The sequence below is a fragment of the Caretta caretta genome, chromosome 1 (assembly GCF_965140235.1).
Source record: "Caretta caretta isolate rCarCar2 chromosome 1, rCarCar1.hap1, whole genome shotgun sequence".
NCBI lineage: Eukaryota > Metazoa > Chordata > Testudines > Cheloniidae > Caretta > Caretta caretta.
Window position 1 is genome coordinate 252,549,761 of NC_134206.1, and position 144,179 is coordinate 252,693,939.

Here is a 144,179-nt window from a genome sequence, read left to right on the forward strand (position 1 = left end):
CCTCATACTACGATCCTAGCAGCAAAATACTAATTTGTAGTCAGGATAACTGAGGTACAAAGACGTTAAATATGTTGCCCAAAGTCACAGAGGAAGTTTGTGGTAGAACTAGGAACCAGAACCCAGATCTTGGAGGCAATAAACCCAGATCTCTGCTGCTAGAGCCCACAGTGCTTTTCAGGAAAAAGTAAATGCCACAGATCTTGGTTAAACTGCCTCTAAATAAGGCTAATCATGCATTCCTGCCCACTCTTGTCAAGTGCTTTGAGGTGTACTATCTTTGGAAAGATACAGCTGCGCTTAAATAATTTTTTATTTATTTTATTATCTGCCCCTGGAAAAGTAGGAGTAGAGAGTACTGCATGGAGCAGAGCAAGCTTCCCTTCCTGAGTTCCAGACCTATTGTCTTACACAAAGCCCAGCGAGCACGGAGGGTTCTCTGGATATGTCATTAGAAGAGAGGGTTGCAGGTTGGATGACAAATGTTCATCACAGATACTTTGTTCTATACAGAGAAAATCTTTAAAAAGAAAATGAAGGGGGGGGGGGGAGAAGGTACCCAAAGTAGCAATGAAAACTTAGGCTGGACCAGAGGGGATGTTTTAGTGGCCTAAATAGTAGATCTGCAATGTTTTACCCTTTTCTGGAGCCACAGGTGGTAACGTCTTTGGTGCTTGAACCATCGCTTTTTATTTGTACTGTAAAGCAGGCAAAACGCTTCTGGGTGTTTGTAAAAATAAGAAATACTAACTCCATGCCTTGGCGGGCTGTTGTTTTCCCCAGAGCGTGCAGCAGTGTCATAGTGGTATAGGTATACAATGTGTAAAGTGCTGTGATGAAAGGTGTCATATAAATTTAATATGTACGTTTACATGTACTCTGCTTTCCTGGGACAGAGTATATTAGAATAGCTGTGATTATTAGGTCATCTCTCAGGAAGTTAGCTTTGGCTAATGATAATGCATGGTAATGGCAGTTGCTTAATTGGGACAGTATTAGCTGACAAAGCACTCTCAGTCAAGGGGATCCAACTGTGGAATGAAAATCTAGAGATGGCTAGTTGAATCCAGAGTCTGACCATCTCTAGGAAATGCTACAGAACCCTCTTCTTTGAAAAAGCCTTTCTTCCATAGCAGGAATGACACTCCCACTGTTGACACCTGAGACAGCCCTCTTAAGAAACCCCCAAAACTGAAACAAACAAACACGCACACAAAAAAACCCAAGAAGTTGTTTTTACCGTGGAAGGGGAGAAGAGCCAAAGATTCAACAAAGTCCAGCAGGGACTTCGCTATTGTTGTTTCGTGTGGAAGATGCTCAGATACTATGGTGATGTGTGGTAGTTTAAACCCCTTAGATAAGATAAAAGAAAAGGAGTACTTGTGGCACCTTAGAGACTAACCAATTTATTTGAGCATAAGCTTTCGTGAGCTACAGCTCACTTCATTGGATGCATACTGTGGAAAGTGTAGAAGATCTTTTTATACACACAAAGCATGAAAAAATACCTCCCCGCACCCCACTCTCCTACTGGTAATAGCTTATCTAAAGTGATCACTCTCCTTACAATGTGTATGCTAATCAAGTTGGGCCATTTCCAGCACAATCCAAGGTTTAACAAGAACGTCTGAGGGTGGGGGGGGGGGGTAGGAAAAAACAAGGGGAAATAGGTTACCTTGCACAATGACTTAGCCACTCCCAGTCTCTATTCAAGCCTAAGTTAATTATTGCAAATGAATTCCAATTCAACAGTTTCTCGCTGGAGCCTGGATTTGAAGTTTTTTTGTTGTAATCGCAACTTTCATGTCTCTAATCGCGTGACCAGAGAGATTGAAGTGTTCTCCGACTGGTTTATGAATGTTATAATTCTTGACATCTGATTTGTGTCCATTTATTCTTTTACGTAGAGACTGTCCAGTTTGACCAATGTACATGGCAGAGGAGCATTGCTGGCACATGATGGCATATATCACTTTGGTGGATGTGCAGGTGAACGAGCCTCTGATAGTGTGGCTGATGTTATTAGGCCCTGTGATGGTGTCCCCTGAATAGATATGTGGGCACAGTTGGCAACAGGCTTTGTTGCAAGAATAGGTTCCTGGGTTAGTGGTTCTGTTGTGTGGTATATGGTTGCTGGTGAGTATTTGCTTCAGGTTGGGGGGCTGTCTGTAGGCAAGGACTGGCCTGTCTCCCGAGATTTGTGAGAGTGTTGGGTCATCCTTCAGGATAGGTTGTAGATCCTTAATAATGCGTTGGAGGGGTTTTAATTGGGGGCTGAAGGTGACGGCTAGTGGCGTTCTGTTATTTTCTTTGTTAGGCCTGTCCTGTAGTAGGTGACTTCTGGGAACTCTTCTGGCTCTATCAATCTGTTTCTTCACTTCCACAGGTGGGTATTGTAGTTGTAAGAATGCTTGATAGAGATCTTGTAGGTGTTTGTCTCTGTCTGAGGGGTTGGAGCAACTGCGGTTGTATCGCAGAGCTTGGCTGTAGACGATGGATGGTGTGGTGTGGTCAGGGTGAAAGCTGGAGGCATGTAGGTAGGAATAGTGGTCAGTAGGTTTCCAGTATAGGGTGGTGGTTATGTGACCATCGTTTATTAGCACTGTAATGTCCAGGAAGTGGATCTCTTGTGTGGACTGGACCAGGCTGAGGTTGATGGTGGGATGGAAATTGTTGAAATCATGGTGGAATTCCTCAAGGGCTTCTTTTCCATGGGTCCAGATGATGAAGATGTCATCAATATAGCGCAAGTAGAGTAGGGGCGTTAGGGGACGAGAGCTGAGGAAGCGTTGTTCTAAGTCAGCCATAAAAATGTTGGCATACTGTGGGGCCATGCGGGTACCCATAGCAGTGCCGCTGATCTGAAGGTATACATTGTCCCCAAATGTAAAATAGTTATGGGTAAGGACAAAGTCACAAAGTTCAGCCACCAGGTTAGCCGTGACATTATCGGGGATAGTGTTCTTGACGGCTTGTAGTCCATCTTTGTGTGGAATGTTGGTGTAGAGGGCTTCTACATCCATATCGCGTGACCAGAGAGAAAGAATAAATGGACACAAATCAGATGTCAAGAATTATAACATTCATAAACCAGTCGGAGAACACTTCAATCTCTCTGGTCACGTGATTACAGACATGAAAGTTGCGATATTACAACAAAAAAACTTCAAATCCAGACTCCAGCGAGAAACTGTTGAATTGGAATTCATTTGCAAATTGGATACAATTAACTTAGGCTTGAATAGAGACTGGGAGCGGCTAAGTCATTGTGCAAGGTAACCTATTTCCCCTTGTTTTTTCCTACCCCCCTACTCCTCAGACATTCTTGTTAAACCCTGGATTTGTGCTGGAAATGGCCCACCTTGATTATCATACACATTGTAAGGAGAGTGGTCACTTTAGATAAGCTATTACCAGCTGGAGAGTGGGTTTGTGTGTGTGTTGGGGGCGGCGGGGGGGGGGTGTGAGAAAACCTGGATTTGTGCTGGAAATGGCCCAACTTGATTAGCATACACATTGTAAGGAGAGTGATCACTTTAGATAAGCTATTACCAGTAGGAGAGTGGGGTGGGGGAGGTATTTTTTCATGCTTTGTGTGTATAAAAAGATCTTCTACACTTTCCACAGTATGCATCCGATGAAGTGAGCTGTAGCTCACGAAAGCTTATGCTCAAATAAATTGGTTAGTCTCTAAGGTGCCACAAGTACTCCTTTTCTTTTTGCGAATACAGACTAACACGACTGTTACTCTGAAACCTTAGATAAGATAAGATAATATGGAGGGTTTTCTGGATGTAAATGGATTTTTTTTATTATTGTTATCGGAAAAGGTTCAGAGAAGAAAATAGGAAAGAAAAGGCATAGTATCTCATCCCATACAACTATCATGAGCATATGTAATTAGTTTATTAAACCAGAAATATATAAGTTGAGGGAGAAGTCTGATCATTTTAATGCTAGAGACTTGATAAAAGAAAGAGACTACTCCATATACTTAAAGTTAGGCATGTGTTTAAGTATCTTGCTGAACCAGGAGTGGACAACAAGGGATGGATTGCTGGGTGATTGCCTGTTCTGTTCATTCCCTCTGAAGCACCTGGCATTAGCCACTGTCGGAAGCCAGGATACTGGGCTAGATGGACCTTTGGGGGCCGCGGGAAGCAGGGTGGGCCAAGGGATGTGCTGGCTGCCACTTTCTGCAGCCCCATTGGCCTGGAATGGCGAACTGTGGCCAGTGGGAGCTGCAATCGGACGAACCTGCGGACGCGGCAGGTAAATGAACCTGTCCGGCCCACCAGGGGGCTTACCCTGGCAGACCGCGTGCCAAAGGTTGCCTATCCATGGTTTAGCATATCTGGCAGGTAAATACCTTGCAACACCGGCTACAAAAATGCCATGTGAACATCTGTTCTCACTTTCAGGTGACATTGTAAATAAGAAGCAGGCAGCATTATCTCCCATAAATGTAAACAAACTTGTTTGTCTTGCCAATTGCCTGAACAAGAAGTAAGACTGAGTGGACTTGTAGGCTCTAAAGTTTTGCATTAGTTTGTTTTTGAGTGCAATTATGTAATAAAAAAAAATCCACTTTTGTAAGTTATGCTTTCATGATAAAGAGATTGCATGACAGTACTTGTATGAGGTGAATTGAAAAATACTGTTTCTTTTGTTTATCACTTATACAGTGCAAATATTTGTAATAAAAATAATATAAAGTGAGCACTGTACACTTTGTATTCTTTGTTGTAATAGAAGTAAATATATTTGAAAATGTAGAAAATCATCCAAAAATATTTAATAAATTTCAATTGATATTCTATTGTTTAACGGTGCGATTAATCATGATTAATTTTTTTAAGTGCGATTAATTTTTTTGAATTAATTGCATGAGTTAACTGCAATTAATCAACAGTCCTACTTAGCAGAGTTAAATATTTAACTATTTTAGATTTAACCCACGGGTACTGTCAGACTCCCTTGGATACTGCATCACAGAAAAATTCATTACCATTTTGGGACTTTTTGAGTTTAACGTATTACCCTTTGGATTAATTCACGTGGGAGCCAGATTCCAGAGGCTGGTCAATCAGCTGTTACCTGAATTCTAGGCCTTTGTTCTCAGATGATATTCTTATTTAGCAACACCTGGGAGGAACATAAAACGCATGTGGGAAAGGTATTGAAAGGCCTCAGGAAGGCAAGGTGTCACAGTCAAGGTGTCAAAATGTGCGGTGCGGGCAGCAAAAATCCTTGACTTGGGTCATTGGGTGGATGGAGGTCAAATCAACCGTGATCCCCTGAATGTGGAAGCTATTGTGAATTGGCCTGTCCCCAAAACTAAAGAATATGGTCAATATTTTATAAGTCTGGCTAACTATTATCGAAAATTTTGTGAGACTTTTCAGTGACACTGTTGCTCCTATCACAAGTCTATGCCAGAAAACAAAACCAGAAAAAGTGGTCCGATCAGATGCCTGTTTAAAGGAGTTTGGATAGAGTGAAACAAATATTATCAAATACATCCATGTTGCCCAGTGCAGATGGTCTCTCCTTTTCCCTCACACATAAAGTTTAGGAAAGGGGATATTTTGTGGTCCTCATCTGCATAACATACTATGTTTACTATAATCTCTCTATTATGGCAAAGAGTCCTGTGGCACCTTATGACTAACAGACGTATTGAAGCATAAGCTTTCGTGGGTGAATACCCACTTCGTCGGATTGCATGGAGTGGAAATTTCCAAAGGCAGGTATAAATATGCAAGCAAGAATCAGGCTTGGGATAACTAGCTTAGTTCAATCAGGGAGAATGAGGTCCTCTTCTAGCAGTTGAGGTGTGAACACCAAGGGAGGAGAAACTGCTTAGCCACTCAGTCTTTGTTTAATCCTGAGCTGATGGTGTCAAGTTTGCAAATGAACTGAGGCTCAGGAGTTTCTCTTTGAAGTCTGGTCCTGAAGTTTTTTTGCTGCAGGATGGCTACCTTTAAATCTGCTATTGTGTGTCCAGGGAGGTTGAAGTGTTCTCCTACAGGTTTTTGTATATTGCCGTTCCTAATATCTGATTTGTGTCCATTTATCCTTTTACATAGGGACTGTCCAGTTTGGCCATGTACATAGCAGAGGGGCGTTGCTGGCAGATGGTGGCGTATATTACATTGGTGGACATGCAGGTGAATGAATCGGCGATGGTGTGGCTGATCTGGTTAGGTCCTGTGATGGTGTTGCTGGTGTAGATATGTGGGCAGAATTGGCATTGAGGTTTGTTGCATGGATTGGTTCCTGAGTTAGAGTTACCATGGTGCTGTGTGTAGTTGCTGATGAGAATATGCTTCAGGTTGACGGGTTGCCCATGGGCGAGGACTGGCCTGCCTTCCAAGGCCTGTGAAAGTGAGGGATCGTTGTCCAGGACGGTTGTAGAGCACTGATGATGCGTTGGAGAGGTTTAAGCTGAGGACTGTATGTGATGGCCAGTGGAATTCTGTTGGTTTTTTTCTTGGGCTTGTCTTGCAGCAGGAGGCTTCTGTGTACACGTGTGGCTCTGTTGATTTGTTTCCTTATTTCCTCGTGTGGGTATTGTAGTTTTAAGAATGCTTGGTGAAGATCTTATAGGTGTTGGTCTCTGTCTGAGGGGTTGGAGCAAATGCGGTTGTACCATAAGTGCTTGGCTGAAGACAAATGCTCTTGTGGTTTGTCCGGGATGGAAGGTGGAGGCATGAAGGTAGGCATAATGGTCGGTGGGTTTTCGATATAGGGTGATATTAACGTGACCATCACTTATTTGCACCATGGTGTCTAGGAAGTGGACCTCAGTGTAGATTGGTCCAGGCTGAGGTTGATGGTGGGGTGGAAGCTATTGAAATCGTGATGGAATTCTTCCAGGGTTTCCTTCCCATGGGTCCAGATGATGAAGATGTCATCAATGTAGGGTAGGTAGAGAAGGGGTGTGAGTGGACGAGAGCTGAGGAAGCGTTGTTCCAGGTCAGCCATAAAAATGTTGGCGAATTGTGGGGCCATGCGGGTGCCCATAGCGGTGCCACTCATCTGGAGGTATATATTGTTCCCAAATTTGAAATAATTGTGCGTGAGGATAAAGTCACAGAGCTCAGCAACCAGTTATGCCGTGGCATCATCAAGGAGACTGTTCCTGATACCTTGTATTCCACCTGTGTATGGAATGTTTGTATAGAGAGCCTCTACATCCATGGTGGCTAGGATGGTGTTTTCAGGAAGATCACCAATGCATTGTAGTTTTCTCAGGAAATCAGTGGTGTCACGTAGATAGCTGGGAGTTCTGGTGGTGTAGGGTCTGAGTAGAGAGTCCACATATCCGGACAGTCCTTCAGTGAGAATGCCAATGCCCGAGATGATGGGGAGTCCAGGATTTCCGGGTTTGTGGATCTTGGGTAGTAGATAGAATAACCCCTGTCGGGGCTCTAAGGATATGTTGATTTGTTCCTGTGTTAGTGTAGAGAGTGTCCTGAGTAGATGGTGCAGTTTCTTAGTGTATTCCTCAGTGGGATCTGAGGAAAGTGGCCTGTAGAATTTGGTATTGGAGAGTTGTCTGGCAGCCTTCTTTTGGTAGTCAGACCTGTTCATGATGACAACAGCACGTCCTTTATCAGCCTCTTTGATTATAATGTCCTCGCCCACAGACAACCCGCCAACCTGAAGCATATTCTCATCAGCAACTACACACAGCACCATGGTAACTCTAACTCAGGAACCAATCCATGCAACAAACCTCGATGCCAACTCTGCCCACATATCTACACCAGCGACATCATTACAGGACCTAACCAGATCAGCCACACCATCGCCGATTCATTCACCTGCATGTCCACCAATGTAATATACGCCACCATCTGCCAGCAATGCCCCTCTGGTATGTACATTGGCCAAACTGGACAGTCCCTACATAAAAGGATAAATGGACACAAATCAGATATTAGGAACGGCAATATACAAAAACCTGTAGGAGAACACTTCAACCTCCCTGGACACACAATAGCAGATTTAAAGGTAGCCATCCTGCAGCAAAAAAACTTCAGGACCAGACTTCAAAGAAAACTCCTGAGCTTCAGTTCATTTGCAAATTTGACACCATCAGCTCAGGATTAAACAAAGACTGTGAGTGGCTAGCCAACGACAAAAGCAGTTTCTCCTCCCTTGGTGTTCACACCTCAACTGCTAGAAGAGGCCTCATCCTTCCTGATTGAACTAAGCTAGTTATCCCTAGCCTGATTCTTGCTTTCATATTTATACCTGCCTCTGGAAATTTCCACTACATGCATCTGACGAAGTGGGTATTTATCCACGAAAGCTTATGCTCCAATATGTCTGTTAGTCTATAAGGTGCCATTGGACTCTTTGCCGCTTTTACAGATCCAGACTAACACAGCTACCCCTCTGATACTCTCTATTATGGTAAACTTTCAATCTGTTAATATTTACAGTTTGGGGTGAGTATGGTTTCTGTGCAGGGAATACTTCATTTAGTGTCTCTATCATCTCAGAGACCGTCCCATGAGGTCTGCATTTTATGCTTTTTTTCAAAGGCTAATACCAGAACCAAATCACCTATATCAAAAGGCTCTATCACATGCCTTTTCATCATACCATGATTTTTGTATAGCTTGAATTTTTCTAGATTATGCTGTACCAGCTCCATAATAGATTTTAGCTCAGCCCTCAATTTCAAGACAAATTAGACTCATAGATATTAAGGTCAGAAGGGACCATTATGATCATCTAGTCTGACCTCCTGCATAATGCAGGCCACAGAATCTCACCCACCCACTCCTGCAATAAACCTCTCACCTATGTCTGAGCTATTGAAGTCCTCAAATCATGGTTTAAAGACTTCAAGGTGCGGAGAATCCTCCAGCAAGTGACCCATGCCCCATGCTACAGAGGAAGGCGAAAAAACCCCAGGGCGTCTTCCAATCTGCCCTGGAGGAAAATTCCTTCCCGACTCCAAATATGGTGATCAGCTGAACTCTGAGCATGTGGGCAAGATTCCCAGCCAGATACCCAGGAAAGAATTCTCTGTATTAACTCAGATCCCACCTCATCTAACATCCCATCACAGGCCATTGGGCCTATTTACCATGAATAGTTAAAGATCAATTAATTGCCAAAATCATGTTATCCCATCATACCATCTCCTCCATAAACTTATCGAGTTTAATCTTGAAGCCAGATAGGTCTTTTGCCCACACTGCTTCCCTTGGAAGGCTATTCCAGAACTTCATTCCTCTGATGGTTAGAAACCTTCATCTAATTTCAAGTCTAAACTTCCCAATGGCCAGTTTATATCCATTTGTTCTTGTGTCCACATTGGTACTGATCTTAAATAATTCTTCTCCCTCTCCGGTATTTATCCCTCTGATATATTTATAGAGAGCAATCATATCTCCCCTCAACCTTCTTTTGGTTAGGCTAAACAAGCCAAGCTCCTTGAGTCTCCTTTCATAAGACAGCTTTTCCATTCCTCAGATCATCCTAGTAGCCCTTCTCTGTACCTGTTCAAGTTTGAATTCATCCTTCCTAAACATGGGAGACGAGAACTGCACACACTATTCCAGATGAGGTCTTACCAGTGCCTTATATAACGGTACTAACACCTCCTTATCTCTACTGGAAATACCTCGCCGGATGCATCCCAAGACCGCATTAGCTTTTTTCACAGCCATATCACATTGGTGGCTCATAGTCATTCTGTGATCAACCAATACTCCAAGGTCCTTCTCCTCCTCTGTTACTTCTAACTGATGCGTCCCCAGCTTATAACTAAAATTCTTGTTATTAATCCCTAAATGCATGACCTTATACTTCTCACTGTTAAATTTCATCCTATTACTATTACTCCAATTTACAAGGTCATCCAAATCTTCCTGTATGATATCCCTTTCCTTCTCTAAATTGGCAATACCTCCCAGCTTAGTATCATCCGCAAACTTTATTAGCTCACTCCCACTTTTTGTGCCGAGGTCAGTAATAAAAAGATTGGTCCCAAAACTGATCCCTGAGGAACTCCACTGGTAACCTCCCTCCAGTCTGACAGTTCACCTTTCAGTATGACCCTCTGTAATCTTCCTTTTAACCAATTCCTTATCCACCTTTCAATTTTCATATTGATCCCCATCTTTTCCAATTTAACTAATAATTCCCCATGTGGCACCATATCAAATGCCATACTGAAATCTAGGTAAATTAGATCCACTTGTGTTTCCTTTGTCTAAAAGATCTGTTACTTTCTCAAAGAAGGAGATCAGGTTCGTTTGGCATGATCTACCTTTTGTAAAACCATGTTGTATTTTGTCCCATTTACCATTGATCTCAATGTCCTTAACTACTTTCTCCTTCAAAATTTTTTCTGAGACCTTGCATACTACAGATGTCAAACTAACAGGCCTGTAGTTACCTGGATCACTTTAGTTCCTATTTTTAAGAAAGGGGGAAAAATGTTAGCAATTCTCCAGTCATACGGTACAACCCCTGAGTTTACAGATTCATTAAAAATTCTTGCTTATGGGCTTGCAATTTCATGTGCCAGTTCCTTTAATATTCTTGAATGAAGATTATCTGGGCCTCCCGATTTAGTCCCATTAAGCTGTTTGAGTTTCGCTTCTACCTCAGATATGGTAATATCTACCTCCTTATCCTCATTCCCATTTGTCATACTACCATTATCCATAAGATCCTCATTAGCCTTATTAAAGACTGAGGCAAAGTATTTGTTTAGATATTGGGCCATGCCTAGATTATCCTTAACCTCCACTCCATCCTCAGTGTTTAGTGATCCCACTTCTTTTTGTTCTTATTTATATGGCTATCGAACCTTTTACTGTTGGTTTTAATTCCCTTTGCAAGGTCCAACTCTACTTGACTTTTAGCCTGTCTCACTTTGTCCCTACATGTTCTGACCTCAATAAGGTAGCTTTCCTTGTTGATTCCTGCCATCTTCCACTCCTTGTAGGCTTTCTGCTTTTTCTTAATCACCTCTCTGAGATACTTGCTCATCCAGCTTGGTCTACAACTGCCTATGAATTTTTCCCCCTTTCTTAGGATGCAGGCTTCTGATAGCTTCTGCAGCTTTGACTTGAAGTAATCCTGGGCCTCCTCTGCCTTTAGATCCACAAGCTCTTCAGTCCAATCCACTTCCCTAACTAATTTCCTTAATTTTTGAAAGTCAGCCCTTTTGAAATCAAAAACCCAGTCACAGATTTATTTTTGTTTATCCTTCTGTTCAGTTTGAACTGAATTAGCTCATGATCACTCAAACCAAGATTGTCCCCTACAACCATTTCTTCTACGAGGTCCTCACTACTCACCAAAACCAAATCTAAAATGGCATCCCCTCTTCTTGGTTCAGCAACTACTTGATGAAGGAATCCATCAGCTATTGCAGCTAGGAAAATCTGAGCCCTATTATTATTACTAGCACTCATCCTCCAGTCTATACCTGGGAAGTTAAAGTCTCCCATGATCATGCAATTTCCATTAGTATTTACTTCATTAAAAACATTAAAGAGGGCTCTATCCACATCCAAATTAGATCCCGGCGGTCTATAGCACACCCCAAGTACTATCACAGGGGAGGCTTCAGTAGTTTTCTTCCCCAATGTGATTTTTGCCCAGAAGGACTCTGTCTTATCCATTCCATCGCTTCTTATTTCTTTACATTCTACCTCATCCTTGATATACAATGCTGCTCCACCACCTTTGCCTTTATTTCTGTCTTTCCTAAACAGCACATACCCTTAAATATCTGTAGTCCAGTCATGACTACTGTTCCACCATGTTTCTGTTATCCCTATAATATCTCTTTCACTTCTTGCACCAGTAGCTCTAATGCCTCCATTTTGTTACCTAGGCTCCTCACATTGGTGTACAAACATCTTAATTTTTGCTGCCTCGCTCACATTCTTTACCTGATTAGGCACAGACATTCTACAGCCAGTATGACCTATTAGACTGGTATCCACACTGCCCTTCCTCCTTATGTCCATTCTCCTACCCACGGCTGTATCCTTTCTTACTTTGTTTTCTTCCCTCTCAATGCTAAAATCCAGTGTGGAGATTACCTGGACATCTCCCAACCATCTCCCCCAAATTCCTAGTTTAAAGCTCTCTTAATCAGTTGTGCCAGCCTCCATCCTAGAAGTCTATTTCCTTCCCTACTCAGATGAAGTCCATCTCGAGAGAACTGTCCTCTGTCCATGAATGCCTCCCAGTGGCCATACATCCCAAAGCCCTCCTTATAGCACCACTGCCTGAGCCATCTGTTGATAGTCATAATCTTGTCACACCTTTGTTGCCCTTCTCTAGGAACAGGCAGAATCCCACTGAAGATCACCTGAGCCTTGATTTCCTTCAGCGTCTTCCCCAGCCTGGCATAGTCTCCCTTGATACATTCCAGTGAGAATCTACCGGTATCATTTGTTCCCATATGAAGGACAATCAGTGGATTTTTTCCCTCCCCCTTTAGGATCCTTTGCAACCTCAAGTCCACATCCCGTATCTTAGCACCTGGAAGACAGCACACTCTTCTATTCAGTCATTGGTTTCCCTTCTGATTCAATGTCACCTTCCCACAAGTCTCTGACCAGATCTAGGGGGCCTCTGAGCTTCCTTCCATACACAAAGTTGAATGGGGCAAATCCTGCTGATTCTTGGGGTACTTCTCTGTAAACAAATGATAGGTAATGCAGGAACATATCCCAGTCCCTTGCCTCCTGGTCTATATACATTGCTAGCATGAATTTCAGTGTCCCATTAAATCTTCAACTGAATCATTTGCTTCTGGTGATATGGGTCAGACATGAATTGTTTTACCCCACACCTTTTCCACAATTCAGAGAATATGTGGGACATGGAATCTGATAAATCAGATAATCTCTTTTGGGAAACTCACCTTATTAAATATAGAAAGGAGAGCAGTTGTCACTGTTTCTGTTTCTATATGAGCTAGGGCCACTGCCTCTGGGTATCTTGTGGCGAAGTCAACCACCACCACCATGTGTTTTTTTCCCCCCATTTTTGGATGGCTTAGGGAATGGACTAATAATGCCCATGGCAACATCCTGGAATGCTTCTCCAATTACAGATAATGGTTGTAATGGGGCTTTACAGAGATTTAGTCTTTCTGCTTTTGGGACAAGTCACAGGACTTACAGAATTCCTGGACTTATAGGTTTATTCCAGGCCAGTAAAAATTTTTCTGTTGCCTTTTAAATATCCTCTGTATTCCTAGATGTCCAGCGAATGGATAGTCATGGGCTAAAGTAACACTGACCAGCACTTTTTAGGCACTAGGCATTGTTTGTGGCATTCTCTGGGACCCTTGATCTTACCCACTGGGGCTTCCCTATATATCCTACTATCTTTCATAAAATGCCTCCCCCATTATCCTCCATATGGACATTGTTATAAAGTGTTTTCCTAATGCTTTCTAGGGAAGGGTCTGTGTCCTTATCTTTAATAAAGGCTGATTGCCTCTGACTGGTTTTAGAGCTGCTTTGGTAGGAAGAGCTGATGCCCTTTCCCCAGGAATGTGTTCCCACCCTACAATGCAGGCAAGGTGTCCTTCCCTTTGGGGCTTTTGTTTGATACCCATTCTGGCCTCCTCATGCAAATCAGCAGCCCGACCAGCCACCTGCAGTGCATCAGGAGATTGTTTCCCATATGGCAGCTCTGATTTTGTCTGGGAATGCATTCATTTATTCCTCCTGCTTGGTTATCTCCATCCTATCTAACCTCCCTCAACACCCATGGATTTGAGTTTGAGTCAAGAAAGCTCATCATCTTATACCAGAAGGGAGAGGAAAGGAAAAAGCCCCTTTAAAAAGGAGACTAGAAACTCAGGTCTGCATCAAGAAATGGAGGGACGGTCACTTGGCATGCATTCTCTCTGAAATGTTAGATCCCTGGTACGCTGGGAAACTGTTCAAAGGTAATGGGTAACTTCCTGCTTAGAGGCTATCCCTCAGTTTTTGGATGGTCTTTAGTTCAAATCCCTTCTTTTTGAAAGGGTTTCTCCTTTTTTCTTCTCTCAAACTATGGTGACTCATGGTTATTCAGATTGGGGAAATTCAAGGTTGGATGTCTCAAAGTTCACAAACTCACAGGCTAATCTAGCCCTAACAACTGGGAATGAGTGGGTTGTGTTTAATAAAGGTGAAGCTGGAGATGATGAGGATTTTCGCATGGAAGGCAGTGACACAAAATGTTGGTCTCTACAAAAGCAGGTTTTGGAAGAATGTGAAATGAAGAAGTGTCATTAATGCACGAGAAATGTGTAGTGGAAATATAGATTGTTATGGAGGTTGCAATCCAAAGTTGATTCAATAAAATCCAAATGCAAAACGGGTAAACCCCCCAATGTTTCTGTAAGAAGTGGATTATAAGACAAATGAAGGGCATTAAAAATGCAAAGAGATGGAGGAAAATTGGGAGAACAGTACAAATATGCAGTACAAAGTAAAAACTTAGTAGCTAAAGCTAGGAAGGGCAATAAGAAATGACAAGTGGCAAATTGAAGAAAATATCCCAAATAAAAATAAGGGACCAACTTCAGTTATTGTGTAAGTGGATGCAACTCCACTGAAGTCAATGAATTTGGTCCAAGAGATTTTTCAAAAAAGTACACAATAAATAAAGGATAGAAGAATGTTTGGCCTGTGTCATAAATATAAAGGGAAGGGTAAACCCCTTTGAAATCCCTCCTGGCCAGGGGAAAGCTCCTCTCACCTATAAAGGGTTAAGAAGCTAAAGGTACCTCGCTGGCACCTGACCAAAATGACCAATGAGGAGACAAGATACTTTCAAAAGCTGGGAGGAGGGAGAGAAACAAAGGGTCTGAGTCTGTCTATATGCTGGTCTTTACCGGGGTTAGACCAGGAATGGAGTCTTAGAACTTTTAGTAAGTAATCTAGCTAGGTATGTGTTAGATTATGATTTCTTTAAATGGCTGAGAAAAGAATTGTGCTGAATAGAATAACTATTTCTGTCTGTGTATCTTTTTTGTAACTTAAGGTTTTGCCTAGAGGGGTTCTCTATGTTTTTGAATCTAGTGACCCTGTAAGATATCTACCATCCTGATTTTACAGGGGGGATTTCTTTATTTCTATTTACTTCTATTTTTATTAAAAGTCTTCTTGTAAGAAAACTGAATGCTTTTTCATTGTTCTCAGATCCAAGGGTTTGGGTCGGTGGTCACCTATGCAAATTGGTGAGGCTTTTTATCCAACATTTCCCAGGAAAGGGGGGTGCAAGTGTTGGGAGGATTGTTCATTGTTCTTAAGATCCAAGGGTCTGGGTCTGTAGTCACCTAGGCAAATTGGTGAGGCTTTTTACCAAACCTTGTCCAGGAAGTGGGGTGCAAGGTTTCGGGAAGTATTTTGGGGGGAAGGACGCGTCCCAGCAGCTCTTCCCCAGTAACCAGTATTAGTTTGGTGGTGGTAGCGGCCAGTCCAAGGACAACGGGTGGAATATTTTGTACCTTGGGGAAGTTTTGACCTAAGCTGGTAAAGATAAGCTTAGGAGGTTTTTCATGCAGGTCCCCACATCTGTACCCTAGAGTTCAGAGTGGGGGAGGAACCTTGACAGCCTGCTTACAACTGAGAACAGAGAACCTATGCTAAGGGTAAGGAAACAGCAGAGTACTAAACTAGATTCTATTCCCTAAATATAAAAAAATCTACTGGTCAAGATTTTAAAAAGTGATTCTAGTGATTGTTGGGTGCATCAGTTTTTGGGTACCCAACTTCAGACACTTAAAGGGGCCTGATTTTTAAAGGGTAGGTCCTCAGCACCTTCTGAAAACCGTGCTCCTTTAATTGTGACTGGTTGGGCTCCCAAAGTCAGAGTCACTTTTGAAAATTTCAGTCCACTCTTCATAAAGAAAATCAAGAGTTGTTTTTGGGGAACAGCAGGTCAGAGGCTTAATATTGACCATCTATATTCCTAAAAAGACAGTGTGCATTTTATTAAAAAAAACTTCAGTACACATCAGATGAAGAGGGTGGAAATTTAAGTGATGGATTCATTTCCCAAAACAATCCAATCTCTTTTTTTCAGTGAGCTAAGGGAGTCTGTCTCTCTCCATCCTCTCCCCTGGGTCCAGTCAGTATTTGTCTTTTCTGTACTCTCTGGTTCTCTGAAGAAGAGCTTTATGGATCTAGAAAGCATGTCTCTTTCACCAACAGAAGTTGGTCCAATAAAAGATATTACTTCACCCATCTTGTGATTCTCTCTAGGCACTCCTATTCTTCTCAAAGATATAGTCTCCTAGGAAAAATCCTCCCCTGTGAGGAGGACCGGCACAAGACCTGTGCTTCACTTTAGTTCCACTTAAAACTGCAAAATAGGGACTTCAGTGGCGCAGACGTCCTTGTGCAGACTGTCTACATGGATGTGACTTTCGCTGTATCTTGTTTCACTTATTGAGATGCATTGTTCATAGAAGATAAATCACTGTTGCTGGGGGGAAAGAGTACCATAAAACCATCCTCACTCTTCTATGTTATATTCATTTGGAATGTATTTACAAGATGTATAATAAAAGACACTATATGAAAGGATGCAATAGGAATCTAAAATTATAAGGGCTTAAACAGAAATGAATTTAGTAATTTGTGGTTGAGGCTATTCTTTCATCAACTATTGTACTACAAAAAATAAACACAAGAAAATATACAGGTGAATAAAGTTTCTCCTGACAGATAAAACTGTCCAACTTCTCACATAATATTTGATTTTAAAGTATTTTTAACATTGTGCCCTTCTGCTTTCTGAGCCTCCTCCTTTCCTATTGTCCTCTTTCTCTCTTACATAAGTGCTTTCTGAATAAGTATCTCCTCAAGGAGCAATTGATTGTGAATTGACTTTCTACTCAGCTGTGTCCCAAAACCCATTTTGAGGTTAGGGCAATGACTGAATTAAGATTGCTTTCCCTTACGCCAGTATCTAGACCTGGGTCATCAAGAAAAACTTTTTAATCGAAACTACTATAGATGATTCAATGACCTGCATCCCAGATATTGGGCTCTTTAAGAAAGGAGTTTGCCACTATACCTGTGATCTAACTGAGCTATTAGTAACTTTGTAGTGTTTTGTAAATCTTTTGTTTGTGTTGTTTTTTTTTTACTGTGTTAACGTGGCTTGACATACAATACATATACTGACAATTGTTCATATAAGATCTGAAACATATTGCAAAATATTTAATGCATTAACCTTACACATGTAGTTATCTTTGTTTCTCAGTTCAAATTATGAACAAAATTGTGGTTCAGATCACAAAACCCACACAACTGGTCGTGTCTCTGGCATCTGCATAATGTGCTCAGAGTTACAGGATGAGTGTGTGTTTATTATCCCTGGATCAACATTTTTGAAACAACAGTTTCAATACATTTCCTAAGTATTATGTTAACATGTAGTGTTTAAAATTGTTTTTGTTCTATGAAAATTTGTATAGAAATGTAAGTTGGTGTAAAGGAACGATACTACATTAGGGTCAGCATAGGTAAGTACCCACAAACTTCTGGATGACTGCAAAATAAGTCACCTACAGCTAGCAAGGCCATCTGCCAGTAACCATGAAGATAATCTCCCTACATCAAACCATATCTCAGCACTAAAACCTAATTTTCTACAGTGTTGGTGGATGTTCCTGTATATAGTTTAGATCAGAGTCTAAACTAGTTTTTTTTCCAGAAAAATCATATATCATTATTGTGTGTGTATATATAATATATATATAATGTGGGTGAGAGAGAGAGGAAGGTTGTTCAATACACAGTTATTAACCATTATCCTTTATTAGACCTCACAGAGGTGTAAACTATACATACAAATACATTAGAAAGATACCCTCTTACAGTAATGCTTCACATTTTGGACCTGATACCAAGAGGGTTGCAAATATTTCAGTACATTCTACAAACCAAAGGGTGCATTAGCCTTTATGTATACAGAATGACAGAGCCCTTTACTGAAATCAAAGTGGATAAAAGTGAAAATCAGTCAGCTAGCTTTTTCAACCTTTGGACCTACCATAATGCATATAAAAGCCTTTAGAAGCATGGATACACTATTATTTATGGAACAATGTTTACTGATTTAGACAGTTTGTAGAGAGAGGGGAAGAAAATGGCTAAAATGGCATTACATGAACTGCAAATTAGCAAGAATCCTTGATTAGCTTTTATATTTGTACATATTAAAAGCTCCTTTCCTTGGACTTGATGTTTGTTACTAGAAAGTCTGTCAGTGCTAAATGGGGAGAATAGTGCAACAAATGACATTGTTGAGGTATTTGGGGGGGTTCTGCAACACGATGTTACATACACAGTATGAAATATTACTTGTCATCAAGTAGTGACATCACATTGTGTGTAAGCACAGGATAATAAAAAAGAATGAATCCAGTTAGAGGTTTAGTAGGAAGTTTACGGGGTTGAAAGTGAACATATAACACTCATCACTGTTGGGTTATAATGATTTGTATTGTTAAAACTAGCATTATTCAGTAGTGATAATCAGAAATTCAAGTGTCCACATTCATGCCTGCATCATGTAAACCCAGGCTTATTCAGGATATCAATTAAAGTCTAACAATGAATAAAGACAGATCAGTTAATATTTATCTATGGAAAAAGTGGCATCACAATCATTCTTGGATCTTTTGCTGCACTCCTATATATTTCAATTGTACAAGTTCTTCATAAATCAAAGTATACATTGTTTTCATTCACTGAGCGATATTAGGTAGCTTGCATATTTCTATTTTACGCAAACTCCTCACTTAGTGGAAATAATGCTCAATTAAAACATAATTCATCTAGAATACTTATATCTATGTTAATCTGAAGGATTAATTTATTACAGTAAAGTACCAAATCATTAAGGATAAAATTCACCCCTGTGTACTTAGCCAGCATGAGGTTTACAGTGCCACTTAAATCCACAAAAAAGTTCATAAGTGATGTGTGGGCCCCTATATTGGGCCTTTGCACAAGGTGGAATTATATCCTGTAATAGCAAAGTGTGATTAATAAATTAAAGGTAATGGAACACTTATTTACATCTGAAAACTCATCAGTATAATATCCCATTATCAAATATAAATTTGATGCAACAAATCAGCTCTAATTATAGTTTTCTGGATACAATTTTTCTTTAATTCAAGAGTATATTAAGCATTACATTCATTTTAAAGTGTTACCAAGATAGAAATCCTTTCAATTCTGCATTTGTTTTGTTCTGATTGCGGGGCAGGAGGGTAATAAGATTGTATTATTGAATTAGAATAAAAGACACTGAGTTTTATTGTATTTTATCAACTATTCTTAACCAAAGCAAAGTGTGAAATCACATGAATCTCTGTCTTAACTGGATTGTTACTGTGTATTTGTTAGAAAGAGCTTTCAATCAAATGCTATGTAGAGGTTTTACATAGATGCAGATTTTTACAAGTATGTTTAGTGTATGCTTCAGGGAAAGAGTGGGTAGCAGCGGAAATATCATATTAGTGATTATCATGAAATGTATGACCCAAATTGGTAAACAAAATCAGATTAAAGAATAGACATAGATTAGAATTGGTTTTAAAAAAAAAAAGTCCTTTCCACTTTTTCAGTATTTGTCTGTGTGACTGGAAGGTCTGAAGTCTTAGAGAACTATTAAGTCCATTTATAAAGCTTATTTAGTTGACATAGGCATAATTCAGATGACAATAAATGACCAAGATCCAAACTCTCCCCAGTTTATAACACCCTTTGTTCCTATGTCAAAAAGGAGACCTTAACAATTTTTGTAAAAAAGGTATGTAATGAAGGATGAAATGAAAGAAAACACTTAGGCCAATATTTTTTAAATTGGGTGCCTAAAGTTAGGGTCTTAAATCCATACTTAGGCACCAAAATAGGTTTTCCTGATTTTTTTTCAATAGAGTCTGTAAATTCACAACATTTTTGAAAATCTGGCCATCTATTTAGAGGCCTAAATATGGATGTTGGATCTATCTTTAGCCACTGATATTTTAAAATCTTGTCCTGAAGTTGGAAGAAACATGGAAGAAATTCATGAGAAAATGTGAAAGAAGCAGAGAAGAAAAATTTAATATGTTATAGGTCAAATTTCACTGCAGATTTTTTTAAAAAGCACAATATACACCCTTTATGCAACCAGTATGAGACTTCCTAATGTAATGTAAGCATTAGGGAGGTCCTTGTTTTTGTCTCTGTCAGACTGATATCTATACTGTACTATATGTAATCAAGTTTCAGATATTATAATTTCCTTCATGTAAAAATCAAACAAAAGATGTGTATATATCGGGTATTGTGTTGGACATTGATCATCCTGTAAAATATTACAATGCTGTGACAAGCAAAACGTGTAGTGTAGGATTAAAATGAACAAAAAATTGCATTTATGATTTTTTTCTCTTTCAAGACAGAACTTTGATCCATTTGCTTTACTTTATGCTATTTCCACAGGTAAAATGGATAATTTGTGAAGAGCCTTGCCAAGGCAGATTTAGACTTTTTGTCAATTTGTGAAAAAAATCCTTTAAAAAAACAAAACAGTGATGCAAAGGCATTTTAGCTAGATTTGCCATTTGAAAAAATAATAATGGAAAAGTCTGTTTGAGTGAAACTTTGGCATCTTTAAGATTTGTTTGAATTGAAGAAGTGTTCCTAAAAGAGTAACCAGCTGTATAGGTTGAGTCCCAAATAAATTATCACAATTCCTTTTCAGTCTAAAAATAACTTTAAAATAATTTTAAATAGATGGATTATAACTTCATCAGAACATAAGTATTCTAGCCTATAGGTTCAAAGAATCTCTATTTGGGTTTAACTTACTAACTCTCATTCAAAAAATAATAAAACAATGAACTGTCATTTTTTTGCACATTAAGTTGTCCATAGTGACCGTATAAAGTTAAAAAAAAATTCACAGACTATTAGCCATATCTTTCAACTCTTTCTCACAACTCAGAATTGCTTAGTATTAGAAGATAACCTGTTTTTCATTGGCAATGCTTTTTCTTCATTTCCCAGCATGATCAGAGACATACTTTGCATTACTTTCTGTACAAGCAAAAACCTTATTGTATGGCTTGAGGATAATAGTGAAGGATGGAGGGCTAGGCAGGAGAAATAGGGAGTTCCAGATTAATCATTCCCCTGAATTAGAACCTGGACTATATTGTGTCACTGACTATAAGCAGAACCCACCACTGATTTCAATGATATGGGACCTTCCATTGACTTCAGTGGGCTTTGAATCAGACTCATGGTCTCATGACTTTAAATGCTTTCCTTCATCTGTAATACCCACTTGGAATAAAATGTTGATAATTGTTTTGTGCTTGAAAGCCCTTACCCTGGCCCAATCCCTATAATTTAGCAGATTTCTTCATGACTTTTTTGTGATTAAAAAATTGAAAAGTTATGGCTAGACATTTCTATTTCAATAAGCTTATCTATATAATTGTCATTTTCATACTTTAAAAAAATATTTATATGCTTTCTTTTATATTTTAGTCAAGTACTTTCTTAAACAAAACAATAGCACCACTTCGGCATTGTTGGCCAAATCGGTAAAAGGTAACTCAAATTGCTACATGTTCTTTTCTGAACTTGAGTTGTAATGCATTTGCTTGTTGAAACCGAGGGTCATTGAGCCATTGTACTTGGCATACCAGAGGCTTCATGCATGCATTCATACATGCCAACCATCAACAGAAAGGGCAATCTGAACATGGCTACTGCTTATGGATAAAATTCACTCCTGCCTAAGGCCCATACAAGGCCTATGGACCACAAGCCTTACAGACACACCTAGGCTGCATGTTCTCTTGGGCAGGGACCATCTTTTTTATTACATTTGTGAGCTAGTACCGTACAATATGACTCTGTTCTCTGATCGTGGTTCCTATTTATGCCATAATGTAAATAATAATAATAATAAGCCTTGTTCAGGCCCTCCTCACAGGTGTGAATTTCACTCTATATGTACAATTTTCCAGCTATGCAGAGAATTTATTTGTGCTATCCTTTCAAAACGGTTAATGGTTAGTGCTAATTACGATTGAATGTGGGCTCAAATCTTGCAACCATTGAAGTAAATAGCAAAAAACATATTGATTTCAATATGTAAAAGATTGAGCCCTTTTTGCACTGCTTGTTAGTCAACAGTCAGGTTTAACTCTCTCTTTTCTTTTAAACTTCAGTGAAAGTCTATATAGTAATTAAGTCTTATTTTTGTATCAAATTTTAGAAGGTCAGGATATTTCCTGAAATTTAGTAATTTAAATTTAACACTTTAAAATTTACTAAGGGGTGGAGAGCGCAAAGCTGTCCAGATGCAGAGAGTATAGCTATGTTGCACATCTTGAAGGGGTGTAGCGTTGTGTGTGCTCCTCCCCATAGTAGGTCATTCTGGTGCTCCCTCTGCAACAGTGTTGGTTCCACATCACCCTTTGTTTCAGAGCCGTTTTAGCTTTGAATCAGAGAGTCACATATGAAGGTTCTGTGAAATGGCAGCGATTAGAAACATACAATCTTATTCCTCCATCAGCAGGGTATCTGGGTGTATAAACGGTACAAAGTTACAGTCTAAAGAACTGCTCTGTCCACTTCTCCTTGCAGATTGTTTTTTCTGTTGTTTGTAACTGATGATCAGGTTAGCTTTTCTGATTTACAAAGGGATGCTGCAGTGTAATTAACACTCAATTTAGTCACATAGGGATGTGGGAAGAAATAAGAGTATGATTAACCCCCGTTATAAGAGCAGAATACTAATGTTTCTTAAGGATTTAGGGCCTGATCCTACCTATTGAAGACTGTTGAAGTTTTTCTATTTACTTCAGTGGGCCTATGTGTATATGTCTGTGTTCAGAATTACTGTAACTGTATTCGTGTGTTACTATAAATACTAGAATCCAAATCTCAAAAAGGAAACTACTAGAACTTCACATCGTTATTTTCTTTTGAAGGTGAGAAACAATTTTGAAATAAGAATCTAAAGCACTGAGTCTTTTAAAAAATATATACTTGTGTTTTTTTGACCTACTTTCTTTTATTTCATCTTTGGCTTAGTTTTCTATCTTTACTTTTACCTTTTACAGTTTTGGCCAGACCCTTTCATATAACAGATTACAAAATAGCACCATTGTACTATAAAAGAGAATTTTACATACTGTTTGATATATGTGTATTATTGATATGCTAAATTTTACATATTGCATTATATGGTGGAAAAAAAGTTATTTATACCATTGCAAAACAATTTGTTACCTGAAACAATCAATGATGGTCTAATAGCCTACATATGCTTTAACTGCTTCTAACAATCATTTGCCTCACAAGTTGCAACTATTTGCATGTTAGCAAGATGTGGAAAAATAAAGCTTTGTCTTAAATGTATTTAACCCATATGCTGTCAAAATGCCACAGATGGAATAAATGGATGTCTAAAAGTTGTGTTACTTTACTGCTGCTGCTACTGGGAATATCAGACTGTGCAAATATGAAAGGGGTAGACAAACAAAGTTATCAGACACTGTAAAACAAACAGCCTGTTCTTGTATAGAAGTGCAAAAAAAAAAAAAGACCAAACAAAACAAACCCCCAACTCTACGCCAAGGCTGATGAATGACTCCAGCGGCCAGGGTTCATAGGTTAATTTAGTGCAATTGGATCCATCAAAGGCCCATAAATTTGCAGGCTTTTGAGGGGCACAGGATTTTAAGAGTTTTCATGCAGGACATTTATAACAGGTTAATACTCAAGCAGCATTGTACCAACCTCAGAACATTTTTAGCACTGGGTTGGTTTATAACATTCTGCTCTCTAAAGACTTGATGTTGGAATGTTTACTTGCATTGTTTATTGGGAGAATGCCCACTGGTTGAGATTTCATCAAGCTCATTAAACTATAGTTTTTAAGTCTTCCAATGTTTAACAAATAATTTATTTACAGTGAAGTGTCCTGCAGATGGCACATTCATTCTTCATTCTTGTGGATGGCATTTTCTTACATTCTGTAGTTCCTGTTTCCTGTGTTCCCTCTACTTGTATTCTTCAAATGCACTTCCTGAAAGTTTAAAAAAATATATTTTAATGAGTTTTTAATCTGAGATATGGTTATATGAATAACTTGGGTGGGTGGAATTAGGATTAGGACTCATGAACTCCTCCATTCATATCCCTGGTTCTGACAGTGATGCTGTCTGCGGCCTTGGGCAAGTCAATCATGCAAAATCTACCTTGTAGATGTTTGTGGCAATTAATGAAGGTTTGTAAAACAACTGGAAGATGTAACTCCCTAGAGCCTGTGCAGTAGTGCATACTCAAAGGCTGATGGTTTCCAGACATGTTTTCTGTCCACCAATACAGATATGAAGATGCAGATATCCTAAGTGCGGGTGGTATTAAAGTTCTAACACCAAAACATACAGCACTGGGTCCTGCAGTCCCTTTGCACCCAGAACTCCCAGTGCTCCTGGCATCACCAGAAAGAAAATTACATCCAGTTATTTATCTGATTTGATCTGTAATCCTGCTCCAATACTCCTGTACCTTTCAACAGTCTCACCAGATAAAAGTTAGCAATCAAGGGATACTCCAATGATTAGTTCAATGAAATACCTTCTCCCCTTTACCAGATATTACTTCTTAATGTCACTAATAAATAGTTGCCTCATATACCTTGAACACATGGGTAGATACATTTAAATATGATCTGGATCCACTATAACTTCAGGTCTCATTTGCAGCTTCCTTGTGGAGCCTGATCTATAGATTATAGATTGATTATATTGATTACTTAAGAATGACCATTTAACACTGAGGGTTGATAGGTTCTTGTCCCAAGATCAGGCCCAGTATTATTCAAATTATTATATAGTTGGGAACCCCAATGTACACAGCTGCAACACTCACACTATAGGAACTCCTCTATATTTACAAATAGTTTATTAATACATTTAGCACAGTCACAAACACCCCAACTCAGTAAGGTACATAGCAATGCTACAGAATGTATATCTGCACATCCATATACTCACACCATCCCTTGTAGAACAACCTGAAATGTTAGCCATCATCTTTCTCATCACCATCACCTTCTTCATCATCATCAGTGGCTATCATTCTGGCAACTCCCAAAGATTACGTCTCTTTCTCCTACTGTCCATAGGCTGGGATGCCCCTTTTATAATATGTTGTACTGATGCCACTATGTCTGATGTTTGTTTAGTAGGGATTTCCCCCCTTTTTCTTATTTGTATATCCTCACTTTACTAATGATGCAGTTTTCTTCTCCTATCGGGTGGTGTTATCAGTTATCTCAACTTCTTATAATATACATCAATTCATTACCATGGCCCTCTTGTGGTTCGGTATCTGCTGATGTAGCTCATGTACCTGTTATGTATGTCAAGTCATTGCTATGACATTCTTTTGATTGGACTCATGTTTCTGTGGTTGGAAATTCCTCTTAAACATTCTATTTTCAGCTCCCCAATACTTGAGGTTTTCCGTTGGGCTGTATATCTGTTCAAAGTTTATCTGTTCAAAGTTCAATGGCCTCAGGCCTTATGATAACTTGCAGAAGCTAATGTTTTTCAGGATACAGGCCTGTAGGTTCCTTGCATTACTGCTGAATATAATAAAAGAAGAATATAATGCAAAACAGTGAATATAATAAAAGTAAGCTGGCCCAATGTACTATACTTGATTTGCCTCTCCCAGGCTTGGCAAAATAACTTTCCCTACCGGTCTCTAATTTTTCCCAAATGACTTCTCCTCACATACACTCACCCCAGATGAACCCTTTGGTTTTCACTGATTCATGTTGCATTTATGCTGCTGGCCCCATATCTTAAAGATTCCAAGGATCCTACCCTAATCCACCCTGATGACAACAACAAATGGGGAAAGGATAAATTATTTGTATCTTCAGCCTTACAACTTCTGCTATGGCAATGGCTTAAAATACCAGCATGATCATTGTTGCTCCAGGATCTGTACCGCCTCTAAGAAGAATTTACTAAGAGATGGGGAAGGGACAAGTTATTTCACACAATAATTTTTTCCTTAAGTCAAGTATTCCAAAAATTATCCAAGTATATTATCTATAAACTAGAAAGTAGCACAAATGACTGTTCTTGATCTACAGCCGTATTGCATGGTAGAGGAAATGGCTTCCAGAAACTATTAGACTGATAATGAACCATGCAGTTTCCTAATGAGCAGATATATCTTCTCCACTATTGTTGTACTTTGAATTTATGATAGCTTAGTCATCAAAGCAAAACATAGATTCTGATGGGCCGGGGTAAAATCATGTTTCAGTACTGAGATATGGCCAAATGAGACATTGCTTATTATCCTGTCATAGCACATGGAATTAGGTTTGAATCTGAGAAAAGGTGGAGTTGCTCCTCTGTTCTGGTCATGGCCTCAGCATTTTCATCCCTGCTGCTAGACAGAGGAGGCATTGGTGGCGGTGGCAGCCGCAGTGCACGCCAAAAAAAAAAAGGACTCTGCCCCAAGTAGCCCATTTCCTACTAACATGAACAGCTGAGACCATTCAAAACTAACTGGAATGTCTGGTTAGTGTTTGGATCATCTCCCAAGGTCTCACATCTGGCCTCTTCATGCAGACAATGACAGCAATAGAGTAAAAGTATGCGGGGAGCTTGGTCTAGCTCGCATCTGCTGGTTCACACATGTTGGTTTTAATTCGATCACGCAAGGTTTTCTCAACAGTGCATGACCTATCCCAATCACGTTATGCGGAGTCATGCAATGTGTGCCCCCACTTTAATTGATCTCCAAAAGCCTAGGTTGCTCTGTCCCAAATTCAGCTAAAAAGCCCCCTTGTATTTCTGCATCTCGCTGAATAGATAATAAACAGATGGAATCTAATTCACCGTATTCTTGATGAGAAATCGGTAATCATTAAATACAACATTATATAAAATAAACTGGGGCTGATCATCCAGCCAGAGTGCCATTCTTTATCATTTTTTTATGGATCTTGGAACACTCTGATGTATAAGAATGAAATTCTTAAACTGAACAAATAATACAACAAATTATCCCCGAAACATCCAAAAATGAACAAAGTGAAGAAAAATAAAGACCCTAGTATGGTCCTGAGCCAAAGTGCTTTGAAAGTCAACGGGAGCCTTTCCAATGATTTTAATAGGCTTTGAATGAGGCACTTGGTCACTTATGCTGACATTAAAATCCAGAAATATATATTTTTTTAAATGGCTTTTTTCTTTTTCAACTATTTGAGAATCTGTTAGCAATTATTAAATACAGAAAGCATTAGCTATGGTCTTGTTCAGATGCTGGGTTCTGGGATAGACCTCTCCTTAGTTGCCATAACAGACAGAGATAAGGACTACAGACAATTTTTAACCGACAAAGCGAAGTAGCCATGCTTTCAATGGCAAAATGCCAAATGCCTGGTTTACCTGCACAGAACCAGCAGAGAGTGCACATTGGCGCCAAGCCTTCCTTTACACCTGTACAACTCTAATTAAGACGATCAGGCTGCGGAGGCATGAGAACAGAAATTGAGCTTATCTTCTTCAGCTCTGACTTCTTTCACAGAAAGACCAGCCAACCTTTGGAAAATGACTATCTCCATGATCTGAAGGGTCATTTAACTGAAACTGGCAAAGAGGATTAGGAAGCATGCAGTGGTTTTCTTAAGCTTTCACGGTGGACATTCAAACCTAACATTGGCATAAAAAGACCTCTCTGCTTTACTGGTAATAATAATAAAAAGTCCAATGTTTGTAGTTTACAGCCACTATATCTTAGTTACGAACCCTCTAGAGTCTATTTTGAAAAGCTTTTTAGCTTTGTGGGCAATGTGGTCAGCGACAAAATAACTACACTGAAAAGTCTTAAAGAAAACAGCCCAAATTCTGTTCTCTGTTACACCTACTGCTTCCCATTGACTTCAGTGGTGTGGCATGAGTCCAAGAGGCGGTAGGATTCATGTCATTGTGCATATTTTGGCCTATGAATATATATATATGAATTGTTAATTGCCAATCACCAGAGATGCTGCTAATCATTCAGAAATAAGAACTAAATCAGTCTCCACTTTTCCTCTTCTAATGATGTTTTCTTAATATAAAAATATTAACTTCCACAATTTTATGTTGTCGAAAAGTCTACTTAGGGCCAAAAGTATAGATACAATCTTTCTGAGATGACCAAATATCTGAATTTGTTAAAGATCAGCTATACTACTTGTACCTGGATGTTACTACATGGGGGTTGGGGAAAATAAGGCCCTAAAATAAAAGAAAGGGGGAATTAGATCATGAGTTGTCCCCTTCTCTGGCCCTTTTGCTAGCGGGTGAGCGGATGGTCTGGTAGTGAGTCTTTGTCTTACCCTCTAGCCCTGATGTCTTTCAGAGAGATAAGGTTGGCCCGTTAACTCCAGAATTTGCACAGTACATGGGGTCTAAAACAAGATTTTATTTTCTTGTCCTTAAGGTTGGCTGTGACATCCTTACAAGAGTGGCCAGTCATGCATTCCCAGAATACTGGACATTCCAGGAACAGTGTGGGCCTTCCCCTGCCAGTATGGCCTTGAATGCATGGTGCATATAAGGTCATGCCACACAGAGAACACCCTTGTGGAGAGTACTCTACCCCCACCAGTGTGACCTTGCATGCTGGCTGGGGCAGAACAGTGCACTTTTCAAAATGGCGTTCCCCCCTCCCCCCAATCCCTGATACCAGACAAAACTGCATCCGGTTTTGTCTCAGTACTGGACAGGCGACAAACCATTTAAAAACAGGACTGTCCATATTAAAAACCAGATGAATCGCCTGCCTAATCCTTACATGTACAATGGTGATGGTGCCTTTTAATTTTAAGTCAACAGGTCTTTTTGTGCCCACTGTGGTAACCACAGCACTTCGATGTAGGAAAAGCCATAGCCTTCCCTATATCCTTGATTTATGTACAGGCTGTTGTGGTAATCTCTCTACCTCTTTGCCTAGACTGAAATTAATTTCCTTTGAGAGTGCTGGCCTGTAATTTTTCCAAATAACTGTCAAAACCCCAAACTCAATTTAGAGATAAATTGACTAAGTTTTTGTTGGCAGAAGAGAAAAAAAAATCAGAAAAATAAAAATGTACGTGCTTAACACAGGATGTACAGCCCACTATATCTAGAACTATAAACTTAAATTCCATAGGAAAGCTGAGGAAAGCAACAATGTTACCTCATGGCCTAAATAATGGAGAGCTGCTCCCACAGTTTTATACTGCAATCTTAGATATTTTATACATGTTCTCCGAAAATCAGATTTCTGCCTGAAAACCAGTTTAGTAATTGGTGTAATTCAGAGTTTGGTATGAAGGTGTTACAAAGTATAGAGTACTTTGTACTTAAAACATCGCTTTGCTAATTGTAAAAATATAGTGATGTCTTCTTTTCTTGGTATTAGGCACATTAGCATATGATTAGGTTATGTCCTCTGTAGTAATTTGTTTACTTCTTTACATGGATAACTACATTCACCTTAGCTGGGATTTAGGTATAAAAACTTTTCATCACACAAAGACTTTCAATTTTAGACAACGTCTTATCGTTTAATGATTCTGGCTAGATAAATAAACACTTTTTTTTAAAACAGACTTCAGTTAACTGGCCTATTGTATTGCTAAGAAATCTAGGTAATATCTTCCTGCAGAGTATTCCAATAACATACAAATGAACAAGCACTTTTAGCTACTTTGGATAAGCATAGTTGAGTAAAATAATGAAATCCAAATAAATTTAGGTACGATTAAAATTAGACAGCTATGTCACAATACATACTCAGTGTTTAGGGATATCAGTACCTAAAACTCCATTGGACCATACAGATTGAATCAGAGGTCTATCTCATTAACAATAAACTGTGACCATATGTGGGACTGCCCTTAAACTCAGTGAATGTTCGAAGACTTGGGTTGAAATTCACTCCTGGACAGAGTGCCAACACAAAGGCTGTTCGTAACCTTTAAGTTCTATTTTGAGGAGTTAAGTGGGATATAAGCGGTGCATAAGTTGTGTGCTGACCCTCTGCACAGGGGTGAAATTCATCCTTAATGAATTTGTATATATTTGGTGAAACCATGGCCCCACAGATGTTAATGGCAAAATTCCTATTTACTGCAATGGAGCCGGGATTTTACCCATGAAATTACTGCAAATCCTAAACATATAAAGTATGTTTTGAAAATATTTTTTCAATCTTCCCAGAATGCAACATAATAAAACTTTAGATTTGAAATATTAAATAGACTGTATGTGCTGCAAAAATATAATGATATGTATTCAAAGACTAAAAATTCATTTAAAACTAGTATCTTAAAAACAGAGTAATACTGATTTTTAAAAAATGGATTAAACATGTTAGTTTAAAATGCATAGTCTAGAAATGGGCGGATACTGAAACATCCATCAAATCTCTAACCTGTCAAAAGAGGACACCATTAAGTCCATAGGATTTTTAGAATAATTACATCTGCTTTGAATACAACTGTTTTAAAAGTAGATTCTGTGTAATTTATTGAATTTAGAGGTTTTTTAGAGGGTTTTAAGACCCAGCTTAACAAAGCCTTGGCTGGGATGATTTAGTTCGTGTTCGTCCTGTTTTGAGCTGGGGATTGGACTAGATGACCTCCTGAGGTCTTTTCCAACCTTAATATTTTATGAGACTATGAATTCCAATGTATATTTGAGCATATAACTTTTCTTATGAAATTGCAGTATTCTTTTCCCAAAGGTACTTGGGAGCTCACGATTTATATCTTGAAATAATTTATTGAGCAATAGTATGTCATCAAATTGTCCTATGTGTATTTTACATTGCAGTTGCAGCCAGTTGGATCAAATTCTGCTCACAGTTACATTGGTGTAAATCTGGTTTAGCTCCACTGGCATTTTTGTAATTCACTCGCAACTTCGGAATTTTTCATGTGTGGCTTGGAAAACTTTGCAATAAAACATACACCGTTTAACAGTTTAACTGTCATCTAAGGAATCAATGAAGTTGTCTGTGGAACCTAATCTGTTATAGCAAGGGGAAAAATTGCTGCTGTCTGGTACTGGTAAAAACATATGTAGTACTGATAATTGTTTCTTGCTAATTTACATGCAACCAAATAAGGTAGAATAGAGGAAAATTACTGGTGACTATTATTATTCTGCATTGATTATTTCAAGTTAAGATAGCTATAAATGTGTGATTTTATGTTTGCAGTCTTATATGTGCTTTATTTAGAATAAATATTTAGTTGATCACCACAACATAAAGGCCCCAGGAAAAGATGTGGGTTTGAGTGTTACTGAAATTAAACTCAGCATATGTTGAAAAAAATTAATAACACCTAACTTGCTTGAGAGAGGTTGGAAAATGGTTTTTGACATGGGACATTTTACAGCACTGATTTTACAGATTAGCCTGTGTCACTTCCTGCAGCTCCCGTTGGCCGGGAATGGGGAACCATTGCCACTGGGAGCTGTGGGCGGCTGTGCCTGTGGACGGTCAATGTAAACAAACTCTCCCGCAGCCCACCAGCGGATTACCCTGATGGGCCATGTGCGGGCCGCAGGTTGCCCACCACTGGATTAGCTTGTTCAATGAAAAGCTGGAGTTGGTGAGGATTTTTTGGTTGGCCCTGACCCTGCACACACTTACACACATGCTTAACTTTACACATTGAAACAGTCCAATTAAATTCTATGTTTCAAGTGAAATGTTTGCAGGATTGGGATTGTCATGGCTAGGTCATGGTCAGCCAGACCTAGTAGTCGGAGCCAGAGTCTGCAGTCACAGACAGGAGCCAAGAGTCAACTGGGTGGGGACACTGGAAGATCAGAACCACGAATTGGGGACCAGTCAGGCCAAGTCAGGATATTGGGGCCTGGAGGTTAGGAACTGCAAGTCAGATGCCTGGAGTCAAGCCAGGTTGGAATGCCAGTAAACTAAGGGAAGGAAAAGCAGGTAGTAGGTAGCAGGAAGCACAAGGCACACAGTCCAGAGCAGGATGGAGGCCAGTTGTTCATACAGCTTCCTATTCCTGCTGCTGGCTTAAATAGGGCCAGCGAGCCAATCAGGTTCTTTGGGACTCTGCCAGTTGGACCTCATGGATGGAGCCGGCTTCATTGGTCTCAGGTAAGTTATTGCCAGCAGGCTGCTAGGTGGAGGGATGGAGTGTGGCTGCTCCCATGAACCTTGTGGGCCCAGATTGGAGACCTATAGGTCATGACAAGGCTCTTGTTTTGTAATAATACTAGAGTGACCTACAAAAGGCAAAGTATTAAATTCCAGTAACTTCACCAATATCTTCACAAGTCACTTTAAAAAAAGGCAATTACATCACCTAAAACTATTTCACTTTTTTTATTGCATTTCTCTTTCAGGCTCAGGCCAGCTTCCACTGTGCTGAGATCAGAGTGATCGGCGCACCCTACAGGAGAATGGAGACAGCTTGTAGATGGTAAATGTAAGTTATTTATTTTATGGGAAGGCGTAATGATCTATACTCTTATGGTCACCACTTTTACAAGACTATGATAAATTTTGTACACCGTATGCCTTATTGAGGTATAGTTTGAAAATTGTAATCTGTTGAACATTATTGTCCTGGTAAAATATATGATCAACATTGTATGTAACGTTATAAATTTCTACAGTATAATGTTGCTGTAACATGTTCCAGAGTTAGACAGGCAGGCTGAAACCAGTTTTTCCGAGACAAAAACACACTAGCACCCCAAACAGGTGTTAGAGAGCCATCACCTATTTAAATGGCCATCCTCCAGCCGGGGGAAAGGAGAGATGTAAACAAGAAATTTACATTTAATCACATGGACAATTCAAACCTCACGTCTGCAACGGACTGTGTGTCACCATGACTCAACAAGGATGTTTCTAGCATTAGCAATTGAGTTATAAAGGGGGAGGAAAACATCTGACTACACCTTTCCTCCTCTCATCTCTCTGTTCATGACATCATCAATGCTCAAAGAACTGAGCTAAAGGGGGAGTGGTCCCAGGCTGGAAGGAGACCCAGCGTGTGAATTTTACAGTAGTGTATGATGAGACAAAACCTTTGCTTTTAAGGCCACTTAGTTTGTTAAGTTAGATTATTAGCTTGTGTGTTACTCTTTAATTTTCTTTTGTAACCAATCCTGACTTTTATGCATCAATGTTTAAAATCTCTCTTTCTGTAGTTAATAAAATTATCTTATTGTTTTATTTTAACCAGTGTGTTTGGATTAGCGTGTATGGAAAGCTCCATTTGGGATAATAAGGCTGGTGCACATATCATTTTCCTTTCATGAAATGACAGACTTTCTATGGGCTTACATTGTTCAGAGGTGTGCTGGACAGTACAAGATGCACATTTCTGGGGGAACAAGGCTGGGACTAAGAATTTTCAGGTGTTACTCTGCAGTTTAATTCATTAGTGACTGGTCAGAGACTCATGTATTTATCTGGGAGTGAATTTGCATGCTGGAGGCTGTGTGAACAGGCCAGTACTGGATGTTCTGACTGCAAAGCAATGTAACAGGCACCTCAGGCTAGACAATTAAGGGGACACAGCTGTTTCATGGTCCAGATTGTATCCTGAGGAATGTCACAGAAGGCTGATGATTTTCTTTCACAGATCACTTTCAATGGAAGAATACTTTTCAGCACAAGACTGTGTAAATGGTACCTAACTTTCAGCCCAGATTTGAGTAGTTTCTGACTAGTCAAAATACTTCGGTCTAGCCACAATGGTTATCTCAGGCTGTGACTCTAGAACAAGCTATTGGCTTTTTCAACTATGACTATTTAAACTCTTGGTGCTGGCTGGACTGAAAATTCCATTATAGAATTAGGGCATTTTTAAATTAGAAGTGCAACAGTATTCTCACCTTCAGCAAAGCCTGTGAATTTTGCCAGTTGAGCTTGGAAGTAAAAATTTTTGATATGTCGCTAGAAACAATTGTAGTTTTGTATTGGAGAAAACCATTTTTCATGATTTAAAAAAAAAAAAAAAGCATTTCCTGTCCACAAATAGTCCTTTCTGCCCAGAGGAAAAACAACAACCTCCAGTTGGCTGCCCTTGTATGCTGGGACCCAAAAAAAAAATTAGTATCTTGGGACCGGGGACAGCCTTATCTTTCTTGTTAAGTAGGGCACTAAGGCCCAGATCCTTAAAGATATTTCTGAGTTTAACTCCCACTGAAATGAATGGGAGTTAGGTGCCTAAATACTCTTGAGGCTCTGAATCTAACTCCCTGGTTAGCGAGTGAGTATAGGGGTTCCTTTGGCATCCTTTCAGGTGGCTGCCTGCGAACAGGTTACTTCCCAAGGTTTCCACACTGAGGACTGATAGAAGCTATGTGTCATTGTAGTTTGCAATCTCCCCTAACTACCCATATCCTGAAATCTTGCTGGAAGGATACCATATAAGACTGCACTTGCTCAATATGAAGTTTATTGTTGGCCTGCAGCCCCACCAGTTCACCTTTCTGCACCGATCACTTTATCAGATTATTTCCCCCCAATGCTAGCAATTGTGCATGTTTGGCGTAGTAGTTGGCTATGCTGGGAGAGGGCCATTTAGCAGAGCAGTGAAAGTGGGTGATGAGAGGTTGGCATCCTTAGGAGGGCAGACTTACAGTTGCAGTGTGTGGTCAGTAGTGTGCAGTAGTTGTAACAATATTTTTTTAAAAGAGAGACCCATCATTGATGAAAAGTAGGACTGCTAAAGAAAAATATGAGCCAAAACCCAAATTCAAAGTCTTCCTGTCAGAAATTTATGAAAAGAAACCAAATAAAAATTACATAGAAAATTCAAAGGGAATAAAAACTAACCACGTGTGAAATTTCACTTTCATTGGCCATCAAGTTTTAGAGCAAAACAAAAAATTATGCTCCATTTTACAACTCACTTCTAACTGTAGAAGTGTCTCCATAACAGGAACTCCCTATATCACATAGGTATTGTGAGGCTTAAATTTGTTGACACTGTAGCTGTGAAGTGCTTTGAGAGCTCCGGGAGAAAAGCATTGCAGAAGTGCAAATTATTGATTTAGTTCTGGGACCTGCAGGCCTATGAGATGTGGCTCTCAAATAGTTTTTCCTCCAGGGAAGAAGGAGCACACATGTGAAACTTCTGTTTCTGAGAAGAAAATATTTATTTTCAGAAGATTCCCCAAGCTCAAAATCTGCATTAACCTCTCATAATGGGAAATCAAATTGAGACTTATTCTATTTCTGTATTATAAAACTCAAATTGCCTTTTGCTGTACTATGGTAGTCTCCTGAATTTGATTTCTGTTGTTCCTCATGCTACATCTTTTTATGCAAAACCTGTATGTAAAGTATCAGCCTGTTACCTTCTATCTGATGAACATACTGGGTCAAATTCCCCCTGAAGTCAATGGGGCTGAATGGGTGTAATTGGGTGTAAAATTTATCTCATTGACTTATTAATAGTTTTTACTGTAACAGAAAAACTCAAACTTCTCAGAAGACACTCATCAAATCATAGGAAGCCATGACTGAAATATAGCTTATTCATAAATAAATATGCTATTCCAATCTTACTTATATTTGTGAATTGGCTCATCACATTAGGGTCACTGAAATAACACAGTGAATGTTTAAAAGATTTTCCAATGACCTTATCAGCAGGCTATTATAGGGGTTCTAAAGACCTCCAGAACACCTGCTTTCACGGGCAAGAATAATCAGTGTTATATTTGTATTGGCTTAGAGTCATGTTATGATGATGATGATGACCTACTTCTAGTAACTTAATTTCATTCTGTGGAGCTCTATTACAGAAGGATTGAAACATTTAGGCATAGTCCAGAATTGCCAGACTTTGCTCAGACATGCAGGGATAGAGAAGTTGATCCCTTCCTCAGAAAGAAAAGTAGTCTCCTTCCCAAAAGTGCTTATGCTGGCTTTGATTTTCAATGACGTTCAGATATTTTACTGGACTTCAGAGTCTCATTACTCCCCTAACCTCAGTACTTGTTGCTTAATAGTACACTCCTATGTTGGCCAGCATGTTGGCACCAGCTACACAAGAAATCTTCAACAGTGTCTTTATGGTAGGTGGGTAAACATGGGGTCAAATCCTCAAATTCCTACTCAGTTTTTGTTTAGGCAAGTCCCTCTTTGACTTCAATGGGAGATATGCTTGAATAAGGATTGTCAGCCCCAAGGTCACATTTTTTCAAGCTATTCTGCACAGGAGGATCTTGGTACCCACACAGAGGCCCACTGAAGAGAGTGGGGCTCTGTACAGACACAGGATCTGCTTGCAAGATTAGGGCATAAGCAGGAACTTCAGGATCTGACCCAGAGGGCCTGCTTCAAAGCCCACTGAAGTCATTGGAAAGACTCCCATTGGCTTCAGTGGGCTTTGGAGCAGGCTTGTGTTGAGGAACTATGCAATGGATATTCTAAAGCAGACAAAAAAATTGTGCAGAACCCCAATTTTTTTTCCCATTTAACATAATTAATTTCATACATTAAAATGAGAGTGCCAGATCTACTCCATGGGTTAGCCATCAGCTAAATATATTCATAATATGGCATGCATTAGAGGAAAAGACCTGAACCTTATTAGTCTATTAACCTTGCCTTCCCCAATGGACACTTCCAAAGTTGATTGCAAAAGCTGTGAAATTTATTAAATTTGAAAATGTACCTATTACAAAAATTGCTTGCTTGCCATGTTTTATGTTGTTTCATCTGTATGCTACATAAAATGTGAAGGTCTGTGAGCTTGTATTTATTAATTTTTTATTTCAAAGTGAATTTATGTTCATGAAAAGTCCTGTATTGACAGCCCTAGAGACTGAAGTCCCGGAAGCTGCATGAGCTTTGAAATATCCTACATCTCTATTTATTTTGGCATTCTGGCTTTGCATTTGTAAGAGCTTGAATTCATGCTCCAATTAAATTTTCCCTAGGTACCATAGTTTTGGAAAAGCTATTCCATGCAAGGAACAATAAAAACACATATTACATTAATTTAAGTGGTTCATAAATATGGTGTTTCTCAAACACTAACTCCACCACCTATAAAAGCCATTATATAGTATAACTGTCCTTTTTATTGAAATAAATTTAAAACTTGCTTTTCAGTTATAACATCTAGATGCACATTATTTCTACAAGTTCCTGAGTTAGTTAATTCATCCTCCTTTACAAAGTCTGCAGTATATTAATTGCATTTTGAACTCTCTTGCCTATGTGCTGTAGGAGAATCCACTGTTAAAATATTCTCTCATGCTTATTTTCATTTCATGGCAGCGGTTAACATAGATGAATAGAGGATTCAGGGAGGAAGAAGCTCACCAATTTTGGTGGCTGTCATCAGGCAGAGGAAAGTTTGTCTCATCAAACTTTATATAAAGCATTCTTCTAAAAATGTTCCATTTGTCTTTGTTTTGCTTTCTTTTTGCATTTCCCCTCTTTCCCTCTACTTTATCCCTTCATCTGCTGTAGATCTAAGTTTATCATTCCTTCTATCTCTTTCACCTCAGTCTGATTTTCCCCATGCTTAATACTTAGTAAACATTTCAGTTCATTTTTCTCTGATTGTTCTTCTTTCACCTCCCTTTTCTCATCTTTTTTCTGACCTCCTCTTTTCAACTCTCTTCCCCTCCCATTTTCCCCTTATTTATTTTCTCTTTCTTGAGCTGATTTTTTTTCTCTCCCCTTTTTTGAACTCCAACTTTTTCTGTTGTTCTTGTAAGTGATTCCCTTTCTCTTGGTTTCCTTGAGTTCTCTCTCAGCCTCCTTCTTCTGTTCTCTTTCCATCTTTCCATGTATTCTCTCTCTTCCTCTCAGGTCCCTTAATCAATCCCTCCTCTCTTCTTTTTCTCCCAGAGTGTGCTCTCTTTCTTCTTCTCTTGTCCCCATCCCCCCTTGCTTATCTCCCACTCTCTTCTAGATTTCCTTCCCCCAAGCTTCATTCTCCCTCTCCTTTTGCCTCCCATCGTCCTCTTTCCCCCCTCCTGGTTCTCTCAATAATCCCTCCCCTTCTCTCACTCTTTTCTTCTTCCAGTATCCTCTTCCAAGCTCTCCCTCCCTTAGGATCATACTTTATGTTTTGCGAGGATGTGAGGACCTTTCTGCTAATCCTTCTTCCCTTTGTGAGGAGAAGTGTGTTCCAATGTGATGAGGGCAGCCCCATCTTTTGTTTGTGTGGAGAGGAGAGATGTCTAGAGGGTGACTGATTGTTCTTGTGGCCCTCAGGAGGAGGTGTGTCATGGGGAACCAGTAGGGAGCTGCTGGGAATCTTCTCTCCCTTCAGCCATGGTGCAACTATTTTTTCCCCGTCTCCTGAGGTCATCAAAAGGGTGTGGAGCACAAAGAGGAGTTGCCATGGTTCTTCTCTTCTTTTTTTCCCCAAGGTCATGAGCACTGAAATGCTGGGACATACAGAAACCACATAGGTTGCTGCTCTATGGTTGATCTCTGCCTGGAGAAGACTCTACTCCTCATACATTCATAGTGGAAGGTACATCTCTGTGGTTGACTCTCAGCAAGTATTACAGAGCCATTTTTTCAGAGGGCTGACAAAGCCTTGGGGAAGAGGTGGGAGAGGGCTCACGTTCTCTCAAAAAAGAGCAGGATGTTGCATTTCTGACAAGACATTCAGACCTTAGAATTTGCTTTTAGGACTATATAAATTCTACTTTGCTCTTCTGTAACTTTCACTGAAAATGCTTTATCAGCTTGACATTTTGCAAAATATAAATCTCAATATGCTGAGACAACCATTAATTTTTATTTAATTTGATTTAATTTAAATCCTTTTTCACTACCTTTTGTATGATTATGAATTCAGCTGTCAATTTGGATTCCGTCTTTGAGAAAAAATCCCTCGTGTAACTTTCCAGAGAGGGTCCTTCAGGATAGAGTTGTGACACCAGGCCACTGCACACTGTAGTCAGTCAAATGGCCTGGGCAGACAGGCCTAACCCCAGAAAATGTGCTGCACAATGTAAAAGGCAAGTAACACATAAAGGGGAGATGCTCAGAGGCCAAACAGGAGACCAAGGTGGAGACATGTCCAGATGTGACAGTGGCCATGGCAGCTTACTTAGAGTCATTTAGATTGTAAGCTCCTCAGGGCAGGGACATCTTTTACTACATACATGTACAGCACTTAGCACAATAGGGCCCCGATCCTAGATGGAGTCTCTAGGGACAACTGCGACACAAATAATAATAATGCGGGACTCAGAGTGCTAGTGTAATGTATATGTGAAATAATAATGGAGAGCAAGACCAAAACAAGGAATCAGTGGACAACATTTATGCCTGTATATAATAGCTGTGGTGAATATTAAATTAATTTGGTTCTGGGGAAAAATGCCAGAACTACAGCTTTGGAGACTAAAATCATCTATTAATTTACAGAGCAGACACAGCACACATGGGCAGCTGAAGTGCAAGTTTCTTCCCTAATGTCCCCTCATTGTGCCTCTGCTCTGAGCTAGTGAGAGAATTCGGAGGAGATCAGTTCATGATCATTTAGTGTTTGGCTTCTCTATTAAAAATGGCACCTACTGCCAACAGTAGTGATGGTTTTATGATGTGAATAATTGTCCAGTGGGATCTGGAGTGAGGTTATAAACTCACTTCCAGTAGATCCACAATAGCCATCTGATTACATTTGGAGAGTGATGAATTGGTAACATAAGAAAGTAAGAAAATAAGAATGGGCATATTGAGTCTGAGCCTGGGTTCATCTAGCTCAGTATCCTGTCTTTCAACAGTGGCCAATGCCAGGTGCTTCAGAGGGAATGAATAGAACAGGCCATCATGGAGTGATCCATCCCCTGTTGTCCACTCCCAGCTTCTGGCAGTCAGAGGCTAAGGACACCCAGAGCATGGGATTGCTTTCCTGATCATCTTGGCTAATGGCCATTGATGGATCTGTCCTCCATGAACTTATCTAATTCTTTTTTGAACCCTGTTACAGTTTTGACTTTCACAACATCTCTTGACAACAAGTTCCACAGGTTGACTGTGCGTTGTGTAGAGAAGTATGTCCTTTTGTTTGCTTTAAACACGTTGCCTATTAATTTCATTGGCTGACCCCTGATTCTTGTGTTATGTGAAGGAGTAAATAACACTTCCTTATTTACTTTTTCCACATCATTCATAATTTTATATTTCTCTAGCATATCTGTCTCTTTTCCAAGATGAAAAATCCCAGTCTTTTTAATCTCTCCTCATATAGAAACTGTTTCATACCCTTTATCATTTTTGTTGCCCTTCTCTATTCTAATATATCTTTTCTGAGATGGGGTGACCAGAACTGCACAAAGTATGCAAGCTATGGGCATACCATGGATTTATATAGTGTCATTATGATATTTTCTGTTTTATTATCTATTCCTTTCCTAATGGTTCCTAACATTCTGTTATCTTTTTTGACTGCTGCTGCACATTGAGGACATGTTTTAGGAAAACTATCCACAATGACTCCAAGATCTCTTTCTGGACTGGTAACTGCTAATTTATATCCTATCAGTTTGTATGTATAGTTGGGATTATGTTTTCAATTGTACATTTCTTTGCATTTATCAACATTGAATTTCATCTGCCATTTTGTTGCCCAGTCACCCAGTTTTGTGAGATCCCCTTGTAACTCTTCACAGTCTGCTGTGGACTTAACTATGTTGAGTAAGTTTGTATCATCTTCAAATTTTGCCACCTCATTGTTTATCCCTTTTTCCAGATAATTTATTAATATGTTGAACAGCACTGGTCCCAGTACAGCTTCTGGGGGGACCTTACCTCTCTCCATTTGGAAAACTGACTATTTATTCCTATTCTTTGTTTCCTGTCTTTTAACCAGTTACTGATCCATGAGAGGTCCTTTCCTCTTATCCTGTGGCAGCTTACTTTGCTTAAGAGCCTTTGGTGAGGGACCTTGTCCAAGGCTTTCTGGAAGTCCAAGTAGACTATAGCCACTGGATCACCCTTGTCCACATTTGCTGATCCCCTCAAAGAATTCTAATAGATTGGTGAGTCATGATTTCCCTTTAGAAAAGCTTTGTTGAATCTTCCCCAGCAACCTGTGTTCATCTATGTGTCTGCTAATTCTGTTCTTTACTATAGTTTCAACCAATTTGCCTGGCAATGAAGTTAGGCCTGTAATTGCCAGGATTGCCTCTGGGGTCTTTTTAAAAAAATGGTGTCACATTAGCTATCCTCCAGTCATCTGGTACAGAATCTGATTTAAGTGATAGGTTACATACCATACTTAGTAGTTCTCCGATTTCACATTTGAGTTCCTTCAGAACTATTGGGTGGATACCATCTGGTCCTGGTGACTTATTACTGCTTAATTTATCAACTTTTTCTCAAACCTCCCCAAATGACACCTCCATCTCAGACTTTTCTTCAGATTTGTCACCTAAAAAGAATGGCTCAGGTGTGGGAATCTCCCTCACATCCTCTTCAGTGAAGACCGATGCAGAGAATTCATTTAACTTCTCTGCAATGGCCTTGTCTTCCTTGAGTGCTCCTTGAGCATCTCAATCATCCAGTGGCTCCACTGATTGTTTGGCAAGCTTCCTGCTTCTGATGTACTTTTTGCTGTTAAATTTTGAGTCTTTTGCTAGTTACTCTTCAAATTCTTTTTTCTCCTGGTTAATTCTAATTTTACCCTTGACTTGCCTGAGTTTATCCTCCTTTCTGTTTTACTCTGTAGAAAACTTAGAGGTGAAATATTCCACATTCAAGGAACCAGGCATTCCCTTGACAGACATTACTTTCCAAAAGTGCCACTAAATCTTTGATACCTATATTTGAAACCTACGGGATATTTTAAATAAGATTCACAATCATGATGCTTTTCCTTATTAGGTAAAACACATACTACTTGCTACATGACCAGGCTTGAGTAAAATCTCCTACCCTTTGTGCTTTTGGCATATCAGTGTGGCGCTGAGCACGTACAGAGCGTGCAGATTTGGGTGGCTTGATAGGAGCGCAGTACATTTCCAGCCTCCTCAGGTCACAGCTCTGGAAGCAGCATTCATCCACTATTCCCTTGTGGTGTAAACGTCTACTGGTGGATCCATACCCTGTTGGCTTACCTGCACACAACACAAATGGGAGAATTTTATTGTTGGGGAAAAAATGCAAAAGCCTCAGTAGCACTCCTATAATAGGCTGCATTATTATAGCTGGAATACTAGTGACAGCCTTAGTTAAGGCTGCCTATATGTTTCCATTCTAAGACCCTTTCTTCCATTGCTCATAACTCTCTGAATCATTCACCTGAAAATGGGCTATTATTTTTAACATTTGAGCAAAACCATAACTTTTCTTATAAAATGTTGTTAAAAGCTTTTTTGGAACTATTTTAGCACTAAAGAGGTTGAGGGTAGGAAGCTTAAATTTGGCAACGTACCGATCATCATTTAGGTGAAAACTGACTTTGAATTGGTGGAATTCGGGGTGTTTAAAGATCATAGTTTGTTCATAAACATCATAGAAAAGTAGGACTGGAAGGGACCTTGATAGGTCATCTAGTCTAGTCCCTTGCACTGAGGCAGGACTAAGTATTATCTAGACCATCCCTGACAGGTGTTTGTCCAACCTGCTTTTAAAAACCTCCAGTGACTTCGGGCTAGTCTACACTAGAAGGGCGACAGTGGCACAAGGGTACCGATGTAGCTGTGCTGCTGTAGCCCTGCTATAGCAGACGCTTTGGCCCAACGGGAGAGAGCTCTCCTGTCAGCATAATTACTCCACCTCCCTGAGCAGCGGTAGCTTCTCCTGCTCACATAACACTGTCCACACTGGTGCTTGGATAGATGTAACTTACGTTGCTCAGGGGTGCCTTTTCTACACCCCGAGCGACTTAAGTTCTAGAAAAGTAAGCACTAGTGTGTGCAAGCCTAGAGATTCCACTGCCTTCCTAGGTACTTTGTTCTAGTGCTTAACTACCCTTAAAGTTAGGAAGTTTTCCTAATGGCTAACCTGAATCTCCCTTTCTGCAATTTAAGCCCCTTGCTTCTTGTCCTGTCCTCAGTGGTTAAGGAGAACAATTTGTCCTTATTGAATTTCATCCTACTTATTTCAGACCATTTCTCCCGTTTGTCAAGACCATTTTGAATTCTAATTCTGTCCTCCAATGCATTTGCAACCCTCCCAGCTTGGTATCATCCACAAACTTTACAAGTGTATTCGGTATGCCATTTATCCAAATAATTTATGAAGATACTTAATAGAACCAGACCCAGAACAGATCTCTGCAGGACCCCACTCAATAGCCCCTTCCAGCTTGATTGTGAACCATTAATAACTACACTCTGAGTATGATTTTCCAACCATTTGTGCACCCACCATATAGTAGGTTCATCTAGATTGTATTTCTCTAGTTTGTTTATGAGCAGGTCAGGTGAGACCGTATCAAAAGCCTTACTAAAGTCAAATTATATCACATCTACTGCCTCCCCACTATCCCGGCTTGCTACCCGGTCAAAGAAGAATATTAGGTTGGTTTGACAGGATTTGTTCTTGACAAATTCATGTTGACTATTACTTATCACCTTATTATCTTCTAGGTGCTTACCTTGATTTGTGCTGGAAATGGCCCAACTTGATTATCGTACACATTGTAAGGAGAGTGATCACTTTAGATAAGCTATTACCAGCAGGAGAGTGGGGTGGGGGGAGAGAAAACCTTTTGTAGTGGTAAACACCCATTTTTTCATGGTTTGTATGTATAAGAACATCTTCTGTATTTTCCACAGTATGCATCCGATGAAGTGAGCTGTAGCTCACGAAAGCTTATGCTCAAATAAATTGGTTAGTCTCTAAGGTGCCACAAGTACTCCTTTTTTTTTTGCGAATACAGACTAACACTGCTGTTACTCTGAAACTTGATTGTTTGATTATTTGCTCCATTGTCTAAACTGACTAGTCTATAATTCCATGGGCTGTCCTTTTTCCTCTTTTTATAGATAGGTAATGTATAGTAGTTTCTTTAAGATAATGGATAATGCTGTTAAGATACTATTTCCTAACATTTGAAACAAAAGGGGGCTTCCTTGTGCCTGCATGTGAGGCTAAAATTAAGAGTAAAGGGGAAAAATATAGTGAATTTCTACAGACTGTAAGATGTTATTTAATCAGAAAACAGTAAGCAATAGAAAGTAAGGTTGAGTTAGCAGTGTCCAGTAAAGTGCTGTAAAAGCAGTAAGCATTAAGGTGCATGGTGAGTGAGGGAATGCTGAATACTGCTGCCTAGCACTGTATAGTTATGACATAATGTATGAAACAGGCCTGGTATTGCTTACTGTTTGCTGCTTATTGTACGCTATGGTCACTGAGCAGTTGCGATAAGTGTGTGCACTGTGAACGAGGCAGTGTTTGCCCATTAAATGTTTGCGAAAGTAAAACTTGATTACACTAATGTTTACCCGATGTGAATACAACAGGAGAACCAATGCAGCAGAAATGAATCCACTTAATAACTCAAATTAATGGTCACAGAAAATGTTTTGCAGTATTAATCCAGCTCTAGCCAACAGTGTTATTAAAATCCCCACAACATCCACTTCTATTTTTCTCTCCTTCTGATCCATGGCTTCTTTCTTTCTGACTGTCTTTTTTTTGATTTCTCATATTGTTTCTGCTTTTCTCTCCACTCTTTGACATTGGGCAGGGAGTTGGGCATGGAGCAGCCATCTCTTTGCTGGGCGTGTAGTTTCACTACTATCCAGTGATGACATCCAGTTGCACTGTCAGGAGACTGAGTTTTAGGAAGGGACCAGGGACTCAGGCTGGATGAAGAGTGAAACTGTCACAAAGTTGATGAATTTAGTTTTTCATTGGGAAAATTTTGCTTCTTGCCCTTTTACAGTAAATTCTGGAGGCACATCCATAAAGACATCCTGGACTTGTCAGTTTGGGAAGACAGTACAGTTTGTACTCCTTTGTAATTAAAACAAATAATCACTGATCAAGAGCCCCTGAGACCACAGTACATCCATAAAAAAAAAAAAAAACTTTTTTAGTGATAAAATATGTCTAACTTTTTAGCCAGGGATACCGTCAGCTCAGAACTAACTGTCCCTGAGAGCTTTGTAAACTTAAACAATAGGGTTTTTTTAAACATCCTTTCCCAGGGATTATAAATTAAAGAAAAAGAAAAACATGCTTATTTAGTACATTGTAATCCACTGAGGATCTCTATACTGTACATTCTCTCCTAAATTATTCCTTTCATAAGGATAAACAGGACAGCAAGCCAGTAATAGATTATAGTAATATTTTATGGCATAGGTTTGTTTTTTGGGGATTTTTGTGTGTACCACTGAAATGTCTTATAAATGTGCAGAGATAAAGACATTTTTAACGGATTATCTAGATTATTTTCACCCAGTAAGGAACACTACTACCTGTGAGATATGCAAGATCTGATTCTGAAGCTTTCTAACTTGATCTCCTCAGCATAACTTATTTTATAGAACTTAGTGTTTAGGGGTCAAAAATAGGGTGGCACTTATTTTACTTGATACTGGGAGCTGTCTCAGATTCTCTTAGTTATTTTCCATTTAAATAATTTCAGGTTAAATTATGTCCCTGCTTGTGCCTGTGTAACTCTCACTGACACAGATCTTCCAACTATTCCTAGAAACTAGTTTATTTATCAAATTTAGCTTTTTTCACTTTACATATTGCCCGTTCACAGATTGTAATTTTAAGAAATCTGTTGTGGCTTGTTTTAATTTAGGTTGTAAAATGTTGAGGTCAAGAACTTTATTTTTCACTTGACATGTGTTTTTACACTACCTAGAAAGTACTAATCCTGACTGGTTCCTCTGGGTGCTACTGAATTACTTAGGACCTGGGAATCATCATCAAAAAGTCAGTCTGTTCTCAGTCATTCTGCTTATCTTCTTAAGGTATGTAGAGTACAGACACAGCACACCCAGCTAGCACTGGTATAAATAGCAGTGTAGACAGTGAGACACTGCTTAGGTGAGTACAGAGACACACCAGAACCCTACAGTATATACCCTACATGGCTGTCTACATGCCCAAGCAGCACCTTCTCTATCTACACTGCTATTTTCATCAGTGTAGTGTGCCACTACCTCCCCGCTGCTGGAGTCTTCCCCTGCTGCAGTGATAAGCTCTGGTACTGGGAAAAGGCAGTAGGGAAAGGCTCTGGGAGCTCCCCACTGCTGGAGCCTTTCCCTGCTACCTCCTACTTGCCACAGACTTTCACAGTGTGGACTTAGACTTCCTTTCACTGTGACAAGGAGCTACATGTACCCCACATGCTGCTGCAAGAGTAGACAGTCTTATACGGTCCTTATCACCATAATATCTGAGTCATTGGGAATGTCACCATTGTTTTTCATCGATCTAAATGCTATGAGATTTTAGCGATAATCATAATATTTAATACTTCTTTATCACCTTTCATGAAAAGATATCGCAAACAATAAAGCCTCCAGATGGGGAAATTGAGGCATAATAAGATTAAGTCACTGTCAAATACTCCTATAAAATATCAGTCAAGTTGGATATAGAACCAAGTTCCCCTTCACTGACTACATGTCTTGTGAATGACAGTGTTTTATGAATTTCCCCGAGAAGATAACAGTATCCCTGGTGCTTTAACAAAGCCAGTGAGGTGTTACGCAGATGTATCAGAACATTTTTTACACTAACAGTTTTCTTTAATGGTAATTTTTTGTCTCACTGCTGTTGCTATTTGCTGTGAAGCACTGTTGACTGAACTGACATTTCTGAGACATTTGTACTTAAAGAGGCTATAAAGGAAGTAGTCAAATTCAAAGAAAGTTTAAAATGCCTGAAAACTTCCCAACTATATTGAAGTGTATTACAGTTAACATTTGATTTTGATATGAATAAACAAATCAGAAATGAGTTAGTAGGTTGAAATGATTCTACTGGAAAGCGTTTCCTCTCTTTTATGGATCAGTAGACCCTGCCAGTGTGCTCAGGGACATTCTATATTTATATAGTATATGCTTTTATTTTATCACTTTTTCCTAGGGTCAAGCGTTTGAGCTGGTGTTTCTTTTCATACATTAATCTTGACAAGCACAGATAAGGGAAAGCCTAGACATACTATAGCTGATATACTGTACTACATTTTACTTTCTAGTATGATACTTAATCATCTCCCAGAAGGCCACTTGATCTTACACTTACTGTGACCAGTAAAGGGACTCTAGCTGTCTGTTCCAATTTTTACATGACTGACTTAACTCTCTGCCCTGGCTTTAAGAAATCAAGATCTGCTCAATACATAAATATTGGAATTAGACATGCTTTTATTTGTGGAAGTAGAAATACAAAACAAATATTTCAGAACTATCTGGGAAGGAGTGTTATGTAATAGTAGAGCATTGGAGTTGGGACTTCTGGGCTCTGTTCTCAGCTTTACCACCAAGTTACTGTGTGATGTTGTGCAATTATGGAATTCCAAATAATTATTATTAGTCCTAGTAATTAATGTATTAATTTATTATACTGGAACTACTTGCAAGCACTGAATAATAAACTTAGAAGGCGAGACCCAGAATCTTTAAGGAACATTAAATAGGCAATTTGGAATGGAAATCCCTGGTATATTGGTGTCACACTGAACATATCTGTGTATACATCTTGGTATTTATTTGTGTGGGTGTATACATCTGGCACATGACATCTTGGATTCTCATTTTGCATTAAGAAATAATACTTAGAGCATATTAAGGCTAACTGATATCACTGTACTGGAGATCAAAGAACAATCCATGTTTCATAGATTAAAACGTCCCCATCTATGCTGCTAGTTAAAGGGAAAAGGTTAATTTGATAGCTAATCAGTTTCAGAAAATGAGTTTAAAAGGTCATTTCAGGTCCTTACATGGTGTGCTGTTTTTTGTGGATCTCATTCTAAGGCACTTAGCTCTTTCCATTCATTGTGCAGGGTGCCTAGGTGCATAACTCAGGCTTTGTGGGTTGCAGTGTTGCTCCGTTGATTGTCTAGGCACCTAAAATGTAGGTGTTGTAATGCTGAGCATCACAATGCCTAAGTTGCTTTGTAGTTTTGGGTCTAAGTGCTATCAATACACAAAGGAGGCGAACAAAGGAAAATAGATTTTTTTCTCTAGTCTCTTTTGGTTATGATAATTTCAGGTGTTACCTGTAACACGTCAGTATTAGAAAAATGAAACCTTTCAGACAGAAGCATGGTTTTTAAGCTGACTGTATCCCCTTAAATCAAGTGCTGCAGTATACAATAACATTTATTATCCCAGACAAGGTCCCAATAATAATTACAGTCAGATATGATAACTACTTCACTGCAGACCTGACAAGGAGTTCTTCCTGCAAAAGGACTACAGGATCAGGCCCTCTGGCTCCTATTCAGCAAAGCACTAAAACATGAACTTCAAGCACAAGCTTTATTGATTTCCTAAATGGGGATAGACTTAAGCATGTGCTTGGAATGCTTTCCTGGATCAGGCCCTACCTGAGTGACAGCATGAGAAAATATCTAAAAAAGGCAAGTAGGCCTACACATGCAACATCAGTTGTCCTATTCCCAAGAAATTTTATAATAAAAGGAAATAGGCTGAAGGGGAGTTCATTCAAGGGAATGAGCTCCCTAACCTTTCGTTGCTCATATTGTAATCTGTTACCTAAAAGCTACGATTGCCTAAAAACACTGACAGGTTTCAGAGTAGCAGCCGTGTGAGTCTGTATCCACAAAAAGAAAAGGAGTACTTGTGGCACCCTAGAGACTAACAAATTTATTTGAGCATAAGCTTTTGTGAGCTACAGCTCACTTCATCGGATGCATGCAGTGGAAAATACAGTGGGGAGATTTATATACATAGAGAACATGAAACAATGGGTGTTACCATACACACTGTAAAGAGAGTGATCAGGTAAGGTGAGCTATTACCAGCAGGAGAGCGCGGGGTGGGGGAGGAAACATTTTGTAGTGATAATCAAGGTGGGCCATTTCCAGCAGTTGACAAGAACATCTGAGGGAAAAGTGGTGGGGAGGGGGAGAATAAACATGGGGAACTAGTTTTACTTTGTGTAATGACCCATCCACTCCCGGTCTTTATTCAAGCCTAAGTTAATTGTATCCAGTTTGCAAATTAATTCCAATTCAGCAGTCTCCTTGGAGTCTGTTTTTGAAGTTTTTGAACAAAGCCCGTTGCCAACTGTGCCCACATATCTATTCAGGGGACACCATCATAGGGCCTAATCACATCAGCCACACTATCAGAGGCTCGTTGACCTGCACGTCTACCAATGTGATATATGCCATCATGTGCCAGCAATGCCGCTCTGCCATGTACATTGGTCAAACTGAACAGTCGCTACGTAAAAGAATAAATGGACACAAATCAGACGTCAAGAATTATAACATTCAAAAACCAGACAGAGAACACTTCAATCTCTCTGGTCACTCGATTACAGACCTAAAAGTTGCAATTCTTCAACAAAAAGACTTCAAAAACAGACTCCAATGAGAGACTGCTGAATTGGAATTAATTTGCAAACTGGATACAATTAACTTAGGCTTGAATAAAGACTGGGAGTGGATGGGTCATTACACAAAGTAAAACTATTTCCCCATGTTTATTCCCCCCCTCCCCCACTGTTCCTCAGACGTTCTTGTCAATTGCTGGAAATGGCCCACATTGATTATCACCGCAAAAGGTTTTTTCCCCCCCTCTCTCCTGCTGGTAATAGCTCACCTTACCTGATCACTCTCATTACAGTGTGTATGGTAACACTCATTGTTTCATGTTCTCCATGTATACAAATCTCCCCACTGTATTTTCCACTGAATGCATCTGATGAAGTGAGCTGTAGCTGACGAAAGCTTATGCTCAAATAAATTTGTTAGTCTCTAAGGTGCCACAAGTGCTCCTTTTCTTTTTAAAAATACTGATTGATCCTGATATGCCAGTATGACCTATCCAGTCCTACTCACCCACATAATTCTTCCCTTGCGTTCTGACTCAACTTCAAAACTGCTCTCTGGCTGCCATCAAACAGTTCTTTATATTTACTCAACCTTCAAAATGATGCCTTTGGACATGTAACAGTCCTAGGAATTCCTTTCTGCTGATGTATACTGATGTCCGTGGAGGTTTGTTTCCTTTTTTGTCAGCTGTTAGCTCCAAAGAGGTTTCATATCATGTAGGTTAAAGTTTACTTAATAGAATTTTTGGCTACCATTTAATCTACTGTAGCAAAGTATTCTGCTGTTTCTTGAAAATGAGCCAAGTTATAGAATTCCAATGGTTAAACAGCTGGCTTCTGTAATAACAGCACTTCCCTTTAAACAATGCGTGGCCATGAAGTAATTTAGTAGGGCCTTTTCTATGCTAGACTTTTCTTTTTGCAGCAAATTCTCACTGCTGAGAGCACAGTTCAGCTCTACTGGTAGTAGCAATGTTGGGAGCTCTACTGTAGACAGCTACAGAAGGTCTAACCATCCTGCCATCTAGACCTCCTCTGAGGATTAGAAGCTGCACTAGTAATATTAATAATGAGAAATGTCATGAAGAATAGTCCAGAAGAAACACAGACCTAGCTTACTACTACAAGGGCTCTGGAAGGAATTGTGGCATCAGCTAAATCTGAGTCATTACCCAAGTCTTCACATTGTGCTGTAATAAGTAAAGTGTTTGTCATTATGGGAGCACAAGCTGAGAGTGATGCTTAGGCCCTGATTCAGGAAACCATCCCAATTTAGGAAACCACCTAAGCACATGCTTAACTTTAAGCATAAAATGCAAAACGTGAAATCCAAATTAAATATCGTCAGATCTACAAAGCCAAGATTTTTAAATGTGACTAGTGATTATAGGTGCTCCACTTTTGGGTGTCTGATACTGGCCACCTAAGCAATGAGGTGCCCAAAATCACATTTGAAAATCTTGACTATGAGGGGGATCATTTGCTATTGGCAATGGGGGCAGTTGCCACCCTGGCATCCATCTTGGTTTCCCCTCCCCACCAGACTTTTCATATGCTTGTGTGTCTTCCACTTTTTGCCTCACTCCATGTGACTTTGAGGATATGATACCGTCACACATAATGTTCTATATGCTGACACAACTTTGCCTCCCAGAATTTTTCTGCAATGACGCCCCTGTTGATGACGAAACTGTTCCCATTGTAACTTCTGCATGAGTTTACTTCTGTGGCATTTCTTTAGGGTTTCCAGTCACTACTGGGAAAACTAGAGGCCTATGTTAAATCAAAAGGAAATGTCTGTGTTTTGATGATGGTATGGAAGATTTACAGAAATCTTGCTACCTGTAGTAAAAGTTCCTGTACACTAGGAATGATTTAAAACTTAAATCTAGCAAGCAAAGCAAGCAGATTTTAATAAAAATGTAGTGCACTTGTTTCGAACCCTGAATCCTTAGTTGCAATTTTGCTTTTATGTTTTATTGAGTGTTATAAAATTAATATGTTTGTTTATGTCCACCAAAGTGAGCATATATTTGTATTTGTAAATATATGATGAATGGATGTACTAGCTCTGAAGCCTAATTTTTACATGTATGAGACTAAAGGATGAGTTTTATCAAAATATACCAAGAAACATTTGAATGAGAGTTGTGCATTTTTTTTTTAACACTGAGAACACTAGATTGCAGGATACTTGGTTCCATTGCATTCTAAATGTAAAACAATAGGGGATATCGTCTCAAATCATTGTAAAGGGCTTTGTCTTTGCAAATCCTAAGAGAGTTTTGTTGGGAACGCAAGAGCACTCAGATGGCATAGCCATGTAACATATGAAATCATATGACTTTACTGAGAGTTTTGCCCGAGGAATCATATAATCATAAAGACTTAGGGCTGGAAAGGGACCTCAAGAGGTCTCTAGTTCATCCCCCCTGTGCTATGGCAGGATTAAGTGTATAAAGACTCACGGATTAGGTTTTATGAGAAAAAAATCACTGTGTTTTGAATAGAGAAATCCACACAGACAACACAATCAAACATTGTATTTCAGCTCTGTATTAACAGACTGTAGCTAAACCTACTTAGAAGGAAATTATTACTTCCATCTTTGTGGATTCAGTCTCCAGTTTAACTAAAATTAAAAATTAACACAGTGTTTGTCAGACAACCGGCCACATAATTGAACAGGGTAATTTTCTTCCCCTAGGAATCTGCTTTCAGAAACAATTTTTTGCTCTTCACTGGATATTTAATCTTAATTCCCCCCACCCCCAAGAAAACCCAACAATCCCTCTTAAACTTGTTTCCAAAGTACAGAGTTTGTAACAATTTACCCTCACACATAGGTGCATTGCACTATGCCATCTGCACAGAGCTGCTATTTGGAAGCTATTAAGTGTACTAAACATGCAATAAGGCCATTATTTGCCACATGGTAATTTCCAAAGTCAGTTGTGCTGATGTGAAGAATAAGGCCTATAAGCTTGGGTAATATTGCACTGGGATACGAAGCAAATATTCTATAGTTTTAGAATTCTTGAAACAAAACAAAACAAAAATCTGAACAAAAAATTGGGAAACAATGTGATGTATTGCTTTAGACCAATACAATTCTCCAGGGGGTGAAAACCTTGCCAACACAGCACAATTTACAAGCCTAGGTCAGATTCCAGCACTGGAAAGTGCTAGACGCTGCCAAAAAAAATATACTTTGGCAAGAGAAATGCTTTGCTGGACAGAAATTCATTTCTAAGAGAATAGCCAGGTTTATCAAGGTCTAGGATAAGATAATCAGAAACCAGTAGATCATTGTTACATTTGAATTCACAGAATGTTGCATACTATGGTGCAGCTTCCATGGAGGACATTGGTATTGCATTCTTCCAACTGTAATGAGAATATATTCCCTATTCTTGTTACAATAAAATAAATTAACATTACACCATATCCTCTTTTTCTTGTATTTTTTCTCACAATGAAGTACTGCATAACAATTTTCTGTGGTAGTGGAGATGGCACTGCTCTCAGCTATCCAAGTAAAACATGGACCCCCAAAATCCAGTTTAGATGGGGATAGAGGCATCTTTAATATTGTTAATGAAATAAATATTGGGAATTGTGTGATTATGGGAGACTTTAATTTCCCAGATATAGATTGGAGGACAGGTTCTACTAATAATGGTAGGGCCCAGATATTTCTGGATTTGATAGCTGCCAGATTTCTTCACCAGATAATGAACCAACAAGAGGTGATACTATTTTAGATTTTTGTATTGGTAAGTAGCAAGGACCTCATAGAAGAACTGGTTGAAGAGGGCAGCCTTGGTTTCAGTGATTATGAGCTAATTCAGTTTAAACTAAATGGAAGGATAGGGTCTTTGATTTCAAAATGGCAATCTTTACAAAATTAAGGAAATTATTTAGGGAAGTGCACTGGAACGATGAACTCAAAGATCTGAGTGTGGAGGATGCTTGAAATTACTCTAAGTCAAAGTTGGAGAGATTATCTGGAGTCTGCATCCCACACCAAGGGAAAACATTTGTAGGAAAGGGTTGCAGACCAAACTGGATGAATAAGCATCTCAAACAGGCTATTAAGAGAAAGCAGGGAGCCTACAAGGAATGTCAGAAGGGACAGATCAGCAAGGAAAGCTACCTCTTGGAGGTCAGAAAGTATAGGAAAAAAGTGAAAAGCCAAGCAGGGCTTGCAAAAGAAATTAAAACCAATAATATAAGGTGTATAAATAAAAAGAAAACAAGGAAAGAAGAAGTAGGATGGCTAAGCACTGAGGATGGGGTAGAGATTAAAGATAATTTAGGTGTGGCTAAGGCTGCGAGTCTGTCACGGAGGTCACAGCAGTCATGGATTCCATGACTTTCCAAGACCTCCGTGACTTCTGCAGCAGCTGGTGCTGGCCCAGAGCAGCAATTTGGATGTGTGGGAGGGGGCTCAGGGCAGGGCTTTGGGGGTTGTGTGAGAGGTGCTTACCTGGGGTGGGGGGCCTCCCTGAAGCTCCTAGGCAGTGGAAGGAAGGGGGTGTGTGTGTCTCTGGGCTGCCTGCACCTGCAGGCCCCATCCCCGCAGCTCCCGTTGGCTGTGGTTCCCAGCTAATGGGAGCTGCGGCAGCCGGTGCTTGTGGCGGGAGAGCAGAGGAGCCCCTGCCCTGGCCCCTGCCTCTGCTGCCTAGGAGCTGCAGGGATGTGGAGCTGAGTAGGGAGCCCCTGCCAGCCCTGCCAACTTCCCTAGGGCCTGCGGGGGCCCTGGGTCACCTCCCCCAGCACCCATAGTGCCACCAGACTGCCCTCCCCCACCAGAGCACCTCTGCCCAAGTTTTAGTCATGGTGGGTATTTTTAGTAAAAGTCATGAACAGGTCATGGGCTCGTGAATTTTTGTTTATGGCCCGTGACCTCTCCATGACTCTTACTAAAAATACCCATGACTAAAATGTAGCCTTAGGTATGGCTGAACACCTAAACAAATACTTTGCCTCAGTTTTTAATAAGAGTAATGAGGAGCTTGGAGACAGTGGCAGGATGGCTAATGGAAACAAGGATATGGAAATAGAAGTTACCACATCCAAGGTGGAAGCCAAACTCAAACAATAATGGGACCAAATTGGTGAGGCTCGGATAATTTCCATCCAAGAATATTAAAGGAACTGGCACATGAAATTGCAAACCCAATAGCAAAGGGCTGTAACCTATGACTGGAAAATTGCAAATATAGTATCTATATTTAAGAAAGGGGGAAAAAGGTGACCTGGGAAACTACAGGCAGATTAGTTTGACCTCAATTGTATGCAAAGTCTTGGAACAAATTTTAAATGAGAGAGTAGTTAAAGTCATTGAGATAAATGGTAATTAGGATAAAATACAGCATGGTTTTACAAAAGGTAGACCGTGCCAAACCAACCTGATCTCTCTTTTTCAAGAAGATAACTGATTTTCTAGCCAAAGGAAATGCAGTAGATCTAGTCTACCCAGATTTCAGTAAAACAGTTTATACAGTTCCACATGGGAAATTATTAGTTAAATTGGAGAAGATCGGGATTAATATGAAAATTGAAACTGGTTAATGGGGAGACTATAATGGGTCATACTGAAAGGTGAACTGTCAGGCTGGAGGGAGGTTACTAGTGGAATTCCGCAAGGATTGGTCTTGGCACCAGTCTTATTTAACGTTTTCATTAATGGCCTTGGTACAAATAGCATGAGTGTGCTAATAAAATTTGTGGATGACACAAAGTTGGGAGGTATTGGGAATACAGGGGAGATCTGGAATATCATACAAGACAACCTTGAAAACTGGAATAATAGAAATGGGATGACATTGAATAATGCAAAGTGCAAGGTCATGCACTTGGGGACTAACAACACCGTCATGAAAAAGGCTAATGCAATCCTAGAGCATCAGGTGAGGTATTTCCAGTAGAGATAGAGAAGTTTATTACCATTATACCAGGCACTGGTGAGATCTCACCTGGAATATTGTCTGCAGTTCTTGTCTCCTATGTTTAAGAAAGATTAAATAAAACTGGAACAGGTGCAGAGAAGGGCTACTAGAATGATCAGAGGAATGGAGAACCTATCTTATAAGAAAAGGAGTACTTGTGGCACCTTAGAGACTAACAAATTTATTTGAGCATAAGCTTTCGTGAGCTACAGCTCACTTCATTGGATGCATTCATCGGATGCATCCGATGAAGTGAGCTGTAGCTCACGAAAGCTTATGCTCAAATAAATTTGTTAGTCTCTAAGGTGCCACAAGTACTCCTTTTCTTTTTGCGGATACAGACTAACATGGCTGCTACTCTGAAATCTATCTTATGAGAGGAGACTTAAGGAGCTTGGCTTGTTTAGCCTAATGAAATGAGAAATGAGGGGAGATATAAGTGTGCTCAATAAATACATCCGAGGAATAAACACCGGGGGGAGAGGAATTATTTAAATAAAGAGCCAATGTTTGCAGAAGAATGAATGGATATAAACTGGCCATCAACAAGTGTAGGCTTGAAATTAGATGAAGGGTTCTAATCATCAGACTGAGCTTGATACATGTATGGAGGGGATAGTATGATGAAATTGCCTACAATGACATATGGCCCATTTGTGACTGCTATTAGCAAATATTTCTGATGGCTGGAGATGGGACACTAGATGGGAAGTGCTTTTAGTTACCATAGAGAATTCTTTCCCAGGTGCCTGGCTGGTGGGTCTTGCCCACACGCTCAGGATCTAACTGATCATCATATTTGGAGTTAGGGAGGAATTTTCTCCTGGCTCAGATTGGCAGAGACCCTGGCGTTTTCGGCTTTTTTTTTGCTTTCCTCTGCAGCATGGGTTAGGGTCATTTGCTGGTTTGAACTAGTGTAAATGGTGGATTCTCTGTAACTTGAAGTCTTTACATCAAGATTTGAGGATTTCTGTAACTCAGCCAGAGGTGATGGGCATATTACAGGAGTGGGTAGGTGAGGTTCAGTGGCCTGCGATGTGCAGGAGGTCAGACTAGATGATCATGATGGTCCTTTCTGACCTTAAAGTCCAGTGAGTCTATGTATCCTTTCCTTGCCCACACTCAGTAAAGACATGGTCCTGAGAAGAACTATTATGCCTCTTTTATACCCATCTTTTCCTATGGTCAACATAGCATCTCCCTTTTTCTGGTTGGATTAGTGGGCGAAAAGCCATGTTAAAGCCATTGTTTGAGTAAAATCTTGGCTCCATTGAAGTCAATCTCAGAACTCTTGTTGACTCCGGTGGGGCCAGGATTTCACCCTAAACATTGCCTGCAAGAAGCTGCTTATGTAGGCCCTGATCCAAAGTGCATGGAAAGCGCATCCAAAACTTCCATTGTCTTCAGTGAGCTTTGGATCAGATCCATAGTGAATAATTCTCTGCTTTTCTTTCCATCTGTCCTGATGGAGAACAAACATCAGCTCACTAACATGTAAAGAGAATGGGGTCAATGGATGTTTGGGGAGACCTTGAAGTAGGCAAGAATAAAAAAAGCTAGTGAGAGACCCTATATCAGAATGATCATTTTCCTGTGGTAATGCTTGTGAAAATGGAAAAGAGTTGACTAATCTGGCTACATAATAAAGTTTCTAACCATGTAGTGCTCCTTGTATGTCCTTCCTTAGCTGTATTCTGAGGAATGATAGAAGATAACAAATGACACTTGTGGTGTTCTTCTTCCTACATTTCAGCATCGATATCTTGTTAGGGACAGTAGGATTTAAGCGCTTTTGCATAATATATAGAATAGTATAATATAGACATAATAGAATTTGTTTCTCTGTGGCATCTTTCACACTCCAGATATGTCAAAATACTTTACAAAGATGTGTTAGCCCAGCGACTGTGTAAGACTGCACACAGCCATTATAACCCATGTTGTTATGTGATTTTTATTTATCCTATGATAACCTCCAAAGGTCCTGATCACAATCAAGCTACCATTGTGTTAGCCTCTTACAAACATATAGGTAGACAATGCTCCCTGTCTCAAAACATTTACAATCTCATTAAAGACAAGTGAGAATAATAAGCAATAGGAGGGACAGGAAGAGGGAGACTGAAGATAATGGTAATAATATTGTACAGTTATATAGGTTTGCAATGTGCGCAATATGATAGAGGCTCAAGTTAACATTACAGAGCTCTTGATCAGCAAAGCAGCAGCTTCATGCTCTAGCCTACATGATGCAGAAATACAGAATGAACCGTAAATAAGCCACTAACATTTCATTCTGTATCTGTGGCTTCAGGTTGAGTAGCATTGTTTGAATCAGCCCTGACTAAGAGCTTTGTCGTTCCAGCTAGGGTACTTTTCTTTAGGAGTTAAAGGGTGATTGGTTACCAGAGCTGTGACAAGATAATGACTTAAATATGGCTTCTTACATAATTTCAGTTTGTAGATTTCTTATGCCCATAATTTTTAAAGTGAGTTATTTGCCAGGAAGTAGAATTTTGGTTTACTGCCACTTCCTAGCTATTGAGGTACCTGTATGTCCCTGTCATCACTATGTTCCCAATGCCTCCCAAGTATTTGTGAAGATATCCATGCAGGAACTCTGATAGCTAGTGATGTATTTACCTCTTTTTCAGGTGGGAAACTAAAGCACAAAGAGATTAATAGTTGTATTAGTTCATCCCTTCTTATGTTAAGTAGCACCTTGCTCAAAGTTCAGAAGGTTCCTCACGGAGCAAGAGACTTCTCAACTTGAATAGTGGTGGCAGAATCCAGCCTGAAGTGATTTGCCTAAGGGAAGTCTGTGACAGTGCAAGGAAGCAAAGTTAGATCTCCCAAGGACCAGTATAATGCCTTAATCACATCACTATCTTCCCTTCAGCCCTCTTTTTAGTTATTAGATTTATGCTATTGGCTTGTAAAAGAGTAACCTTGAAAGAAAAACATTTCTGCAAAGTCATGATGCTCCTGTTAAACTTGTTTAATGAGCTAAAAGAAAAAGTGAAGCTTTCCAGTGGGGCACATGGTTATTAGAGAGTGAGAATAAAGTCACAGGTGAGAGAGGGACAGTGAGTTGTGTCTGGGGAAAAAAACAAACAAGTAGCTAAAATATACTGGTGGTCCTGATTCACCTCTCTCTCTCACTGCTTTTACATTACTGTAACTCCATTCACTTGGATGGATTTGCTCTCATTTAACACTGAAGTCAGTGAAAAGAGAATCCAATTCAGCGATGGCAATAGAAACAAAAAGAAAAGGAGTACTTTGTGGCACCTTAGAGACTAACCAATTTATTTGAGCATAAGCTTTCGTGAGCTACAGCTCACTTCATCGGATGCATACTGTGGAAAATACAGAAGATGTTTTTATACACACAAAAAATGGGTGTGATAAACACCCATTTTTTCATGGTTTGTGTGTATAAAAACATCTTCTGTATTTTCCACAGTATGCATCCGATGAAGTGAGCTGTAGCTCACGAAAGCTTATGCTCAAATAAATTGGTTAGTCTCTAAGGTGCCACAAGTACTCCTTTTCTTTTTGCGAATACAGACTAACACGGCTGTTACTCTGAAACCTGTCAATAGAAACAAAGAGCATGTTTTGAGAAATAAATGAAGCTTCTCCAGAGATGTTCTTTGGATGATCGAACACCCCCTGCTGCTGCTGAGGGGGTCCTAGAGGGATCAGCTCTGGTATAATGCTTGTAGGACCACAGAAGACTGTTTACAGGCAGTGAAATTTGGGCGCAAACAGGAAAAATTCCTGAACTTGCAGAGCTGACAGAGCCCTCCTAGTCGCTTTTTTTTTTTTTTAAAGGGCCACATGCTTTTCTAAGTGGGAATTTTTGAGTTCTTACTAACTTGGTATAGTCTTTTTAGTGGAGTTTAAATGATACATATGTTAAATTTCCCCTTAAAATTGAGTTTCATAAGTAACCAGAGTAATTGCTTTCTTGTACTATTTCCACTCCAACTTTTCTAAAAACTTGAATGATAACGGAAAGCCCAGAATCATTTAAAGATGTTTCTCTGAGATTTCTCTTTTATTTGGCAGTCTTTCTGTCTTATTCTTTCACTAGGTTCATTCTCTGGATGAAACAGGATCATTGTAAATTTTAAGAGAGGTGTGGTTATGTTGAAATCTGTATCTGAAATGAATCAAGTTTTCACTCCCGCTCCTCCTGGGATTAGTATAACTCTTAAATCCCTCATGCTATATTAAAAGCTCACAGACTTCTTTTGAGTCCACAGTATTACCCAGATACAAGGATTTATGCAGAATAATCTAGCTCAGTTTATGATGTGGAGAGACACGATGAAACAATAGCTCAAAAATGTGTGAATTTTTTCATTTATTTTAATGCTATGTTAACTTGGAATCCTAGAATTGACCATTTAAATGTCCGTGTTGATGGATGTGTTTTCCTCTTGATTATTCTTCTAGAAAGAGCCAGACAATGTTTTTGCCTAGTCACATCGTGACAGCCCCTTCAGTGGATGGGATGGTTCAGAGGACTAATGTTGCATGTTTTGAATATGCAGTTAGGCAACAGTCAGACTATTTTCTACTAATTTTTAAACTGGGTTAAACGTGAGGTTTATAGTGACGTGGGCTAAAAGTGGTTGACTCAAGCAGTGTGGTTTTGGAATATTGCAGATTTTTGTGGGATTTATGTTCAGCTTCATTGACACTTGGGCCTGGTCTCTCATTCCCCAGGCGAACAGAAGTTAGGAGTGTTCTGGAGCAAAAATAGTAGCAGGGGCAGGAGGGAAAAATACTTGTCTGTAACATACTTGAGAGGTTTATGGGCCACAAGTGCCATATTAGTGTGGTAGTAAAGGAGGGCTGAACAATTTTTATGAAATAAATATATTTCTACAAAATGTCTTGTACTCCTGTGTAGATTATTGGAGAGCACAGTCTCTTTTAACTTTCTAGCCTTCAACATCTGTAATTCAGTTTTCATTTCTTTAAATGTTAATATTTCCAAAGCCTGGAGGAATTTGGAGGAAGCTTTGTATCACCTGCATGGATTCTAAATTGCATCTGAAGCAACTGCAAAGGTATAGACCACTGTATGGATGTCTTCAAGCATTTTTTGTTGTGTGCCCTGAGGTTCTTAATCAGTTCAGTCAGAGGTTTCTTAATCTATCTAAATGTATCTAAAATGAGTAATCTGTTATTCAAGAAACTAGATTAATAGTTCCAGTTTCACATAAGGAAGTGATGTGAAACATGCTCCCTGGGAACCAAAGTTTGATTTCATGAGATGATAGACATTTTTGACTGACTTGAATATCCTTGAATTGTATGCAGTGTAGTTGTAACCATGTCAGTCCCAGAATATTAGAGATAAAGTGGGTGAGGTCATATCTTTTATTGGACCAACTTCTCTTGGTGAGAGAAACAAGCTTTTGAGCCACATTGAGCTCTTCTTCAGGTCTGGGAAAGATACTTCGAGCATCACAGTTAAATGCAAGATGGAACAGATTGTTTTTACCATAAGTAGTAAGCACATATTCCATTCTAAGGAAACATTCAAGGTAGAGTGGAATATGTGCTAACTACTTATGCTAAACAATCTGTTCCACCTTGCATTTGCTGTGCCGCTTGCAGCACCTTTCCCTGACCTGAAGAAGGGCTCTGTGTGGCACAAAAGCTTGTCTCTATCACCAGCAGAAGTTGGTCCTATAAAATATATTACCTCATCCAACTTGTCTCTCTAATATCCTTGAGTTTTACAGTTATAGCTGGTATTGAAATACAAGAGCTGAGGCAAGTAGGATAGAAAACAGAAAAATCCCCACCACAAAACTGTAGACTTTGGATCAATCCCTGTGATTTTGGGGAGATAAACCTTTGCAGATCTAGAAAAATCACCATGCATTGCTATGGCCTCTGCTGATATCATAGGAAAGGATATGATTAATTATTTTATATATATAAATGCGTTTTGTTAAACCAGAAGCAGTTTGTATGTGAAATTCTATTAACTGTGGGTACAAATGAGGGACCATGTTTTGAAAATCTGACCCATGATGGAACTGATCCAATAACTTCAAAGTGTTTGTGTTTCATTGTACACTTGTATGCATTGAATTAAAAATATCCACCCCCCACCCACACCACTAAGGAAAAATGACTGGCAAGTTATTTGATAAAATCTCATTAACTCTTTTAATAGTTTTTGACACTTTGAAAGAGAATGTTTCATTACCATGAAAATGGGGAGGAAACTCTTGAATGCAGTATTACATTCCTAAACATTTCTATAGTGTGACATGCACTGTGTTTACTTTTTCCCATGGTATCAGTATTAATGATTAGTAACAGCTCAATTAAAATGGTAAGTAATCCATTTTAAATAGGTTTAATTTAAATAATATGGGATGATGAAATATGAAGGTGCAAAAGACATGAGGTTATTTTGTTTACCTCTTGCCATTGAAGGACAGTCCATACAGTATATTCTAGAGTAGCTTCTTCAGTCTAACTTGAAATGACTCAGGTAATGTGCAACAATGTTCCCTTATGGAGAATATTCCATGGCCTAATACCATAGATGTCAGTGTTAGGAAGAGCTTCCTTACACCTTATTTGGATTATCATTTCCTTGACTTACTTAAAATTCCACTACTCTTACTAATACGCTCTTGGGAAAGTCTAAGTAGTTCTGCCACATTCTTGTTGTATTTACACTGTTCAAATGTTTATGTAGATGTCTATTGCACCCCTCCTTTAGTCCTCCTGTACCAAAGCTATACATAGTTAGTTCTTTCCATACAGAGTGATTTTTGGATAAAATACGACTGCTCCTCTCACAGCACCTTTGGTCAAAATTTGTACCAAATGAGCCTTTTTTGTGGTTTGGGAAAGTTGGATTAGCTTTTTGCCTCTCGTTATTTTTTCATTTCAATGGGAAGTCCCAGAACAACCCAATGAGGTTGTTCAGGCTGGCTGGAAGAAGGAAGTACTGGAAGTCTAATAAGAGAGTCAATTCATGTAAAATTTCCAAATTAATGTCTTCATCATGTGAGATGTTTTGTGCCTTCAACTCCCATTAAGGAGAGGACGCTCAGTATTGGCTGCTCAGCACCATGCAGATCAGACCTTAATTTTGCAGATCCCCAAAATTTGTAGAGCTCAGAAAAGCTTCAGGTCAGCATCTGGGGTGAAATTCTGCCTACGCTGAAATCAATGGCAAAGCTCCCATTGACTTCAGTGGGGCCAGGATTTCACTACTGAGCTTTTGGAGGCTTACTCAAATCAAATCTTTTGCAATTTGCCTTTGCTACTTCTGATCTTTCCTCATATGTCAGCCTCTCATGCCTCTTGGTCCTTGCTGCTGCTCTTCTTTGGTTTCTCTGATGTTAGTCATTAACTTTCTGCTAATGAATTGCCCAGATCTTGGATAGTAGCATTCAAGATGCCTTTTTCTTTATCCCTCTAGCAGTTAGACGGCAGTCATTAAAAAATAAAATGCAATCTCTTTAAAAGCCTCACAATTATATTTTTCATCTTCTATTTGTTATAATAAAAATGTTCTGCAATAAGCCATGATCATTCAAAATTCTTAGAGATTAAAAGATGATGACAAATAAACTATTGAATGAAGCCTCATTTATACAACACAAGAGTTATGTAATCTGGAGGCTATTCACATTTTAAAATATATATAATTTGTTGTTTGCGAGTAATGAACAGTCACCATAAGAATGGTTTATGGTAATATTTTTGTTATCAAAACTGAAGCTATTAGGACCATATTAATATAACAATCCCAAAACAAAGTGTGAACCAAATGTTTTGATCCATTATACAATTACATATTACAGTTTTGTGTGCGTGTGTATAGTTACATCAATAGATGTGTAGATCCTGGTATGTGTGCAGTTATACTGGTATAAAGGTACCACTGGTATAGCTTAACCCCTTTCACTTATGGATGAGGCTTTTAGGTACTTAAGGAAATTTTGAAAATGGGACTAATTTCCTTGGGCACTTTTGAAAATTTTACCCTACATCTTCAAGTATTTGTTCTCTATTTATTTTTTACACATTTTTGCATCTTGACACAACAGCCATAGGAACAACTGTAGAAATATAGATGAGTTGCTTCAGTGTTGAAAGAATTTGGTCTCCCCATCCCATTTCTTCCCATTCAGCTCAATGACTCATCTGGTTCTTTTATCTGTCATGATTCCATCTGTGAAAGAGTTTCCCTTTCTCCAGGTGGTTGGTTAAATAGATACCGTCGGAGCCAGGACATAAAATTTTGAGGGAGCGTCATGGAATGGCACTATGTAAGCTGTAAGCAGCTGAGCTGCAGACAAGAAGGAAGAGAAAATGGGAGAGGTAAAGGGTTATTTATTTTCCCTGTCCTAATAGTACCGGTTTAGATGTCTTGCCTTAGCCAGCACCCTGTGACTCCATTTCCTAAAGTTGCTTCTGCATAAACCTGGTGTGGCTGACCTCAAATTCAGTGACAAACTGTCAGAGCTGAGCTTTGGAGCCTGTGACCGTTCCCCTCCTCCTTCACAGTTTGGGATACCTAGAAATGTCAGGGGCTTATTTTATCTTTGATTTAAGAATAAATACGTTTCAGGTTCTTTTCTTGGTAAAGATAACCTTGAAAAGGTAAAACATTGTAAATTGGTTAGTAGGATTGAGTTTGTTCCAAATTTTTCCTAAAAAAAACCCCATAGGTTATTTAAGGTCCTTCTTATAGCCACCCATGGATGGACTTTGGGGTCTTTTGAAAATCATGACCACTTGTCGATCAATTGTTAGGAGGATCCAGATCACTTTGTGGACTGAAGGAGTTAATTATATTTTGGTGGAAGAGAAATTATTGTGCTAGTTCATCTCAGAATGCTTAGACCAGCTCTACAAACTGTAATAGGTGCTTTATGTGTACCCAGACATCACAGATACAGTAGCTCAAACACCAGGAAAACAATAGATTACAAAGGCAGGATAAGTCTTAACTGTAGCAGAAAGGCTCCCCCTTTTGATAAACTCCTCTGGTCTTGTTTATGTTGGAATTGAAAGTGATTTGATGAATCAATAATACTAAATAAAAATTGATGATAAATATGTGATTTTCAGGAGGTAAAATTCCTGTTGATCACTTTCCCCTTGCTTTGTGAACATCCAGTCTTGTGTTATGAATAATTTCCTGTTTTCATGGCTATCAGCTATGTATTCACGTAACTATAGGTAATTGTTTAAATGTTACAGATATATTGATAGTGGATTAAATAATTATAATAAAAAACAGATGCTGAAGAACAGAACTGATTTAAGTGGTTTTCTGCTATATACAGAATTATTTTACTGTCAATCCAGCTAATCTTCCTTCCTTTCCAGATTAAATGGAAAATTATGGTAAAAAAATCTGGCGATACAAATTTAGGGCAAGATTCTGATACTCTACTTTAGTAGTGCTTTACTTCAGAAATAGCGGGTCCCAATGATTTCAAAGGGACTGCTTGTGGAGTAGAGGTACTATTCCATGTAAATAAGTATATCAGAATCTGTCCCTAAAACCTGATGATAATTTTTTTTATATTGCTACTGATCTCTACAGTCTTAGTTTTTAGCTTTATGCCACTCCTTGTCAGCTTTGTGCTGTGGAATGTCACAGGGCTGACAGCTGGTGGTGTGGAGATGAACAGCCCAGTCCTGTTTAGCGTCAAAAATATGCTTGGAAAGTATTGCCATAAAGTAGAAAGACAAGACACTGTAACTGCTGAAAACAAGATGTGCTGCTTATAAAATCCGTGACCTATTGTTTCCGACTGTATCAGAGAACTCCGTGTTGGTTCTAATTAAACATATATGTGTAGGTGTGTTTCACCACCATTCCTCAATAATGCAGCAATGAGGAGATAATCCTTGCTTCCTCTCCAAGGTGACGTCACTGCATTAGATCTCTTGTGCTGAGAAGCAGGACTTAGAAAAGGTTTATGTTCTTAGCACTAGCATTTAAAAATATAATACTCATTTCAATAGAATAATTTTAGCTCTGCTAACTCTTAATATTTATCTTGCAAGATCATTAGAAAATTCTGTAATCATTTATCTCCAGTTTGGGGGGACGGGGGAAGAGAGAGAGAGAGAGAATGGGGTGATCTAAAGATAAATAAACTTTGTGTTGTAGTGTTCCTCAACCACATCTGGCAAGTATCTAGAATATCTTCCAAACTGATATGCTGAAAAATGGCTAAGTAAATTCAATATTTAGGAGTTCAAACATATTGTTAACATTTTAGTGGTGAAACTGGCAATAATTATTGAGTATATTTGTTCTCTAAGACAGTGGTTTTCAACCTTTTTTCATTTGTGGACCCCTGAAAAATTTCACATGGAGGTGGACCTCTTGGAAATCTTAGACCTAGTCTGCAGATCACAGGTTGAAAACCACTGCTCTCATAGAGCTGAAGTTTCTAATGTATGATTTCACATTGCAAACTTTCATGTCAGACACTGCACTGGCTGAAGATGTCGTGTCAGTGATAGGGCACCTGCTTTTTCATACACACATACTTGTGCCATCTTCCATATCTTCTTGAGATTCATTTTGACTAATTTCCTTCAGAAATTGCTAACGCCTCTCCATGTTTGCCATAGGCCATGCATTAATTACTACCTCTGTCCTGTTGCACAGACACCTAAAGCCTCTTCTATTAGATATGGAAGAAGAAAGTTAAAAGGGTTAGGTGCTCAGGACTGGCCCTGTGGCACTGGCACAGCTCAGGGTGGGGACCACTGGGCACCAGGAACAAGTTATACACTCTTATTGTGCAAATGGTACATGTAATAATTTGATAGCAAAATATCTCTGCTAAAATGAACAAAAAAATCCTAGTACAATGATCATCAATCTAGTGGAAGAACTGAGGTTATAATAATCATGAAATATAAATTGAGATTTCTGCCATAGACTATTACCAACCGAGTAAACTATAATTAAGGTTGCATGACAATTTCCATTATAAGACCCTGTTTTCGGTTACTTATAGCCTAGAAAACTAAAACCTTTTGCGTTGAAATTTTTATGCAAGATGGCTGCCCCAGGCTTAATTTTTTGGGGACGTTTCAGCTAAAACAGTTCTGCCATTTCTAAGAATGAGATTAGGGCCAAATACATTGTTTTGCCCATATTAAAAAAAAATTGTTCAACTGTTTTGTTGAGAAGCTGTACCACTTTCATGCTGCAGAGCAGAGACTTGAAATTTGGCAAGTAGGGTTGCCTGGGTGTCAGGAATGTGCAATTTGCCATGCGTGTGAAAATTTTCCCACATTTGGCCAAGTTATAAGCCTCTGAAATATCTCAGTTTGCACATGCTGAATAGAGAGTTGTTACAGTTTGGCAGCTATAATCTCTGAAAACTCCATCTGTATTGAGCTTTGGTTCAGGCCCAACATATCTCCTACATGCTGTTCAGACTGTGCATGCGCTGTCCCCAGAGAGTGACGGACGGTCAGAGGGGAAGGAGCAATGGCAGCAGGAGCCGGGGGGGGGGGGGGGGGGCGCTAAGGAGGGGGGAAGGGACAGGAACAGAAGGATGCATATGCACAAGGGCACCTGTTGTACAGGCAACATTAGGCATTTCCTAACTCTTGAGTGCGTGAATTTTCAACCTTGACCACATAGACGTTTGTTTTGTTTCTATGTAATATCACTTGTAGAGTGCAGTGGCACTGAAAGGGTCACAAAGGCCCAATCTGTGCCTAAGCTATGACTGGCACAAAAATCTGAATGAATGAACCTATTGGACTAAGAGAGCAAGAGTCTGCAGAGACAATTGAGCTGTCTTTGAAAACCATGTTAAAAAGCAGTTCAGTCTCAAAAGATTCAGAATTTCAATTCAGGTAAGATAAGTTCCATCCCCTAAATAGATACGTAGCCAAACCCTTTGAAGGCAACTCTCTCCTCTCTGGCACCCTCCCAAGTCTCATCCTTGCTGCCTTCCAGACCAAACAAATTCTTCAATCATCCCTGACTATCCTCTTCACTTCTCACTAGCTCTCCCGCCTTTCTTTCCAGTCTAATGCTAATTCACAATTACTATCTTTTTGAAAATAGGATAGAAAATTAGCTTCTTTAATTAAGAAGGAACATCCTAAAAGTTCACAATAGAGGGGTTTTTTTGGCCTTAGGAAATGCAGCAGCTAAAATGGAGCAGGAAAAACTAGATTGAGACTTTTGAAACCTCAACTGGTTTCCCGCAGTTGCTCAGAAATCCTTACAAACGCTGCTTTCAGCCTGGTCCTGAACCCACTTCAGATACGCACGAATGTAAGTGTGAAACATGCTGAGTGGCAACTGAAGCTCCAGGGAAATCTCTCAATTGAGTCTGTTACTCTTTCGGGATTGATTTACAGAAACATTTATAGGGAAAGGAGTGGCGATGCTGCCCTGTCACTGGGAGCCTTTTGGCTCATCCCTGATGTGGCATTGGCTGAGTACTCTGGGGAATGAAGAGAAGCTGCTTGCCAGGCTGCACCACTGAAGTGGAGCGAAGCAGCAGTAGTTGCTATGACACACCTAGGGAGAAAGGGGGAAAACATGAGCTGGAGGCTCAGAGAAAGTTAAAGGATGAGGAGTCAGAACATACCTAAAAGTAAACTGAAGACTGGAACTTGGTACTTAAAACCTAACTGCACCAGTTTGCTCAGCACAGCAATCTAAAAGCTTATGTGGTAAGAGAAACAAACCACTGTGTAGAAAGATATGAATTATGGTTGAAGATTAATGCTATAGATGGTGACCCACAATATTATTAGTTGTATTTATTATTTATTAATATCCTCCAAGAGTCTCAGAGCCCGGTATCAGAATTGGAAAAACAGTTTTTATCCTTCCCTTAACATTTCGAATGTATCCAGCACAATAATGTCGAGGTGCCTTTTACATAAATAAGGTACCTAACTATTGTTCTGTCCAAAATAGATCTAAAACATTCTTTCTCACCTTTATTTTATCTAATTATGGCTGTTTTTCATGAGACCATTTCAGGAGATCATTATTATTGTGGGAAAGCCTGCTCAAGCAGATCATGCTCTATACCAAGACTTAGGCTCATCCTAGTCCTCTGGTGTTAGAGAGCTTCACAGCCTAAGGCCTTGCATCTAGAATACCTTGCCCTTGAGAGTTTCATTCTAGGGATTGCTAATTGCAGTATTGTGTTTGACCATAGCTGATACATGAAGCATGAAGAGAGAAGTGGGCTCTGAGATAACACGGGCCTATCCCACTGAGGGCTTTTGAGATTCAGGATCAACACCTTGAACTCATGCCAAAAGTAGATGGGAGCCTTTGTAAAGTGCAGAGCACTGATTTTTTTATTTTTTTATTTTTTTTTGCTCTTTAGCTTGTCACGTATTGAAGGCATGGTGCACCAGCGGCAGGAGTTTCAGCCTCCTTATGGTTGCTCCTCTTCCTCCCCCTACAGGATAAGGAGAGAAGTCTTCCTTAGCTTTGCTTGGATGCAGTGGTGGTCAGATCAGATTATAGGCACTATTACAACACCCCTGATCTCTCCCTTTAGGACAAAAATCCAGTTCAGTCCTTGTTGGGCATTATGAGTAGGTTTGGAAGTCATTTCCATGAATTCTTTAGTACTTGTGGGCTGATTTGCACTCCATTAGAGTTCCCATATTGGATTTGATCTGGGATTGACTCACATGGTGAGCACATTTGAAAGAGTCTGTTTCCAGTAGGGGTTTTCTTGCATTTTATGTCAGATGCAAATAGTATAGTACTCTACCTCCCTTGTCCTCTCTTTTTATGTGGCAAGCTGAGCAGCCTGGTGCACAGAGCTACACCAATTCATACAAGGCCAGTGTAGTCCTGACAATAGCCTCCTGTTGTCATCGATAGGTAAATGGCAAGCTGAGTAGCATGGTGGAGCAAGCTGTGCCAGCTTATAGAAGACCAGTATAGTCCTGGCACTGGTCTCCTCCTGTTTAAACTAAGGGCTTGTTCGCTCTGACATCTCCACTGATCACAACTGTTGAGGTACCATGAAAGGAGAAAGGTGGCTTCTTAGATAGCTGGGCTTTATAGGTCAAAACTAACCTGAAAACAAATTGGAAGCAGAGCAGGTTGTAGAGCATATTTAGCAAGCTGCCCTATAAGACATTTATAAACAAATGAGCCACTGGATTCAGCACTAGCTGACATTTCCCAGTGATCTTCAGGTATAGCCCTGTGTAGACAGCAATATTATGGAGGTAATTCCAAGGTGGCAAAGGAAGAGTTAACTGTAGCAAACTCACAAAGCAAACTTATGTTTTAGCTATCTATGAAATGGATCATTAAATTATCAACACATTTTTCATCCAAGCATGTGGGAAGGCTCAAATCTAATTCTGCTGACGCCAAAGGTGAGATGTTTGAACACATGGGAGTTTTGTTGTTGATTTCAATGGGGATGGAATTGGGCTCATATTCTGCTTTTAAACCAATGTTAAAATAATTCCTTTTGTTTGGAGAACAAATCTGAATACAAATCATGGACCCAATCCCATGCTCTTTATATTGGCAATGTTCTTGCTAGTGTGCTCTATGTTTAATTTCCATGAAATTTTGTATAATGGTACAGAGATTTACTAAAAGCTTTGAAGAATTCTGTGCAATCACGTGATATACAGTAACAGTTTTTTTTGAAAGCTGTAGCTAATTTTTATTTATTTACCAATTGGAATGTGTTTATTGCATTTGCTTGGGCTTATTCTGGTAGCTGATTATAACCTATAATTTCCTGGCATGTTCGTATTGCATTTTGCTTAAAATTTGGATTAGTTTTATTCCAACAATGCAATTATAGATCAATGAATTTCTAAAGCAAAAGAAAAAAAAAAGAATTTATAAAAGGTGGAAAACATTCTTGAAAACATACAAAAAAGACAAGGTAGAAAAAGAACAATTGAACCTTATTGTATCTAGTAAAACAGTTTCATTACACTCTAATATGAATAATATTTATATTGTTCTTTTAATCAGTGGATCTCAAAAACACTGAATAGGTTAACTAGGTTCCTCCTTCCCAATTTGCAGCTCCCACTTGTGGATTCATGGACTGTATGGATAGGGGCCAAGTTAGCCTTAATGGTGTCTTACTGAACTTGACCATTTCAATAGCTAACTGCTATTGAAGCTGCTAATAAAAAATTTCAAAAAGGAATATTTAATCTCTTGGTCACCACTTTGAGACCATGCCAGTTTGGTAAAGTCATTACCATCTATTGGCCGCTTACTGACCTATGTGAAACAAAACTGGCATTTCAGTCTAGTTCTTAGTTGCTATACATCCCCATTACAAAATCTTGTTATCATAGTTAGTCACTTTGGGCAGCCCAAGTGATGGCTTAAATATGCACCGAAGATGATGAACTACTTCTCTCATTCCTAGAGATGGTCACTCTAAGTCAGTGTTCAGGCATGCTGCCAGAAACAATGGTCATGATGCTTGTATTTTATTGGTGGTGAAACCTGCCCCTGCTACCTCAATTCTGTGAATAAATAAAGGATTCCAATTTCTACTGCTAGCGTTCTGGCTTCACAACCTCTACATTCTCTTTTTCTTACTTAAAAAACACCAAAGAGCTCTCATATTTCAAAAAAATATTTTGAAAGATGCTTTTATTCACCATATGTGACTGTTGAGATTTTAAGTTGCTGAATGAATGCATAGTGCATTTACAGAAGTCACATTGCTATGGTTATGAGTTACGCAACGACACAGTGTCAGTCTTCTGACTGGAATCATGCTATTTAGCAATACCATTTGGACGAACGAGTTCACATACTGAAGCCTGTCCAACAGTTCTAAGAATTTTGTATTGAAAGTATTCAGTATATTTCTTTATGTATTGCAGCATGTGTTATTGTTCTCCACAAATCTCAGTGAACTTGGGGTCATTGGATTGCTTTCTTACTGGCTGCACTGAGACTGAGCAGTCGTCAGTGCACTTACTGTAATTTTAAATGCATCTAAAATGGACCACAAAGCAGTGCTTTAAAATAGTATTACGGCTGTACTTTTAAAAAAGAATGAAGGAGGAGTCAGAGACTGAAGAAAAGGTAGGTGATTCAAAGTGTAGTTTGTTACTCTGCCCTGGGGTCATGCTGCTGTGAGATTGTGATGCTCGACTTCAAAATTCCTAACTTTTGTCAGCTTCAGGCACAGTCTATTTATTCTAGTTTCTTTGTGATTGTAGGCCTTTCAGCAAGGAAATAGTCTTCCACTGGTATACAAATAGATCTGAGTTTGCCTCAGGGATGTGTGCAATCAAACTCCTCTGGGGCCGGGGTTGGGAGAGCGAGCTCCTCCATCCCGGGCCAGGGCAGGAGATTACAGCTCCTCTGGTCCTGGGGCCGTGGGGGGAGATCCAGCTCCTCTGGCTGCCAGTGGATAGCGAGCTCCATGGGCCATGGGGGGAGTGGTGTAGAGTCAGCTCTACTGGCCCCAGGGCTGCGGTGGGGAGATCCAGCTCTTCTGGCCTTGTGGAGGGGGGGAAGGGAGAGCGAGCTTCTCCAGCTGCGGGAGGCACAGGAAGTGCCGCTCCAAAAGTGGCCACATTTTTATTGCTGCACATGCCCCTGCTTTGCCTGGATAGCTCGCCATATATTGCGTTTAAAAGCAACTAGCAAAATGAAATCTTTATTCAATGTATACTCCTCTTGCTTTGAAAACATAGAAACAAACAGCTATCAGTTTCTCTATTCTTCTGAAAAATTCAGGTCAAAGCCAGTTAAGATGGACTCATTGGGAAAAGCCTGATTTGTCAGTTTAAATTGTTCAAAGTAGACATCAGTTTTTGAGAGTTGCACACAATGGTGAGAGAAGAAAAGCCACAAAGGGAAAAAGCAATGTATAATGGCACTTTGACACATAGAGAGGACTGGGATGGTTCAAGGTATTAGTGGGGTTTTTGTGGTTCATCAGTTCAATTCCAACCAGACTCAATAAGTGAAATGCGTTACAATCTGTAAACGGTTGAGAAAAGAGTTAGTCATCTCTGTTATAGTTCCTAAGGGGCAATAATTCACATCACAAAACCATTGGCACTAGCTGGCACTCTTGTTAGTAGTTTCAGTAGACTGGCAATGGCCGAGTGAGCAGAAAGCCTGAATTATACTTTCACCCCTAGTAGCCTGGAGATAGTCAATCCAGCTCAGGGCTGAAACACATTACACCTTACTGTGAGGGATGCTTACACAACTGCTGCAAGTTCTGCACTTGTGGACTAATAAAGAGTTTCTGTCTCTATGTTTCTCAATGTTACCTTTCACTAGCTCCTACATTAACTTTTAAAAAAAAGACAGAGAAAAGAAGGTTGTCATAGTTCTTTTCTTTTCTTTTCTTTTCTTTTCTTTTCTTTTCTTTTCTTTCAGCTAGCTAAAACCAGGAAATAGAGGAAATCATAGGAAAGAGTCAGATTTCATGAGATTTCCAGACCAAATTGGTTTACATTGGATAAGAAAGCTAAACGAATTTCTGAACCTTTTGAGGTTCCCTGACAACTTTTATGCTGGAGGCTTTACTGATCTAAACTGTGCTCAGAGAAATATATAGAGAAGAGATGTTGAGGTGTGGGGAGTTTAAGAAGTTATTGATATTCTCTTAAGAGGGTTTGCTATTACAGGGTTTTCTGTAAGTAAAATTGGAATATTGTACATTGTATTGAAAGGTACACTGAGTTTTCTGTATAGAATATAAAAGTTAGGGAACAAGCAAAGGTTTTGTTTCTTTGGTGGCTTGAAAAAGATGTTGAATGCAGTGAACAATGAACTGAAAACAATTTCAATTTCTTCTTAGAAACAAAACTAGAAATTGTTCTAAACATAGTGCTAAGGTCGGCAAAATACAAACCATCTTTAGAGGAAATCAGTGAATATAGTTAATTGCTGGATACAACTTTTAAGGAGCTAGGAAGGAAAAATCAAAAGGAGAGGAGGAAACATGAGAGAACATTTTTAGTGACTACACACATACACTGAAGCCACCCTCCCCTCAAGCTGAAAGAGGGTTAAGGCATTATTGTTAATCAGAATCACTGTAGTATCTCAGAAAAGGAGGACTTGTGGCACCTTAGAGACTAACAAATTTATTAGAGCATAAGCTTTCGTGAGCTACAGCTCACTTCATCGAATGCATCACCTCAGCCCAGAAGGTGTTGGAGGCTGGACGGATCAGTGGAAGACCAGGAGGGAGACCGAGGCAGAGCCATGGCCATACTGCACCATGCAGTACAGGGGCATGTGGGAGAGCATGGCCACACAACCATTCATTATAGTCTGTGAGTAAAACTTTCAAAAATGCCCAAGTGACTTAGCAGTCTATCTTCTATTTTCAAAATTGACTTAGGGCCAGACTTTTAAAGATACTTATGCTCCCAAAGATGCAGATAAGTACCTAGTGGGATTTTCAAAAGTGCATGAGCACCTAACTTCCACTGATTTCAAGAGAAGTTAGGCACTTAGGTCCTGTAAAAATAGGTGTCATTGTGTAATTAAAGACTATCATAATATAGAATCTGATTTGCCCAAAGCTGAACAAAGGAGCACATTTAAGGTTAATAGATTTCCAGCCCAGAAGGGAACATTATGATAATCTGGTCTGACTTTCTGCATAGCATAGCCCATAGAACCCTCCCAGAAGTTCCTTCATTTAGCCCATAACTTCTGTATGAGCGATAAAATAGTTTTTTAAAAAGACAGCCAGCCTTTGATTTAAAGATTTCAAGTGATGGAGAATCCATCACATTCCTAAATAAATTATTACAATGGACAATTACTCTCACTGTTAAGTTTGCCCCATATTTGAAGCCTACATTTGATTCGATTCCAGTCATTGGCTCTTGTTATGCTTTTGTCTGTTTGATTAAAAAGCCCTCTACTATTAGAAATTTTCTCCCCACGTAGGTATTTATAGACCATGATCTAGTCATCTCCTAACTAGACCTGGTTGGGAATTTTCAGACTAAACTGTTTTTTTTTTTTGTCTGAAAATGTTGATTCATCAAAACTGAAATTGAACACTGCGAGGGATTGATTTTGACAAATCTCCTGGTTTAAAAAAGGTTGGGAAAAAAAGGTTTTGAAACTTTCAAAATGTTCTAACATACTGTATTCAAAATGAAAAGTTTTGTTTTTGGTTCAAAATAACTTTTTGTTTTTATATGTTAGTGGATTTATACTAAAAAAAGGTTAAAAATGTTAAAAGGTGGAAATCAGTATGAAACAGTTTGAATAATTGAAATGAAATGTTCAATTTACCCAATCTGATTTTTTTTTCAGATGATCAATTCATGAAATTTTTCACAATTTCGACTTTTTATGCAGATTCGGACAGGAAATTTTTTTAGAAATCTCAAAAGTTTTCATGGGATGGGAAAATCATTTTCCACCCAGTGGTAGTTCTAACCTTCCATCTGATAAGACAGACAAATTGCTTCTGCAGTCTTAAAAATCAGTCTTAATGCTGATACTTCTTAGCTTTTGACTACTTAGTCACATAACTTTGAGACCATACTTTTAACATATTTTTTATATGTAATACAATTGTGTGTGTGTGTGAAGTGTCTTCTGTTGAAGGATTGTAAGATGAATTGGTATATCAGACATCAAATAAAGTATTTCTGATTTACATTACTATGGGCTTCCCACATACCCTTCCCAAAATAACCAAGCCTTTGTGCCTGTTTACATATTGAGACACTGGCCAAAGATGGGGGTGATATCACACCTTGTCTGTATGTCCACACAGCAAAGAACAACCTTTGGCTGGCCCATGCCAGCAGACTCGGGCTGGGGCTGTGAGGCTGTTCAATTGCTGTATAAACTTTTGGGCTCCGGCTGCAGCTCAAGCTCCGGGACCCTCCCTCTTCGCAGGGTCCTAGAGCCCAGGCTCTGTCCCAAGCCCAGAAGTCTACATAGTAATGAAACAACTCCACAGGCGGAGCCCTGAGAGCGTGAGTCAGCTGGCATGGGCCAGCCCCCCCCCCCCATTTTTCTGTGGTCTGTAGACATACCCATACATTCCTGCATTCTTAGTGAGTACTTAGAGAAGATAAAGGAGCAATACTGGTATCTTATAGCAACAGAGACTTTTGCAGATCACCAACAATTCCTTATATTCTTCAAATTGTAAGGAATTTAAAATTATTTAAATAGAGTTAGTTGCACCTCATTGTTATGGAGACCAAAACTATGGTCAGATTATTCAGAACCCACAGAAATAAAATCCTTTAATAATATGGGCAAAACTCCTTAAGAGGTTATGAGGTATTTTTATTTATACTGTTCTACATATGAGACATTGAAGACATTAGAAAACATGCATTGTCTCATGCTTCCTGCATCAATTACTGTTTTTCTCATACTGAATTTTTATCCTCTATTGTTTTTGTCCCACATTTGGGTTTTGGCATGTTGTAGGGTCTTGCAAGCAATAACTTACAAACTTGAGGTTTTGCAGTCTTGATTGACCACCATCTGTTTCAGACTACTTCCTGATATAGAATATTTGTTCATATTCAGCTTTCATTATTTTTAGCTCGCTCTAGAAATTACCATCTTTCATTTCATGTTTTACATACTTATGCTAGAAGATTTTATATTAAGCATATTAGAATGTTTCACATCCGAGAGGAATCACTATGCCAATTTTTATTTGAGAGTTTTTTATGTCTCTCTCTTTTTAAAAATGATCATGTTTTTTCACAAGCGGTGACAGCGTTTACAAACACTACACAAGTCTGCAAAGGGTTAAACAGCTGCTGGGGGTCCAATCAGCTACACTCACCCGTAATATCTGAAGCAGGTAGGCTTTGAGGAAGAAGGTAAAAAGGGAGAGCTCAGCTCAGTTGGTGACTGACTGGGATGAAGAGCAGGCCTTCAGCTTTCACTGTGGGAGTGAAGGCTGCCTGGGGTGAGGAACTGAGGACCTCCCTGAGGGAACATAGACTTGGCCTGGCCTGTTTGCTTTGTTTGGTTGCCAGTGACCAACTTAGACTTGCACAAGCCCATGCGGGGCAGAAGTGTTTGTTTCTTGGTATGCTGCTGAGCCCAGGAGGAGTGGAGGAGTTTGTATTTCTTTGTTTATTTTGGACTTTGGGCATCCTGGATGGGGTGAAACTTCTATGTGACCTAGCCAGAAGGCTAATTCACCTCATCCCAGAAGGTGTTGGAGGCTGGACAGATCAGTGGAAGACCAGGAGGGAGACCGAGGCAGAGCCATGGCCATACTGCACCATGCAGTACAGGGGCATGTGGGAGAGCATGGCCACACAACCATTCATTAAAGTCTGTGAGTAAAACTTTCAAAAATGCCCAAGTGACTTAGCAGTCTATCTTCTATTTTCAAAATTGACTTAGGGCCAGACTTTTAAAGATGCTTATGCTCCCAAAGATGCAGATAAGTACCTAGTGGGATTTTCAAAAGTGCATGAGCACCTAACTCCCACTGATTTCAAGAGAAATTAGGCACTTAGGAGCTCCTACGTTCCACTGGTTTTCAATAAGACTTAGGGCTTGTCTACACAGCCTTGTAATTTGGACCACGGGGGTATGTGTGTGTGTGAATCAGGGCTGGCTCCAGGCACCAGCTTTGCAAGCAGGTGCTTGGGGCGGCATTCAGAATGAGGCAGCCGTTCATGTCCCACGGTGGCAATTTGGCGGCAGCTCCGCCGATCTTCCAGGCACGGTGGCAATGCGGCGGCAGCTCCGCCGCTATTGCTCTGGCGGTATTTCGGCGGCGACTGCTTGGGGCGGCAACATTGGTAGAGCCGTCCCTGATGTGAATTGCACATGCCCTAGTATTTTGCACTGAAACTCCCCTGTGTGGGCACTGCGGGCTCAAACTGAAAGGTACCCAGTTTGTGTTAACGTAGTCCTTTTGAACAAGGATTACCTTAATGCAGACAAGATACCTTTTAGTTCATACCTGCAGCTTCCACACAGGGGATTTACAGCACAGCACACTAATGCCTGTTACAGTTCAGGACTGCAGGGCTATGTAGACATAGCCTTAAGCTCCTAATCGTAGACCATGTCTACATTTACAAGCTTACAGCGGCGCAGCTTAACTGATACAACCGTGCCACTATAAAAGCGCTCATGTAGCCCTGTTATGCTGATGGGAGAGAGCTCTCCTGTTGAAATATTAAAACCAGCTCAATGAGCGGTGGAAACTGTGTTAGCAGGAAAGCTTCTCCCAATGACGTAGTGCTGTGCATGCCAAGTGCTTATCCCGGCAAAACTCATGTTGCTTGGGCTGTGTATTTTTTCACACTGCTGAGCGACAAAAGTTTTGCTTGCAGAAGTGCTAATGTAGACATGGCCTAAATAACTTTGGCCAATATGACTGAGGCTTCTAAGTCACTCTAGGGGATTTTGAAAATTCACTTTCTATGCGCAAGTGATAGGTGAACCTCAAGCAGTACACAGGTTGCTTATATAAGCCCCCCAAATGAGTGTTTGTCTGAAGCTCATTTGCCCTATCCAAGCCAAGTGTTGATAGTATCTGTCAATAGTCCCACAGCCACCCTGCTTTTAAACAACCAGGATGCACAAGTATCAGTCGTGCAGGCGGTGGTTCTTAGGGAACCCAAATGACAGTGGACATACAGAGAGAAAAGGTGGGTGAGGTACTCAGAAACCAGACTGAACCCAACCAAGAGAAACAATCTGTCTGAAGCTCATGGCACCTGCAGTCAAAAGGCCCAAAGAAACCAGCCACAGAGATGAACGGGAGTCTTTTCATTGACTTCTATGGACTTGTGATCAGGCCTGATGTGATGGGGCATGGTGGTCTGGGTTGTTGAGACTATTCATTACCTGAAAGAATTCAGCTGATTGGTTCTTTAAGTTTGTTTTTGTTTGTTTAGATCAAATTTTTCTGAACCTAAATATGGCTGAGATTTGGCACAATTAGAATTTTGGACAAAGGACTGAGTAGGTTCTTATGTTATCCAATCTGGTTCTCTCTCCTTTAGGATAGTCTGCACTAGTCTTAGCTTTGTAATTTCTGCCTCACTTCTGCTCTGTGCATATTTTTTCCCGTTAGGGTGCTAAGTATTTATTAAAGCTGGGTGGAGTCCTACTTGTTTAATAATTCAAAAATAATCACTTTAAATTCAGAATCTGTTATCTATTAGTTGATTCTTTTTGGTGGTATCAAATCTGATTTATTAAAAAAGTTTCAATCTATTTCCACTCAGTTCAGGTTGATCTGTTTGAAATCAGGTGATCCAGACTAGAACTCACAATTGAAAAGAGTCATAGAAAAATAGGATACCACCACCACCATCGATTGTCTTCTCTTTATGAGTCTTACTCTTTGTGATAACAATTAGGGTTACAGCATCAACCCCTGTGGGTTTTGAAAAATAATATAAGATGCTTTTGCAACAGATATGCTCAACTTAAAACAGAGCTACAATAACAGAGGTAAACTACAGTGTTTGGAAAAACGAAAAGGCTAAGGGTCAAATTCTGTTGTCTCTGTAAATGTTGCATTTTGTAGTTCCTGAAAGAGTAATTCATAATCCACAAAATATTTTCTTAAAAATACCTAAAAAACATTCCGTGGTGTGGACAATAAATATCAAATTAAAGGAATTGACCTAGTGCAGTGATTAAGAGTTACGTGCAGTCACATAATCTGATAACGTGCTATTATTTCTTTTGAGGAGACTAAATTATTTTGACCACAGCTTGTGAAGCTAACATTGTATTTAATACATCTATTACTTGACCAGAGGGGCTATTTAGCAGTGTTTCTAAAGAATCAGTGTTGTGAGCATGTATTTCTAGAGCACACCCTTCAGTTTTTAAATTGCTGACCCTAACACATTATTACAGCTTCTCAAACCTAATTTTCCGCTCACACTATGAGACAGATTAATTTTTTTTCCAAACCAAGTCAAATTGGTACGAGCCAAAATATTAAGATAGGGTTGAGAATGACAAAGAAAACAACACGATTCAAGTAAACTACACATTTATCTATTCATAGCAAATATAAATCATCCTCTTTGTATTTTTTAGTGCTATTCTCTGGCTCTCCTTGAAGAACGTAACTATTGAAAAAAATTGGCAAGATCCAAATAACTGAAGTACAGTCCTGGCCCCAGCAGTTGGTTTGGAAATTGCAACCACAGCAATTAGCATTTCCAATTTCCAGTTCACAGAAGGTCAGGCAATGGGGTTATCTTTGGAGCAGTTATATTACCTTGGAGAAAAAGAAAAACTGAAGGGATGGAGTTAAAGGGATTTTGCATTGTTGAGTCAGTGCATGAATTGGTAATGTCCTCAAGCAGAGTTTTGTCTTGTTTTCTTCAATCAATTGTTCTACCACATACATATCCACTGCTGAGCTAAGTAGAGCTACACTATCTGTTACTTTATTGAATCCCCCCAAATGCATATAGAACCTATGGGTCCTCCAAACAGTTCAGCTTAGTGTCATTCAGTGTTCACTTGCTTTTTGAAATATGGTCCCTTTCCCCATGTACTTTGGGGCACAGCATTATAGTACAGATGCTGTTTCTTTCATTGTCAAATTGAACTGTCCAATGGGTTCAGAGATAATCCTTTTATAAAAACAACAAAAATGCTTTCCAGATTCAGAGCTCAATCTTGGCTTCTGGTAAAATTGTCTCCTCCGTCTCTAAGAAAATTGCATTGAGTCAATTTCTTCTAAGTATACTCATGGAGCAAGACACTAAATATGAGAAAAGGTATCAAACCTGTCCCTGTATTTGCACATGGGTGAATCATAGAACTGGAAGGGACCTTGAGAGGTCATCTAGTCTAGTCCCCTGCACTCATGGCAGGACTAAGTATTATCTAGACGATTCCTGACAGCTGTTTGTCTAACCTGCTCTTAAAAATCTCCAATGATGGAGATTCCACAACCTCCCTAGGCAGTTTATTCCAGTGCTTAACCACCCTGACAGGCAGTTTTTCCTAATGTCCAACCTAAACCTCCCTTTCTGCAATTTAAGCCCATTGCATCTTGTCCTATCCTCAGAGGTTAAGAAAAACAATTTTTCTCACTCCTCCTTGTAACAACCTTTTACATACTTGAAAACTGTTATCATGTCCCCTCTCAGTCTTCTCTTTTCCAGACTAAACAAACCCAATTTTTTCAATCTTCCCTTAGAGGTTATGTTTTCTAGACCTTTAATCATTTTTGTTGCTCTTCTCTGGACTCTCTCCAATTTGTCCACATCCTTCCTGAAATGTGGTGCCCAGAAATGGACACAATACTTCAGTTGAGGCCTAATCAGTGCAGAGTAGAGCAGAAGAATTACTTCTTGTGTCTTGCTTACAACCCTCCTGCTAATACATTCCAGAATGATGTTCGCTTTTTTTGCAACAGTGTTACATTGTTGACTCATATTTAGCTTGTGGTCCACTGTGACCCCCAGATCCCTTTCTGCAGTACTCCTTCCTAGGCAGTCATTTCCCATTTTGTATGTTTGCAACTGATTGTTCCTTCCTAAATGGAGTATTTTGCATTTGTCCTTATTGAATTTCATCCTATTTACTTCAGACCATTTCTCCAGTTTGTCCACATAAGTTTGAAGTTTAATCCTATCCTCCAAAGCACTTGCAACCCCTCCCAGCTTGGTATCCTCCACAAATTTTATAAGTGTACTCTCTAAGCCATTACCAAAATCATTGATGAAGATATTGAACAGAACCAGACTCAGAACTAATCCCTGCGGGACCCCACTTGTTATGCCTTTCCAGCATGACTGTGAACCACTAATAACTACTTTCTGGGAACAGTTTTCCAACTAGTTTTGTACCCACCTTATAGTAGCTCCATCTAGGTTGCATTTCCCTAGTTTGTTTATGAGAAGGTCATGCGAGACAATATCAAAAGCTTTACTAAAGTAATGAAATAACCACATCTATTACTTCCCCCATCCACAAGATTTGTTACCCTGTCAAATAAAGCTATCAGGTTGATTTGACATGATTTGTTCTTGACAAATCCATGCTGACTGTTATTTATCACCTTTATTATCTTCTAGATGTTTCCAAATTGATTGCTTAATTATTTGCTCCAGTATCTTTCCAGGTACAGAAGTTAAGTTGACCGCTCTGTAATTCCCTGGGTTGTCCTTATTTCCCTTTTTATAGATTGGCACTATAATTGCCTTTTTCCAGTCTTCTGGAATCTCTCCCATCTTACATGACTTTTCAAAGATAATTGTTAATGGCTCAGATATCTCCTTAGTCAGCTCCTGGAGTATTCCAGGATGCATTTCATCAGGCCCTGGTGCCTTGAAGGCATCTAACTTGTCTGAGTAATTTTTAACTGGTTCTTTCCCTATTTTAGCCTCTTCTGAGCCTACCTCATTTTCACTGGCAGTCAAATACAACAACTGACTTCTCATGATACCCAGCAATACACACCATGTATTGTATTTTAAGAAGCTGTTCATTTTCCTTTGTACCTGGTCTAATCTGTATATACAGTGATTGCCTTCTCTTTCCACTTTTGCTGTACCAGTGTTGAGTTCGCACTCTTACGAAACTCCCACTGAAGTCATCAGATGTTCTGCTTGAGTAAAAGAGCAGGAGGAGGCTCAGCTACCATGATCCACGTGAGCAGATCCCTGTGTCCATGCAGAGTTCCACTGACGTCAGACCCAACTAACACAAGCTCGAGTTTCCAAATGTAGGTCTGCAATCTGATCTGTTTCAGAGTAGCAGCCGTGTTAGTCTGTATTCTCAAAAAGAAAAGGAGTACTTGTGGCACTTTAGAGACTAACCAATTTATTTGAGCATAAGCTTTCGTGAGCTACAGCTCACTTCATCGGATGCATACTGTGGAAAATACAGTGGGGAGATTTATATACATAGAGAACATGAAACAATGGGTGTTACCATACACACTGTAACCAGAGAGTGATCACTTAAGGTGAGCTATTACCAGCAGGAGAGCGGGGGGAGAGGGAGAACCTTTTGTAGTGATCTGTGTGAGCTATGCCCACGGTGGAGTCTACCGGAGTCAAGTGCGGGTCTGAAAGGCACAGGAGACCGCTTGTTTGGATCAGATAGGAGGATCCAGGCCTTAATGAGGTTTGTAAAATTAGAAGTAAACTGTCATAAAAGGAAACTATAGAGAGGAACTGCTAGCACTATTACGTTATGCAATATTTCTAGCCTTATATCTTTCAGGTGCATGTACTCATATAAATGAAAAATGACACAAGCTTGTCACTGATCATCAGTCTGAGAAAGGACTTAGTGAAGAGAAAAACATCTTATCTTAATTTGACAAAAGAATCAATGGAATATTCAATATAGCATGGAAGGCGGAATTATTCTAACAACACACCTCTTCATGCAAAAATGATGGGAAAGTAACATCAATGTAATTGATCAGAACCTGGCAGAAAGAAAATAATTACTCTAATAAGGAATGTTTGTTTGCTGAATTCCAAAGTATAGTTAGGATCAAACTGGAAAAGGTTTCACTAGGATCCGTGTTTTTGTTCAGTGCCCATTGATTTAGGGGACAGTGCCAAAAACAATTAGAAAAGGAGCCAGGAATATCTTATAAAGCAATGCACAGGTATATTTGCATTTGATCTTTGTTATATATTTCAGGAATAACAAGACTTCTATACAGGATAAATATTTGGCAATAATGCATCTGTTTAAACCAAGAAAAATTACATGTATTATTAGTAGCTTGCTCCCAAATTACACAAGGAGAAATTGGATACATTTTCAGTAGCTTGCTCTAAAATCTCTTCATTCCATGAGTCACCAGAGTCACTCTGCCAAACTAAATATGTCTCTGAAAGGCTGGAAACTTTAATGGAAAGAAACATAAAACTTAAAATACGTAGGAAAATTTAAGCTTCTTGGATGACCTATTGGCTAGTAATTCAGGAATTTAGGGGATGCAGAGGCGCGACATTACAACCTTCTAATCTACAGGAGTTTTGAAGTATTCCTGAATGTGAACATGCATATTAAACTAAAATAGATGTCCAAATTAACTCCCAAAAAGCTATTGTGGCTGATGAAAAGTTACAAAAAGATGTTTTAAAAAAGCTCTTAGTAATAGTACAAGCACTTGTCTGTTAATTGACAGAGTTGACTGACATAATAGAAAACATTAGTATGTTGTGTGTGTATATGCATCCCAAACAAAAACTCGGTTATAAACCAGTCAAGGTTGCTGAAGTGTATACAACACCAACACATCCATCAAAAGCACAAGGGAATTCCAAATCAGGATTTCCTCATCTTTTTCAACCTGCAACCATCATTTCACCTTCTCCACACATTCTCATCCACATCCCCCATCCACAACATATACACTTTCTCCCTCCACAACCACATGAAACACACAGCATTTAAATCTGACCATGTAGAGTCGTTTGTCAGTTGGATGTTTGTCAGTTGTTTGGAATGTAGAATTGGTGTTGCATTGAAAGAGATGGCAAGTGTGTAGGGTTTAGATTTTTATCTCATGATTCAGTAACTAGTGTTGGATGACTGTTGGAGAGAACTGTTTAAGCTTAAATAATTTGCTATAGTGTTTATCATTTTGGTTAGTTTGCAATATTTCTGGTCATGCTATTTTGTTGCTTACCTCATTTGGAGGTAGAACTGGTCAACAGGTGTTCACCCTTTATTTATCTTCAGTAATAAAACTACTTGGCCAGGGTGATTGGAATGAGTCTCTTCACTTTTCATAAAAAAAGGTTTACATAATAGAGATTTAAAAACCAGAATTTTAACTTAAATTGCTGCCATAACACTGACAAAATAAACCCATCTCTAGAATGGCTTCAAATCAGCGGTGAAGTTTTGGGAAGGGATATCATTTAATTTTACTCCCCTTGATGGAAGTAAAGCAATTTGTCACCCTATGCTGAGAACTATTGGTTAACAAGTGACTATGATGAGCTATTTTGGATCAGGAAGGCAGTGAGAGACATTTTAACTAGATTCACTTGTCTAAACTTGTGCTTATAATGACACTGTTAAATTCTAGATTGTTGTGTGCAGCCCACTCATCAGTGTATGTTACATGTTCCCTTCTGTGCCTGATGCACAGAAGATATGGATCTGTTCATGCTCTCCCTTTGAGAACCTGGGTCCCTGGCTCAGAACTGTGGAGATATATGTTTTGAGCTCTGGTTTTTAGCTCTTTAATCTCTGATGCAGCAGTTTAGATGGTGACTGTCATATTTGCACTAAACCAAATTGTAAAATAGTTATGAATTTCTAATATTTTTTCCATTTGACATAAGGGGCCCTAGAGTTACTCCAGGCATTAATTTGGCCCAATATCTTTGGTAGGAGTAGCATGAAAGAATTTGATATCACTTTTTAATTTGTTTTTTATTAGTTACATTGAAATATAACTTAGCTGCGCATAATTACTTTCATTTGTAGTCATAGTTTTGAACAAATGGGCTCATTTTAAGTATGAATGTTGATATTAGGTTTGGTTAAATAAGAAACTTATCCCAGATGTTTTGCAAAGCATTAGAACGTATGCTCAAATCCATCCTTATTCTACCAAGCACTCAAGCCCATGCTTACATCTAAGCACACACTTACATTCCATTGAAATCAGTGGGACTTAAGCACATACTTTGCTGAATAGACATAGACTGCTGAATTGAGTCACTAGAGAGGCTGCCGTATGAATTCCCTGTCCTGAAACACTTACAATATGGATTGCCTCAGACGCTCAAGCATTTAATGCAAAAGGTTTGAATTAAGAGACTGTGTGGGCTTGGTCAAAATTGTATGATTTGTCTTTGTGACTGTAGCAGCTGTGATCAAATATTGCAAAGCCATTAATAATATCAGGACAAATGCAGAGGACCATGTGCAAAGGTTTTGGCCAATTGCATAAAGGAATATGCCAGAAGTAAAATGAGTCAAGGGTTTTTCTTGGTATTTAAGGTTCAGTGAAAAAGTAAGAGGGGCAGCAATGCCAAGAATTAACACTGAGCTTGCCAATTGCTTCTTTAAGTGACTTTAGCCAACATGAGACTAAACAATGCATTAAATACACATACAACTAACTGCAGTTAAGGAACCAAACGTCAAGTAACAGCTTTTTGCTAAATGTTAAAGTTGAGCTAGCACATTGATAAAGACAGACATCATGACAAGCTTTGTCATCTCTTTTGTCTAACCACTGATGAGGGCACACATAATTTGAATTTTTAGGAAACCTACTGCACTCTCATTTGGATTTAATAGTATAGGGACATTTCACAAAGATGTACATGTGTGAAAGTTTGCCCACTGCTTCGGCTTCAGGGCAGCCAGGCAGCTGATCACTGTGCTCAGTGTAGTGTCATTGAATGAAAAGCAAATTTATTTGTATTGTGGTTGGGACACTCTCTAGGAGAACACAGTGGCATGAGCCCCCCAACCCTTTCCAATGTGGCAAAAATTGCAGACTCTCTCTCATAGGCCCTGCTTCTTTTTAAGGCACTCCTCCATGTTTCTTATGAATGGCAGTAAAATGTAGGTCATCACACCAGGGATTGAATTGGGAACTGCAGAGATAAAAAGCAGGAGCTGCTGCATCTTGAGCTAAACAGCCAAGACTCTATAGGTGGAGGTTGGAACAACTCATACCCTCTGTGGATTGGCACAGAGCAGGGATCCATAGCACACACTCACTAGTGGGTTATATAGACACAAAAGAGGTACATGTCAGATCCGATTTGATTCCACAATTGTTTCAATCCAAAACTGCGTGGTTTCCATATTGTTACTACACGGGCTCATCTATTTCACCAGCATATATTTTTGAAATGTCTATTAAAAATTTCCCTAATACAGTTGAACATAGTACAGTAATTGCAACTTTTCAACATTTCTTTTCAGGGCTTGGAATAGATCATTGCTTTCAGCTTGGGACATTTAGAGGAGTGAGCATCTATATGGTTGTCATGCCTCCCCCCCCCCCCCCCCCCAGGTATGGGAGAGGTATGGAAGAGGTATGGAATGCAATGCAATGCAATTCCATCTGTTGTAATTACATTGATGAATTCTGCTGTCAGGCCTAAAAATCCTAAAGCCATTTTAAAAGCAGACTTTGAGCAGCTATTGATTAATAGGGAGGGAAATAATTGTCCTGGTACTTAGCAGAAGCACTGTGCTGGTCACATAACTACCTATTACTGGGCCACTGATTTCCTTCTCTGCAGGATACTGACTCCTTCATTTATACCTCCTTCCTACACAGCATGGGAGGTGTGATGACAGGTCTGATTTTAGGGATTCCTGCCCATTAACTCTTCCTGACTTCCTGGTGAACTGGGAGTTTGGAAGAATAATCCAGTATTCTCATGACATGTACAAGGGAGGGGGAATATCTCTGAGCATTCCCAGGGACACTGCATTGGTTTTGTTGTCTCAGTGGAAGAAAATCAATAGTAAAAATATGCCATAATAGTCCACATAGTGGTTGTCAAAAGCAATGGGAGGGCTGGATACTGGGAAAGCCTAAATCTGCCCATCCCAGTTATTAGAGAGACAAGGTGGGTGAGGTAATATCTTTGAGGTAATATTTGACCAATTTAGATTAGTGAGAGAGACAAGCTTTCAAGCTCTTCTTCAGGTCCATGTAGCTCAAAAGCTTGTCTCTCTCACCAACAGAAGTTGGTCCAATAAAAAATATTATCTCCACCCCCTTGTCTCTCTAATATCCTGGGGCTGTCACAGCTACAACAACACTGAATACATTCCTGTTCAGAAATTCTTTCTTCTCTGTAAGGAAGCATGTGTCCGATCATTCTTTGAAGAATGTTGGAAGAGCTTCATAATGCTAGGTCCCTAACTTTAGCTTCCATTTTTATACATGGCCCCAGGTACATATTACATCTAAGTTGGGCCTGAGAAATTAGAGTGACTCATTAAATTATGTAAGCATCTGAAAGGCCATTTATTTTTTAACACTTATATGCACCTTTAACTAAATTAACCATCTCTGTTTGGGAATGTGGCAATGCATATTTCTTAAAGAAGAAGGAACTGAATTGAGAACAATATGACTTGTTTCCTAGAGCAAAATGCACATGGTCTCCTCTCCCAAGCTAGTTCAATTTATTCATAACATAGAAGTGTGAGCTAGAGTAAACTGTATTCTGTTATTCTCTTTGAATTATATAAAGAAACAAAGAAATAATATCCTTTTAGAGAAATCGATAGAATAACTATTACAGGAAGAGTAGAACACTTACAGCAAAATTCTACCCCTCTGATCTGTGCTGTAGCTCTCCGGAGCATGTTCTGCTTCTATTCTTTAACTTTGAAGTGTCTAGTGAAATGTGAATGATGGAAGAATAATCTTCTTATAACACTATTTTCCTGAGCAAGTTACACTCAGATTTATCAGTTTGCCAGGCGAAATAAGCACGGGGTCTACAATGTATGAACCTGAAATAACAGGATGTGAGAATACAAGGTCTACATTGCCTAGAAAGCTATGACAAGGAAGGATGATCTTGAGTTTCACACACAAGACTGGTTTCAGAGGAACAGCCGTGTTAGTCTGTATTCGCAAAAAGAAAAGGAGTACTTGTGGCACCTTAGAGACTAACCAATTTATTTGAGCATGAGCTTTCGTGAGATGGATCAGATGTGATGAAGTGAGCTGTAGCTCACGAAAGCTCATGCTCAAATAAATTGGTTAGTCTCTAAGGTGCCACAAGTACTCCTTTTCTTTTTACACACAAGACTGCGTCAGGACGAGATCTGTGTTCTATACCTGGCTTCGTTACAGACTTCCTGAGTTTCCTCAGGCAGTCACTTAACTGGTTTGGTTTCAATCCAAAGCAGGTGACCCTTGAAGGTGTCAGTTGAGTTGTTTGTGTTCATTCTAACCTGAAACTCTGAGTGAATCATAGATATCTGACCCCATATTTAGGGAAACAAGGGGAAAGGTCCACACTGATGGCATACCAAAACTGCAGAATTCCACCTCAGTGTAGCAATATTTATCCTTTTAACTTTCTGCTTACTTATGGTAATATCTTAAATGAAAGGGAGGGTGGTTCAGGGAGTATAATAATTTGAAACAGAATCCTTAAACTCAAGATCACTAGGGCTGAAAGTGAAATGAGTGATCACTGCTGACTAATATCTTACTTTTATGTTTACCCCTAAGAAACCTAAAGAGCTCTACATACACTGGGTCACATTGTGTGGCATTAGTTGCCACAGTTGCAGTAAACAGATGCAGTGGTCCTTTGCACAAGCAACAGAAATTCTGCATGTGGAGAAAAGACTGCTAAGGAGTACACACAGGACTCTCACACCATCATAGGGGCCAGCACATGCTTCTCACAGTATTGTCCTCAGCTGCCAACTGGTATGGACGGGGAATGGTACATGGTCATAACCTGCAGTGGCATTATGGCCATCCTCAAACTCCTACTTAGTGAACTCAGAGTGTGGGATTCAGGTTGCCTATTAGTGCAGGAACAGAAGGACATGCAAATCTCCCTATACTTCCTTTGCCCATGTCAGAAACCATGCAAGAGAAGCCAGAATGTGGGCTTTTATTAATCTACCACTTCATGGAATGTACCAGCTGTTGAACATTACTGGATTCAGTGTTTAAAGCATCATGTGTCATAGGATGGAGAATTGACTGTCCCTTCAGGGCAGAGCCCAGTGTTTTCCATGTGCAGCAACTGGATGCCATGTTGATAGGCACTTTAGAAATTCTGATAAATAGATAGTGATAGGTAGATGTGAAACACAATAAAGAAGGATTCAATTACATGCATGCAGGGAGGTAGACTGACTTCCCAAACTAGCCCACTGGGGCTAATTTTTCTTCCCTTGTAAAACATGAGCTAGGATCTTTTCCGTGGTTAGGACTTCTCTTAGTCTCATCCAAAGGATGGCACTTTCCTAATAGAATACTTTGTCACTGGCTCAATACTGACTCCCAGGGAAGAATACCACTTACTGAATATGCATCTCCTGCAGCAGCTTGTTGTTTTCCTTGGGGCTCTCCCGTCCAAATACCAACCAGGCCCAACCCCGATTAGTACACTAGTTCTAACAAGGTAGCAACAGAAAGCGATGCGGTTGAATTGAAGGATTCAGTCTCGTAGCTAATAGACAGGTGCTCACATCATAAAACTGCCATCATAGTAAGTACTATTTAGCACTCTTGACAGCATTCTCAGGAGAGAACTCCAAATATAAAAGCAGTGTGTAGAATGAACTACCCTCTCAGCCCTAGAGATGGTCCCTCCGGATCAGGGTTGAGGCACACTGGCAGAATAGTGTGGGGAAACTTGCACTGCGGCTGCCCATTTTGTGTTTGTTCTGTGAATAAGCAGAAGACTTCAGTCTGCCAAGCTATCAGTACAAAGCCTATTAGAAGCACTGCATTCACCTAAAATTCCATGGTGTTTAATACTTAAGCATTAGTTAAGTTTGCTTCTCCTCAGTGGTAATGAAGATAGCATGTGCTGTAACTAAATACTTGGCTGTGCTAGTAAATGGAAATTTAACTTTACATATAATTACACACACAACCCTCCACCCCATATTAAAAGAACATTATGAAGGTTGCAAAATCGAGCACTCAAAAGTGCCAGCATTAAGTTACCTATGCCCTTTGCATATGCATTATGAGACAGTTTTTAATTACATAGTCACATACTGTTTTTGCCACAGGACTCCTGCCTCTTTCAATGAATAGGATGGACTGTGCTCACTGTGAGAAACCCTGTACTCTAGTGGGTTCAGACTGTTCTGCCTATTTCCGCCCAAGCTTGAATGCTTCTGCCCTGTCCCTATCCCAGTCCTGTCTCTTCCCCACCCTGGCTCCTCATCCCAGTCCCATTCTCCTCACCTAGCGAGTCCCAGTCTCCACGCCTCAGGCTTCTCATCCCAGTCCCAGTCACACTGCCTAGCATACACTAACCTGACCTCTCCAGTATCCCTGTCCCAGTTCCCCCTTCCAGTTCTTTGTCCAATCTGTCTCTCTCCCCCAACCCATGCCCACCAGTCTCCCTTCCCAGGCTCCTTGTCCAAGCTCAGTGTCTCCCCCCTAGTGCCCTCAAGCTCCTTGTCTCAGTCTCTTTGCCCAACTATTCCCAGTTCTCCCCCCAAACCCTGGCTCATAGTTAGATTTGTGTACTTTCCTCTCATCTCACTCTTCTGCCACACTGGTTCTCATCCCAATCTCAGTCTCCTTGTCTAGCCAATCCAAGTCTCGCTTACCTCAGCTCTCAGTCCCAGGCTTCCCACTGAACTCTCAGTTTCACTTTTCCTCTCTGCCACCCCCAGCCTCCAATCCTAGGATCCCACTCTCAAGCTTCTTGTCCAAATCTACTTCCTCTGTCCCATCACAGGTCTGGCTTTTGTCCCTTCTGCATTCAATTTGGGCAGTTTCATTTACTGCCTGGGCCCAGTGGGGGTTCATTGAGAGATTTTGGGTCTGATGCCTAGCCCCATCATGGCCTGCAGCATACCAGAGCAGCAATTGCAGAGAAAATCCCACTCAGCCCTGGGCTTGCGAATGCCCAGTGTGGATGGGATCTCTGGTAAATTTAGCTGAGAGGCTCTCTCAAGTCTTTACTGAATATGTGCAAACTATGATTTTTTTCAAAGACTCAGAGATTGGCCAAATTTGGATGCATTTTCATGGGGATGGGAAAAAGCACATCCCAGGACAAAGACTAAATTCCAAGATCTTGCTGCAAAGTATGGGGTGCTACAGCTTCTCAAAGACAAGATCACCAGAAAATTTTAAAATGGGCAAAATAATGTATTTTTCCCCTTGTCTCCTTCTTGGAAATGATTACACTGTTTTGGGGGAATTTTTTTTTATTCAGCCTAATGTAGATACCTGGCATGGAAATTTCAGCCCAAAAGTTGGCAAAGTTATAAGCAACTGAAACCAGGGAATTATAATGGGAAGTGTCAAGCAACCTTAATAATAGGCAATGCACCAGTCTCATCGATACTATGTTGTAAAACTCCTATTGACTTCAGTGGGGCCAAGATTTACCCTACACACACACACACACACACACACACACTATTGTCTATAACCAGTATAATATATAATTTAATATCTATATTAAAATACTGAGTATTATTGAATGACAGCAGTTGCAACTGAGGTTTAATTACATAAGCCTGATTTTGAACCTCGCCCCTACCTCTTAATAGATAAAACAAAACAAAAACAAAAAAACCCACAACAGCCATGTACTGGCCTCAAAATTTGTGGCTTAGATCTAGGGTTGACATATGATTTTTCTACAAAATTTGAAATGACTTGAACAATGTTTTATTGAACTATGACACCCTAAACATAGAAGTGTTCACCAGAATTCCAGAAGTCTTCCGAGGATGGGTTTTTTTGGCACCAAATAAACAAAAAGAAAGCAGAAAAGAAATGAAACTTAATTTATTTGATTTCCTAGCTGATATCTGGGGCCTAGTCCAGCATAAATTAAAATAGCTGGGAGTCTTTTCACTGACTTCAGCGTGTATTTCATTGGACAGCTAGTGCACAGCATCAGAATTCATATGATGAAAGTCAATTTGAGAAGTTGCCAACTTTTCAGTTGAGATGTTGCTCTGGAATGTTGGCTTTGGTGAACTTAGTACAGCTCTTAGTAAGCATCTAGCCCCTTTTATTGCATACATAGACCTAAACATGTAACTTATTCCCAAATGAGGCTTGGTGAAATAAAAGATAATTTTTTCCAAAATGGTGCATTATGGGCTTTGAGCCTCCTCAGGCTCATGGGATTTTGCACTTGTACAGACCTATGAAGATTCACAGGAAAAGGGGGAATGACCTCTCTGCTCTTACCTCAAGCTACTCCTTCCTTGTACCTACTGAGGTCTTCCTTTGGGAACTGACCCAAAGCCCATTGAAATCAATGTAAATTCTTCTGTTGACTTCAATTGGCTTTGAATCATGGCTGTGGTCCTCTGTGGCGGCAGCAGTCCCCTGTGACCAGCCCCAACAGGTTTGCTGAGTGGAAAAGGCAGGGAAGTGTTGAGGGATAGTGTGTGTATAAGAGACACCTTACTTATTTTAGTCTGGGGAGAGCAGTGTTGGGCTGGTTGAAAAAAAAAATTGATCTAAACGGTTTTTCAATAGAACATTTTCATGGGAAGTGCCTGCTTCCTGGGGGAAATTTCAACTTTTTGTTGAAAAACCAAAAACAGGAAAACCAAAAACTTTTGTTTTATTTTTCCGCAGGAGAAAATAATAATCTTACAAGCTCTAGAGGCATGGTAACTTGGAGCAAAAGGCGAGCTGGAAGGTGTCAACCCACAGAATTTTAAGTACTGAGGGTCAACATTTTCAGGAGCTCTTGAAGATCTCATAGGAGCCCAAGGTATAGTATATAGTATATTCTTAATATTCCTTAGGGGGAAAAATCCCAGACAAATCTTCATTGTTAAAGTAAGTAATAAACATCAGAACAATAAATATCAAGAATGTTACACTTAATAGAAATAATAAGGAAAGTTTTATATATAGGTTTAATTACTCATATAATTCAAGCATTTGAACTACTTCAGGAGTATAGTTATCAATGGTTCACTGTCCAACTGGGAAGATGTATCTCCTGGGGTCTTGCAGAGGTCTGTCCTGTGTCCAGTACTATTCAATGTTTTCATTAATGTCTTGGATAAGGGAGTGGAGAGTGTATGTATAAAAATTACAGATGGCACCAAGATGGGAGAGGTTACAAGCATTTTGGAGGACGGGATTGGAATTAACTGGAAAATTGGACTGAAATCAACAAGATAAAATGCCATAACAACAAGTGCAAAGTTTACTCTTAGCGAGGAAAAATCAAATGCACAAAACAATATGGGGAATAACTGGGTAGGCAGTAGAACTGCTGAAAATGATCTGGGGTTATAGTGGATCACAAATTGAATATAAGACAACAATGTGATGCAGTTGCAAAAAAGGCTGATATCGTTCTGGGATGTATTATAGGAATGTCATATGTAAGACACAGAAGGTAATTGTTCCACTGTACTCAGCAGTGATGAGGCCTCAGCTGGAGCACTGTGTCTGATTTTGGGCGTTAAGAAAGATGTGGACAAATTGGAGAGAGTACAGAGGAGAGCAACAAAAATGGTAAAAGATTTACAAAACTTGTCTGGAAAGATTAAAAAACTGCGCATGTTAGTCTTGAGAAAAGATGACTGAGTAGGAACCTGATAACAGTCTTCAAATATGTTAAGGACTGTTATAAAGAGGACTGATTAATTGTTCTCCATGTCCACTGAAGGTTGGACAAGAAGTAATGGGATTAATCTACAGCAAGGAAGATTTAGGTTAGATAGTAGGAAAAACTTTTTAACTATAAGGATATTAAGTACTGGAAAGGTTACAAAGGGAGGTTGTGGAATTCCTGTCATTGAAGGTTTTTAAGAACAGGTTAGACAAACACCTGCCAGGGATAGTCTAGGTATAGTTAATCCTGCTTCAGTGCAGGGGGCTGGTCTACATCACCTCTCGAGGTCCCTTTGAGCCCTATATTTCTATGATTCCATGATACTTCCACAAAAATGTAAACATGTAAAAATTAACATTAAACTTTACAATTACAGCCTCAACTCTGACCCCAGGACATAGCTTTCAAAAAACATAGCATTTCAATTTTTTAATTATAGAAAGATAGTTATAAAGATTTAAATAACAGTGTTCAAAGATAAAGCACTAACAGATCTACAGTAACTATAATCCCTTGCACCAAAATACAGAAACAACACATTCCAAGGTCTATTGAACACAAACTTTCTATCAGAATGTCAATATTTTATAATTATTAAACTATGCAGACATTGTGCAAAGAAGAATGTTGCATATTTAATACATGTAACGTATCTTTGTCCAGTACACCTTCTATTATGGTAATATATAATATCTGTACATTTGGGAGTTGTTCTTATGACCTGTGCAGCTCTAGAACATATGAATTTTGAGGACAGTGGTTGTACATAAGTAGAGACCTAATGTACTTGGTGTGATATTGCCAAAGCAATGGAAAGCCTGTAGGAGACCAGGGAGAAGGATATTTGGTGTTGGAGTTCACAATAAAAGCATGAAGGAGATAGAGGTAACCGTGTCAGAAAACTGATTGTGCTTGTGGGAATTGGGAAGAAAAAGAGGAAGTGACTTCATTATTGAAGTGAGGTTGGGGATGGCTGGAAAGAAAAGGAAAGATCTGAATAGACTGAAAGGATGGAGAAAGCGTCCAAAGATTTGGATAAGCTTCAGGTAAGTGTCCAGAATTGAGGCACTTGATCTGAATCTTTTGTGGTTTTCCGAAAATGAGGGCTAGTAGAGGCACAGAGTGAACCTCATACCAACTAGAGTAACCTTACCAGACACTGAATGGCTTTTCTTTAGCAAATCACTGAAAGTTTCATTAGAGGCCACACGTCTTTCCGTGGACTCAAAAGCTGCAATCTGAGTAGTTACCAGACTGAGATGCACTCAACATGAGTAAATGTGGAAACTTTGATATTTTGAAGCGTATCAGTGGTACAGCCAGAATATGCTTGATATCGATGCACTGGAATCTTAGAATAAGCCAATTTATTTGAGCATGAGCTTTCGTGAGCTACAGCTCACTTCATCAGACGTATACCGTGGAAACTGCAGCAGACTTTATATACACACAGAGAATATGAAACAATACCTCCTCCCACCCCACTGTCCTGCTGGTAATAGGTGTGGAGGGTGAGAAAACCTGGATTTGTGCTGGAAATGGCCCACCTGATGATCACTTTAGATAAGCTATTACCAGCAGGACAGTGGGGTGGGAGGAGGTATTGTTTCATATTCTCTGTGTGTATATAAAGTCTGCTGCAGTTTCCACGGTATACATCTGATGAAGTGAGCTGTAGCTCACGAAAGCTCATGCTCAAATAAATTGGTTAGTCTCTAAGGTGCCACAAGTACTCCTTTTCTTTTTGCGAATACAGACTAACACAGCTGTTCCTCTGAAACCTTAGAATAAGCCACCTTTCAGGTAGGAAGTGACACTGAAATTCCCTCTGTTTCATAGCTTTACTCTTTTTGAATTGCAGACCACTTATAATTGTTTAGTATCAGAGGGGTCGCTGTGTTAGTCTGTATCCACAAAAACAGTGAGGAGTCTGGTGGCACCTTAAAGACTAACAGAAAGCTTGTGCCCAAATAAATCTGTTAGTCTTTAAGGTGCCACTGAATTCCTCGTTGTTTTTGTAATTGTTTAGGAAGGTATAATGGGTTTGAATTACCACTGCATTATTCCGGTTTCATACAAAAGAAGCTAAGTCAGTGAAATATTGTAGTGGTCTATCAAGGCCAATTTTTGGGATATTGCTCAGAACAGGAATTCATGCGTTAACTTATGTTCAGACTTATAGTTCATTCATTTGAAATATTGGCTGCATTTGTGATTATTGTTTTTTATTACCCCAATGCAAATTAATTTTGTCTTCGCTTGAACTGAATTGATGTAGTGTATGGATATTCAAATGTTGTAACTTTCTGCCTTCCAGATTTCCTCTCTCAAACCAGATCTTGGAGTGTAGTGTGTTTTTAACATGATGTGGTATGTACTTAACTTGTTTTCTATTGCTTGATATCTTAGTACATAGAACATCCAATAATATACAAATTGGTACATTCATGTATCACTGCACCTACTATGCTGCCACATGAACCTATCAGGTCTAGCATGTCCTGTCATTCCATTGATTTCAATGGAAGGCCAGCAGAAAGTAGCAGAACAGCAGGTGGAATAGAAGCAGCTGGGAAGTGGTTAAAAGGAATAACATAGTTGAAAAAGAAAACCCATTAAAACCTCAGATAAGCTGAACTCAGACTGTGCTCTATGCTTTATTGAAACTTCATGTTCACTTCGGATTTGGATAACTCCACGATTTAGGATAGTAGCCATACTTCACAGTCTGGTTTGATTATTCTTGTGCATGCTTGTAGTGGTTGCAAAACCCAAAGGATTACATGGAAAATTTTTGAAGCTGAACGATAGAAGGGGTTGACTTACTGAAATAAAAGCCTCTGTCTCCACATACGAACTGAAGAGCATCAACCAGCTCAGCACCACAGAGTGTCTCTGGGCCAGCGGTGGCAGAATTGGTTAAGGTAAGCAAACACAGGCCAAGGTAGAAGAGATGAATGTAGGACACAGTGTGCATCTTCACCTGCCAAAGAAGCAAAACCACTGCGTCAGAGTTTCCCAGTAGAGTGCTAAAGAAAATGAAATGCTGCACCCCAGTGAGTTGCGAATGCATACGCAGTGTAATTTGTTAAATAAAAGTAACCACATATTAAGAAAGCTCTCATGATAATACTGTAAGTCTTTACATTTTCCATTGTATGCATTTTATAACCTGTTTTTTTCTTCCTGGTGAACATTCATGGTTCATGTTTACACAGAGTTAAAGAACCTTCTAAGAATGGACTTTGACTTGTTGCAACTGCATGTGGAAGCGATAGAAGGAAGGCAAGGGAACTGAGAGAGGCCAAAATAACTAGGGTGAGAGAGAAAAAGCAGGAAACAGGAAATGTTCAAGAAATTAAGATGAAAATTAGTCATGGTTTATGGGCCAAATTCAGTTCAGTGCCAGCAGGTGTATCTTCATTGAAGTTAGAATTATACCCATTTAGCTTAGATCTGAACTTGACCATATTCAGAAGAGCTTACAATTACTTTCTCTCTTTTGTAGTTGTGGTACAGACTTAGTTTTTTCTTTCCTAGAAAAAATATTAAAGGTCCAAATTCTCAGCTGATGTAAATTGACAGAGCCACATTTGTCTCCATTTCTGTATTGATTTACAGCAGCCAAGGATCTAATCCAATGTGTGCAGTGCTACAGAACCCTTATGCTGTAGAAATGACATAGCAGTTTTAGAAAATACCATTGTTAAAATAGTAGGAAATCCCATTTATGTTTAGTAGTAGGGGCAGTGAGTGAGACAAACAATGAGCCAAATTCATGCCCCATGCTTACCATGTTGCAGAGTTCAAAAGAAGAAAACATATAAATAATTTGGAATGGTTTCCCTTTTTTCTAGATGGCATTTTTGCTGTGAAAATAACCAACAAATCCAAATCCCTTAGTATGTCATACAAAGTATGAGAATAATTATATTCCCATTTACAAGAGTCTTTAGCCAATTTTGCCATGGAAAAACCAACAAAATGTTATTGCATTAAAATGACTTCAATGGTAGATGCAAGAAGATCAGATTATAAATGACTGACAATATCGGGCATTATTTCTTGTAAGGATTCCATATTTTAACACCACCAGTTTCTTCTTTCCCCTTCCATACTCTTGAATTTAAAATAAGAAAGTGATGCACCTGCAATTTAACATAGCTCTTACTTCAGAGGAGATAAATCAGAAAGCTGTTAAACACATAGTCTCAGTAGACTGAAAGGCTTTGTATATATAAGAACATTATGTATTTAACAGTTTGTTCTTGAATAACATTTGGGACTGCAATAAACATAAATCCTAAGAATTTAACAATTTTATGTTTTTCAAGAGTTTTCAGCTGGGTTACATGGTAAGATAAATATCAGCATGTAGCTAGGACAAGACAGATTCTCCAGTGTTTTTCCTTTAGTGCAGGCCAAGAAAGCTGCACAGTCCAACCACAGAGAATTTCTGCAGTTTATCCCAAAATATAAAACAATCAAGAACTTGCAGACAAGTTAAAATGTTGAAAAAAGAAATGGATTCACATGTTCATAGGGCTCAATTGATGGATTTAAAAAAAAAAAAGTTAAGTACTGTTCCCTCCAAACTTATTCCGGAACAGGATTTATTTTCTTTATCATTTTAATTAAAGGTGCCATTAGTTGATTCAAGATGTTTGTGATAAGATTAAAGTTCCCATTTACATCTCAGGGGAATATAAGAAAAATACTTACAGAAATGTAACACAATTGGTCACAGGTTTTTTACAACAGGTTAGGGTGTTTATTGTGAGTCCAATCTGAATAGAAAACCGAGGTATTTAAAAAAATGCACTGGTTGGTGGGTGGGGTTTACTGAAGCATTTAATTACATTTGGACACCAAATACAGGTACAGGATGAGCCTGGGTAAACACTTCTGTTAATTGCATCAAATGATTGATCATATTTTCACAGCTGGAATTTCCATGGATCTTTCTTCAGTAACATAACCAGCTATTACTGCAGTTCTGTTCCAACAGTGCAAAATAGTGGCACATAAATGAACTGACAGAGGCTGAACACTCCAGAACTCTTTTACACCTTTCATGTTTTCTAATCTCCACCCATTGCAAAAACTTTAAATCAGTTGGCACAAATTGTATGTAAATAATCTTTACATTTATGAAAACAGTTGTCCATTTAATTACATTTGCAGTTATAATAAATACTATGTATAAATACCAGTAATGACATAAGTAGCATGTATTACAGCGTAAAATAGAATATAGGGTTATATGTATCTTCTGCAGGACAGGTTGCATATGAAACTGCTGGACCGAATTACCAAACCAGAGTATCTGAAGAAACATGTAATTACAATGTAATAACATAGTATTCACTAGTAATTATCATGTAAGTAAAGTATACATTTGGACCAGATCTTCAGCTGGTGTAAATCAGTGTCGTTCCATTGACTTCAATGGAGCTATGCCAATTTATACTGACTGAAGAACTAGCCCATTATTTTTAGGTCTCTTAACTTTTAGCATTGCTCAGCTCTTTCTTTATTTGTTCATCTTTCAGGTATGTTGGAATGAGGTGCCTATCTGGACACCAAAAAATTGTTCAATTGCAATTCACATATTTTACTTAGAAAAGCTATTATGAATTATAGTAAGGAAAGTGGATGAATTCTGCCTGTGACAGGCACTTTTTTTTAATGAATTGGGCCCTCGGGTAATTCTGTGGAGCTGAATAGCTGTGGAGTCTGTGTCAGCTTCTTAAAACTGTGCTTGCAAATTGGAAAAAAAATCCCAACATAATTCTTGAAAGATATGATTTTGCTGAGAATGGAAACTTGAATGGGGGCCAGTTGATAGAAACGGAGGTCGGTGCATCTATTGCAGTCCAATTTACCTAAAGAGAATTGACACTCCTGAATAGAAATGATAGTATTGTCACATGAAACTTTGCCTGAAAAAGCCCTCCTTACAAAGGGAAAAGTTGGACAAGATGATGGGGGAATATTTCCACTTTCCTTATGTACAATTGTTTAAACTATATGAATATGCAAGGTCAGCAAGAGTTGTAACTGGTTTCTAATATAAAAGGCAAACCGAACTTCATTTTTACTTTTAATATATGAAAGCACAAAAATAAGTAAATGTAATATAGTGGCAAAACATTGCTGCAATGCTACCTTCACCTATAAGTTTGAACACCATAAAGTATGAACATTTTATATATTGTGGGCATAGAATAATAGTACAGTACTTTAACCTTTACAATGTGTATAATGCATATATCAATATAAACCTCTGCACCTGCAGAAAATATCTAAAAGTTCTTATTCTGTGTTGAACAACATTAATTAACTATACATAATAATGTAACTGGAAGCTTTAATATTGACATAACAGAAATATTGTAAAGTTTTCCTAACAGAAGCAGAATTTAAAATAATTACCTGCAATAGTTCTACCTTTACAGTTGTTATCGGTATGTAATTGCAACTATCACATACAGCCATTTTTCAGATCATATAAAACTGCATATTCAGCAATTTATAAATAATTTCCAGTTCAGAAATAATGTTACTAAAAAGTGCATAACACTCTCTTAGCCAGAAGCAGACAATCCACAATAAAATAAAACTCCAAAATGATTTCAAATAGTAATAAAGATTTACCTTCAAGAAATCACAAAAGCAGCACTTTAATAATTGTGTTGAAAGACTCTTGATTTTTTCCATTGCTTCTTAAAAGTGCAAAGTCTGGAAATGAATTTGTTAGCAGAAATAATGAGAAAAAAGAAATCCAGAGAGATGTGGATGTTGAGAGCAATGTCACATTTCAATATTGAGGACTTTATTCCATTGCACAGGCTCTATTTGCTCTGATTTTAGCAGTGACAGTGAGATTTAGCAAACAGAAGAGGGATTTAGAGAAAATCCTCACATTTATCTACATTACACAGACACTGTAGACAGGAAACAGCTGGGGGAGCATTTGCCTTCTCTCTCTCTCCCTCTTCTGGCAAAGTTACCGAGTAAGGACTTTTTTGGGCATGGTGACAAATAACATCATACCTTTGTATTTTAAAACTAGAGCACAGAAGCATATTTTTTTCCCCTTAAAAGAATGTGCATTAGTGACAAAAGTGTTAGCACATGAAAAATCTTATGCTGCCGTGGAAAACAAGAAAGTGTATTATGGTTAACTTTCAGCTGGGTATCTATCTATCAGGTTATACACCTTTGCATTGTTAGGGTTGGAAATTTGGTAGTCTATACAGTGAGTAATAATTGAAACCTCCAGCTTGTAGTGATATTAACCCTAAAATAGCAGTTAGCAATTTGATATAAATATGAGGCTCGGTGAGCACTTACTTGTGCTAAATAAGACAAAATACCTTTAACAACCTCATGGGAGAAGTGATAGCATTTCCTAGAACCTCCTGGAGTCAGAATATAGCAGTGCTATTGACCTAGTATGGGTCACTGTCTCATGACTTTGCTCTTTTTTTGTGCAGTAAAAATAAAGTGAAATTTACCCTTTCACTAGTATTCTTCATAATTAGTCTTGGTAACAAGTTAAATGCCAAGAGGCAGGAGATAATTTTACTTTGTTAGTTTTATAATACATAACTTTTGCCTTTTTATTTTTCCTCAGTTATGTGTATATTATAAATAACACCAGCTGGCCAGCAACATGCTCTCACGGGTTATGATGTCATTCAAATCCCTCAACTGTTAGTGGCTTGCAACACAATCCAAGCCAGCTGTTTTTCTGTTTATAATGTATATTGCATTTCAATTTTTGCCATTGAGAATAAAGATGTGATGATATTTCATAGATGCAATTTTTGCTTGTTATCCTTTGGGTTTGAGAGGTGGCCTATAAAAGAAGATTATTAAACAACATTGCATGGCCAGGGACCAAACAAATGCCATAGGCAGTGCATTATTTCTATAAAAACTGTTTATTTACATTGCATTTTGTCGTTATCTCTTTCCACCCTCCATATAATGAGGAGCTAGTTGGATGTTATTAAAAATCACATTAGTTCATATCAATACATGTGTAATGGTTCAAGTCCAGTTTTCAGGTCCACCTTGGAGTACATCATATCAGTCAGGCAGAAAAGATACATGACAATGATTAATCAAACAACATTTGGTTATTCCAACACTCTCTCACTGGTTAATACCCCTTTGATTATATTCTCTGTATACCGTTCTAGGTGGCATACAACTGACCAAACTGAATACTCTTTGGTAGGGACTTCTCTCTCCTAATCATGGGTAGTAAGGCTGAATCATTTGTACTTCTGAGCTAAATTAAATATTGGCTGCTCAGATAACACCCAATATTAAAGGGATCTTCATATTCATGTGTGGTACAGGTACTGTATTTTATTATTTTTACTCTCCAGAGTGGCTTCAGGGTATTTTAACCTTGTCAATATATTTCAGAGAGTCCACTGAATAATCACATGGTCATGCAGAGAGTCAGACATGTCCTGCTGTAACTAAGAATGCATGTATCACCTTACTTCATCAATTTAATAGGATTGTTTTGGAAAAGAGGTGATCAAAGCACTGATCTCCTATAGAAGTAACCCTTATAGCAACGAAGATGAGTATGCTTGATCCTTCCTCCACACTCTCCCCTAACCAGTAGAAACTCCAAACACAAGCCCTCTCTTACTCCCTCCCTCAGTCCTTCCTTCCTCCCTCCAACCTCACTAGACCTTCCTTGGTTGTACTCCTAGCAAAGTGGATACAATTATATTGGAAGATGGTATTAATATAGCTCCTATGGTGGTTGGAAAGATTTGTGGTCTCTGGTCACTTCACATCACTGCTAATTCTCCCTCCATACATGGATCCACTCTGAACTCCTGTAGTGAGGCGGAGTGGCTTCCCTCTGAGCCAGAGGATGAGGGGCTTCTCTCTGTGCCTGGGTGGGTGAAGTCAGGCTGAGCTCCGCCCTCCCACTGGAAGTTGAGAGGTAGAACAGGAAGTATAAGAAGCAGGGACCACAGCTCAGTGGAAGAGGAGCCAGGGAAGGAGACAGATGCCTCTTGTTTGCTGCAGGCCTCCAGCCTTGTAGCCAGACTGGGCTGCAGCCTGCTCCCAGAGAAGACCAAGCCCAAAGAGGAGCATCTGGGATTGCTGGTGGCCTAATACTGCGAGGAGATGGAGGACCTGTGGAGCCCGGAGGCCGTCCCCAGATTGTGGTAGGAAGTGGCCCAGGGAAACCAGACTTTAGTCCATTTTGCTGTCAGTGCTGGAACTGGCATGTTTCGGTAGGATCTCCACTGACCCAGTGGCAGAGTCCTCCACCAATGTCAGGTCCTGGGCTGGGACCCAGTGGAGTAGGGTGGGCCATGGTCCCCTTACCCCCTGCTGCCAATCCCACTTCTGGGGTGGCAGCCTCCCCACCTTAGGCCAAACAGTTTGTTTGCTGCTCTTCCCTGCCTGAGGGCCAGAGCTCACTGGACTGTTTGCTGCCCTGCCCTACTTGAGGGCCAGAGCCCCCTAACCATTTGCGGCTCTGCGCTGCTTGAGGGACAGGGCCTCAAAGATCATACCCTTGAGTCTCTAATTCCCCCTGCAACTGGGCTGACCCACAGTGACACAGTGAGGTGGAGTGGCCTCTCTCCTACCCAGAGAGGGAAAGATGACCATTAAACCCACTACAACTCCACATTCCTCACCCAGCCTAACTTTCTGATGCACTTCACTTCTTTCTTCCAGTTCTTGGCCTAAGAGTAAGGTCTTGAACAGGCAACCAGGGGGAGGCTCAGAGAGAGAGCAGACCATGTTAAGGTGACGTTCCTGGCAGTGGCCCATTTAGACTTACTGCTAGTAAGACTCCTAACCTGATCTCTCTTCCCATCATCCACAAACCATCCCTCTTACAAAACCCCTTATCAGACTCCCACTTACTTCCTCTAGAAAATTAACCATTCCATAGGTGACATCTACCTTCGGTTTTGCTAGTTCCTGAAGATGTAAGGTACAGAGTCACAGCTCCTTTTTCTGATGGCCAAATTCCAGTAACCTCTTTCTAGCCCTATCTTGAAGACAGTATTTGTTTAAATGTGTGGCCTAGCTATTGGGCATAAAACAAATAAAACTGATTTTTTGGTGAGTTGTAATCATCCTCATCAGCTGCCCATTTTGAAACATTCTAACTTTAAATGACAGGTTTCAGAATAGCAGCTGCGTTAGTCTGTATCCGCAAAAAGAACAGGAGTACTTGTGGCACCTTAGAAACTAACAAATTTATTTGAGCATAAGCTTTCTTGGGCTACAGCCCACTTCATTGGATCCATAGAATGGAACATATAGTAAGAAGATATTATATATATATACACACACACACAGAGAATGTGAAAAAGTGGAGTAAGAGGCTAATTAATTAAGACGAGCTATTATCAGCAGGAGAAAAAAACTTTTGTAGTGATAATCAAGATGGCCCGTTTAGACAGTTGACAAGAAGGTGTGAGGATACTTAACATGGGGAAATAGATTCAATATGTGTAATGAAACAGTCACTCCCAGTCTCTATTCAAACCCAAGTTAATGGTATCTAGTTTGCATATTAATTCAAGTTCAGCAGTTTCTCACTGGAGTCTGTTTTTGAAGCTTTTCTGTTGCAAAATTGCTACCTTTAAGTCTGTTACTAAGTGGCCAGAGAGGTTGAAGTGATCTCCTACCTGTTTTTGAATGTTATGATTCCTGATGTCAGATTTGTGTCCATTTATTCTTTTGCGTAGAGACTGTCCAGTTTGGCCAATGTCAATGGCAGAGGGGCATTGCTGGCACATGATGGCATATATCACATTGGTAGATGTGCAGGTGAACAAGCCCCTGATGGCGTGGCTAATGTGATTAGGTCCAATGATGGTGTCACTTGAATAAATATGTGGACAGAGGTGGCAACGGGCTTTGTTGCAAGGATAGGTTCCCTAGTTAGTGTTTTTATTGTGTGGTTTCTGGAGAGTATTTGCTTCAGACTGGGGGGCTGTCTGTAAGCAAGGACTGTTCTGGCTCCCAAGATCTGTGAGGGATCATTTTTCAGGATAGGTTGTAGATCTTTGATGATGCGCTGGAGAGGTTTTAGTTGGGGGCTGAAGGTGACAGCTAGTGGCATTCTGTTATTTTCTTTGTTGGGCCTGTCCTGTAGTAGGTGACTTCTGGGTACTCTTCTGGCTCTGTCAATCTGTTTTTTCACTTCAGCAGGTGGATATTGTAGTTTTAAGAATCCTTGATAGAGATTTTGTAGGTGTTTGTCTCTGTCTGAGGGATTGGAGCAAATGCAGTTGTATCTTAGAGCTTGGCTGTAGACAATGGATCATGTGGTGTGTCCTGGATGGAAGCTGGAGGCATGTAGGTAAGTATAGCGGTCAGTAGGTTTCCGGTATAGGGTGGTGTCTATGTGACCATCGCTTATTAACACAGTAGTGTCCAGGAAATGTACCGCTTGCGTGGATTGGTCTAGGCTGAGGTTGACGGTGGGATGGAAATTGTTGAAAGATGGTGGAATTCCTCAAGGGCTTCTCTTCCATGGGTCCAGATGATGAAGATGTCATCAGTGTAGTGCAAGTAGAGTAGGACAAGAGCTAAGGAAGCGTTGATCTGAGTCAGCCATAAAAATGTTGGCATACTGTGCGGCCATGCAGGTACCCATAGCAATGCTGCTGACTTGAAGGTATATAGATTTCAATTTGGGGAATGTTTTTTATTATCATGCAGGACTGTCTATTAACTGTCACTGCTAACTACTAGAAAAGTGTCCATTCTTTCCTTGCTAATTGTAATAGCCTTGACTATATAAACCACAGGGAATAATGTGCCATATGATTACTATTTAATGACTGAGTGATTACACGGTTACTTGTGCCCCATAAAATTAAGCACATCTATAAACTACAGATTACATTGTAGTCATAAAAATGATCACCAAGAAATGTTTAGGTCACAAACAAGGATTTAATTTGAATGTATGTAATCAATCTAAAATTACAGAATGATTGCATGGGTGGTGCTTTGTTTGGTGAGAGTTCATCTTAACTAGATCCTGAAATTATATAATACCCATACAAATAACTGAAAACATATGAGATAACTGGACTTTTGGAGATTTATATATTATATTTTGCACTTTTAAGACCTGAATTATATCAATTACATGCTGTAATGGCTGTTTGTCAAATTTTCCAACAGGCACAATTACACCTTCTCTCTTCATCCCTATTTATACATGGCAGGAGCTCTTGGTAAAAATCTGCAAGGCTATTACAATAGCCTTATTTAAATCTCTCCTTAAAACCACTAATGGTGTGATGCCTGCAAAACACTTGACAATGGGTAGGCAATTGAGATGCTGTGACTTCTGCTTAATATACAAATCATAACCATATCACTGTTACTTTGTGTTCCATGCATCTGTTGGTTATCTCTGGTCTTATACATAGATTGCAAAATCTTTGGGGGCAGAGACCAAGATGCTGTGGGGGACGATGAGAAATACAGTGTCACCATTCTTGAGCAGGGAAGAAGGTGGGATGTAGGACGGCAGAAAACCATAAACAGAAATCGTAGTGAGTAATTTTGCCTCATTGTACATTTCTCTTCTCCCACTCTATCACAGAGACAGGGCAATCATCTTATTGTGCTGCTTGAAAGACAATGATACTGAAAGAAACATTCAGAGAAGCAGTGAGATCAAGATGGTAGTGCCTTAGGAATGTGAGGCGATATCATGTTGTCTTGAATATCTGTGGCGAGATTCCTTCAGCTCTCGTTCCCCAAGAAGTAGAGAGCCCTCCGGAGTGATGCCTAAATAAATATGATTGACTAGGTTGCTACTAAATTAAAGTCTTTGGCCTATCTGGCAATTGTCATTTTTCTGGCAGCTTTTCCTTTGTGTCCTTATTTGCTAAATTAGATGTTAATGCTGAGATTTCCAAAGGGATGAGAGGCACCCAACTCCCATTGAAAATCAATGCCTAATTGTCTTTGAAAATCACAGCCTCAGCTTTGTAAAGTGGGGACCATCTCTTTTCATACATTCTGTCAGTCACCGCGCACGCTTTTAGAGGCTGTAAAATTACAGGTACTATCTCCTGAAGCACACCATGATTGTTTGGCTTTTCTAAACTCTTGTGAATGAGGTGTAAAATGTCACATTAACCCTGGACAAATGTAGTTTTTATATCCTGGGAAGGAAACTGGGCTTGGAGAGATGATGGGGGGAGAACAACAGTTTTATGAAATTCTGTGTTCCAGTAAGGGATAAAGTCAGGTGGACAATGAAAGACCATGTTCATCATGCTGCAAGTAGTGGGGAGTCATAATGAGAGAACTCATCTTATCAATTTGCCTAGCAGAAGTGGTAGCAACTAAAAGGGCTGCTTTAAAAAGTGGTTCCTGCAGGGGCTCCTGACTTAGGGTTTTTTCCATGAAGTTATAACTTATTTTTGTGGAAATGTAGGATTTCTATTCAGCAGGTTCATTGGTTGTTTATTTTGCTGACTTACAAAGGAACAAAAATTAGAAAGTATATTATAGCCAGGTTACACATTTCCACACAAATCAGACAGTGTGAGGACATGGCAGGAAAACCTGTTTTTATCTTATCATAGACTGAAGCGATCTTGTGTGAGGTTTGATAAGGAATTTATTTACCAATGTCTGCAGTTCTATAAATTTCCTAGAAACAACCGTTAATGGGGTTGAGGGAGATGGTTCCAAATGGAAAAAGGCAAGCCAAACAGTCCATTTTCTTGTACTCACCCTCCAGCCACATCCCATGCAAGGCCTATGCAATGATAAAAGATTAATACAACTTATTTGTAATAGTCTATTATTAATATTGTAAGCACTTCAACATATGATATAAGGGTCTACCCAAAGCCCATTGAAATCAGTGGGGAGGCTTTCCTTTGACTTCAGTGGATACTGGATACTTAATGATCTAGCAACCATCTCCCCCCATTTCTCTCACCCCAAACAGTTTTGACTGGTCAAATTATATTTGCTTTTCACCCTGAGGTACAAACTAGACTGGGCTGGTAGGTACTTCTTGCATTAGGGACAGTATCTACCAGTATGGAACAGTTTTCCCTGAATGTGTTTGCCTAAATCCTTTGGTGGCTCTCTTCACATCACTGAGCAAGAGCTTGCCTGTCAAGCCAGTTTATTATTCACCATCAATCTCTTTTATCCCCAGCAGCTCTTCTTTTTGGGATTATTTCTTTGTCCATAATGTTAAGTTTCCTGAATGGTGCTGGCTGCCTGGTTCATGGAAACTCGTTGTGTTAACCCACAGTTTCACATTTTAGAGCATGTGGGTGCTAAAGAAATAATAAAATAAAAGCACATCTTTAGACATTTGTAATTTTTCTCAAATATGTTTCTGTTGAAAGTGGCTCCTAGTCCCACCTCTCCCTCTGAATTGCTGGGTGACCTCAGGCAAATAATTCTTCTCTCTGTGCTTCATTTTCCCCCCATCTGGCAAGAAGGGGTAATGCCACTTGCTCTCCTTTGTAAAGCACTCAGATCTATGGATGAAAAGCAGAGATTATTTATTGGTAGGGTGACCAGACAGCATGTATGAAAAAATTGGGACAGAGTGTGTGTGTGTGTGTGTGTGTTGGGGGGGGGGGGGGGGGGGAGAGAGAGAGGATAATAGGTGCCCATATAAGAAAAAGCCCTGAATATCGGGACTGTCCCTATACAATCGGGACATTTGGTCACCCTATTTATTGGAAAACATGGGAGCACCCTGGTGGCCAAAGTGACATCTCTACATTCTTATAGGTAAGAAGTTACTGTGTAACCTAGGTTACATCAACACTACAAGCTAGGAGCGCGATTCCCCTGCTCATGTGCACATTTTTGCTGTAGCCCTCATTGAGCTAGTGGGACTATAAATAGCAGTGTAGCTGCACTAGTACTGGTAGGGTCAGCAGAGAGGCATGGCTGAGCCATGCTGAATACAAACCCACTTGAAACCTGGGGGTGCGAACTCGGCACAGCTCAGCCACGCCTCTGCTGCTGCGACCTATGCTACCAGAGCTAGCTCGATGAGAGCTGGTGCAAGTAGGTGTGCGCGAGTAGGAGAATCACATGCCTAGCTCATAGTGTAGACGTAACCCTAGTGGTCACTGTCCATCATTTTCCCCAGGTGTTGATCATCGCTGGATGAATCTCCAACAGCTCTTTGCTTTGACTATTCACATCCCCCTTTTTATACACTAGTCACAAAAATTCTTGTGACCAAGGTTGTCACTCAGTTGTTTGGGAGGATGGCTGTTCTTTGTTCCAGTGCTAATATTAGTGCATAATAAATATGCATGGTTCATTATTCTCCTGGTTAAGAAGCTCCAGTTGTTCAATCAGGCAGAAAAAACCCACACAATATCATGGCCCGATTCTTCTCTCTCATAAGCCAAAGTAAAGCCGGAGTTGCTCAGCTGAAGTCAGTGGAATTACATGAGCATAAACCAGCGTGATGGGAGAATCAGGGCCCACGAGACTTAGGGGACCAGCTGCTTGCTATTCATCGTTTGTGATGTATAGGTGAAGTGAACAGTTACAAATAACCCATAGACTGAAATTTGTTCCCATAAATGATTTGTCCATCAAAAATTCTGATTAGAGAATAAGACTGTGATCCTACAATAGGATCCACTAGCATGGAATCCCATGCTCATGCAAAGTCCCATTGCAAGTTGCTGGCTCCACACATGCGTTTGCCCAAGGGGATTGTCAGGATCTACATTTGAACAAATTGAGATCTGTTGGCAAATAGAACCGTGGGCCTATTTTTGAGATGTGCTAAGCATTTGAAGTTGTGGGTGCTCCACCCTTCTGAGCGTCAGGCCCGATTTGACAGTTGTTTGTCATTCTTAGTGATTCTATTGCCCTTTCTCCTTCTATGAGATTGGAGATGAATTTTTGCCACTGCTTTCAAAATAACTGAGCTGAAAAGTTTTATGACATGTAGAAGGATAAGTAAGAAAAAGGACAATTCAGCTGTAAAAAGAGATTTATAAAAATATTTTATTAAAGGGTTAGCTGTTAAAATGGTGAGGTGAAACAAGGTACATTTAGGGCTAAATTGGTCTTTGCTTAGAGTTTTTAAACCTATACACAGAAGTTTTGATTGAGGGAGGGAGGAGACAGCTTATGCAAATTGTGCCCGAAACAATACACTCCTTTCTGATGGGGCTGTTTTCAGAGCTAGCACATTTATTTTGCTAATTATTTTTTTTTTTTAAAAAAGCTTGGCTTCAATGCACAGGAAAATTTCTGGATCAGGTAATACTGCTGCTTCTTTAGAGAAGTGCTGCCTTTATACTCTGACAGTTTATGATCTTTTCTTTTGTGAATAAGGGCATCATGATCGTAAGAGAACTGAACACTTTTGCAATTTGTGTGTGTGGGGGTGGGTTCATCCGAACAACAATTCTGATTAGACTGTAAATGCATTGGGTTTTATGAATGGGTCAAAAATCTCTCCTTGTGAATGGATTAAAAAGGGGTTCTCTTTATTTACAGAAATGAGTATTTCTACTTCTATTTATATGGCATTTAACACAAGGGAAAGCACATGCACAAGATCTATGGCTTAAGCAGGTATTTGTGCAACAATCCAATATTTTTCTCCCCATTTTCTAGTAGCATATTTTTACTTTTACATCTTTGGCAGAATGATTCAACCTGCTGCAAAACACAATAAACCAGATACTCAGCTGATATAAATTGGCATGGCTCCAGTGAAGTCAAGGCATGGAGGATATGCCACTTTATGGCAGCTGAGAATCTAGAGCAATATCTGATTTCTAATACTGTTAATAATTCTCCCTCTCTGGATATGATGATCTCATTACCAAGACACAAAACATATTCTGGCTTCATTAGAAAGTTCTAGAGCCACTTCCATGAACAGTTTTTTAAAATTATATCTACATTACTGTAAATTATTGCCTTCTGAAAAAAATTGTAAGTCGTCTTACCTGTTATTTGCTGCTGTCGTTATTTTTTTATTTTATTATGTTACAAAAATGTGCTGTCAAGATTTTGTCATCATTTATGTATTCAGTTCTAACCATGCCAAAAATACATGTGTAGCAAGGCGATGACTCACCAGCGTGGCACCTCCTGCTGGTTGTCTTGGGAATTAGCTCTCCAGCCTCTGGAGCGCCCTCTGCAGGCCGGTGTCCTGCTTGCTTCAGGCCCCCGTGTCCCTCCTGGACCCTGATGCCCCTCTACATCAGGGTTCTGCCACCTGTAGTACCCCCTACAGTCTCTGGGTCTCCCCACCTGCAGGAATCCCCACCCTCTAGCCCCACCTTGACTCAGCAGCTACTGCCAGTCCTCATCTAGCCCCCGCACACTGGAGCAGACTTCAGTCTGTGCCACTCATCATCGTCAAGGAGGGTTTGGATCTGCTGCCTTTGTCTAACCTTGGGCTGCCCCTCTGCAACCCCAGTTTCTGCTTTAGGCCTTCAACAAGGCCTGCAGGCTGGGGGTTTTCCAGCCTGGAGCGCCCCAGCTCCGCTGGTCTTTCCCCAGCTCTGCTTCACTCTAGGCACCCTGGTGAGCTCCTAAGCAACCAGACCAGTCTCTCTCTACAGCTAGAGAGAAACTGTCTGAGTACCTGGCTCACAGTCTTTTATAAGGCCAGCTGTGGCCTGATTGGGGCATGGCCCCAGCTGTGGCTGCCTTCCCAATCAGCCTAGGCTTTTCCCTCAGCCCCAGCCCTCTCCAAAGGCTGGCTTTAACCCTTTTGAGCCAGAGCGGGGTGACCGCCCTGCTACAACATGTATGTGCAAATCCTTTTGTTCAATCCTTTTCCAGGTGATCTGGGACATTTCTTCATACCAAGCTGCTTTGCCGGTTGAGCATTTATGGCACCTCATTTAAGGTACCTATGACATAGTTTTTATATGTCTATGTACAAAGTTAAAAATGTTATTTAGGTTGCAAAGTTAAGCACTCAAAAATTAGGAAATGTCAGATTTACAGCTGCCTCTGCAACCTTAATTCAGCCTCCTTATGTATCTAGCCTGTGCACTGAATGAGGCAGTTGTGATAACGTAATTAAAAATCATAATAAGGGGGCTGAATCCAGGTTGCATTGATAACGATACATTTGGCATTTCCTAATCCATTTTCCATTTCTGCAAACATACATGTGACTAGTCTCATTGGTTTCAGTGAGATTACTCATACATGTTAAGCACATCTGTACAGGTTTGCAGGATCAGGGCCTTAGTTTGTCAGCAACCATACCATCTTGTGTTGTGATCTTGTCATGTCTCACACTCAAATAAAGTAATAAGGTAAGTATTTGAATGAAAACCTGCCTCAAAGAAAAATGCTATCCACTGCAAAAATTGTTTTGTCAAGTGGCCCTCTTCCAGTAAGGTGTGTAGACAGTCTGGCCTAGCAGTCACAGCTAGCCTGAGGTCTGCCTACTAGAGACAGGAGTTGCCAGGCAGGAATTGGAGGAATTGCAAGGCTGGGTCCCATAAACAAGAGCCAGAGTCAGAGACCAGCGGTAGTACGAGGTTAGAATTAAGAGGCAGGAATCAGAGTCCATGTCAGGCTGGAGTCAGAGATCAGGAGATGAGGCAAAGTCTGGCATTGCAGCAGACCAAAGTCTGTGTGATTGCCCAGACAACTTCCTTCCTGGGGCAACCCCTGGGTTTAAGTAGTGGCATTTGGCCAACCACAGGGCTGTGGGGTACTTTCACTCTAGGTCTCTTGGGCTGTATTTCCTGTGGCACCTGCGCTCCACACTGCTTCCTGGCTGTGCCTCCTCTTGGCCTCCTCGTGGCACTGTGGGAATATCAGTTGCCCTATGTTCCTGGGCCCTTACGCATTGCCAGCATGGTGCGAGTGGGCACTGTGCTGCTGGAAAAGCTGCCTTTTATTTCTTTTTAACTTTATTGCAGGAATGAGGGGCATCCTGACAGATCCCAATAGGGTTCTGTATAAACTTCCTACATTCCCCTGAAATTTCAGTTGGCTATGGTATTCTGGATGTTTTGGTGTGCAGTCCTTTGCCGTGAAAATCGGTGCAGTGGGCCACTCTACTGCTGCATGAAGTGCGACTTTTTTTGCAACGCACTTTAAGATTCTTCAAGATACACACTATTATGTACTAATTTATTTTGTTTCCTGGCCAATGCGATCTATATTTAAAACACGATCACCTAGCACTTTGTGCACAACATTGTAATTAAGGTAATGTTTGAGCTATAGACTGGAGAGAGAGGTTCCATAACAAAGGGTCAGTTACTTACGGACCAGGTTCTGCCACCTTGACTCAAACTGAGTTGTACCTTATTACATTCGTATTCCCAATCAATGAGACTACATGCGTTTTTAAGTATTATTCAGTGTGCATGTAAAAGGGTGGCAAAATCTGGACCCACGTTAAGTAGAGGAAACTTGCAAGAAATCCAGTGAAATGCATTATATCTTGCAATACATTTTTTCAAACAAATGTGAGGTGAACATCTCATCTCTGGGTAAATTCATGTGTTATAAAAAACAGCTGAAGTTCATGATGTAACCATGTTAACACTTTTTTATAGCTCTGTGAGAACAGAACAAAATTGTGTTTAATGGTAATCATTTAAAGAAAACTCCATATGTTCCAGATGTTGAGTATGTAATCTTTTTCACTGGCAAAAAGAGGTGATTCTGCCATGTCTATGTTCACTTTCAGTGACTGGAACCTGTGCATGAGTAAAGTTGTTATGTTTCTTTATAGACTATACTAATAAGCCAGAGTTTGAATTGTGTGTGAAAATAATAGTGAAAGAAAGAGAGAGATCTAGAAAAGCATTTTCTTCTTTTGGTTTGGGACCTTTAGTCCCCAGCAGACTATAGTCCAGGCCCACAAAACCACTACAATTAGAATGACTGGCAGACTCGGCTCTCATTGTCAAACTAGCCCTTTAAGGTAAATTTATAAGAACTATGAAAATTTAGCTAACACCAAAAAGTAGAGAAAAGAAAGCGAGCCACAAGCAGATTCAAGCATACCATTAAATAACTGATTTTGAGTAAACCATGAAATTAGATGACCTATATTAACAGAAAACATGGCATTTACTTATTTGTTGTTTAAATTTCAAAAACTCTTCCAAGGAAAATTTGACATTCAATATCTAATCAACAAGATAGGTGTGTCTTATTAGACATACAGTAGACAGATATGTCTAAATTTGTTCAAAATGTTAAATAAACGTTCTATTTAAGGTTATAACTTAAAGAAATAAATAAACTAGGGCTTTGGGAGGTGGTGGAGCATTTTCTGTATATCCATTCCACGGTAGTAGCTGTCAAATGTCTCCAGTTGTGGGAATAGGTTAGAATAAATTTCTATTTCTAGGCCTACCTTTTTGCCTCTCTCTATCCTACATGAATTAGGAGGAATTAGTATGGCCCAAATGCTCTTCTGCACCTAGATCTGCTCAAGGGAAATAGGGATGGGTGCAGTCAGGGAACTGATTATAGCTCCTTGATTCTCAAGCTGCACTGGCTCTGACCACAGCCTTGACATGACTATTTTAAATCTACTTTCCCCAGTTACCCCATCCCATCCCCTGATCTCTCTCATGCGCACTCTTATCCCTTCTCTTACTCTTCTCCTTAACCTCTTGCTCTTATAGACTTTAAGGTCAGAAGGGACCATCGTGATCATCAAGTCTGATCTCCTGCACATTCCAGGCCACAAAACCTTACCCACCCACTCCTGTAACCTCTGGCTGAGTTACTGAAATCCTCAAATCATGGTTTAAAGACTATAAGTTACAGAGAATTCACCATTTACACTAGTTTAAACCTGCAAGTGACCTGTTCCCCATGCCACAGAGGAAGGTAAAAAAATGACCAGGATCTCTGCCAATCTGACCTGGGGAGAAAATTCCTTCCCTACCCCAAATATGGCGATCACTTAGACCCTGAGCATTTGGGCAAGACCCGCCAGGCAGATACCTGGGAAAGAATTCTCTGTAGTAACACAGAGTCCTCCCCATCTAGTGTCCCGTCTCTGGCCCTTGAAAATTTTTGCTACTGGCAGTCACCGATGGGCCACATGCCATTGAAGGCAGTCTCATCATACCATCCCCTCCATAAACTTATCAAGCTCAGTCTTGAAGCCAGTTAGGTTTTTTGCCCCCACTGTTCCCCTTGGAAGACTGTTCCAGAACTTCACTCCTCTGATGGTTAGAAACCTTCACCTCATTTTAAGCCTAAACTTGTCGATGGCCAGTTTATATCCATTTGTTCTTGTGTTTACATTGGTGCTTAATTTAAATAACTCCTCTCCCTCCCTGGTATTTATCCCTGTGATGTATTTATAGACAGCAATCATATCTCCCCTCAGCCTTCTTGTGGTTAGGCTAAACAAGCCAAGCCCTTTGAATCTCCTCTCATAAGGTAGGTTTTCTGGATCATCCTAGTACCCCTTCTCTGCACCTGTTCCAGTTTGAATTAATCTTTCTTAAACATGGGAGACCAGAAGTGCACACAGTATTCTGAATGAGTTCTCACCTGTCCTTTGTATAATAGTACTAACACTTTCCTGTCTCTACTGGAAATACCTCGCCTGAGGCATCCTAGGACTGCACTAGCCTTTTTTTCACAGCTGCTTCACATTGGTGGCTCAGCGTCATCTTGTGATCAACCAATACACCCAGGTCTTTCTTCTCCTCTGTCACTGCCAACTGATAAGTCCCCGGCTTATAGAAAAAAATCTTGTTGTTAGTCCTAAATGCATGACCTTGCAGTTTGCACAATTACATTTCATCCCATTTCTATTACTCCAGTTTGCAAAATCATCTAGATAGTCTTGTATGATATTCCAGTCCTCCACAGTATTGGCAATCCCTCCCAACTTTGTGTCAGTTGCAAATTTTATTAGCGCACACTCACTTCTTGTGCCAATGTTAAGTAAGATTGGTCCCAAGACCAATCCCTGAGGAACTCCACTAGTAACCTCCCCACAGTCTGACAGTTCACCTTTCAGTGTGACTCACTGTAGTATCCCCTTTAACCAGTTCTTTATCCACCTTTCAATTTTCATATTGATCCCCATCTTTTCCAATTTAGCTAATAATTCCCCATGTGGAACCATATCAAATGCCTTACTGAAATCCAGGTAGATTGGATCAACTGCATTTCCTTTATCTAAAAAAAATCAGTTATCTTCTCAACGAAGGAGATCAAGTTGGTCTAGCATGATCTACCTTTTGTAAAACCATGTTGCATTAATATCCCAATTACCGTTCACCTCTATGTCCTTAACTACTTTCTCTTTCAAAATTTGTTACAAGACCTAGCATACAATTGAGGTAAAACTAACAGGCCTGTAGTTTCCTGGATCAATTTCCCCCCCCTTCTTTAAAATAGGAACTATAATAGTAATTCTCCAGTCATAGGGTATGACCCCTGAGTTTACAGATTCATTGAAAATCCTTGTTATTGGACTTGCAATTTCATGTGCCAGTTCCTTTAATATTCTTGGATGGAGATTATCTAGCCGTCCCCCTCCCCCGCGATTTAGTCCTATTAAGATGTTTTTTCCACCTCGGATGTGGTAATTTTTACCTCCATATCTTCGTTGCCATTAGCCACCCTGTCACTACCTCTAAACTTTTCATTAGCCTCATTAAAAACTGAGGCAAAGTATTTGTTTAGGTGCTGGGCCATGCCTAGATAATCTTTAATCTCCAACCCATCCTCAGTGCTTAGCGGTCCCCCTTTTTCTTTCCTTGTTTTCTTTTTGTTTATATAGCTATAGAACCTTTTACTACTGGTTTCAATTCCCTTTGCAAGGTCCAGCTCTGCCTGGCTTTTGTCCCTACACTTTCTGACCTCCAAGAGGTAATTTTCCTTACTGATCTTTTCCATCTTCCATTCCATGTAGGCTGTCTGCTTTCTCTTAACCTGTTTGAGATACTTGCTCATCCAACTTTATCTGCAATCCTTCCTACACATTTTTTCCCTTGCTTGGGATGCAGGCTTCAGATAGCTTCTGCAACTTTGACTTAAAGTAATTCCAAGCCTCCTCCACATTCAGATCCTTGAGTTCTTCAGTCCAGTCCACTTCCCTAACTAATTCCCTTTATTTTTTAAAGTTAGCTCTTTTGAAATCAAGGACCCTTGTTGCAGATTTGTTTATCCTTCCATTTAGTTTAAATTGAATTAGCTCATGATCACTTGAACCAAGGTTGTCCTCTACAGTCAGTTTTTCTACGAGGTCCTCACTACTCTCCAATGCCAAATCTAAAATGGGATCACCTCTTGTTGGTTCAGCAACTATTTGGTGAAGAAATCTGTCAGCTATCACATCCAGGAAAATCTGAGGCATAAACGTCCATAAAGCTACCTCATTAAGAAAGTAAAATCCATTGACTCTGAATATTGGTGACACCAGAGCAAAATTTTTGGAAGCCTTCTTGATCCATCTCTGAAGATTCAGCAGCTAACATCAAAGTGATCTGCAAGCACCTTCTATCCACCTATTCGCTGGTTGGCTCCTACTGAGGTGACCTGCCAACATTCCTTCCATGATAAATTTCTTGAGGTTATTTCCATCTCTACACCTGATGTGACCAAAGTACATAAGTTTGCGCCTGTTGATTTCTAACAGTATGGTATGCTTCTCTCCAATATTATTTCTAACATAAGCATTTGTCTTCTTTTCTGTCCAGGAGATATGCAAGAGTCTTTGCCAGCACCACATCTTGAAGACTTCAGTTTTTGTCTTGTTAGCAGCATTAATTTCCCATGATTCACATCCAAAAGTCACTAAGGAAAAAAATTAAGCTTTAAACCAGTTGAACCTTCATACATTTCCAGCTGCCACATTTTTTCCAAACTTTTGTAAGTGAGGCCGTGACTGAGCGAGACAATCCTCGTCTTTTTCTGATTTCTTTTGAACTGCCTTCTTGGTTATATAATATATATATAATCGGGGATAATTTAATTCATATACTACTTTTACAACTTGACTATTAATTGTGTTGTTTGATTGCATCTTATTTTTGTTAATCATGTCAATATGCAGTCATTTCATTTTTGCCATATTCAGGAACAATCCATATTCCTCACTAACTGTTTTTACAGACTTACATTGCCCTACAAGAGTGGTTGTAGTCAAGAGAATCATATCCTCATCAATCTTAGGTCAGTTAAGAGGTGTCCACCAATTGAAATCCCAGTTCCTTCCACTTTGTCAAAACTTTCCAGGGTGTCTCATAATAAATTCTGTGTGCATGTTGGAAAGGTCTGGGGACAGAATACAGCTGTGGGTCACACCCTGCCCAGTACAAAACCAGTTGCTGTTGCCTGCTGCTGTTTGCACCATGGTCTCTTGTTGACAGTAGAGACTCATGATGAGTTAAATGAGATGCTTTGGAATCCCCATGTCTGCCAATATCCTCCAAAGATGGTCATGCTGGATGGTACTGAGTGCTTTTGAGTAGTCAGTGAAACATATGATCAATGTGTGACTGTGCTCCCTGAATTTTTCAATGATGTGAAGGATGTTCACTCTTTGATCACATATACTTCATCCCTCTCTGAAACCAGCTTGTTGGGGTCATAGTTCTGCTTCCATTATTTTCTTCATCTGATTCTAGATTATGTAGAGCAGAACTTTCTTGTGTATGATATCATGGAGACGATACTATTATTACTGCATTCTGTTATGTCTCCTTTCTTTGCTAAGGGCAGAAAGATTTGTCCAGTTGTATAGTCAATTTCAAGTAATCCATATATCATTATTCACCTTCAAATCCTTATTATCCACCTTCAGCTCTCTCCTCAAAACTCTCCTTTGCTAAATGTTACGCTCTCTGGAGTGGCTCACGACTGTGAGTGCCTACCTCAGGGCAGACTGTCAAAGACAGGTCAGACACTCCCAGATGGTGGTATGTTCTAGAATTAGATTTCACCAAGCCAATAACAAATGTGAACTCCTGGATTGCTATAACTGTCTTACCATGGAGTCATAGACAGTCCCCTTGGGCACTCCAGTCTATCTTGCGATCCAGACAAACTGGACTTTGTGATAAATGGTCACTTACACCAAAAATCACACCACATTCAGATTCCTTCCAGTCCCAAGAGACCAGTCACTTACCCTTTGGTCAATTGGTTCCCTAGATCTTATATCAAAGACAATGCCTGTAGCTAATCCTGAAATAAACTATCTAAAGGATTATTAACTAGGAAAAAGAAATAAGAGAGTTATTTACAGGTTAAAGCAAGCAAACATATACACACAAATGAGTTATTATCTAAATCCTAAGAGTGACAGAATTGTAGTGCTCTGTCTAATCAAAGGTTTCAGAGTAGCAGCCGTGTTAGTCTGTATGGGAGTGGGGCGTTACAGTTTCAGAGCAAACACTTTTATAGTTACAGAGCAAACACTTAAATATTACCTTATAACAATGGTTTTCAATCTTTTTTCATTTGCGGACCCCTAAAAATTTTTGATTGGAGGTGTGGAACCCTTTAGAAATCTTAGACATAGTTTGCGGAACCCCCAGGGGTCTGTGGACCATCGGTTGAATACCACTGTTCTGTGGTTACAACAACCATTCTCGGACCCCTTTGACATCGTCTGTGGAACCTCAAAGGTCCGCGGATGACAGGTTGAAAACTACTGCCTTAGATGATGGGCTATAGATATTATAAGTGAGATTAATGCATGCAGCAACATACAAGCATTTCATAGAGTCTAAACACTAAATACATGTAAGATTAATACCTTTTTGAACAAAACTAACACAGGTGACCTGGTCTGGTCCCCATCTGTTCTTAGTTAATTCCTGCAGCCTGGGCAAGAACTGGCACCTGGCCTGCCAGAGTCTCACTAGCATGCCTAGAAAAAACTTGACAATAGTTAAGCTGTTGATATGCAGGGACCCCAGTGTTTTGTGCTGATCAGTATTGTCTCATTGTTCACTTAGAGTTAGCACTTAAACTACTTGTTGAGTCTCCCAATGATTTATGTGAAGGGTTATGACATTTTACAAAGACATATGATTGACCCTGGTGTGAATTGGGGAACTGAATGTGTGTGAAATGTGTAGTTCTAAAATACAGTTTCCCCACTATACTTGTAATCCTCATTATTCAGGAAATACTACCAGAGAGCTCCTATAGCTAGCAAACGTACATTGTTAATAAAGCCTGAGTCGTGTGATGGATGCAGTGTCAGGTTTACATCACACAGGTAGTGAATTCAAATCTAGCTGTACATATTCTTTTATTAATAGCTGGCTGCCTATAAAAACTTCTTTTGGGGGAACACTGGCCTTCCCAGAAGATGCCTGAAAATGAGTGATAGAGATGCTCTTAGGACAGTGGGAATAGCTAAATGGAAAAGGGAAGGAGGCTCCTCAGGTTTGTTCTGGGAGGGGGTGGAAAGGTATCTGATGGAGGGATATAGTGAGTACAGGGGCCTATTAGTGGGAAAAAGGAAAAAGAAACATGCAGATTTCATTAGAAAGTTGGTGACTTGCTCTGTTTGTACCAGTTTCATCCAGAGGATTTGGGATTCAATCATCCCTGGGGAGAAGAGACGGGTTGGAGGACAAAGTGTTGTCTATAACTTAGACAAGTCAAACTGGACAGTTTTTGTTGGCCCAAACAGGATAAACCAAAAGTAGCAGATATGGCAATCCTATATGGTAGCAAAGATAGGCTCATGTGGATCCCAGCTTTCCTGAACGTTGGGCCCTATCCTGATAGTAAGTCAAAGCCTTGAAGCCAAGCATCCCCATGCATTGTAACTGAAATTGAGGTTCAAAATCAATATTTACATTTCCTGGTTTGGGCCTGTCCTACAGGAGTTACCAATAAAGCATTAGATAATACTGCAACTTGTGGCCTCGATATACAGGCTTGTATTAATGGCAAAGTCTGCATCATTCATTAATTAAATCTTCCTGAAACTTTTTTCTGTTGCTCTCATTTCCTTGTATCACTGCAACCAAAAGAAGTTGTAGTGGCTGGATGTTTTTAAAATAAACAGAAAAACCCTTGCTGTTATTGGACGAGATGTTCTTGATAATATGTTGCCAACAGAAAAGTTCTCATCGTTGAAGAAAGTTTTTCAAGTGGTCATGACACTCTCAGTCATATAAGCCTCTCTTTGGAACAGACATTCAGTGCCCTCAGATCACTCTCCAGACTTGGCTCAGAAACAGCCTGACTCAAAAGGGGCTAATTAACACACTGATTTTCATGTGAAGGAATCTGGTTTCTAAACAGATTTTTACCAGCAATACAGCTGACAAACTGATTCTGCTAGGGCTGCTTCCTTCCTTCCATTTGAATGAAAATGGAAACAGAGAGGGGGAAAAATTTCATTCCTGTGATGATGCTGACATGATGAATTCCTTTGAGCTGAACTCCTGTCATGTCAAGGTTCTACTTGAATGAAGCAAGACACACAATTTCAGGGTAAGACAACAGATGATACTTTATTTAAAACAGACAAATGTTAACTGTGCCATGTGCACAACAGGACAGTGTGTTAGTCATCCTCTTGCTAGTACATATGCCAATTAGGTAGAAAGATGGCCCTATGGCTAAAGCGCTGGACTAGACTGGGAATAGAAGCTTTATCTTCACACTTCTTCCATAGACTTTGTGTCTCTTAATCCTGCTGTGTTTCAGTTCAGTCTGTAAAACTGGTTACAATAAAACTTCTCTACTCTAGTTTATGGGCGTGTCTAGTCTGCATAAACAGGTGAATATGAAAGAAGCCATTTGTTGGCCTCCGGTGGGGGTGATGACTCTGGTAGGATCCAGAGACTAGAAAAAACACTGACCCCTGTGAGAGGCATATGTCCTCATTGAGTTGGGTCACCATTGTCTCCTTTGACTAGTGCAGTCTGTATTTCAGCTGGATTGATTTGGAGGCAGTTACTGCCCTTCCAGGTCCCAGGGGAGATTAAATATACCCCTGTCCCCACTAAAGGAACAACTACCTAAGGTTGATAACTAATTGCTCCAGACTAATCCACTGAATGTGCACATCAGACTGGCAGGATATTGTATTCGCTGCTATCAAGGGGTTCTGGAGATAAGAACAGGTTAAAATATGTTTTAGTGCATTACAAAGAGTCCATTGAAACATTATGCCCTTTGGATTAACATTAAAGAAATGTCTTCTTTGTCAGTTTATCAAAGGAAAATTAACGCTCTTGGACATCAGTTATATTAAACATGAGCCTTTAATCAAACTGACAAGAAAAGATCGAGAATGTATTCGAGCTGAAGAATGTGCTTATAGCCTTAATGTTGGGCCCCTGGATTTAACTCTGTGTCACCTACTGCTTTTAAACCAAAAGAAAGCAAAACAAAATAAACAATGGTCCCCCCCTCCCCATTTCCATTTCAGAATAAAATATTCCCGTAAACTTCATGATCATGACATCTGACACGTACAATATGTAATACACTATTTTTTTATTCCACAAGGTATTAGACATTATTCCATATAACTGTAACTGTATATTCAGGAACCACTGAAAGGCACCAGCTGTTTAGCAGCCTGCAGCAATACCAGATAGTAGTTTAGGACTGAAGAGCCTGATTTTCCTTTACATTAATGTCTCTGTATACCACCCTGGCACTGTAGAGGGCTCTTTATGCGAACGTAATTATAATTTACAGAGCACTATAAAGGGGCCTTCATGGAAATAAGAATCAGGCCCCAGATGCAGATCTCCATATCCATTTGAAACTGCAGTGCAGTTGCAATATTACCTAAGTCAGAGTATAGTCAAAATGGTAAGATCAGGAAAATTCCCCTACTCTTGGAGAAAGATCCAAGGGATCTTTAATGAACACAAGTAGTAAGGACCATATTTTTATGTCTAATTCAAAAGATAGCGCTTCCAACAGCATAATAAAGTGACCCAGGGGATGCAGTAGAAGACGATGCCTCAAACCTTAGTGGGGAAGTCCCCGGCTTCATAGGGCCCTGGGTCGAACCTGGTGGAGTCGGAGGAGCCAGGTTCCCCTACCACACTCCACAGACCAGTAGGCATGGCTGCTGTTTGCTCTCGGTCCCAGCCCGGAGGCTCAGGGACCATAGACTGTTTGTTTGTTCTGCCCCACCCCAGAGGCTGATTCCCCAATTGCAACTGTCTGCTCCAGCCAGGAGGCTCAGGGGCTATAAACTATTTGTTTGCCCTGCCCTGGCCGGGGGCTATAGAATGATAACTGTTTGGTCTCACCCTGATGGCAAGAACCCCAATTACTACCTCCTGCCTCAGACAGGAGGCTTGGGGACCATAGACTTTTTGTTTGCCCAGCCCTGCTTGGGGGCTATAGGCTGACCTTTGTTCCACCCTACCCAGAGGGCCAGAACTCCAACTGTTGTTGTTGGCCCCAGCCCGGAGTCTCAGGGGCTACTGGCTGTTTGCTTGCTCAGCCCCACCAGGTGTCCAGAGCCCACCATATTGCAATTACCTGATCTAACAGGGAATCCCAACAACTGGGTGACGGGGTGTACCAACCCCACACTGGGCCAATGGGGGTGGCTCAGCCAGACAACGGGGCCCCTCGTTACAATCACACCACATCCGACAGCACTTGGGTGTTCACCGGAAGTCTAATATCCAAATAGTGAATAGCCCTGACCCTCTTTACATCTCTTGCAATCTCAGCTCAAGGTGGTATGACTGTGGAACTGAAAATGCTGAAAACTTCATGCTTCTGCTGCTTCACTGAACCTCATAGTTCATAGTGTCTCAACCCCAAAATGATGTAAAGAACCAGTGAAAGGGCAGTAGTGAGTGCAAGAAGATCCTTTCCAATCTTGCTGCTCCTGTAGAAAAAAAATGAGTTTCTGGTGTTATCCCTTAAAAACAGAAGGGGGAGCAGGCCAATTAGCTGCTCCCTCAAGATCTGTGTGTGGAAAGTGGGTCTACCAGCCATCCTCTAAAGATGAGAGGGACAAGAGAAGGCCACTGATCATCCAAACCAGAAGATGGCTTAAGATAAGAAAGAGATTAGGTCCTGTCACAAGAGGTTCTTGGCTGGATCTGTTGGCACACAGTCTGAACCAGGTCAAGACTAACTCCTGAGTTTCAATGAAGCTTGACTGAACTTCTGATTAGTTTTGGGTTTATAAACAGTCTAAAGTGCCTTGTTAAAATGTGTTCAATCCTATTGAACTTCTTTGAACTTGAATATAGGCTTGGGTCATCACATCCAGTCCCCAACTTGATTTGTCCATAAATCTCAATGTGAATGCTAGTCCAAACTATGCAAAAAGGCTGTTTTCTGACACTAAGGGATAAAACTTCTGAATTTTGATTTGTAATCTGAACAGCATAACTGTATCTCTATTTGAACGGCATCAACTGTGGGTTTGGGCATTTGTTCAACACAGGTTTTCATGAAAGTTACCATATAAATACTACAAATGTTTTTGCCAATAAATCTTGCAGGCTGCTGAAAGAAAATGTTGAGCCACAGGAAAAAGAAACTTTTTCATCTGGTGTGTGAAGACCATGTCCTCCTATTTTGGGGGTGTCAAGTTTAGTGTGATATCTAACCACAGTCCTTTATAGTGGTTGATGTCTAAACTTGATCCAAGTGCGTGTTTAGCCAGATGTCATTTGAGATTGCAGGAATTTGGACTTTTAGATAAACCACAAACCTGGATGAATGACTGTTGTTCCAGATGCATTAACTCTTAATCTTAAAGAAAATAAGATTGGAGAGGAAAGAATAATATAATTTTTCCCTGTATGAGCACTTATAGCTAGGGTTAGTCCTTAGCCTATTAGAAAAGATTAACCCACAGGTGTATAAAATTTTAGCCAAACCAGAGCTGAGGATCATAGTGCCTTTAGTATCCCTCAGATCCGTAAAAAGGCATTCAAAATTATCTGAATTTATTAATTAAAGAGATTTCTTTGGGATAAGAAATTTTAGGTTAAAGCCAGGGATGGGAGAATGATGCAAGATGCATTGAGTCAAAAATGTATCCATGGTCTTAAGCCATTTTGAAAAGATCTGACCTGGTGAATGTTACAATTCTAAATTTTTGCTGGTTTTTGTTATACTACATCATCCAGCTCGTGGCAGTGCTTGGAGCATATTAGTGTGCAGTATCCTCATGGTGAAATGTAGCTATAGAGCAGTGACCTATGGGCTTGCACTGTTGTCAGGAAACAGCATAGTGATATCTGTGAGTAAAGCAGGATCTCAAGATTAAGACTTTGTGATGGTGTGAAAGAAAAGAAGATGTGAGGAGGAGAGAAGGAATGTGTAGGAGAGTTGGGGTAGGTGGAGAACCCAGGGCTCCATGATCCCGATTAGTGCATGGTACAGATGTTCTGTAAAAGTTGCACACAAATACTCTTCCTGAGATGATTACACATCAATTTCATCCAAACTGACTCCCTGCAGCTGCAGCTCTGCGCTCTGACAGAATGACCAATCAATGCCGTTGTGCTCAGTTACTTGTTCTTATATAATTAGTCTTCTGGAGTGACAGAAAAAATGTAATTAAAAAACAAAGGGGAATATAACAGGAAAAAATATCTGTACGCCTTTGGCTCACCTTCAGTTCCAGTAGCATTAGTGCTACCCCACCATTCACTGGTTACTTAGCTGAAGATGCCCTCTACACTTTTAACAGCACTGGGACTAATACAACCTATCATTAAAGTTAATTTCTATGCAGATACACTCATTCACAAAACAGTATAGTCACCATGAATGACAAAGCATTTTGTTAGGTCACTAGGATTGCTGAATTATAAAGAGAGAAAAGGAGTACTTGTGGCACCTTAGAGACTAACCAATTTATTTGAGCATAAGCTTTCGTGAGCTACAGCTCACTTCATCTGTAGCTCACGAAAGCTTATGCTCAAATAAATTGGTCAGTCTCTAAGGTGCCACAAGTACTCCTTTTCTTTTTGCGAATACAGACTAACACGGCTGTTACTCTGAAACCTATAAAGAGAGAGAGCATGCAAGTGGATTGATAGCTTTCTGAAGGAATGAAATAAAGGAGAAAGTTCTCATTTTTTCTTATTTACAACTGGACTGTTGTGGTAAGCTGAGGGAGAGAAGTAGACTATCCAGATAAAGGGTGTTTATAACTTCAGTGTCAAAAAGAGGAATGATCAATGACATTGTCATCCAACTTTTCCATTCATGACACATTGTGAATACAAAAAGAAAAGGAGTACTTGTGGCACCTTAGAGACTAACCAATTTATTTGAGCATAAGCTTTCGTGAGCTACAGCTCACTTCATCGGATACATACTGTGGAAAGTGTAGAAGATCTTTTTATACACACAAAGCATGAAAAAATACCTCCCCCCACCCCACTCTCCTGCTGGTAATAGCTTATCTAAAGTGATCACTCTCCTTACAATGTGTATGATAATCAAGGTGGGCCATTTCCAGCACAAATCCAGGTTTTCTCCCCCCCCCCCCCCACAAACCCACTCTCCTGTTGGTAATAGCTTATCTAAAGTGACCACTCTCCTTACAATGTGTATGATAATCAAGGTGGGCCATTTCCAGCACAAATCCAGGGTTTAACAAGAATGTCTGGGGGGGGGGGGGGGGCTATTCTCTAAAGAATGTCTCTATTCAAGCCTAAGTTAATTGTATCCAATTTGCAAATGAATTCCAATTCAGCAGTCTCTCGCTGGAGTCTGGATTTGAAGTTTTTTTGTTGTAATATTGCAACTTTCATGTCTGTAATCGCGTGACGAGAGAGATTAAAGTGTTCTCCGACTGGTTTATGAAAGTTATAATTCTTGACATCTGATTTGTGTCCATTTATTCTTTTACGTAGAGACTGTCCAGCTTGACCAATGTACATGGCAGAGGGGCATTGCTGGCACATGATGGCATATATCACATTGGTGGATGTGCAGGTGAACGAGCCTCTGATAGTGTGGCTGATGTTATTAGGCCCTGTGATGGTGTCCCCTGAATAGATATGTGGGCACAGTTGGCAACAGGCTTTGTTACAAGGATAGGTTCCTGGGTTAGTGGTTCTGTTGTGTGGTATGTGGTTGCTGGTGAGTATTTGCTTCAGGTTGGGGGGCTGTCTGTAGGCAAGGACTGGCCTGTCTCCCAAGATTTGTGAGAGTGTTGGGTCATCCTTCAGGATAGGTTGTAGATCCTTAATAATGCGTTGGAGGGGTTTTAGTTGGGGGCTGAAGGTGATGGCTAGTGGCGTTCTGTTATTTTCTTTGTTAGGCCTGTCCTATAGTAGGTGACTTCTGGGAACTCTTCTGGCTCTATCAATCTGTTTCTTCACTTCCACAGGTGGGTACTGTAGTTGTAAGAATGCTTGTGTCATAAATATAAAGGGAAGGGTAAACCCCTTTGAAATCCCTCCTGGCCAGGGGAAAGCTCCTCTCACCTGTAAAGGGTTAAGAAGCTAAAGGTAACCTCGCTGGCACCTGACCAAAATGACCAATGAGGAGACAAGATATTTTCAAAAGCTGGGAGGAGGGAGAGAAACAAAGGGTCTGTGTCTGTCTGTATGCTGGGTCTTTGCCGGGGATAGACCAGGAATGGAGTCTTAGAACTTTTAGTAAGTAATCTAGCTAGGTATGTGTTAGATTACAATTTCTTTAAATGGCTGAGAAAAGAATTGTGCTGAATAGAATAACTATTTCTGTCTGTGTATCTTTTTTGTAACTTAAGGTTTTGCCTAGAGGGGTTCTCTATGTTTTTGAATCTAATTACCCTGTAAGATATCTACCATCCTGATTTTATAGGGGGGATTTCTTTATTTCTATTTACTTCTATTTTTTATTAAAAGTCTTCTTGTAAAAAACTGAATGCTTTTTCATTGTTCTCAGATCCAAGGGTTCGGGTCTGTGGTCACCTATGCAAATTGGTGAGGCTTTTTATCCAACATTTCCCAGGAAAGGGGGGGGGGTGCAAGTGTTGGGAGGATTGTTCATTGTTCTTAAGATCCAAGGGTCTGGGTCTGTAGTCACCTAGGCAAATTGGTGAGGCTTTTTACCAAACCTTGTCCAGGAAGTGGGGTGCAAGGTTTTGGGAAGTATTTTGGGGGGAAGGACGCGTCCAAACAGCTCTTCCCCAGTAACCAGTATTAGTTTGGTGGTGGTAGCGGCCAGTCCAAGAACAACGGGTGGAATATTTTGTACCTTGGGGAAGTTTTGACCTAAGCTGGTAAAGATAAGCTTAGGAGGTTTTTCATGCAGGTCCCCACATCTGTACCCTAGAGTTCAGAGTGGGGGAGGAACCTTGACATGGTGGCATAGTGGTGGGATTAACCTGAAATCATTTTGAGATCCAGTTGAGATTTTTTGAACTAGAAATACAGATTTTAAAAAGGAAATTTTTTTTTTCCTTTGGAAAGGAAGTCCAGAAAGCAGCTGAAACTGAAAGCAGCTTGGTTTTTCTCTGCTTTGTGGCCAAGCAGAGACAAAAGGGGATTATCTTTGTGAATTGCAGGTTTTCTTTGCCTGGAGGCAGGGTACTTAACTGCTGCAGGGAAATTCACAGTCTTCCAACCCAGAGTTTTTTTTTTTTTTCTTCCTAAAAGTAAATAGGGGGTGTGTGTTCTACCCATTTGCCTGGAGACAAAAGTGGCAGGGGTTTTTTTTAGGATTTTGATTTTTTTGTTTTACAAGGAGCACAGGTTTGAAAAGGAATTTTTTTTTTCCTTTGGGTGCTGGTAAGCAGGTTTCCAAGTAGTTGGATGTTTTTTGCTTTGATTTGGGCCCAGAGCAGAGACAAGGGAATTGTCTTTTTCTGTAGGCTGACAATCACTATCAGAGAATAGGCATTCTATTCCAGCACAGCAAAATTTTACAGCCAAGTTTTGTTTGTTTATTTCTAAACCTTGGGTGTAAAGTTAGTTAAAAACAGAGAGGTTAGAATGACAAAATCCACGGCTCGACAAAAGCTGGAACTAGCCAGATTTCAGGCTGCGGAAAAACAAAGGGAACATGAAAGACAGATAGAACTCATGCAGCTGAAAATGGAAGCAAGGGACAAAGAAATGGAAGCAAGGGCCAAAGAACTGGAGGAGAAGGAAAAAGAGAGGAAGCATGTGGAGGAGGTGGAGAAGATAAAGGCTCAGCGGAATATCCCAACAAACCCTAGCAATCCTTCTCCAAGTACCACTTCCCATCCCAGAAAGTTCCCCACCTACAAGGCAGGTGATGATACTGAGGCCTTCTTAGAAAACTTCGAAAGGGCCTGCCTTGGGTACAACATCTCTACTGACCAATACATGGTAGAGCTGAGGCCGCAGCTCAGTGGACCCTTAGCTGAGGTGGCAGCTGAAATGCCTAAAGAACACATGAACAAGTATGAACTGTTTAAATCCAAGGCGAGAGTCAGAATGGGGATAACACCCGAGCAGTCTCGTCGGAGGTTCAGAGCCCTAAGGTGGAAACCAGACATGTCATTTACCCGACATGCCTACCACACTGTGAAACATTGGGATGCCTGGATATCAGGAGCAAGTGTTGACTCTCCAGTAAATTTGCCCTTCCTAATGCAAATGGAACAATTCTTAGAGGGTGTTCCTGAGGAAATAGAAAGATAGATCCTAGATGGGAAACCCAAAACTGTAGTCGAGGCAGGAGAGATTGGAGCCAGATGGGTGGAGGTGGCAGAGAAGAAGAAAACTGGTCGCAGTTGGAGCGGAGACCAGAAGGGACCACCCCAGACCACACCCTATTACCGGGGGCCGCCCAAAGCCCCACCTACCTCCCAAAGAACCCTCCAGACCCCTTATCGTCCCACCACCCCGTTCTCCAGCAACCCTCCTCGACCCAGTGACCCGTCAGCTGGACGATGTTTTAAATGTAACGAGCTGGGGCATGTAAAGGCCAACTGCCCCAAGAACCCCAACAGATTACAGTTCATTGCACCGGAATCACACCAGAGGTCCACAGGCCCAGATACCTCCCAGATACCCTTGGAGCGGAGGGAAACTGTGAGTGTGGGTGGGAAGAAGGTCACCGCGTGGAGGGACACCGGAGCACAAGTGTCAGCTATCCATGCTTCCTTAGTGGACCCCAATTTAATCAACCCAGAGATCCAAGTGACGATTCAACCCTTCAAGTCCAACTCTTTCAATTTGCCTACAGCCAAGTTGCCTGTCCAGTACAAGGGCTGGTCAGGAATGTGGACTTTTGCAGTCTATGATGATTATCCCATCCCCATGCTGTTGGGGGAAGACTTGGCCAAGCATGTGAAGCAGGCCAAGAGGGTGGGAACGGTCACCCGCAGCCAGGCTAAACAAGCCGTGAGGCCTAGCTCTGTTCCGGAAACTTCTATCAGGACCCGGTCAGAGGTGATGGACCTGGACCCCAGGCCAATGTCTGCAACAGCAGTAGTGGATCCAATCCCAGAGACCCAGACGGAACCAGTCCCAGAACCGGAACCAGCCGAACAACCAACACCAGACCCCGTGTCAGCACTGAATCCAGTACTTGCAACCTCAACACCAGAGGGCTCCACCGAACCTGAACTGGCAGCAGCCGATAACCCTACACAGGAGGCTCAGCCAGAGCCTGAATCCCAACATAGTGCACCAGCGGAGAGCGGTTCACAGTCAACAGAAACAGCTTCATCCCCTATATCGCTTCCAGAGGGACCAAGCCTAGGTCCACAATCCCATGAGGAACTGATGTCTCCAGCATCAAGGAAATAGTTCCAGAACGAACAGGAAGCAGATGAAAGCCTCCAGAGAGCTTGGACGGCGGCACGGAGCAACCCACCGCCTCTCAGCTCTTCTAATAGATCCAGGTTTGTTATAGAAAGAGGACTTTTATACAAGGAAACTCTTTCTGGGGGACACCAGGAAGACTGGCATCCTCAGAGACAGTTGGTAGTTCCAACTAAATACCGGGCCAAGCTCTTGAGCTTAGCCCACGATCACCCTAGTGGCCATGCTGGGGTGAACAGGACCAAAGACCGTTTGGGGGAGTCATTCCACTGGGAGGGAATGGGCAAGGATGTTTCTACCTATGTCCAGTCTTGTGAGGTGTGCCAAAGAGTGGGAAAACCCCAAGACCAGGTCAAAGCCCCTTTCCAGCCACTCCCCATCATTGAAGTTCCATTTCAGCGAGTAGCTGTGGATATTCTGGGTCCTTTTCCGAAAAAGACACCCAGAGGAAAGCAGTACATACTGACTTTCATGGATTTTGCCACCCGATGGCCGGAAGCAGTAGCTCTAAGCAACACCAGGGCTAAAAGTGTGTGCCAGGCACTAGCAGACATTTTTGCCAGGGTAGGTTGGCCCTCCGACATCCTCACAGATGCAGGGACTAATTCCCTGGCAGGAACTATGAAAAACCTTTGGGAAGCTCATGGGGTAAATCACTTGGTTGCCACTCCTTACCATCATCAAACAAATGGCATGGTGGAGAAGTTTAATGGAACTTTGGGGGCCATGATACGTAAATTCGTAAATGAGCACTCCAATGATTGGGACCTAGTATTGCAGCAGTTGCTCTTTGCCTACAGAGCTGTACCACATCCCAGTTTAGGGTTTTCCCCATTTGAACTTGTATATGGCCGTGAGGTTAAGGGGCCATTGCAGTTGGTGAAGCAGCAATGGGAGGGATTTACACCTTCTCCAGGAACTAACATTCTGGACTTTGTAACCAACCTACAAAACACCCTCCGAACCTCTTTAGCCCTTGCTAGAGAAAACTTACAGGATGCTCAAAAAGAGCAAAAAGCCTGGTATGATAAACATGCCAGAGAGCGTTCCTTCAAAGTAGGAGACCAGGTCATGGTCTTAAAGGCGCTCCAGGCCCATAAAATGGAAGCATCGTGGGAAGGGCCATTCATGGTCCAGGAGCGCCTGGGAGCTGTTAATTATCTCATAGCATTCCCCACCTCCAACCGAAAGCCTAAGGTGTACCATATTAATTCTCTAAAGCCCTTTTATTCCAGAGAATTAAAGGTTTGTCAGTTTACAGCCCAGGGAGGAGACGACGCTGAGTGGCCTGAAGGTGTCTGCTACGAAGGGAAATGTGCTGGTGGTGTGGAAGAGGTGAACCTCTCCATGACCCTTGGGCGTATGCAGCGACAGCAGATCCAGGAGCTGTGCACTAGCTACGCGCCAACGTTCTCAGCCACCCCAGGACTGACTGAACGGGCATACCACTCCATTGACACAGGTAATGCTCACCCAATTAGGGTCCAACCTTACCGGGTGTCTCCTCAAGCTAAAACTGCTATAGAACGGGAGATCCAGGATATGTTACAGATGGGTGTAATCCGCCCCTCTGAAAGTGCATGGGCATCTCCAGTGGTTCTAGTTCCCAAACCAGATGGGGAAATACGTTTTTGTGTGGACTACCGTAAGCTAAATGCTGTAACTCGCCCAGACAACTATCCAATGCCACGCACAGATGAACTATTAGAGAAACTGGGACGGGCCCAGTTCATCTCTACCTTGGACTTAACCAAGGGGTACTGGCAGGTACCGCTAGATGAATCTGCCAAGGAAAGGTCAGCCTTCATCACACATCTCGGGCTGTATGAATTTAATGTACTCCCTTTCGGGCTGCGAAATGCACCCGCCACTTTCCAAAGACTTGTAGATGGTCTCCTAGCGGGATTAGGAGAATATGCAGTCGCCTACCTTGACGACGTGGCCATATTTTCGGATTCCTGGGCAGACCACCTGGAACATCTACAAAAAGTCCTTGAGCGCATAAGGGAGGCAGGACTAACTGTTAAGGCTAAGAAGTGTCAAATAGGCCTAAACAGAGTGACTTACCTTGGACACCAGGTGGGTCAAGGAACTATCAGCCCCCTACAGGCCAAAGTGGATGCTATCCAAAAGTGGCCTGTCCCAAAGTCAAAGAAACAGGTTCAATCCTTCTTAGGCTTGGCCGGTTATTACAGACGATTTGTACCGCACTACAGCCAAATCGCTGCCCCACTGACAGACCTAACCAAAAAGAAACAGCCAAATGCTGTTCAGTGGACCGAAAAGTGTCAGAAGGCCTTTAACAAGCTTAAAGCGACACTCATGTCTGACCCTGTACTAAGGGCCCCAGACTTTGACAAACCGTTCCTAGTAACCACAGATGCGTCCGAGCGTGGTGTGGGAGCAGTTTTAATGCAGAAAGGACCTGATCAAGAATTCCACCCTGTAGTGTTTCTCAGCAAAAAACTGTCTGAGAGGGAAAGCAACTGGTCAGTCACTGAAAAAGAATGTTACGCCATTGTCTATGCTCTGGAAAAGCTACGCCCATATGTTTGGGGACGGCGTTTCCACCTGCAAACCGACCATGCTGCACTGAAGTGGCTTCACACCGTCAAGGAAACTAACAAAAAACTTCTTCGGTGGAGTTTAGCTCTCCAAGATTTTGATTTCGACATCCAACACATCTCAGGAGCTTCTAACAAAGTGGCTGATGCACTCTCCCGTGAAAGTTTCCCAGAATCAACTGGTTAAAATCGTCCTTGAGATGTGGAAAATATTGTTAGTCTTTATGTACTTGGTAGTATATTTAGAGATGCATGTGTCTTATTAACTCTGTTTTTCCTAGAGCTCCAGGAAGAAATCCCAGCCAGTGTTTCACCCTAGCTGAGATTTGGGGGGCGTGTCATAAATATAAAGGGAAGGGTAAACCCCTTTGAAATCCCTCCTGGCCAGGGGAAAGCTCCTCTCACCTGTAAAGGGTTAAGAAGCTAAAGGTAACCTCGCTGGCACCTGACCAAAATGACCAATGAGGAGACAAGATATTTTCAAAAGCTGGGAGGAGGGAGAGAAACAAAGGGTCTGTGTCTGTCTGTATGCTGGGTCTTTGCCGGGGATAGACCAGGAATGGAGTCTTAGAACTTTTAGTAAGTAATCTAGCTAGGTATGTGTTAGATTACAATTTCTTTAAATGGCTGAGAAAAGAATTGTGCTGAATAGAATAACTATTTCTGTCTGTGTATCTTTTTTGTAACTTAAGGTTTTGCCTAGAGGGGTTCTCTATGTTTTTGAATCTAATTACCCTGTAAGATATCTACCATCCTGATTTTACAGGGGGGATTTCTTTATTTCTATTTACTTCTATTTTTTATTAAAAGTCTTCTTGTAAAAAACTGAATGCTTTTTCATTGTTCTCAGATCCAAGGGTTCGGGTCTGTGGTCACCTATGCAAATTGGTGAGGCTTTTTATCCAACATTTCCCAGGAAAGGGGGGGGGGTGCAAGTGTTGGGAGGATTGTTCATTGTTCTTAAGATCCAAGGGTCTGGGTCTGTAGTCACCTAGGCAAATTGGTGAGGCTTTTTACCAAACCTTGTCCAGGAAGTGGGGTGCAAGGTTTTGGGAAGTATTTTGGGGGGAAGGATGCGTCCAAACAGCTCTTCCCCAGTAACCAGTATTAGTTTGGTGGTGGTAGCGGCCAGTCCAAGAACAACGGGTGGAATATTTTGTACCTTGGGGAAGTTTTGACCTAAGCTGGTAAAGATAAGCTTAAGAGGTTTTTCATGCAGGTCCCCACATCTGTACCCTAGAGTTCAGAGTGGGGGAGGAACCTTGACAGCTTGATAGAGATCTTGTAGGTGTTTGTCTCTGTCTGAGGGGTTGGAGCAACTGCGGTTATATCGCAGAGCTTGGCTGTAGACAATGGATCGTGTGGTGTGGTCAGGGTGAAAGCTGGAGGCATGTAGGTAGGAATAGAGGTCAGTAGGTTTCCGGTATAGGGTGGTGTTTATGTGACTATCATTTATTAGCACTGTAGTGTCCAGGAAGTGGATCTCTTGTGTGGACTGGACAAGGCTGAGGTTGATGGTGGGATAGAAATTGTTGAAAGCATGGTGGAATTCCTCAAGGGCTTCTTTTCCATGGGTCCAGATGATGAAGATGTCATCAATATAGCGCAAGTAGAGTAGGGGCGTTAGGGGACGAGAGCTGAGGAAGCGTTGTTCTAAGTCAGCCATAAAAATGTTGGCATACTGTGGGGCCATGCGGGTACCCATAGCAGTGCCGCTGATCTGAAGATATACATTGTCCCCAAATGTAAAATAGTTATGGGTAAGGACAAAGTCACAAAGTTCAGCCACCAGGTTAGCCGTGACATTATCGGGGATAGTGTTCTTGACGGCTTGTAGTCCATCTTTGTGTGGAATGTTGGTGTAGAGGGCTTCTACATCCATAGTGGCCAGGATGGTGTTATCAGGAAGATCACCGATGGACTGTAGTTTCCTCAGGAAGTCAGTGGTGTCTCGAAGGTAGCTGGGAGTGCTGGTAGCGTAGGGCCTGAGGAGGGAGTCTTCATAGCCAGACAATCCTGCTGTCAGAATGCCAATGCCTGAGATGATAGGGTGCCCAGGATTTCCAGGTTTATGGATCTTGGCTAGTAGATAGAATATCCCAGGTCGGGGTTCCAGGGGTGTGTCTGTGCGGATTTGATCTTGTGCTTTTTCAGGGAGTTTCTTGAGCAAATGCTGTAGTTTCTTTTGGTAACTCTCAGTGGGATCAGAGGGTAATGGCTTGTAGAAAGTGGTGTTGGAGAGCTGCCGAGCAGCCTCTTGTTCATATTCCGACCTATTCATGATGACAACAGCACCTCCTTTGTCAGCCTTTTTGATTATGATGTCAGAGTTGTTTCTGAGGCTGTGGATGGCATTGTGTTCCGCACGGCTGAGGTTATGGGGCAAGTGATGCTGCTTTTCCACAATTTCAGCCCATGCACGTCGGCGGAAGCACTCTATGTAGAAGTCCAGTCTGCTGTCTCGACCTTCAGGAGGAGTCCACCTAGAATCCTTCTTTTTATAGTGTTGGTAAGGAGGTCTCTGTGGATTAGTATGTTGTTCAGAGGTATGTTGGAAATATTCCTTGAGTCGGAGATGTCGAAAATAGGATTCTAGGTCACCACAGAACTGTATCATGTTCGTGGGGGTGGAGGGGCAGAAGGAGAGGCCCCGAGATAGGACAGCTGCTTCTGCTGGGCTAAGAGTATAGTTGGATAGGTTAACAATAATACAGTTAACAATAATACAGTTTTATTACATACTGCGTGATGAAACATACATAAACACCAATATTGGCTGTCCTTTCAGGTAATACATAGGTATATATGGAACAATTTATGAAGGGCTTTGGGGAATTCTCCATCACTGGAAATTTTAAAATCAAGGTTGTGTTTTGTTCTAAAATACATGCTCTAGGTCAAATGGGAATTCATTTAGGGAAATCTTATGGCTTGTGTTCTGCAGGAGGTCAGATTACAATGGACTCTTCTGGCTTTATAATCTGTTAATCTAAAATGCACAAGTAAATGTTCTGTTGTATTGATAAGGAAGTACCTTTGTGAAGGGAGTGACAGAAAAATGTAATTTATACTTCTATAGGACTTTTCATGAAAGATCTCAAAGTGTTTTACAAACCTTGATTAATACAGCTTCACCACTCCCTTCTAAGTATTTGTTAGAGCAAAATTTCATTTTGAATTTCTTATACATCTCTAATTATAATCCCCATTTTGCAGAGGGGAAAGCATATGCTGTTTTATTTATGTAGATTTATCAAGTTGCCCAAGAAGGCTGCATAAAGAGTCAGTGACAGAAGGCCTAGAAGCCAGACACCTAGTCTCTTGTTCTATACCTATATCACATTCTGTCCCTCAACAGCAACAACAAATCCCCGCTTTATCTGTAAGAGTGACATTGCTTTCTCCCCAAGAAAGAATGAAAAAACAGAGAACCAAAGGAAATAAAAGAAAAGCTACTGTAGGTCTAGCATTCTAAGTTTCAGCTTTGTTCATTTGATCTATCTCAGGCTGGTTTGGAGGCTGGCCTTGTGGCTGACAAGTTCTGTTCAGGGGTGGAAAGAAAATTCTATAGCTAGTGCTGAATCATGTCCTATCATTTGGAAATGCTATTGTGGAGTTACATGCAACTCTGTATGTCATTACCATCCTGCGTATAGAGTTTGCACACAGGCTGAGAGAAGAGACTGTGAGCTGGAGTTAGTCTTTCTGCGTTCTGGTGGGGCCTTCAGTATGTAAACACTGAGCTATATCACATCCGGACAGTCCTAGAGTTCTCTCTCTCTCTTCATAACACCAGTATTAAGTGAAGAAAATATTGTGTATTGCTGTTGGTTCAGCCTGTGCCATGAGAGTGATTGATCGTTTCTGAATTCCAGTTGTGGAAGGAGCCAGAGAATGAACAGATGTAGAGGTATAGGAAACAGTGACATGGTCTGAATATGCAGGATGCGGAAGTCAGTGATGCTAGAAATATTACTGTTAATATCTTAGCAAAATATCCTGGGTCTTCTCACAGCATATATATCTTTGAGATGTCTATGGTTAGCCAGATGATGAAGATTTGATCAACCTCTTATCAGTAGCTAATTGGTAAGGGTTTGTGCCAAAGAAGAATGGTATTGTTTTAATTAGGGACAGATATTTTATGGGAGAATTGTCTTATTGATGCCATATGTCATCCTCCAGTCTTGGTGAACATTGCTATAATGAGGAGTGCAGAACTGTGGGTAGTGATTCTTTCCAACCACAACTCATTAGGATCTGGATGAAAAGCTGAAAATTTGCTAACATGCTGCTCAATAATCTATATCTGACTACTTAACATTTGACTTATAGGTGCCAATTTAGTCCTACTTGTATCTTGTTTACCTCAACCATTTAAATGTCTAGTCCTTGTCTGGCTTGGTCATTTTAAAATAGATGACACATCTTTATAGGGCTGAACTTTCTCCTTTCTTGACTGCTTTCAGAGATGATATATTTTGTCTCAACTATTATATCTGTTTTCACTCTTATTCTTTGGGAAAGTAGTGAGAATAATTAATGGCATTGATAATAAAAATTATTAAAAGAATATGTACAGCTAAATTTGAATTCACTACCTGTGTGATATAAACCAGATGCTACATCCATGATGCTACTCAGGCTATGTTATCCATGTCCATGTGCTAGCTACAGGAGTTCTCTGATAGTGTTTCCTGAATAATGAGGATTACAGTATAGTGGGGAAATTGTATCTTAGAACTACAAATTTCACACGAATCCAGTTCCCTAGTTCACACCAAGGTCAATCATATGTCTTTGCAAAAGGTCATGAAAATTTGACTTATGACAAGGTAGAAAGGTGTTCCACGAGCCCCAGTGCATGGAGAGTTAACCCTGCCTATCCCCTGGGTGATCAGGGTTGTACATATAAAGTTGGAGGGGAAGCGGTCGTGGTGATGGTTAATTTGAGGGACGGATGTGTTGTTTCCTCTCCCAGCTGTTGAGAAGCTGGAAAGGTCTCTTGCAGCTGGCATTCACTGTTCTGAGTGACTTGTTTTGGTCTTGGATCCTTCATTTATGACTCAATAAAAGAAGACCCTGAGGTAAGGCACTGAAACTCAGCTGCTGGTGAGAACATTATTCATTTTCCCTGGCTGGTCATTCTGCCCACAGACTCAGTATGTCAAGCATGTAGATTAAACAAATAAATGACATGATGAACATCAATTGTCTTGCATTTATTTATAAATCTTTCCATAAATAAAGCCTCTATTCAAATAACTTTTCAATATGATGTGACTAGGTGTGTGCAAAACACAGGAAAAACTAGATTTCCAATACTTGCTAGAGATTATGCTCCTTTTTACCTTCCTCAGCAGGATTTGACTTCCGATTTTGAATGGAAGCCTTTTCTCCTCTAATTGCGTCTTTTACTCTGTTGATTAGCCATGGTGGCATTTTTTGGTCCTCTTACTGTTTTTTTTTATTTGGCATTTACATTTAGTTTGAGGCTCAATTATGGTATTTTTAAATAATTTGCATGCAGCTTGCAGGCATATCACTCTTGTGACTTTTCCTTTTAATTTCCATTTATCTAGCTTCCTCACTTTTGTGTATTTCACCTCTGAAGCTAAATGATATTGCTGTGGGTTTCTTTGGTATTTTCCCCTTCTACAAGGATGTTAAATTTAATTATGTTATGGTTGCTATTACTGAGCAGTTCAGCTATATTAATCTCTTGGACCAGATCCTTTGCTCCACTTAGGACTAAATCAAGAATTGCCTCTCCCCTTGTGGATTGGGAGTAGGTGCTCCAAGAAGCCATCATCAATAGTGTCTAGAAATTTTATTGCTGCAGCCCACCCTGAGGTGGCATATGCCAAGTAAATATGGAGATAGTTCAAATCCCTCATTATTACTGGGTTTTCTGTTTTTGTAGCCTCTCTAAACTTCCTGAGCATTTCACAATCACAGTTACCCCTCCCCCCCGGTCAGGTGGTTGGTAGTATATTCCTACTGCTATATATGGTATAGTGTGATTCATTTAAGATTTTTACTGCATTTGACTGTATGCTTTCTTTCACATATAGTGCCATGCCCCCACCAGCAAGAACTACTCTGTCATTCCTCTATATTTTGCACCTTGCTGTTAATGTGTCCCATTGATTATCATAATTCAATCAAGTTTCTGTGATGTCTATTATGTCAATATCCTCATTTGATACCAGGCACTCAAGTTCATCCATCTTAATATTAAGACTTCTAGCATTTATATAAAGGTACTTATAAAATTTGTCAATATTTAGTTGTCTGCCTTCATGTGAAGTAATTGAATGGGACAGTTTTTTTGTTTGACTGTTTCTCTTCAGTTACTACTTGTACTTTATACATTTCTATTCTCTCCTCTTTACTACATCTGGAGAAATGGTCTGAAGTAAATAGGATGAAATTCAATAAGGACAAATGCAAAGTACTCTGCTTAGAAAGAAACAATCAGTTGCACACATACAAAATGGGAAATGACTGCCTAGGAAAAAGGGATCTGGGGGTCATAATGGATCACAAGCTAAATATGAGTCAGGGTCATAATGGATCACAAGCTAAATATGAGTCAACAGTGTAACACTGTTGTGAAAAAAGCAAACAACATTCTGAGATGCATTAGCAGGAGTGTTGTAAGCAAGACACAAGAAATAATTCTTTGGCTCTACTCCGCGCTGATTAGACCTTAACTGGAGTATTGTGTACAGTTCTGGGTGCCACATTTCAGGAAGGATGTGGACAAATTGAAGACAGTTGAGAGAAGAGCAACAAAAATTATTAAAGGTCTAGAAAACATGACCTATGATGGAAGATTGAAAAAATTGGGTTTATTTAGTCTGGAGAAAAGAAGACTGAGGGGGGAACATAACAGTTTTCAAGTACATAAAAGGTTATTACCAGGAGGAGAGAAAAATTGTTCTCCTTAACCTCTGAGAATCGGACAAGAAGCAATGGTCTTAAATAGCAGCAAGGGCAGTTTAGGTTGGACATTAGGAAAAACTTCCTAACTGTCAGGGTAGTTAAGCACTGGAATAAATTGCATAGGGAAGTTGTGGAATCTCCATCATTGGAGATGTTTAAGAGCAGGTTAGACCAACACCTGTCATGGATGGGCTAGATAATACTTAGCCCTGCCATGAGTGCAGGGGACTGGACTAGATAATTTCTTGAGGTTCCTTCCAGTCCTACGATTCTAAGACTCTATGATGATATAGAGTATCCCCTTTAATAAATCCTTCCCTAAGGGATGTTTCATAGTTGCCTCCCTCCCATGTCAACCCTTGGAAAGCTGGGAAGAGAGCACTATTGTTACTTACTTGTCTCAGGTCACTCTCATGATCTTCCGAACTAGACAGTAGTTTTAGAAATATGTTGCCTTTTTGCTGCCTGAAGTTTTATGTTTTAACTTTTAGCAGTAAATGTGTCACCCATCCAGAAGTCTGATTAATTGGTACATACTCCATTATATCACAAAATACTAAATAATGAGTCAGAATGATTTGCAAAAGCCAATGAATAGAATGACAAAAATAGATGGAATAATTGCGAATCTCAAAAAGGATGTTGAGATGTACAACTTACATAAATCAAAAGTGAAGTATGTACAAGACAGCATGAGTCATCCTGTGAATAAGGGGAAGATGAATTCAAATGTTGTGTGCCAGTACTAAAAGATGGTACCACTTGGGTTCTGTCAATCTGCTACATAATAGTGATGCACCTGATCCTGCATTCCAAATACTGTACAGGAAGTCAGTGGGAGTTTTGCTTGTATAAGAAATGCAGCACAGAGCACCATCAAATTTCTGAAGTTAAATAAGAAGAGTGAATTGCATTGGTTTGCCTTCTGATCCCACTCTGGATGAAGTACATGGGAAAATGTTCATTAACATTAATGGGAACAGGAGTAAACACCTGGATAAAAATAAAGTATTTTGTTGGTGCCAAAGTGAAACCTTAGATAAATTGCAAATAATCAGTCTAATATTAATTTTAAGGCCCCCGCAGTATAAAAAGCTTCCATGTATGTCATTTCAGTAATGAATTTTACCATCCCCTATGGTTGTGCCAATAAAAGACCAAACAGGAGAAAGCAATTCATTTGAGAGGCAGTGTTAGATTTATCTGCATTTATTGTATATTGCATGTCACAATATACATGAAAACAAAATGCATAATAAGTACGCAGCATGAGATTTTGGTAACTTCACTTGGGTAATGTTTGTTCCTTAGTCCTGGTAAGTGAAGATACAGAGCCGAAAAATCCAACCTGGTGTAGGTGGGCGCAATTACATCGCATCAGGTCTTAAATTGGTCTTGAGTGTTCATCTTTGGAACAGAGATTGTCAGTTTGAATTCAAATGGTGTCTTTTTACACGGGAAATTCAGACAAAGGATAGGAGGACCACAGATGGTTCTGAAAGTCTCCATTGGTTTTTAGGCTTTTGGGCTGGTTTGCAGAACTCAGCTTTCAAGTACCTTCAGAAATGAACATGTACCTCCATCTTTCCTGTTCCTATGTGTAGATTCTCATGATGAAAACTGTCCAAATGTTTTCTGTTTTACTGCTTCTGTGAACCTGAGCTCTCTGCATTTTCAGCTGTCACTGTTCAAAACAAAGAATAGTGGCATTTTTGGTACTATGGAATTTATATTATTGGTGCTCTAACCGCAGAAAGACTTGGCTACAAAAGGGATAAAGAGAGATGAGAAAGGCAGAGGGGAAATAGAGTTGAAGGAAAGAGTCTGAAAGAACAGACAAAACAGAAAAAGGAAGAAAGTTTGGAGGAGAAAGATGGGCCTGGAAATAATAAAAAGGGCAACTTAATTTTTGGAGTAGAGAGAAGTCTTGGACTCTTAGAGCAGAACAAAACAATGAAAGAGGATTTGGGGACCAGAGAGAGACAGAGGAATCACACATTGGACAGAGGGAGAGGGAAACAGAGAGACCAGGAAATAGGGCTGAAAGAAAGATGTGGGGGAGAGATGGAAAAATGAGATTTTGGGAGCAGTAGAAGGGCTTTGAAAGGACAGAGTTAAGCAAAGAGTTATGCTGAAGGATCCAACTCTGTGAAATGTCAGCCAAGGTGGCTGTCTGTAAATCTCAGGGTTTGTTTATTTTTTCTTGCCATAATATATAAAGGAATTTATTTAGTTAGGGAAACATATTTTTATTGCATTCTGCAGAGCCTATTCTCCTTTCTGTGTACATGCTAATGGGAAATAGTTCAGCAAATCGGTGGGAGAACAGATGTCTCTGAGTAGTTTTTCACCGACTTACCATTTTTAGAACTGGAAAAGTCCAGAGAGAATACAGATAATTTATGCAGTGCAAGTACCCAAAAGTTGGAATGTATCTCACAGGTGAAGGACTAGACTGTGTAACTCTTAATCACTTTGTTGAACTTTTAGGCCAGAAAGTTACTTAGGTGCTTAAGCCCCAATTTTAGGTACTACTGCAATCCACAAAACTTGCATGCAGCTACTGCCTTCCCTGTAGGCACCTTAACTCACTCGGTACTTACGTTTTTGCAGTAAAAGTTCCCCAGGCACCTATGGTTCTGGCTCTGGGCACATGCATTGCTGCTTAACTGAACACCAACATCCCACCTAAGCCCCAGAACAATCCACAAATTGGGGGAAATAAGTGCTCCTCCACCTAATTTGTGTATGGGCCACGATCCAGTAGGTGTGCTCATAGGCTGCCAGATCTACCCAAAACACGTAGGGGTAGGGGGGAGGATGATGATGATGACAAACTCTCTTCTAACCTTTAGTTCAGTAGTTAGGGTACTCACCATGATGGTGGAGACCCCTGTTCAGTTTCTTCCATCTGTCTAAAGGATTTGAACAGGGCTATACCACCGCTCAGGAGAGTGCTCAAACCACTACGCTATGGAATAGTGTGATGTGGATTTCCCTCAGTCTCTTCTATTGAGGTTCTTCCACTTTAATTAAATAATTAAATATTAATTGGGCCAGCAAGAGTGTGACTGACTCTATAGGCCAGTGGTTATGGCACTCCCCTGAATGGCAGCAGATCCCTATTCAAATCCCTTCTCTTCATAAGGGGGAGGGGACTTGAGCTGGAGGTCTCATTATTCCAGGTGAATACTGTAACCACTGAGCTGAAGGTTTTACAGGTCTTCCCTCCACCCCAGCTGCTTTGTGTAGATCTAGGTGGCCTCTGTGCACACCTATTGGACTGGGCCCTGCATGTGAGTTCAGCAGAGGAACACCTATCTTGGCCTGGTTTGTGGATCACTAGCAGAGATAGGTGCCTCCCTGCAGCCTGGACTTACGTTCTGATCTCTGCAAGAGGGGCAGGGCTTAGGACACATCCCTCTCATCAGCATATCCCATTGGCTAGTTTAGATAGCTCTCTGCCTAGCTTGATGGCTTTATGAATCACATTTTAAGGCTGCCTATCCATACAGGGACCCTAGGCACCTAAATGAGGCTTTGTGGATCTCAGTGTTGTTCGTGTGATTTTTCTAGGCACCTAAAAGTTAGGCTTTGTGATGCTGAGCATCACAATGCCTATGTCCCTTTGTGGATTCAGGCCTTACTCACCAGAGCAGTCCAGTTGGGTACTAGTGGTGCTACTTATGAAGTGCTCACTCATGTGAGTAAGGATTGCCCATTGTAGTTCCCAAATGAGCACCTCTGATGGTGAATTTAAATAGGCTGCATGATTAATATAGTTTGTACTAAATGGATTAATCAACCATGGGTGGAGGGTTGAGGGTAGTGGTGGTAAAGAAGGAAATGGAAGATATAAATTGGGTCACATGTGCTCCAGCGGTATAGAGCTTCCATTAAAGAGTTTGGAAGATTTTAGCCAACTGTATATTTATAATGAGATACAACTGTTAGGACTAGATTCTTCCACCCTTACTCATGCAGATTAGTGCTTTACTTCTCTACTAGTCCCATTGAAATGGTGGGACTGCTTGAGAAATAACATATTACTCATCATAAGGTTGAGAGAATCTGACCCTTATTGAGTAAGATATTAAAGCTACTCCTTCA

General features: G+C 40.2%; 1 protein-coding gene and 1 long non-coding RNA gene across 2 annotated transcripts; one reads left to right on the forward strand and one right to left on the reverse strand.

The window, feature by feature from the left end:
* Window positions 1-17,806: 17,806 nt before the first annotated feature.
* IGF1 (insulin like growth factor 1) lies at window positions 17,807-100,588 on the reverse strand. The gene is made up of 4 exons (XM_048831514.2): window positions 100,484-100,588; window positions 96,653-96,809; window positions 42,012-42,193; window positions 17,807-24,114 (listed from the first exon to the last, which is right to left on the reverse strand). Exons 1-4 carry the CDS (start codon window positions 100,544-100,546, stop codon window positions 24,055-24,057), a joined length of 462 nt encoding a protein of 153 aa, XP_048687471.1. The 5' UTR covers window positions 100,547-100,588; the 3' UTR covers window positions 17,807-24,054.
* Window positions 92,850-100,550, forward strand: LOC142070108 (uncharacterized). The gene is made up of 4 exons (XR_012666054.1): window positions 92,850-92,968; window positions 96,144-96,196; window positions 96,586-97,144; window positions 98,770-100,550. It is a non-coding gene; the product is annotated as an uncharacterized LOC142070108 (long non-coding RNA).
* Window positions 100,589-144,179: the final 43,591 nt, after the last annotated feature.

Bases quoted from the DNA above. Each gene is read 5' to 3' on its own strand.
- IGF1 (XM_048831514.2), bottom strand. From the start codon at position 100,546: ATGGAAAAAATCAAGAGTCTTTCAACACAATTATTAAAGTGCTGCTTT. The intron at 96,810-100,483 runs GTAAATCTTTAT...CTTCTTTGGCAG, and splicing joins GCTTTTGTGATTTCTTGAAG to GTGAAGATGCACACTGTGTC. The intron at 24,115-42,011 runs GTAGGAGATTTT...TTAAACTTTCAG, and splicing joins ATATGCCAAAAGCACAAAGG to GAAGTGCATTTGAAGAATAC.